The sequence below is a fragment of the Lycium ferocissimum genome, chromosome 4 (assembly GCF_029784015.1).
Source record: "Lycium ferocissimum isolate CSIRO_LF1 chromosome 4, AGI_CSIRO_Lferr_CH_V1, whole genome shotgun sequence".
Lineage (NCBI taxonomy): Eukaryota > Viridiplantae > Streptophyta > Magnoliopsida > Solanales > Solanaceae > Lycium > Lycium ferocissimum.
Genome location: NC_081345.1, coordinates 40,753,419 through 40,897,597, shown reverse-complemented (window position 1 = coordinate 40,897,597; position 144,179 = coordinate 40,753,419). Strand labels below are relative to the sequence as shown.

General features: G+C 34.7%; 11 protein-coding genes, 1 long non-coding RNA gene and 1 other non-coding gene across 16 annotated transcripts; 5 read left to right on the top strand and 8 right to left on the bottom strand.

The window, feature by feature from the left end:
- Nucleotides 1-2,771: 2,771 nt before the first annotated feature.
- Nucleotides 2,772-5,407, bottom strand: LOC132052943 (laccase-3-like). The gene is made up of 6 exons (XM_059444691.1): nt 5,226-5,407; nt 4,992-5,143; nt 4,657-4,901; nt 4,363-4,491; nt 3,271-4,215; nt 2,772-3,174 (listed from the first exon to the last, which is right to left on the bottom strand). The coding sequence occupies exons 1-6, from the start codon at nt 5,331-5,333 to the stop codon at nt 3,044-3,046; spliced, it is 1,710 nt and encodes a 569-aa protein (XP_059300674.1). The 5' UTR covers nt 5,334-5,407; the 3' UTR covers nt 2,772-3,043.
- Nucleotides 5,408-15,395: 9,988 nt separating this feature from the next.
- LOC132052942 (cation/H(+) antiporter 14-like) lies at nt 15,396-20,522 on the bottom strand. Its single transcript, XM_059444690.1, has 4 exons — nt 19,768-20,522; nt 18,025-19,029; nt 16,913-17,494; nt 15,396-16,481 (listed from the first exon to the last, which is right to left on the bottom strand). Exons 1-4 carry the CDS (start codon nt 20,008-20,010, stop codon nt 15,864-15,866), a joined length of 2,448 nt encoding a protein of 815 aa, XP_059300673.1. The 5' UTR covers nt 20,011-20,522; the 3' UTR covers nt 15,396-15,863.
- A 2,222-nt stretch (nt 20,523-22,744) lies between these two features.
- LOC132052941 (transcription initiation factor TFIID subunit 15b) lies at nt 22,745-27,228 on the bottom strand. Its single transcript, XM_059444689.1, has 6 exons — nt 26,903-27,228; nt 26,213-26,314; nt 24,339-24,993; nt 23,897-24,047; nt 23,735-23,816; nt 22,745-23,289 (listed from the first exon to the last, which is right to left on the bottom strand). Exons 1-6 carry the CDS (start codon nt 27,157-27,159, stop codon nt 23,172-23,174), a joined length of 1,365 nt encoding a protein of 454 aa, XP_059300672.1. The 5' UTR covers nt 27,160-27,228; the 3' UTR covers nt 22,745-23,171.
- A 9,446-nt stretch (nt 27,229-36,674) lies between these two features.
- On the top strand, nt 36,675-38,809 carry LOC132054061 (gamma-interferon-responsive lysosomal thiol protein). Its single transcript, XM_059446133.1, has 5 exons — nt 36,675-36,944; nt 37,560-37,625; nt 37,898-38,053; nt 38,270-38,362; nt 38,556-38,809. The coding sequence occupies exons 1-5, from the start codon at nt 36,675-36,677 to the stop codon at nt 38,754-38,756; spliced, it is 786 nt and encodes a 261-aa protein (XP_059302116.1). The 3' UTR covers nt 38,757-38,809.
- Nucleotides 38,810-39,486: 677 nt separating this feature from the next.
- Nucleotides 39,487-39,568, top strand: TRNAS-CGA (transfer RNA serine (anticodon CGA)). Its single transcript has one exon. It is a non-coding gene; the product is annotated as a tRNA-Ser (tRNA).
- Nucleotides 39,569-49,090: 9,522 nt separating this feature from the next.
- On the bottom strand, nt 49,091-50,947 carry LOC132052940 (protein LIGHT-DEPENDENT SHORT HYPOCOTYLS 5-like). Its single transcript, XM_059444688.1, has one exon. It carries the CDS (start codon nt 50,003-50,005, stop codon nt 49,286-49,288), a length of 720 nt encoding a protein of 239 aa, XP_059300671.1. The 5' UTR covers nt 50,006-50,947; the 3' UTR covers nt 49,091-49,285.
- Nucleotides 50,948-65,538: 14,591 nt separating this feature from the next.
- Nucleotides 65,539-79,600, bottom strand: LOC132052939 (uncharacterized). Of its 4 annotated transcripts, none has more exons than XM_059444683.1 (22): nt 79,468-79,600; nt 78,812-78,855; nt 78,639-78,702; nt 78,163-78,277; nt 78,006-78,082; nt 77,781-77,878; nt 76,960-77,131; nt 76,103-76,325; nt 75,367-75,493; nt 73,520-73,629; nt 73,300-73,392; nt 72,513-72,644; nt 72,253-72,386; nt 71,583-71,672; nt 71,398-71,471; nt 70,404-70,584; nt 70,217-70,288; nt 69,069-69,108; nt 67,269-67,522; nt 66,529-66,706; nt 66,232-66,443; nt 65,539-65,990 (listed from the first exon to the last, which is right to left on the bottom strand). In XM_059444683.1, exons 1-22 carry the CDS (start codon nt 79,513-79,515, stop codon nt 65,694-65,696), a joined length of 2,835 nt encoding a protein of 944 aa, XP_059300666.1. In that variant the 5' UTR covers nt 79,516-79,600; the 3' UTR covers nt 65,539-65,693. The 4 variants fall into 4 exon arrangements, with proteins under 4 accessions (XP_059300666.1, XP_059300668.1, XP_059300667.1 ...); XM_059444685.1 differs by having other exon boundaries at nt 71,398-71,467; nt 71,618-71,672; XM_059444684.1 differs by having other exon boundaries at nt 73,300-73,389.
- Nucleotides 79,601-87,548: 7,948 nt separating this feature from the next.
- LOC132052938 (serine/threonine-protein kinase STY17-like) lies at nt 87,549-92,229 on the top strand. Its single transcript, XM_059444682.1, has 3 exons — nt 87,549-88,213; nt 89,237-90,320; nt 91,784-92,229. Exons 1-3 carry the CDS (start codon nt 87,828-87,830, stop codon nt 92,084-92,086), a joined length of 1,773 nt encoding a protein of 590 aa, XP_059300665.1. The 5' UTR covers nt 87,549-87,827; the 3' UTR covers nt 92,087-92,229.
- Nucleotides 92,230-117,636: 25,407 nt separating this feature from the next.
- On the top strand, nt 117,637-118,856 carry LOC132052937 (uncharacterized protein At5g39865). Its single transcript, XM_059444681.1, has one exon. The coding sequence runs from the start codon at nt 117,911-117,913 to the stop codon at nt 118,640-118,642; it is 732 nt and encodes a 243-aa protein (XP_059300664.1). The 5' UTR covers nt 117,637-117,910; the 3' UTR covers nt 118,643-118,856.
- A 2,855-nt stretch (nt 118,857-121,711) lies between these two features.
- LOC132052936 (uncharacterized protein At5g39865-like) lies at nt 121,712-122,735 on the top strand. Its single transcript, XM_059444680.1, has one exon. The coding sequence runs from the start codon at nt 121,866-121,868 to the stop codon at nt 122,553-122,555; it is 690 nt and encodes a 229-aa protein (XP_059300663.1). The 5' UTR covers nt 121,712-121,865; the 3' UTR covers nt 122,556-122,735.
- A 4,665-nt stretch (nt 122,736-127,400) lies between these two features.
- LOC132054060 (uncharacterized) lies at nt 127,401-128,090 on the bottom strand. Its single transcript, XM_059446132.1, has 3 exons — nt 127,956-128,090; nt 127,512-127,874; nt 127,401-127,436 (listed from the first exon to the last, which is right to left on the bottom strand). The coding sequence occupies exons 1-3, from the start codon at nt 128,088-128,090 to the stop codon at nt 127,401-127,403; spliced, it is 534 nt and encodes a 177-aa protein (XP_059302115.1).
- Nucleotides 128,091-135,777: 7,687 nt separating this feature from the next.
- LOC132054705 (transcription factor HY5-like) lies at nt 135,778-137,386 on the bottom strand. The gene is made up of 2 exons (XM_059446675.1): nt 137,211-137,386; nt 135,778-136,358 (listed from the first exon to the last, which is right to left on the bottom strand). The coding sequence occupies exons 1-2, from the start codon at nt 137,375-137,377 to the stop codon at nt 136,253-136,255; spliced, it is 273 nt and encodes a 90-aa protein (XP_059302658.1). The 5' UTR covers nt 137,378-137,386; the 3' UTR covers nt 135,778-136,252.
- A 3,970-nt stretch (nt 137,387-141,356) lies between these two features.
- On the bottom strand, nt 141,357-143,003 carry LOC132054704 (uncharacterized). Its single transcript, XR_009414349.1, has 2 exons — nt 142,863-143,003; nt 141,357-141,571 (listed from the first exon to the last, which is right to left on the bottom strand). It is a non-coding gene; the product is annotated as an uncharacterized LOC132054704 (long non-coding RNA).
- Between the last annotated feature and the right edge of the window lie 1,176 nt (nt 143,004-144,179).

Below are 144,179 nucleotides of genomic sequence, written 5' to 3'. Positions count from 1 at the left end.
TAGGTTGGCAGTGTCCTGTACCCGAACTTGAATTTCCATTGTTTGATGGGTCGGATCCTATGCCATGGGTAAGAAGATTTGAAAAATTCTTCAATGTTTTTCACATCAATGATGATCAAAAGGTAGAAATTGCAGTTGTTCATTTGATTAAAACTATTGAATCATGGTATCAGTCAGTTGAATTACATGGACTTTTGATAGTTGGGAGGTATTTAGGGATGAAATCTGTGATAGAATTAGGGAGGAACCTTCGGAAGATGTGGTAGAACCTTTTAATGGACTAAGACAAACTGGAACTATAGATGAGTTTTTGAAGATATTTGAAATAATGAAAACTCAGATGTTACTTAGAAACCGCCCCTAAATGATGCACACTTCTTATCTAGCTTCATAGGGTTCCTGAAGGATGACATTAAGACGACAGTCAAGCTTCATAAACCCCAAGCCCTTAGGTTCTTTGTTGAAACTGCAAGGATGCATAAAAAGGCAATTGAAGTTGTAGAGAAAAAAGGAAAGTCTAGTACTAGATCAGCTCAGTCATGGAACACAAACAGTGGCACTAAAATCAATACACCACTAACTACCACCAAGAGTGGAACTAACAGGAACCCTACTTACAAGGTGAGTCAAGAAACTTAAGATTATCGGAGGGCCAACCATCTTTGCTATAGATGTAGGGAGAAATACAGTCCTGGTCATCAATACAAGTTTAGAAAGTTGAATTTTATCATTGGTGAAACTGGTGAGGCAATTGGAGAGCATGATGAACAGATTGGGGAAGGGCAAGATCTTGTACCTCTGAGTGATAGTGAGTAGGTCATGCAAGAAGTTGTTTGCCTGACTGCACTGGTTGGTAGTAATGCAGGGGCTTGCATAATTTTGGTGAAATGAAATGTCAAAAATTGGGTCTTAACTGTGTTGGTGGACTCTGAAAGTACAGACAGTTTCATAGATGCTCAAACTGTGAAGGATACTGGATTCTCAGCTTGTTATACACCACCAATCAGGGTTACAGTTGTTGATGGTAACTACATGTACTGCACCTCCCATTGCAATCCTTGAGGACAAGGTAGCTCAAAAGTTCATGAAAAGAGTTCATACATTGCATGGATTTCCTAAATCAATTGTTTCTGATAAAGACAAGGTTTTCCTCAGTCATTTTGGCAAGAATTTTTCAAGTTGGTCGGCACACAACTAAGGTACAGCACTGCCAATCACCCTCAAACAGATGGCCAAACTGAGAGGGTGAACAGATGCATAGAAACTTACCTTAAGTGCATGACATCTAATAGACTTGTGAATTGGAAACAATGGCTTCCACTGGCTGAGTAGTGGTACAATACAAATTACCACACTAGTCTACAATGTTCTACATTTGAAGCTCTATATGGCTATACTCCTCCTCACATTTCAATAGGTCCAATGTTAGAGTTTATTGCACTAGCAACTGAAGATATGTTCGTGCAAAAGCAGCAGTTGCTTCAAAATCACTTGTTACAAGCTCAGAATCGTATGAAACTATATACTGATCAACATAGATCAGAGAGATCATTTACAATTGGAGGTCAAATGTTTCTCAAATTACCTTCGTTGTGCAATCATCTTTAGCCGCAAGGAAAAATCTCAAGCGAAGTTTCAAATATCGTGGACCATTCACCAATTTAGAAAAGATTGGCGTGTCGCATACAGACTAGATTTACCCCCTTCCTCACGTATAAATTCTATTTTCCATGTCTCTTTACTCAAGAAAAAGGTTGGTTCTCGAGTGCTGGTGCAAACTGCTTTGCCAGTTACTAATGAAGAAGGCCAATTTCTAGTTTAGCCGGTAACAATTCTTCAGCGGCAAATGGTAAAAAGGGACAATGTAGCAGGTGTTAAGGTGCTTATCCAATGGTCTAATTTAGCTCTTGAGGATGCCACATGGGAGAATTACGTTGATTTAAAGACCAGATTCCGTAATTTTGATTGCAATCCTTGAGGACAAGGATTATTTGAAGAAGGAGATGTTATGAGCTGCATAATAAATTAGAATAAAAGGGAGAAGTGCTAAAAATAATACACATGGAGGGCTACGATTGATTCTTGTTTAATGAAGCTCAATGGTGGAGATTAAAAGCAAGGAATATAACAACCATGTTAGAGGAATGGAGGAGCATAACTGAAAATTGGTATTCTTCTTCCTCTTTCACGTCTCTCTCTCTCTCTCTCTATCTATCTATCTATCTATCTATCTATCTATCTCTGCTATCTCTCACTTCTCTTTCTTTCTCCCCTAATCCAAATTCTTCTTCTTCTTCCAATCACAGGTGCATCGCGTTGCTGTGGAAATTCTCTATCAATTTAGTTCCATTTTTACTATTTTCATTTCGTATTTGTAATTCAGTTTGTTCAGAGTATAAACAAAAAAATTTCCCAAAATTCTTTCAATTTCGCATTTGGTTGCTTAAGCCCATAACAATTTTTTTCTTACTTTCTTATTGAGGACTTACTGGCTAGTTAGTGGCGAAATAGATAACTAATCCGATTAACCAATTGAGAACTATGTGCGCAACTGTCAATAGATTAAGTAATTCAGTCAATTTAATTGTTTCAAAGGGAGTTACTTTCGGAAAACGTCTTAGGTAGATGCCGTGTTCTAGCTTTTAGGTTTAGTTATATGTTGTCCCCGTCACCTAGAGAGACTTAATCTCTATTGTGATTCTTTTTTTAAGAACTAACTTCTACAATATATAAGCCAACCATGAAGAAGATCTCTGAGAAAAAGAGAAATGTGATGACAATAAAACTATTCAATACTTTTATTTGATGCTGACAGAAACCAAGAATGTGGTTAGTACATACAATATGAAATCAACCCCTTTCTTGGCTGGCACTTGAACAATAATCATAGACAAAACAATTCAAGACTTTACTTGATAAAACGTAGGCAAACTCCTGATAACTAATAATCGAGAAAAACAATAGATAGACCACACTAACAAATACTCGTCTTTAGGAATAAATCATAACATGGACCACACTCTCTTAATATTCATTCAACATCTTAGCATTGTGGTAGATCTTGTGGAGGTGGCTCCATTGTCTGTTTCTCTCCTATTCCATTTTCGACAATGAACGACATAGCTAGGCCCCAAGACAAATGAGAATCAATGTGGCAATGGACTAACCAAACCCCTGTAAACAAATCACATAAATCAATCAAAATTCTTAAACAGGTACAAAAATTTCAAACTTCATAACAGTTTTTTCTGGTGAAGTCAGGTTCTTTACCTGGATTATCTGCTACGAAACGAATGACTGCCCATCCACCTGCAGGTACATCGATTGTGTTTCTGGAGGGCGGATCGATTAGGTTAAATGTAGCAGTATCCGTCTGAGGATTGAAGTTACCAAAACCTTGTCCGACGACCCAAAAATGGTATCCGTGAAGATGTATAGGGTGGTCCTCAGTAGTGAAAATAGCAGTATCTTGCAACACAATTTGTACAGTAGAACCAAACTTGAGATTGTACAACTTAGTCCCAAATCTTGGTTGCCAGAGTCCTCGCGAAACATTGCCTGTGTAGTCAAATTGAATCGGAGGAACAGGTGGAAAGTCCAATGTATAGATCCCTGGAATCTTTTGGTAATAGGCCTGTAGCAATGAAGTTCTTCTAGGAAGAACAAATGAAACGTTGTTCATGCTAGCAGCAAAACGCGTATTATTAGGCCCTTGACATCTTGGACCAGGGGTGCAATTCACGAAGCCTAATCCAACAGTGAAGAACAAGTTCTCATCAATCTTTTTGGGAACTCTCATATTGTTACCAGGAATGCCCCTCAACCCGTTCGCGAAAGCAGTGGCAGTGGTTGTATCATTGAAGGCTGGAAGTTGGGGCAATAAAGGTCTTGAATTCGCGCCCGAGTTGAGATTTGTGTACTCAAGGATGGCAGTGGTTGTGGTGTTGTCAAATGGCGCATTTCTGGCTGTGGCATAGGCACGAGCCGCCATATAGTAACGACCAGGGGACTGATTAGCAGTGAGAATTACATTAGTTGTTTGGCCAGGTCCAACCATAATGACATTAGTTGTAAAAGGCTTGCTATAAGTAGCATCAACACCAACAACAGTGAGCATGTGGTTGGCTACTGAGAAGAAAAGTTGTTGATTGAGTGCAGCATTGATCACCCTCAGGAGAATTGATTTTCCTGGATTCACTAAGTATTTCACAGTACCTGCAATATTAACATTTTGAATTAATCATGATGAAACGGATAATTTACACTATCAGTGTATATAAATCTTTTTTGTTTTATTTTTTCAATAATAATTAAAAAAATAAAAATAAATTAAAAAAAAGTGGGATAAGTTTTAGTAAGAACCTTGACTAGAGCATTTATAAAGGTCACCAGGTTGGCCATTAATAGTAAATGCATCAGAAACATTAGGAGCTGCTCCAGTGAATTGTGCCTGTCTTTGGACTGCTCTAATGTCTCTGTTCCACCATTCCCCTATACAAAAATAAAAACATAGTCATATTGAATTCAGAGTGAAATTGGCAACCTGGAAAACAAAGTAAATTACCTGCTACAACGGGTTAAAACAGTATAGAAAGTCTTTTTCGCTGTCATTGTATATAAGTTAAATCCAAAATATAAAAGAGAAAGAATCGGTACCAAGAAGAATAGGAATATCTTTCTGGGGCAGTGAAAAAGGAAAATTAGAACCCTGTTTTGGTAAAATAACTAATGCTCCATAAACAGTAGCTCTAAGCCATTGGCTATGAGCATGCCACCACAATGTACCCTCTTGATTTTCAATAGTGAATCTGTATGTGTAAAATCCTCCTGGTCTAATTGGGCACTGTGTTACATACTCAGGCCCATCAGCCCATGGTGTTCGCATTTGACGAACTCCGTGCCTGTATGAAAATTTAGAGCAATTTAAGTGTTATGCGCTGACAGTGTAAAAATATGTTTACACAAAAAGATCGTTTTTGTAAGGTAATTACCAATGGATGGTAACATTGTAACGAGCTCTATTAACGACAGTAACAAATAATGTATCTCCGTTTCGAACTGTCAAGGTTGGTCCTGGAAATTGCCCATTCACTGTGATTATATTCTTGGTTCTGCATAGCCTTGTTTCACTGGTTTCTTGAACCTGTCAAAAATATTATTTCATGCCAATGTTTGAAGTTTTTTGAGAAAATAAGAAGAAAAAAAAAATGTAAGTGGATACTTACAATAAATTCATGGTAGTGAAATTCTGCATTAGCAAAACAAGACAGTAGTGATATTATAACCACGATGAGACAACTTGTAAAAGTCTCCATTTCACTTCTTTTGCGCATTTGTTTTAGTAAAAGCTGGAATGTTGTAATGCTCTGTTTAGAGGACTTACTGAAGTGTTCATGCAGTGATTAGAGAACTTAATGAAGTTGTCTATTTATAATGTTACAAGGAGGAATTATAAGTTTTGTTTACTCTTTAAAAAATTAAAGATTAAGGGAAAATCAGGAATTTGGTGGCAGATCAGTATAACGTCAAACAGGCATTTTGGAAAGTTTTAGGCAAACTTAGTCCAACAATACGGTGGATTTGGTGCAACCACTTGCAATTCGATACTTAATCTAAGTAAAACATATGACTTTGTCGTCTGACAAATCAGTAACTAAATTCTGACTATTCTGTTAATACCGGTTTCCCCTTTCCTTTATCTTTTAAATTTTCAAACATTTTCTCAAGATATCTTCTTTAATTTCTGTTCTCGTGTGAAGATGGTTGTAATTAAGATTTAATAAGAAGAAAATAGTCGATGAAATTGAAATGGATTTGACAAATTTGCCTAATTTTCAGGTTACTAATATCAATTTTAACGGACGATTACATGTAGCTATATTTTAGTTATTTGATAGCGTAAACATTATGTAGAAGTTCAACTCGTTTGAAATTAATAGGACTCGTTTGAAATTAATAGTGGATGAAACTTTATTCAAGACTAGATTAAACCTTTTTTTTTTAGATATATCGAGTTGAATTATTTCATTAGCATGGTAAGACAATTGAAACATGTAATTTAAGTAAGAAGGGACTGTTAGTTGGCCAAACATTGAAGAACATAAACCAATTACAGGAGAGCATATGGCCAAAATTACGAGAATCAGCTTAAGCCAAATGGGCATTTCTTCTGATAGATTATGTCAGCATTCAAATTCATGTTATGTTCTTGAAATGGACGTAGAATTGTCGGTACGGCAGAATTCAATAGTTTTTATTCCAATTTTATATTTATCTTATAAAAATTATTTAATTTGGTATAAATTATTGATTTAGAACTCAATTATTTAAAAGGGTTAAAAAAATCTAGAACTCATAAACTTCATATCTTGAATTTGTATGTGTCCAAGTTTGTTGATTTTCAAGTGATCGCAGCAAAGCAAAGCAAACTGAGGTTGAATTTTCGGTTGGTTTTGGTGGATTAAAAGGGATACTTACCTAACAAGTAAGACGAGATATGTGTTAATAATATAAAATATGTTATAAAATAATAAAGCAAGAAGAATATTGTGGAGAAAGAGAGAGAGGGGAGAGTTCTTATTTCTCTTGAAGGGATGAAATACTGATGAAGAGAACCTCTCTATTTATAGGAGAGAATTGACTTGGTGCCAAAGTCACAAACCCTATAAGAACCCTAAAATTTCTCCTAAAGATAGACATCATAATATTATAATAATATTTATAACACTCCCCCTTGATGTCTATTTGATAGATAATGTGCTCGTTAAAACCTTAATAAAAACCCGGGGGAAAAAATCTAGTGAAGGAAAAAAGAGTACACATTTTAATAATACGCTATTTGGTTGCCTCATTAAAAACCTTACAAGGAAAAACCCAGTGGGACAAAAACCTTGAAAGGGAAAAAGAGTACAACGCGTATTAACTCTCCCTGATGAGAACTTCAATCCAAAAACTTGAATCTTCACATCTCAATCTTGTGCACCATCTTCTCGAAAGTTGCAATTGGTAGAGACTTGGTGAATAAATCAGTCATATTATCGCTCGAGCAAATCTCTTGCACGTTGAAATCACCATTCTTCGGAGCTCATGTAAAGAACAACTTTGGTGAAACATGTCTTGTGCTTTTATGAATCCTCTCTTTAGTTGGGCAATGTATCTTTGGCGCATCTTGATCTTTGAATAGAGTTGTATTGGTATATAATATTATTGAAATCACTCCAAGTGCATTCCTGACTTGCTTTATAAACAGATGTTATCTTTATATGACTTGATTGTCATGTAGAACAACATCGTATGACTATAATCCCCCATAGTCATAGCAAAATATATAAATGCATTAATTGCATAAAGATATGGCACTTCAGGACCAAAAAATCCGCAAGTTTCTCATTTCAACTTCTTTCAGCAGATAATCTATTTCTTTTGAAAACTCTTCAAGAGTTTCAATAATTTTTAAGTTACCAACTTGCACTAACCAATATGACAGATTTTGATTTTTACAAAGACGTAAGGATAAATAGAGTCATTTGTGCCCTTAGTCAGTAAATATTCATTAAGGTGATAAAATCGCGCTCACCTTGTTTAATTCATATAAGAATTATGAACAAATTTCTACAACTTGTATATGCTTCAGGCATTTAAAATTCTTCAGGAATTTTCATATAGTTTTGTCAAGTAATTCATATAAGTTGTGACAACATCTATTTCTATTTAAATATGTGACATCTTCTGGTGTCTGGACACAGAAGTCCAATAAGCTTTACGCTTACCAAGATGCGTCATTTCACTTGATAATAATTTCTATGTTAGCATGCTTTAATAGACATAGAATTTAGATCCTCACAATCTTTTACAATATTGCGCTATATTGTACCAAAGATATCGTCGACGATATATCATTTGTATCGGTTCGCAATGTGACATAACTTATTGAGATCTCATCACTTCCATTATTTTTAGGTACCTAAACCTCTCATGAGGTTTCATGAAGTGTTATGTCGAAGGCTCTTCAAGAGCACATTGCCTCCTTATAATGATCATTAATCATTTGCTCCTCTTTCTTTTCAATGATTATTGCGTTTGGAACCGATTAGTCTACCACGCTTTATGCATACGTAGACTCGTCCTTCGTGGACATGAATTTAATAGGAGCATTTTACAGCTGAAATTAGAAATTAATTTTGGGTTAGCAAATGCTTCTGGCATTTGAGTTGAATTATCTTTTGAATGAGGATCACACTAATGATAATTCATAACATATTCCTCAGCTGCTTATTCTCTCCCCCTTATGTTAGAAAAACTAACATATATCCCATCTTCTTTAGGGGAATTCATCTTTGTGCATCATGGTAGATTAATTAATCATATACCCCACAAAAAAAACGGTTAAATGGAAATATCTGGTTCCTAACCCTGAACCAATTTTGAAGGGAGAATTATCATAATTTATTGGTCTGAAGCATACAAATGATGTTGTATACAATATATCATATCTCAGACCACCACGTGAAGCTTTGTTCTCATAAGCAATGGTTTAGCTATTTATCGGAGGCATTCAACACCAAACCAAACCTTGGTACAAACTAGCATTAACAAGATGAATTATCTTGATTACATAATCTGAAAATTGCGTTCTCAACTCAATCGTTTTTGAGCAAGTAACTTTGCATATGTCAAATTGTAAGTTGACAATAAACGCACATGTGACTGTCTTATCGATGCATCTATTTAAGACATCACATAACAGGTGAACGGGCCCATATTCACCTTATATTTTTTCAGAATTTAGGGATTCAATCCCAACATTAGCCAGCATAATAAACTCATCATGAGAATAAGCAACACAAATAAATTCTTGAAGAATCTTCAAGTTCTTCGATATATGTCGAATATTCAAGCTGCACATCATATTTGAATCGGATGGCCAAATTGCTCATGCCAACTGATAAAATTATCTATACTAGTAAACTTCGAGTTTACCATGCCATATGCTATTTGTTTTAGTAAACTTCGGTTTACTATGACATGAATTATTTTTGTACCAATAAACTTCGGTTTATTGTGGCATGCAATTCATCATGCTTATATTTGTTGTACAAATCGAGTAACCTTTCATATTCATATTTCTTTTCCACTATGATATTTTGAAGATATTTAGTCCTCCAATCATTTATAGCTTCAATATGATAGCTATTTACTTTAGTAAACTTTGGGTTTACTACAACTTGGGTTTCGATCATAACAATTTTGTATATTACAATCAAGAATGAATGACATAATAGTATATAAGCTCTTCAGGAGCCTTTAATTTATTCTCCATAATCACATATTGTTCGGACACTACTGGTGTCATGATTCTTGTAGACAAATAATTAGGCTCTTCTGGACCTTGATCATTAATTTTGTACTACCACATATTGCTTAGACACTGCTAGTGTCATGAAAGAGAATTTGATTAGATCTTTCCGATGTCATGTAAGAAGACAGTGGACTAATTTACATTTAAAGATAATAAATTCATAATAACGAAAAGTAAACATTATGTTCTAAACTTCAGTATTTCAAACATCTCCTTCAGGGAGATTCACTATAAACATCTGAATATTTCGTATCTTAATGATGACCACATAAATATTACATCCTTGACAAGAAAATACATGAATTTGTTATTTCCTTCAGGGAAATCAATAACAACTAATCATGCTATCAATGTGGTTATAATAGAAAATATTCTACAAAATCTTTTTCATTTGCCTTGGAACGATATATAATAAAAGTATCCAAGATGATTTGACATACGACAGGTACGTGTAGCAATGATCTTCATACCACAAAATAACATATGTATCCTTTGTTATTTTATCTCATCAGGAGGTGTGTTGTGGTATTTCTTCATTCACTTCAGAGAATAAAACTTGGTCATTTAGATGAGCTTTATACATAATTTTCAATATGTATAATCCGCTTTAATATATTTCCCAAACTTTTTCTACTTATCAAAAGTTATACTGATACTTCTAGACCACCAAAATACATATAGAACAATTCCTTAGTAGTAAGTTACATAATACCAAGACATGTTAGTAATTTTCGAATGCTGACAACTTTAAAATCTCTAGTTAACTAATTATATCCGCCACAAATTGCTAACAACTTACTTTCCATAAACATGCATATAATACCAAATTAATAATCAACAGTGAATAAGTTCTCATAATATGACCAAACTAGCAAAGGGAAGGGACAAAAATATATTCCCGTTTAATATAGTGAAAGAAGGCAATTTATGAGTTCCATCGCAAATAAAAATAAGGCTAATCGTATGCCTTTTCCTTTTAACAAATATAGATATTATATCAATTTCAAAAATTCCACATAAAACCCTTAGCCAATTCCAAATATAGTATAAATTTGACGTTTGAAACCAAAGGATTTTGAGAATTGCAATTGATATCAAGATATTGAATTGAAACGGTTGGACACTTTCAACCACGATATATTTCAACGGCATGTACTTTGTCCTACGACTTCCATAGTTTGATATTAGGTCCAATACGTCTAAATTCAACCAAGATTAGTACTTGACAATTCGTTTCCAAAGTAAAAACATGTACAAAAATAGGATAATATTTATCCGCTTTATTTTCTGAGTCTTACTACTTCGGGAGTAAGTTTCGATTTAATGTTTTAGGAGCAAATTTCAGATTTACTACTACTTCGGGAGCAGATTTTTGAGTTTGCTACTTCAAGAGTAGATTTCTGAGTTTACTACTTCAGGAGTAAATCATAGAATTTTTTTTTATTTTTATTTTTTTCAATTATTCTACCTCTTCTGGAGGTGAGTGATATTTTCACAATCAAATGCACGTTTATATTTATATATAGGCTTTACTACATATCATCACATTCACTTCAGGGAATGGATCTATATTTATAGCTTATATCAAAAGTTCCCATTCTTCGTAAATGGAACACAATCATCCGAACGTGTGCCATAAGCATATCAAATTGTGATAGCTTAGAATTTCTTTTAAGATATTGCTACTTCAGAGCAAATCGGGGCATACATATTTAGTCCTAACAATAAGCCCATAAAAATAATCCCACTTCTGGTGGTCATAGACATAAATAAATTTAATCATAACGATATTTAATAAATATTATCATTTCGAGTGTCTTGTAAACTCTCATTCTTAGTCATTTAAGGGATATAAAATTAACACCATAATCCCTCATAACAATATTGTTCTTCAGAACACTTTGAGGCATAAATGGTCTAGAACTAATTAGGTTGTCTCGATCCGATGAATCCAACAAAGTGATATCATTAGTATAACAAGATTAAAAACAAGTGGAGTAATAATTTACTCACCTGGCTTTCGGAGCAATTGCTGCTAATATGAAGCACTGCAAGATCTTATACCTGTGAGCCTTATAGTTAGCAAAGACCAGAGCTTCTTCGCTAATATCATAACATCTTGTTGATAATCTTTCACTCGTGTAATTAATTGCACAACGAGCTAGATAGAAAATTAAACTCAAAATGGCAGAGTCTCGTGCTGATAACGTGTTATAAAATAATAAAGCAAGCAAGAAGAATATTGTGGAGAAAGAGAGAAGAGGGGAGAGTTCTTATTTCTCTTGAAGGGATGAAATACAATGAAGAGAACCTCTATTTATAGGAGAGAATTGACTTGGTGCCAAAGTCACAAACCCTATCAAACCCTAAAATTTCTCCTAAAGATAGACATCACAATATTATAATAATATTTATAACAAAATATTCATTCTACTGATACCATCTATGGTTGACTCAACTTGTTGACAAAAAAAAGCCTATGGAACATTCTTCCAGAGTAGAAATAGTCGTCTGCTTAGTTTTCAAAAATTTACAGCTATTTGAATAGGTTATATAATTCCGTGAGTTAGTATGCAGGTATGACCAATTCCTACTTATAGATCATGCCTTCCAATTCCTACTTATAGATCATGCCTTAAAAACACCTATAAGCAACTAATGACCTCATATAGTCTAATTAATTACTACAAGTTATAACGTGAATTTTCCTTTGCGATAAAAATATTGCATTAATTATGATGAGATCTATATTAGTGCGAGGAACGAGTGCAAAAATTACCATGACATATGTACAACAAAATAATTATCATAATAAAGCGATAACGTGAAATTTTGTCAAGTAATTGTATCTTTGCTAACTGAAACAGCTCACAAATTCAACCTAAGCTTATGTACGAGGGAGTGGTTAACAAGCTTTATTAGATTCAGCCAATCCCTCAATCATTAAAGTGTGCAACTTCACTTTCATTATACGGGTTTAGGCAGCCTGCCAACTAACTACCAAAAGTATTTAGAGAAAATATTATATCTACTATAGTACAAGTGTACAACTGCTCATATTTGCAGCGTATTTGTCACTCCATACAAGAACAAGAAAAAGAAATATCAAGGTATGATGAGAGGTTGGAATCCTTTCATCCCTGAGTAGGGATTTTGCGTTCGAACTTTGGGAACGGCTAACTTCTTGTAGTGAATGCTTTATTCCCTCCCCCAACCAATAGTAGGAGTTGAATTCATAAATGATTACTCAACTTTATTTTTACCTAACTAAAATCACTTAACTTTTTTTTTTTTTTTTGTTGGTAACAAAAAAAATACTTGGACAAAGTTGAATGATTTTTTTGTTACAAAAAATAGTTTAGTGACTTTCTGTGATACTAAGACAAAATTGATTATTTTTTATGTTACGATTTACGAATAATATTTTAGTAGTTTTAGTGCATAAGATAGTTTAGTGACTTCTTGTAATACCTGACATGAATTTGAATTAATCAGAACAATACACTTCAGTTACCAAATGATTAAACCCAAAAAAAAAAAAAAAGAAGGATCAGATAGTCACACAGTACTATCTGCAGGAAAAAAAAACTTGGAATCAGCTTAAGTATTCCTTTTTTTTTTTTTTTTCCATCTCCTTTTATCTAATTTATATCTTATCTACTTTTTTGGCTTGGCTAGGTGGGATAGCCGAGCCATTCCCTTTTCTTTCGGATCGAAAATATTGAGTTCAACTCAAGTCCATAACATATAAGATCAATCCGTCTCTACCTGTGGAAGCAAAATTGACACCCGTTCTGAGTTCACTGACTGGTAATTTTGGGTCAAGCAATAGAGGAATAGTATCTTTGATTTTAGGGATATAGCCAAAAATTCTGAGTTTGAGTTTTCCATTAGAAAATCTCCCAGTTGGGATTTGATCCGGAAAGGACTGCCCATAGGGTAGATGATTGGGTTGAAATAAAGTTAGGAAAAAATTGTTATTGGCAGAATCTAGCAATGAATCACCAAAGGCAAAGAATAGCAGGGAATTTTGGTATGCGGGGCAGTGCAAGTGGTTGAGAAAATACATAAAAGCTGTAGAATTACAAGAAGGAAACATGCCATTGAGAGGAGTCATTTTTTTTCTGGAAACTATACAACTCTCAGCATTTATATTGAGACAGGTGATCAAATTCAGGCTTTTAATGAAAAAAGGAAAACAGAAATAATTCAAATGCTTGGGAACTGGAGTGAACTGCTTAAATTCAATAGATTAGTTAATGCAGTGATTCAATTGAGACAAGTTATGATTTTGTATTTACTTTCACTTGTCATTATTTATTTTTGCAAGAATGAATAGAACAACGATCCCAACTTGTTTGAGATTGAGACGTAATTGTTGTAGTGAATAGAAAAAGAATGAATAATCACCTGCTTTGGATAAGAAGTCAATAGGGGGAAAATGGCCAATTTGGGAAACGAGAATGAGTTTAACTTCAATACATGATGATTTTATTTTACACTATCAGGTCACATAAAAGCTAACCGCAAGTAATTATACACAAAACGTGAAGTTAGTAACCTGAAAAATAAGGCAAGTAGCCCTCTGCAACAAGTTCAATTACACTGAGTAGTGAATACCTTCGTTACACATAAGAGTTAACTTGAACTTTGTGCTTCCTAATCTCTTCATACAATTTTGTCACATATATAATACATAATACCCCTTGGTCCTTGGAGTCAAGGGCGGATCCACCTTTAAGGCGGGGGTGGCATGGCATCCCCTAGATTAATAAATTTTTTATATATTTATGTTAGTGATTTGTTTAAATTAGGTTAAATATTTGATCCTGCCACCCCCAGTCATAAATTAGACAAAGGTGCCACAGCTGGTAGATACAAGTTTGAATCTATCTTGAACATTTTTCAACTCTCGTTTTTCTTTGTGTTTTTTACTTCCTTTGTACCAGTAATTCCCTTTTCGGCTCTCCCGATTTTCTATTTATTTTTTTTATTATTTATATTGCCTTTTCACTTTTCTATTATTTTATCTGTGATCTCTAGCGAGAACACACAAATAGAAACTTCAAAATCCCTTAAATTAAGTATTTCTCTTAATCTCAAATCCAGGGGCGAATCCACCCTTTAGGGTTGGGGTGGCATGGCACCCCCTAGATTAATAAATTTTTTATATATTTATGTTGTAATTTGCTTAAATTAGGTTAAATATTTAATCCTGTCACCCCCAGTCATAAATTAGACAAAGGTGTCATGGCTGACTGACACAAGTTTGAATCTATCTTGAACATTTTTTAACTCCCGTTTTTCTTTGTGCTTTTTACTTCTTTTGTACCAGTAATTCCCTTTTCAGCTCTCCCAATTTTCTATTTATCTTTTTATTATTTATATTACCTTTCCACTTTTCTATTATTTTATTTGTGATCTCTAGCGAGAACACTCAAATAGAAACTTAAAAATCCCTTAAATTAAGTATTCCTCTTAATCTCAAATCTGTGAGTATTTAAATCCAAAAACTTGGTTGTCAATGGGAATTTTGGATTGAGATCAAAATTCCATTCATTTTTTTTTTATATAATTTCTTTTGTTTATTACTCCCTCCGCCCATGTTTACTTGTCTATATTTGACTTGGGACACTCTTAATAAGCAATAAATAAAATGAGAAATGAATTAAAGTACTTAATAATAAGGATAAAATAGGTATAAAATGGTAAATTATCTCTTGATTTTTCAAACTATATAACTTACAAGTAAAAGTGAACATATATTTTTAGTATAATTGACAAATAAAGATGGACGCAGGGAGTGCATTATAAAAATTTATGCTATTCTAGAATTGTTAAATTTAATTTAAATCACTTTACTACTTAAATTGTGATGGAAATTTCGTAAGTACTGCTTAAAAAAAAACATAAAATTTATGATTTATTTTTAGAACTTGTAGTTTATCTAATTCTACATTTACTTATGGTGTGTATTTACCTTTTGAAGAGTTTTTCTATTATTTTTCTTATTTTGATTGATGTAATTCCCTTATTAAAGATGTTATTTTACTTATGCAAATTCATTTTTTCATATACATAAGAGATGCAAGTCTCTTGATGAAAATGTTAACTTTACTTCTGTTGTTAATGGGTGTGATTCCTTGTTTAAGATGCTAATTATGTTCGTTTCTTGATTTTTGAGATGTAATTTTCATATTTGCAAATAAAAAAAAACCTATTAAGTTGACCCGAATAAACTAAAAAGAGATCGACCCGACGCAAATACACGTTCCTAATAAGATGTATATTGAAGAAAATTGTGGCACCCGCCACCATCAAATTCTAGATCCGCCTCTGCTTGGAGTGCGACATTTCCCTGAACCTGCGTGAATGCAGTATGTTTCATGCACCGAGCTGTTCCTTTTTTATATTGCAGAGAAGGAGCATTCTTTTCTATTTGTCTATCCATCAACCTATTTTCTACATTTTTGGCATTGATCAAAGAAGACAACTAATACAACTGCTAGCCAAATGAGCCAACACCAGAATGCTGACTATATTTTCCTGAAGCCGAATAAAAACTGCTAGAAACAGGCTTCAGGGCCTGGATGTTTATAAACTCAGTCCCTGGTGGTATTTGTTGCACAACCAGCAATGAAAAACTATAATCCGAAGTCGCTAACATGTCACCAATAAATCCTAGTTCAGGACACTCGATCCATTCGTTAATCCCTAGTGTTAACTCGGAGTAGTGTTCGTGATCTCTACCAACTATACAAAGATCACAATTGTCCTCGAGTGAACGAAGAACCTGAGTCGTCCCCACTGCATCACTCACCATTTCTTCTTTGTAACTAACCCTCCCTGCATCCATATTATTACTCTTGAACCAATGCATCATATCCGAATCCATACTCTTGTCCAACTTGTCACTCGAATGTCTGAGCCAGACGAGATTCACGCTTATGTGGGGATGCCCTAGCATCCTGCAGCAATAGGCCAGCGCCTCATCATCATCAGGACCGCCAAGGTAAAGCATTGTGACGCGGAAAAAAGAATGACCAAACAAGATTTGTTGGTTATCTGCTAATTGACCTCGATCAACTAGGATCCCAACTGAGCAAGGCGCTTTATGGATTACCTGTTGATAGAGGCGGCAAAATTAGCCCATGAAAACATGATCCGCCAAACCGGCCCAAGTTTGGGGTTCTCATTGACCCCCCATTTATTAGTCAGCCAACCCACTCGAGCCCATCAAAAAATTGGGCTAATATATAGTCCAAGCTGACCTGCGAGAAATCTTGTCAAAATATTTTCAAAAAGACATTTTTTGTTTTATTTTATATGTTATATATAGCGATAATTAAAAAAAATAGTTTTGTTAGATACTAAAAATTATAAAGAACAAACAAAGAAATTAATACTTAGAATTGGGCGGGTTGGGTTCTGACCCACTTTTTAGCCCAATTTAACCCAACCCATTTAAGCCCCGGTAACTTTTAGGCCAGTTATTAACTCAGCCCATTTTGACCACCCCAAATTCAGCCCAAGGCACCCATTTGACACTCCTACCTGTTGGTTCACCATCCTAATTGCAGGGAAATTGGCTCCTACTGTTCCATCAATAGCCCACTGCTTGTGGAACGGGATGATCACAATATTGACACCTTTATCCACCGCGACTGTACATATGTCATCGTGCATAGTGGCATACGGAACGATTGATGTGAAGTGTTGTACGGCCATAGAGCCTTGATTTCTATGCGCGAGAATGTTGAATGCGTTCGATATATGTTCTGTTCTGCTTGGCAGAGACTTGAGTTTCGCTTTCCCCTTTCTATTATGAGTTGGCACCAGTAAAGCGGCCGCGCTGCCTTTGAGCTCCATTAGATTAAGAACAAACACTGCAATCGGTCTCCTTCTGGAGGCATTGGAGGCTTCGAGAAGATTGACTATGCTCGGGACATTATCTTCGTTGTGAATACATACTTGTATCCGAAGCTCACTGGTCGGATCCAAATGTTGTATGCTATTTGTTCTGTAGCCTAAGTACCTTCTTGATGGATCATAGAGGTACCAAATTAAAGGTCTCATAATTCCTGTTAGGACCAGCATTGTGATTAACAAAAGCGCATATGCTTCATTTGTTATTACCTGCAGATAACCAAACAAGAGAAATGTAAGTAACTTGTATGCTTTTAGTAATCGAGTTTAACCTCTAAGGAATTTTTCATGTAATATCCATAAACAATGGAACTAGTAACATGCTAAATACACTCAAACCTCTCTATAACAATCTCGTTCGTTCTGATATTTTTTTGCTTTTATAGCAGTAGGTTGCTATACACCTATAACAATTGTTATTGACAAATTACCGGAACAATGTGAGAAATAGTACAATAAAATCAACTAATATTTGAGAAAGGTTGTTATAGAGGGATAATTTACAAAAAATTGGATTGTTACAATGATGGATGTTCTTGTTACAAGTATAATGCTATTATAGAGAGGTACAATATAACATAAAAATCAGGTCTAGAAAACACTTGCTTGTTATAATAAAATGTTGCAATATAGGGTGGTTGTTAAAGAGAGGTCTGACTATAAATGCTATAACAGGTTTAATACATTGCTCGTGCAAAACGTTATATAATCATAGAAAAGAGAGGAAATAGGATGCGTACTCCGGTATCCTTGAAGCCGATATACAGGGACGCCTCAATAATTCCTTTGCTACACATGATGAGAGCAAGAGGGACTGCATCTCGGAAGGAAACCCCGAAATGAACTGCTGGAACAAGAGTGCCAGCAAACTTACCAAAATATCCTAATAAGATCACTAGTTCGACGCCTAAAAGACTCTTTCCTTTTCCTAGGGCAAATATGTCCAATGTCAAACCACTGATAGCAAACTTAGCAGGAAGCAACAATCCAGTGCATAAAGTATCGATCCTGTAAACCAAAGACGAGCCCAAAGGCGGTCCCTGTGGCACCACCATGCCCAAAACAAAAGTACCAAGAGCAGCAGGTTGTCCAAGAGACTCCGTGACAAATCCACAGATCAAAGCTAACACAGCTATTATTAGAAATTGGCTTTCCCTCATAGCCCCTCTTTCAGGTATAGTCCTAGCAACATGTTTCACAAACGGCCTAACAACAAATATGATTACTATCAGGAACGTGCCTATCCATGCGATAGACAACGCTCCGTTCCACTTGTTATAACTTGTTGACGCATTTACTGTCGTTACAAGTATGGAAACGACATATATACAAGCATCATTAACCAAGGAGGCCAATGTGGCTATTCTACCAATTTCAGAATTTAGAATCTTAAGGTCACCAAGAAGGCTAGTGATTACCGGAAAGAATGAAGCAGAGTTAAGTACGGCTATGAAAGGCAGGAAATGCGCTGTCGCGTCATCAATGATAGCCAATTGAGGTAATGTATAACTGGCTAATCCGCCGAGTGCAAAAGGCAGAGCAAAACAGGAAGCGCCAATTAGCATCGCGTTTCTTCCCGCTCTTCTCACCATTGTTGGATCAACATGAACTCCAAGAACAAAAACATGAAACATGAAACCGAGATCTGCAATTGTTTGTAGTACCATCCTGCCTCCTGGTCGAAAAATCATGGTTGAAAAATCGCGGTTACGACCTAAGCCTGATCGCCCCAAGAAAATACCAGCCTGTTTTAGACAAACAATAATGATAATATAAATTTTGCAACACAAAGTGTCAGAGGCAAATGCAGCCTATAAATAACAGCTTAAATCGAAACCAATATTTTAGATATATAAGTACGATAACAAACATTTCAACAAAAATTTAATTCTGAACCCATAGTTTCAAAAGTACAGTTTGTTTAATGCTAAAAAAACATTAAAGATTGAACCCATCAAGTTAAAATCCTAGATCCTATTTCTGCGAGTAATACAATATCAGGTATTTAGATGCAGCCTGTAAATAACAAGTTCAACCAAAACCCAATATTTTAGACAAAGAAGTGAAGAACATACACATATACAGGTGAAAAAGTAGTAAAACTTCAAGAAATACTATGTTTCAAAGCATTTTAAAAGGGTATTGGTTTTAGCTCTTGAACTCGTCAAATTTAAATATTTAATCCACTCGACACAAGTTCTAATAGAATTGTTAGGTATCAAGAGGCAGATACAACCTATAAACAACAAGTTCAATTAAACTCAGTATTTTCGATACAGAACATAGACATATATATGTGAAAAATTACTAAAACTTCAAGAAATATTATATTTCAATTCCATTTCAAGAGGACATTAGATTTAGTTCTTGAACTCGTCAAATCCAAATCCAGAATCCACTTCGATTGCATGAATTTTGGGATACAAGTACTAAGAGAATTCTTAGGTGCTCTTATATAATGTTAAGAGAATACAGGAGCTTACAATAAGTTGTGCACTGACCATACTTTGTTTAAGAGGTCTTATGAGGGCAAAAGTAATTCTTGTAACAAAGAAAATGAAAATCAATTGGGCTAATACTAGTGGCAAACTAAAAGAAAAGGGGTCACCACCAGACCATATACATCCCTTGGAACTTATCATATCAGAAAATTGACATATAAATACTTCTTGACGATAACGACCTTGGACTAATCCAGCCGAAGCTGAAACTTTTCGTTTTACCATTTTTGTTACACAAACTATTGATTGAAGAAGCAAATGAGGTAAGTTCGGTGAAAATGGAAAGCATGGGAAGAATTTTGGTGAAACAATTAGTGTTAGTTTTGTTCAGATTGTTAGACACGAAGGTAAGTTGGATCTGCTATATAGAAATGTGGATAATTGAACAGATATCCGTCATATTAGGCTAGCTTGTTGGATTACTTTCCTCCTAATTTTAAATGGTTCTGCTTTTCTCTATCTCTTCCTTTTATATGTTTTTTCCCCCGTCTTGTTATTTTAACTTGTTTAGCTCCCTGAAAAACTAGTACGCGTTAAATAAATCTAGGAGTTCATAGTAGAAATTAGAGATTGTATGGCTGAATCCTTTACCTTAAAAGAAGCCACATGGTAAGATGAGAATATTGGGAATTTAAGTTTAGGGGTAATTTATCTAGCTGAGGAGCTAACTTTGTCCAACGTTTTGTTGAAAAATTGCATGGTATGGGATAGGTAAAGAGATTATTTATATATCTACTATATGTTAAATCCCCATAATTTTTTTGTGTGGTTATCTTTTTATATTTTGGGTTTCCCTATCAGTAAAATTTGATCATAACTGTTAGATCACAATCCTAACTACGCTTTATCGAGTAACTATGAAGATCTTACCTATCAATGTCAAATATCTCAACTACATGATAATTTGAAAAAATCAGAGGAGACGAAATCGCATTAACAAGGTTTTACGTTGAAAGCAGGGTATAAAAATTCTTTGCAATATCCAATTTCGAACTATTACCTATTGTAACATGTTGACAACCTAGTAATATGTTACAAACGAGGAAATAACTTTTTTTTGTTTAATGTGAACTTCAGTTCCTAGCCTTTTTCAGCACCCAACCGTGGGATCGAAGTTCAGCACTGTCCATGCTTGCCTTCAAACCATGCGTCGACCTTATTCGCTTGAATGGACAACTTCTATACAAAGAGTCCTATATTAATAAATTTATTAAAGGGAAAGGGTCAAAAATACCCCTCTACTTTGGAAAAATGGCTAAAAATATCCTCCAAACTTATTTCGGATCAAAAATACCCTCTCATCCTTAAAGTTTTCAAATATAGGCAAAGTTTTGAGACGGAATTATCCTCCAAAATAACTTCAAATCATTTTGATCTAAATCATGGCCCATCATTTAAAGTTGACCCAACTAAACATAACCCATAAGATCCCCTTATTCCCCCAACACGTAGGTTTGAAGTTTGAGGGAATCGAGGAAAACTTGATCTTATGTGTTATTATTTAGCTGCCCCTTTGGTTTAAATGATGGAGCGGTTTAAAATGATTTCAAAGTTATTTTGGAGGATAATTTCCATCAAGACAGTGATATATTTGAAAACTTTAAGGATTTATGTATTTTCGACCCAAAATAAGCTCTATAATATTTTTAAATTTTTCCAAAGAAGTATTTTTGACCCTTTTCCCTTTATTAAATAAAGTTTGTGAAAAGGACGTGTGTTGCAACCAAAGGCTCCTTTGGGACAACAATTGTAACGGACAAAATCGTAATACTTCTAACAGACTTATGACTGAAACCCAATTCTTTTCAGGAAAATTTTGTTACGAAGGATTGTCACAAGATATTGACTTTAAAGGAATTTATAGGACTGAAAAGTAGTTGCTGAGTTCATGACTAATGAACTATGGTGAGAAAAGATAATGATTAATGGTCCATCAAATGCAGTAACGAAACTGTAGTGTACACGTAATTCCATCCTAATGTACGTGAAGGACAATTCTCTGACAAAACTACGCCATCTGTAAACAGATTAAACATCTTTTTTATATCTTTTGATAATATTGTCATTCACTTCTTTTAGCAGTGTGAAGTTAAGCACATTGCGTAACTAATAATCTTTACATGCATGCTAAGCAAAATTCAATTTAATTTTACAGGTATAACAAGTGTTTCAAGTTGAGCTCTAGACAAAAAGGCAAGAAGCTAGATAAACCTTGCAGTGAAAATTCTAAGTTTACAACAAGCTAGAATCATCATTGCAAGTTTTGCAAGGGCGTAGTTTACACTGCCAGACTACAACCTCAGCCCCGTAGTAGATGTAGGTTCACACATGAATTTTTCTACCTTCTTTGTTCCGTCTGTCATAAGATGATTATTTGGTTCGAACTGTATACTACGTTAAGGCTAAACAAATCTTAAATTTCCATTCATAGTACCCATTTCATTTCCTCGGCAGAGAAAAGAAAAGCTCAAATGCTAAACCAAAAAACTGAAATAAATTACCACCTCTGAAACACCGCCATTTTATCAAGGTCTTATACAGCAAGAAAACCCACTGGGATTTCCAGCCGGTACGGAACAAGCACTTACTGCTCCATGAATGAAACATCTGCTACAGTAAATGATGGGGGAATTGCACAACATTGCCCACCGCCTTCAATCAGGACCAAGTCAATAATCACCAAAATCCTGTTTGAATGCAACCTTAAGATACCAGACGAGCTTTCTTCACACCTGAGATCTCCCATACAATAAACACTCTTTTAACATCCCAACTCCCCGATAACAATGTTATAAGATCATTACTAATTTGATTGACGCATCTCAGTGGGATTACGAGGATAACAGAACAGTGCCTTCAGATGGAGGAAAAATCTCTGAAAAGTGTTTAGCTTGAGAAGTCATTCCTCCACAGAAGAAAATCTGAACTTGCAGGTACACAAGCAAAAACACAGCTCAAATAATTTAGTGCCACATCATATAGGCAACAAATTCATTATATAAGGTCTAATGGGAAGATGCTAGCATTTCTAACATGCAAGCAAAATCACCTACGGAACCAAACATCATTCTGCGAGAATGACCAGAGTTTCTGGTTTCACAGTAGTAACACTCACCTGAATATTGCACCTACCTTAGCAGCAATTTGCAGAATATCTGATCGCCTCTATCAAAACATTCAACGTATCAAAGAAAAAATCGAACTTCTAAGACCCCACCCCTTCTGACGCACCAAGAAGCAGAAAGAAAAGAGAAAAAGCGCATATAGCTCAAGTGAAAGTAAGTGAACAGCCTACCTCTTAGTCACAGAGAGTATATCTTGAAATGGAACTAATTAAAAAACCCTCCCACAACAAATTTTTAGTACATAAAATGCTTGGCTGGAACTCAGTAAGGACGTGAACGGTTTCCACCATGAAACTGTCTGTCTGGGCCAGAACCTCCACCGTCTCTGTAGTTATCCCTGCGACCACCACCACCATAACCTCCTCGACCGCCGCCACGGCTGTCAATGAATAGAAAAGACTTGAGCATAAGCGATAAATTAACTCTTCAGGTTAGTACAGAGACTCAGAAGTTCAGAATACACAAAACATCCCTACTCCGCTTATTAAAATTAAGCTTCACTTTACACACCCCAGGAGGTAAATATCAAGTATGAAGTTTAGCCTTGCAACTACAGTTTGAAACTTCACACAACAATAATCGTAAACATTACATGCAAGAACAGCTCTGCTCATCTAATTAGAAAAGAATCAAAACTCCAGAAAATTGAATAAAATAACAACACGTCCACTCGTCCAGAATCTAGTTAATCACATTGCTAACTCTGTCAACATGCCACAGCATAACCACTAAGACATGTTATGAGTTATAATAAATTATGAATGGTGGCACAACTAGATGTAATATGCAAGAGAACGAGTGTGCAATATCTAAAGAAGGCTCACCCAGAACCAAATGCTGGAGCAGGCTTTGGTGCAGACTTCTCAGCCATCGCAACACTAATTTTGTAACCTCTGAAGTCATGATCTGATCATCATATTTTATGGTCAGCATGTTATTTATTTAACGAAGTAACTCAAATGAATAAATTTGAGTCTAGATTTTACTATTGAAAAAGCCGCCGGCAGAGTGAGCTGCAGAAGGATCTTCATATGACAGAACTGCATCTCCTTTGTTATTTCCCTGTTCATCTGTGTAAAGCTTTATGCTCCAAGGCCACTGGTCTTTGTAGCCTCGCTTTTGCTTAATTCTTGCCACCTACACATTTATAACAAACGAATTAAGCCCTAACCCTTGTATATATACCAAGAGAGACTCACAAAAGTAAACTACTTCATTGTCAGAATTCAAGGGCAATATTTTAATGGTCAGCAAAATGAAGTAATGAGAATAACAGGTATTGGGTCGTCCTTTTGTCTACGCTCAAACATCAATACCACAGTTAACACAGCAAGGGATCATGAGACGTTAGGAAAAAACAACGTAAATGCTGCAATACAAAATGAATCTGATACTGAGAATCATAACCGAAAGAAATCTGCATATTACTTGTCCAATGCTCCCAAAAAGTTCTCTAAGTTCTTCAATGGTCACATCAGGAGGCAAATTTGAGATATATATTCTTGCGTTGTCACAAAAATCTCCACAGGTCTCATCACATTGCTTGACCTTTACCGGAGCCTCAGCTGGTGAACTAGCATAACCACCTCCTGCATTCCGGGCACCACTGCCATATCCACCATCATATCCTCCCTGCGGACCACCCCGTCCACCCCCACGGGCATCAGCTGGTGTATCCCCACCGTAGCCACCAGGGGCACCATATGAAGGGGGATACGATGCAGGTCCACCTACATAACTCGTGGGCGGAGGGACTGCGTCAGGGTTCCCACCATAAGTATTAGAAGGTGGTGGATAGCTACTATCAGCTCCCCCATAAGATGGAGGAGCATGTGGAGGACCTTGAGCATAACCACCACCATCTCTTCCCTGACTACCACCATAAGAACCAGTTCTACCACCTCCAGCATTTCTGCTATCATAGTTGTCACCTCTTCCCCCTCGACTATTTCCATATCCCCCATCACTTCCACCTCTGTTATAACTGCTACCACCTCTGCCACCACGATCGTCGGAACCAGCAGGTGAAGGAGCACCACATTTGTTACATTCAGTTCTTCTAGCAAAGTTCAAATTTCCACAACTACACCCAGACATGCCAGAATTAATAACAATTGAAAAGAAACGATAACAAACACAATAACATATATTAAAAGAAATATTAGGAAATCTAACCCAAAATACATAACCTTGGAACAACCACCGCACTGAACTAACAATTTACATAACCTTGAAACAACCACCGCACTGAACTAACAATTTGCCGAATTGACAGGATATACACATAATTAGAATTACAATAATAAAGGCAAGAACAATCAAAATAAATTTCTCAGGGAACCTGCACATGGAAACACTGTTATCTTGAGTAGATCATATATTTCTAGTGATAAATATGAAACATTATCTATATCACCGATGTGGTTCATATACAATCAGAACACGTGTATATAGAAAGCAAATGGCGTCATAGGAAATGATCCAGATTCCACACTATGTTGGGGAAAGCAAGTATTATAGTAATTGACATTACCACTTAGATAACATGATCTTCCAAATAAATTAACTTCAGTTTTTGCTGAAAAAGATTGCACAAACGAACGCCACCTCCCTCTATCTAGTTAGCATAGGTTCAGAGCTAGAAGCAAATATAATCTTTTTTTCTTTTCTCGCTCTTATGGAATTAGTGGCGGACAAGATGAGGGAAGCAAGGCTAAAAGCCTGAAATGGCCCGGGCATGTGAAGAAGAGGTGTGATGATGCGCCAGTTAGGAGGAGCGAAAGATTTTTTGTAGCAGGACATACCACAACTTCAGCTGACTGAGGACATGACCTTAGATAGGACGGTATGTAGTTTGAGGATTAGGGTAGAAGAGTAGTAGGTAGCTGAGGGGGTACCTGGAGACTAGAGTGCAGTACTTATTCTTCTCTTTTCCTTTACATTTAGTAACAGTACTCATTTATCGCGTAGTCACTTATACTATGTGTATTACTATATGTTGATGCATTTGTTTTCAATCTTACTGTTTTGCTGTCTATTTTCTTACAACTACCTTTTTTTGAGCGAGGGGTCTATCGGAAACAACCCCTCTACCTCCCAAGACCCCAATTGTGGGATTACAACGGGTATGTTGTTGTTGTTGTTGCTCTTATGGAATTAATAAGAAAAAGTCTCACGAGGTTTAAGGGAAGATATTAGTAAAGATGATTTAACAAATGTTTCACAAGGTTAAGGGGAGAAATTTTAGTAAGGATGATTTAACATGACCTGAGTATCCACGCAGAAGGATGTGAGAATATTACCTTGAGTTAGGGCAACGCCAATCACCTTCCTTACCACTTCCTCCGCCACGACCACCGCCGCGACCTCCACGATCTCCTCCTTGGTATCCACCGCCACCACCTGTCAATAGATTCACATATGAATTAAAACTCATTCCAACTACAGACAATTTTACATAACATGGTAATTATTCAAATTCCATATTTAAGATGTGACCATGTACTTCTCTTATGTTAACGTGATTAAAAAGTTATATATGTACAAGAAATCTATTTTAGTCTACTTGGACAGTATAATTTTCTGGTAGATTCATACCAAGTAAATCGATACCATACCCAAAAAAAAAAAGGGCAAACTTAAATTCCTAGAGAGTGAAACATCAGAAATTAAGCAACTTGACCTTGAAAATCATGGATGTTTTTATTGTACATGATTCTATTAGAACATATTCAAATATCTGTAAACATCAGAAACATCCTCTCTACACCACAAAGGTAGGGGTAAAGTCTGCGTTAATCCTACCCTCCCCAAACCCTACTTGTGGGATTACACTGGGTATGTTGTTGCTATAATTAGAAATTATGGAAGAAATAATTGTAAAAGATAAAGAAAAATGAAAACCAAGATAAAGAAACCATGTCATGGTCCTATAATCCTCCTAATCGATACAAACAATAATTTACATGGCATAGTAATTAAACCAACTGTAGATACCTCGATTTTGGGAACCACCGCCATATCCTCCACCTCCACCTCCTCGACCACCACCACCACCACCTCTACCACCGCCGCCACCGTATGATCCGCCGTAACCACCACCACCGTATCCTCCACCACCGCCCGATCCATACCCGCCGCCACCTCCAGAACCACCGTACCCACCACCGCCGCCGCTGCCTCCATAGCCTCCTCCGCCACTAGGTGGCGGAGCAGATCCGCCGCCTTCGTAACCGTATGTACCGGCCATCGACTTGCACTAAAGAGCTAGGGTTTATGAATGAGAGAGAGAAGAAAAGACAAAAGTGAGTAAAAGACTATATGGGAATAAATGGGTTAACTTTATATATGCCCACTAGAGAGGAGATATTTTTCCTTTTTGATATAGGTTGCTTTCCTTATTAGTAAATTCTTTATATTTTTTGTTTATGTAGATGCACCAATTATTGTTAACAATATAATTAAGGGTGTGTTCCGTAGGGGGAAAAATATTTTCATGGAAAATAGGCGAATTTGTTACTTATTTTCTCATATTTAGTTGAAGTGAATAAGAAATTGTTACTTATTTTCTCATGTTTAGTTGGTTAGTAGAAAATATTTTTTCGAAAAATACTCACCCAAGCCCCACCAACTCCACACCCACCACTCACTACACCTACCACCAACCATCACCCTCGAACGCACTTGATCTTCACCCCAACCCCACTCCACACCACCACTCTACCCACTCCCCCACCCCCTCCCAAATTTTCTATTTCATATAATTTATTTTACTTTTGTAAAAAAATATTAAAAATGAGAAATTTTTTCTTACCCCCGCATCGCACCCTTGCCCGCCCACCACCCATGCCACCTCAAATTTAACCACGCAAATTTCTCATTTTTTATAAGATTTTTGTAAAAGTAAAATAAAATATATGACGTGGAAAATTTGGGTGTGGTAGGTGGGTGGTGTAGAAAAATCAAAAAAAAAAAAAACTTTTAACAAAAAAATTGGAGGTTGGCCGATCAATAGATCCACCTTTGTCATATATTTCATACATCACATTAGATAGATATTATATTCATGGAATACGACTCACTTTCAATATGCCTTGGTGGTGAAATGGTAGCCACGTGAGACTCAAAATCTCGTGCTAAAGAACGTGGAGGTTCGAGTCCCCTTCAAGGCATGGGATTTAATATCAGATCCAGGATTCGAGTCAAATCGACATTCCCTCTCATCTCAGGGTAAGGCAACCGGGGGGGGGGTGAAGAAAAACCCAAAAAAAATTAAAACTTTTTAAAAAAATTATTTTTTTTGGAGGGGGGTTTGGGGGGTGGGGAATTGAGTTAGGTGCTGGTGGTGGGGTGGTAGGAGTGGTTGGGGTTTGGTGGGGTGGTTTATGGAATGTCAATTGTGGGATTTACTTTTATTAGAGAGGTCATTTTCCTCATTTCTAAGGAACTTGTTTTTTAAAGAAAATATTTTTCAAACCTTTTGACGAAACGAACATGAGAAAATTGAAAAATGTTTCCTTCATACCGAACACGCCCTAAATGATAATAGTGATGATTCCTTTAACAGTTTAAACTTTTAAATGAAAAGATCACATACTTCAATATGATATTGGAACAGGCAGATTCATAGGATCGAATCTCACGCTACCCATAATAATAAAAGAATTATCACGTTTGTGGCCAATAAAAGAAAATGATTAAAGCGTGCACGTGAAGGGCGTGTTAAGAATCTATTAAATAATACATGTATGCTCTCTCTAACAACTTATGCTTTTAGATGAGATAGTCGCATGCTTCAATAATTATTAGATCATTAATCTTGTTATGAATAGTTATCTATCTATTGTGGATGTCTATCTCTAGGAGAAATATTAGGGTTAGTGACTTTGGGATCAAGTCAGTTTTCCCCTATAAATATAGAAGTTTTCCTTCACTGTAAATATCTCTCTCAAGAGAAATAAAAGAACTCTCCTCTCCTCTCTTTGTCTACAATATTGTTCTTGCTTGCATTATTATTTTATAACTGCTGGATTTTATTGATAGGTTGAATGGGAAATGGAGGGAAAAGAAGTGGAGGGAAAATGAGTTGTTCCTTCTTGCTTTATAAAATAAGCGTTTGTCCCTCATAGGTGATGGAAAAGAAAGTTTCTCTACTTAAAAGTAGAAGACTCCTTCTTGTTGCTAAAGGGTTAAGAAGAGGGTCCCCTCGCGCGTCGTCGTCAGGCTAAATCGAAATTTCGCTTTGGTCAAATGATTGATTGATAATCTTTTTGGACCAAATTTTCTTTAATTAATTAATTAATTAAAATATCCAGTTATTTATTTATTTATCTAATTAAAATACCCAACCAGTTCCGTTTGCATTAATGGCTATAAATTCAAGTGAATGAAATCTTTCTATCCTGAGAGGATATATTCCACATTCAACCTCGGGTACTTGAGAATAATTCTCTAAGGATACACACCGTGAATTCAATGCTAGATCTATTCCTTAAAAATATTTTCGTATACTCTTTATGATTATTTTTCCAGATTCTATTTTATATTGGTTTATACTTTTTGATTTTTTTTTAAAGTTACTGCTTTCTGAAAATTTTGCTAAGTTACTGTTTCGAAATACAAATTACTAACAATAACACGTTATCAGCACGAGACAAATACTTTAAAAGTATCGATGGTATGAGAAGCAATTTCCAGGTAAGTTACACTAATCCAACTTTAAATCATGGCTATGAATGATATACCAAAATTGGCAAAGGATATCGTGATCTACTCATTGGTGTTATAATCAGTACATAACTTTTTTATTAATTCTAGTGATTTTTAGTAGTAATACGTGGATCACAGTGGAATCGATCAAAAATAGTATAATATTTGATTTGTTGGCCAAATACTGTCAAACTACAAATATGGGATCTCATATCAACTTTGTTACTGCGTAACGTTTGCCTACTGTGGACCGTGATAAGTTCTTTTTAATCAAGACCTCTTCTTTCGTGTGCCTACTGTGGACCGTGATAAGTTCTTTTTAATCGAGACCTCTTCTTTCGTGTTGATTCGCCTAAATTCATGTATGGATTGTACAAGTGTTAGATATGCCATTAATTAATGAATATCTTAAAATTATTTATATACGACATTAGAATTTGTCACCTCCAAAAGGTGATTTTAGTATCCATCCTAGCTATATATTACTATTATTAATTACCAGGAGTAATAATAATATTTTGAGAGGCGTTAAAAATTTGCTCCTGCAAAGCATCGCTTAAATTACAGTAGAGTACATGAGACGTACAATCACCAGAAGTGAGTATATATTTTATAAGGTCTCGCTCTAACTAAACTTGTTAACCACCAGAAGTGGAATATGCCAATGACCACTCGCAATGGTAAATACTTTCATGGGCTTATTGTGATTATAAAGGAAGATATGTTAGAGAAAAATTCTCTATATTTTTTACTTGATTTGCTCCTGAAGTAGCAATATCCTTAAAGAGGTTCTAAGCAATCATAATTTTATATGGCTAAGGCACGTTTTGATGATTATGTTCCATTCTTGAAGCAAATACAGATCCATTCCCTAAGTGAATATGATGATATTTAGTAAAGATATAAATACGGACGTGCGATTAGTTGTGAAGTTATCACGGCTCACCTCCAGAAGAGGTAAAATAATTAGGAAAAAAAAAGGACAATTCATGTCATAGTAAATCAGAAGTTTACTAAAACAAATAACACATGGAATAGTAAACTTGAAGTTTACTAGTATAAATAATTTTATTAGTCGGCATGAGCGGTAGGCCATCCCGATTCAAAAATGATGCAAATTGAGTATTTGACATATATTGAAGAACTATAAGATTCTTCAAGAATTTATTTTTGTTGCTTATTCTCATGATAAGTTGAAATACTGGTTAATGTTGGGATTAAATTCTCTAAATTCTGGAAAAATATAAAAGGTGAATATGGGCCCGTTCACTTGTTATGTGATGTCTTAAATAGATGCATCGATAAAACGGTCACATGTTTATTGTCAACCCGCAGTTTGACATTGCAAAGTTACTTGCTCAAAATAATAAGTTGAGAGAACAATTTTCAGATTATGTATGCAAGATATTTCATCTTGTTAATGCTGGTTTATATTGAAGCTGGTTTGGCGTTAAATGCCTCCGATAAATAGTTAAACCATTGCTTATGAGAACATAGCTTCATGTGTTGATCTGAAATATGATATATCGCATACAACAACACTTGTATGCATTAGACCAATAAATTATGATAAATTCTCCCCTCACAATTGGTTCAGGCACAATTTTTATGTGTGGTATATGATTAATTAATCTACCATGATGCACAAAGATGGATTCCCTAAAGAGGATATGAAATATATGTTAGTTTTTCTAACATAAGGGAGAGAGAATAAGCAGCTGAGAAATATGTTATGAATTATCATTAGTATGATCCTCATTCAAAAGATAATTCAAGTCAAATGCTAGAAGCATTTGCAGACCCAAAATTAATTTCTAATTTCAGCTGCAAAATGCTCCTATTAAATTCATGTCCCTGAAGGACAGAGTCTACAGCGTGCATGAAGTATATCAATCGGTTCCAAATGAAATCATCCATGAAAAGGGAGAGGAGCAAATGATCAAAATAGTCATAATAAGGAGGCAATGTGCTCTTGAAGAGCATACGACATAACACCTCACGAAACCTCATGAGAGGTTTAGGTACCTAAAATAATGAAAGTGATGAGATTTCAATATGTTATGTCATATTGCGAACCGATACAAATGATATATCGTCGACAATATCTTTGGTACAATATAACGCAATATTATAAAAGATTGTGAGGATCTGAATTCTACGAATATAAAGCATGCTAACGTAGACATTATTACCAAGTGAAATGATGCATTTTGGTAAGCTTCAAGCTTATTGGACCTGTAGTCCACACACTCATTGAGATATTAATGGATATTATCACTTGACAAATTTATATGAAAATTCTTACAGAATTTTAAATGCCTGAAGCATATACAAGACTTAGAAGTTTGTTCATTATTCGTATATGAATTAAATCAAGCAAGGTGAATGCGATTTAATCACCTTAATGAGTGTTTAATGACTAAGGGTCTATTTATCCCTACGTCTTGGGGGTAATCAAAATCTGTCATATTGTTAGTGCAAGTTGATGACTTGAGTATTATTGAAACTCTTGAAGAATTTTCAAAAGAAATAGATTATTTGCTGAAAGAAGTTGAAATGAGCAACTTGCAGAATTCTTTGGTCCTGAAATGCCATATCTTTATGCAATTGATGCATTAAACTGCCATACGATGTTGTTCTACATGACAGTTAAATCATATAAATATAACATCTGTTTATAAAGCAAGTCAAGAATGCACTTGGAGTGATTTTAACAATATTATATGCTGATGCAACTCTATCCAAACACTGAAGATGCAACAACATACATAGCCCAACTAAATAGAGAATTCATAAAAGAACAAGACACATTTCACCAAAGTTATTCTTCACACACAATCTCCAAAAGAATGGTGATATTAACGTGTAACAGTTGGTTCAAGTGATAATATGGTTGATTTGTTCACCAAGTCTCCACAAACTACAACTTTCAAGAAGATAGTGCACAAGATTGGAATGCGAAGATTCAAGTTTAGGAGTGATGTACCCATCGGGGCGAGTTAATACGCGTTGTACTTTTTTTTCCTTAGCCAAGGTTTTGTCCCAATTGGGTTTTCCTGGTAAGGTTTTTAATGAGGCAACCAAAGGGCGTATTATTATAAATGTGTACTTTTTTTCCTTCACTATAATTTTTTTCTCGCTGGGTTTTTTCTAGTAAGGTTTTAGCGAGGCACATCATTTATCAAATAGACATCCAAGGGGGAGTGTTATGAATAGTTATCTATATATTGTGGATGTCTATCTTTAGGAGAAATATTAGGGTTAGTGACTTTGGGATCAAGTCAGTTTTCCCCTATAAATATAGAGGTTTTCCTTCATTGTAAATGCATCTCTCAAGAGAAATAAAAGAACTCTCCTCTCCTCTCTTTGTCTACAATATTGTTCTTGCTTGCATTATTATTTTATAAGAAATCTTAAATATTAGAAACAATACTCTGAAGCTTTTTAAATGAGATAGAGAACTCCATAAATTAACACTTGTTGGAACTATTGATAAGCCATACGCTACAGGGTAGGTTTGGTACTTTTGCATACAATTTCATGCTATAATAATGTCAGGGATTTCATTAGCTGAGAAAAAAAAAATAGTGTGTGTTAGACATATTTTAAAAGATTGGTTGTATCAACGGTTGTTTGTGATGGAAAGGTGTGTCAAAGAGATTTGTCATCAAGGTTCGAAAGCAAACTATGTATTGTGTCTTTTCATAACACTCATTCGCGCAATTGTATAACACATATAGAGAATGAAGTATTAGGTATGCGGTCGCACAAATGATCGAGTCGAAAAAAGAATAAAAAATACTTGAGTTTATTGTATTGTCATGTACGACTAATGTTAGAATTTAATTTCAAGAGTTGTGTTTAACCCTAAATAAGCAAGTTTAAATTGTGTGCAAGTGTGTACAAAGATACTAAGACTAAATTCAAGATAAGATATGAACAAGAAACACGCAAGTAATGGCCAAAATAAATCAAACCCGACTAAGTATCGGTTTGCAAGGTCCCGAGTTAGGAAACCGAGGTCGCTTCTTTTATCTCGAGCTTTCAAGGAATGTAAACAAAACAATCTTAAGAACGAAAATGAACAAACGTATTCTTTTACTATTGATCTCAATGCTCTCCTATTCTTTTTTCTTCCAACCCCTTTCCGAACGGGGGCATCCCCTTTATATAGTAGAAGAGTTACGTACCTATATATATATATAATATAAATAATATGTATATATATATCATCGGATTGGCGCAAAATCCCGGGGCGGATATTTCGCCTTCCGTTTCAGCGCAAACAGACGTCCTTCCATTATTGCCTCGCATGCATCCGTTCTCGAGCTCTCGATCTCGACGTGATGCCCGGTTCCGCCCCCGAGCATAATCATGATAACGGGAAATCGAGCATGGCCACATATATATATTATATATACAAGTTGCGTCATGACTTTTTTAGTCTCGCCATATATAAGGTTTGAGCTTATTGCAAGAATGATTTCTTGGTTTTTGGGCAGCTTTTGGCAAAGACCGCAAGAGTTTACCACATAGTTCAAAATCAAGTTAGAGAATTGACAGCGAGAACTTCAATTTGAGTTAGAAATTGATTGTAATGTCATTCAACTTCATCCGCCTAGGATCTGCTGCATAAAAGGAGGAGGAGGAAATGGAGCACAACAGATATCCTAAACGTATAAAGGGCAATTCCCAGGAATGCCCTTATTTTGGGGTGTTCTTTAATTTTTGTCTCTCAAACTGATGGTCTTTAATTTTTGTCCTTCGCCTAATACCATGAGGTTTGGGGTTCGAATTTCGGCTCAGTAAAAAAAATAAAAAAATCGCAAGACAGAGTTTTGTAGCAAAATTAGGCTTATTCAGGCCAAAGTTAGGCCTCAGGCAGAATTTTGAATGCAACATTCGAAACTTTGACTGTAGGTAGAGCTTTGCATTCAAAATTCTGCATGAAGCCTTGCGAATTCAAACCTCTGCATTGCAATTTTTTTTTTTTTTTACTGAGCTGGGGTTCGAACCCAGAACCTTGGGGTATTGGTCGAAGGCCAAAAATTAAAGACCACCAATTTGAGGGACAAAAATTAAAGACCAGTGCTGTTGAAGGCCAATCCGCACAAAAAACCCACGTACAAATGGGTTCAATTGGGCTCCGTATTTGCTTCTTTTTCATCAGACCCATACAAAATTTGGGGCGCTATCAGTTTTGACCCATCACCCCCAATATAATCCATTCAACATACTTAAAAGTGAGTGATATATTCATGTAAAAGTCAAATTCTGTATTACTGAGTTCAGGCCCTCTTGAATCAACTTGGATAACCACTAATCTACTGCCAAGAATGGGGTGAGATGGATGAGATTAGAGCCGAATCTAACTTGTAGAACACTTATAATCTATGGGCTCACGTGACTATATGGACTATGGAGTATGTCTTAAGAAATTCACTAAATCTATTAAATGTTTAACTTGAAACCTAGTTATTTATATATTATCTTGAGATCATTGTAGGAGCCCGTAAACTTCAAATCATAGATCACTCATGACCTCTTTACTCTTAATCAGATGGCTCGTATTTAAGCCATGAGAATGGAGAGTTCCGTGCTGGGGAGCGCTTCCCCTTAATAGGCTTTAAGCGACACGGTTTCGTCGAGCCAGTAGGATGAGAACTGAGAATACCATATGACTAAATAAAATATTAAAAATGATGAGATAACTAGTTGAATAAACCGATAGTATAGTTCTAAAAATAAATAGAAAGGAGAAAACAAAAATATTTAACATATGATAAGTTTTATTTTAATCTTTTTTGTAACTGGATTGTCTAGTCAAGTATTAAAGTTAAAGAGAAAACAAACAAAATGAAAAAGTGATTTTGAATTGGTCAAGCTCAAGTGAGGTTATGACTCACTTCTGAAAGACCTCTAACTCATTTTTTCACCTAATTCTTCCGTTTGTTTTATTGCTATCGACATCATATTGAATATTCCTTCTTCTTATCTACTACAGTAGAATACACTTGGTGAAGGATGAATCTAACAGATGTCCCAACATTGTTCCTCATCTTAAAACATGATGATGTGGTGAAGTGATTATGAATTTTATCTATATTTTGATTGGAGTGGACGGCAAGGGAAACATCATATATATGAGTCATTATTTCTTGAATTCTTTGCTTGTACTCCAGCTGTGTTTTGCTGATGCTTGATAGCTATGCTAGGCTAATTTCTATACCAAGGCATTGTATTACGCGAACAAAGCCTGTTTCGTTTTGGTTTGGATATAATATGTTTGATTTTAAATATTGATAATTTAATTAACTGAATTTCATTTAAAATATTCATTTTAGAAAAATAGAAAAATATACTCATATTGGTTTCAACTAAGTAATAATAGAGTATATTAATTAAGTGCAGCGTTTAAGGAAAGATAAAAAGATAATTTTGTCCTAATTTATGTGGCACTTTTGGATTACAAGAATCAAACTTTTAACTTTTGACCGTGAATTCGGACATGAAATCTTTAAGTATTTAGAAATAAATAGTTCATATTTGAAAACTATGTAAAATATTCTAAAATATTCAAAACGCATATGAAACAATTACGGTAAAAAAGAACTCTCGTTTGACGCAAATAATACTAATATCCATGTGTATATGCAAATCGCTATATGAAAAGTGCGAATTATATAGAGATTTTGTTGCAAATAATACCTACGGATTTTTATGCAAGAATTTATATTCCTAAAATTTTGAATATTTTACCTGAGAAAAGAAAATCCCAGAAAAATCCGAAGATAACTTTGGCTAGATGCCAACTGAAGCAGTCAACTTCGCTAAGGTTGCTTTCAATAGTTTTATGGCGAATTAAAGACCAGCAGTCCATTTACAAAGAACATGTCAAACATGTAACTCTAGCTACAAGCATTCGTATGCACTAGTTAATTAAGAAACGTCAACTTCCTGCTTACTTTTAAATTCCACACACTTCATCAATTACTTTTCTTTCATTTTTTCAGATTAGCTTTTCTCCCATAGTCCTTGAGAAAATCATCCCACAGCATGGTGGCAATTGAGGGTCGTCAAGTTTTGGTAATTCTAGTGGCTTTGTTAAGTGCTAGTAGTAATTGTTATGAGAGTTGTGCAATTGGAGTTTCTGGGAAAGAGAAGGTCAAATTAGACATTTACTACGAGTCACTGTGCCCGAGCTCTGCCATATTCATAGTGGAGCATCTGCCTAAACTTTTGGATAGTGGACTCATCCATATAGTAGATCTCAAGCTTTTTCCTTATGGCAACGCCAATGTTTTTAACGGAACCATCTATTGCCAGGTCTCTATGACTTTATATATATGATATGCAGTTATTTCTTATTGATCATGCTCTTCGATATTTATTTATTTTTCATGAAATTTTCAATATTTTTTCTTTGGAAATAATTTGCTAAATTCATGCATTCAAATTCCTTCAGACGTAGCTAGAAATATCTGTACAGAGCATGTCTACATGCAAACTAAGGTCCACCATATATTTTTTCTACTTCCCTTGGTCCATTTTATGTAACAAAATTTTCCTTTTAAATTCATCTAAATGAAGCACCTTTCTCTAAATTATTTAGAATTAGCATCACAATCTTACTCGCATAACCTTTTCGGACCCACTTTCACACATAAACTTGTTCTTTGTTCTTTTATCAGGAGAGAAAAAAATGAAAAAATATGTTGAACTCTCACAACTATTCATTTAACTATTGGTAATAAGGGCAACTTTAGTACTTTGCATATATTTAGCTTATGTGTCAAAAGTCAGTTCGTTTGTTTCATGAACTTGGTGTGATTTTCTCCATCAACATCATTTTATAGCTTGATTAAGTTTTGTAGAAGTACGTATAAGCACATTATTATGCACATATAGAGATTGACAAAAAATTTACGCTTTCTTTTGCAGCATGGACAACTTGAATGTTTGCTAAACACTGTACAGGCTTGTGCAATAGATGCGTGGCCAGATTTGGTAAGTTGCTAGAAAAATTGTTGAAGTCAATTTGGATAGATGTACCTTGGAGGATGAAGCTTAAATCATCACAGTTCGATTCATTTAAAAAGTCTATAGTATACAAGTATATATGGTAAATGTTATTCACAGTCAATCAATTATATTTGCCTCAATCCAAATCAGTTGGTTTGGCTTTATTAATCCGTTATATCTGTACATCTCTATTCAGGTCCATTTGATAGTCTAAGTACGAAATTGTGATTTGCATTTGAGTTAAATATCTGATGCAGGATGAATACCTCCCTTTCATTAACTGCGTTGAAAATGTGGTATTGGAAAGTTTTGTATACAGAAGGAAGTATCCACAGTGGCAAACATGTTTTGAAAAGCTGGATTTAGAAGCAAAGCCTGTTACTGACTGCTATGGAAGTGCGCGTGGAAAAGAGGTAGCTTTCTTTGCTAATTGAAATCTCATCTTTCTGCTCTTTTTTTTTTTTTTTTTTTTTTTTTTTTTTTTTGTGTGTGTGTGTGTGTGTGTTATTGATCATTTCTAGGTATTATTTCTTGATTGAGCTAATATTCATTTGGTTTGATGTTTTTTACCTTTTCAGAGATTAGTTTTTATGTTCCGTGATTGAACATTATGTAGCGTTTTTTTGCAGCTCGAACTTCTTTATGCTAATGAGACACAAGCCCTTCAACCTCCTCAGACGTACGTGCCATGGGTTGTTGTTGATGGCCAAGCACTTTATCAAGTCAGTTAATTTTGCTCCATATTTCAGATCTTTGCACTTTCAATTTTTTAACTGTGCGGATTTGACCCAAAACGGACAATGTCATATCATGTTAAGTGTATTTTTGGGCCAGTTGCACCCAATAATTTCTGCATAACGCTAATGCAAGGTATGTTTTGGGGTTCTTTATATGACGTTATGTTTATTGTTGCAGGACTATGAAAACTTCATAAGTTACATCTGTAAAGCTTATAAAGGAACTGCTGTAGTCCCAGCTTGCAATGCATCTGTCAAAGTCAATGAAAAAGGTAGGAAAATTAAGCCTTTTGGTGTCACAAAGACAACTAGTTCCAAGTTATCAACCATAAGTTCAGCAATTACATCATGGATGAAGAAGCTAAGTGCATTAGTATGAGTCTACAGGCTCTGCTTTTCACCCTGCCCTTTTTTTTTCTTCTGTAATATACTCCGTTCTATAATGCTAGGAGTTTGTGAAGTTTGATAATCTTGTTGTAAAAGCAATTCTATGAGTACTGGCTAAGGTTGTCTAGCTAGCTCATAGCTGTATAGCAGAAGAATACTGTAATGTAGTATTACTTATTACAAACAACACCTCGTATGGGATTGAGAGATAGTTGATTGATTGTAATGTATTAATTGGTTGATTAGAAATAGAAAAGTATGGACCTTTGTACTGCATATCAATGTATTTTGTCTACAAAAAGGCCACCTGTGCATTGAATCCACATTTTAGCAAACTATATTGCCATGGCCTCGCGTGAATGGGTACTCAAGCATCCATTATTGTTAACCCAAACATACATAATATTGCAAACTAGTAAAAGCAAAGAAATACTAGAAAGACTGGGCACCTAGGATATGACAATAGGTGCCTCAGTTAAAGAATTGAGTTTAAAGCAATTACGTACCGATAACTTTAAATTTCTAGATCCACCACTAATATCTGATCATATATCTAGCCGCCCATCGTCGGAAAACTAATTCGTTCTGGAACTAGTGAGATGGGCACAATAGGTAAATTGAGATGTACCTATTTATATCTCAAAGAGTGATAACTCGATAGTGATTTAAGCACGAAATTATAAATAAAATAATTAATGTGAATGGTAACCTCCAACAAATTGGTCGATATGTCCGAGTGGTTAAGGAGACAGACTCGAAATCTGTTGGGCTTTGCCTGCGCAGGTTCGAATCCTGCTGTCGACGAACTTTTTGCCATTTCCTTTCCCTAGAGAATCATCAAGCATTTACCTGTCACTGCTTGAATGGGCCTGTCATCTTCTGGACCCAAGCTATTGGGCCGACAGCCAACTTTCTGCCCGAAAAGACTAGGAGCATTTAAATGACCGATGAAAACTTTGAAATTCATTTTTTTTAACCAAAAAATAAATAAATTATACATATGGGGTAAGGGAAGGGTAGATGAGTGAGGAGATTACAGGATAGGAATAGGAAGGGTAGATGAGTGAGGAGATTACAGGATAGGAATAGGAATCTTCACTGATAAGTTAACCTTTTTTGTTTGTTTGTTTCTCACTCGGTATCTGATATTCTCACTGGGGTCCTAACTAATTCGGATCCGCACAGCGTAAGACACATTTAAAGGAGAAGCGCTCCTAATAGAATTTTTTCGATACCGCAGACTCAAAACCAATTAAGGGTAGAGGAATCATATTCATAAATTGAACATTCAAATAATCAACTAATTAGGCTATTAAGAACATTCAAATAATCAACTAACTAGACTATTTTAAGATTCCCGTTTGAAACGTCTTTTGTTTAGCCCGTTGCAGCTTTTTGGTTTTTTGGCAAAGGTCTTTGGTAATGTGCTGCTAAATCAAAATCTGTGGATTATATTTCATAGGACAAAATGAACAACCAACAAACTCTTCATATCTTAAATGCATGATCTGAAATGAGAAGCGTGGCTGAAGATATATATTGTCCCATGCACTGCCTGGTTAAATAAAAATACGGTGCAGATATATATTGTCGGCGACCTTTGATACACTTTGTCAAATTTTCTCTTTAGTCTTTTTCCCCCATACCTCAGGTCGATTTCCCTCCCCAACTTTTATCTTTTTGCATGGGACCAATTATCATTCCCTGTGATTTACATTCTTTTTCCTTCTCATTTGACATTTCTCGGGTAGATTTTGTTTTGACGAGATAATGTTCACTTATAACCTGTTCGGTTGTCGAGTTTCAGAGAAGTCAAAAAAACAGTGGCGGATTCAGGATTTTCATTCAAGGGGTTCGGTAAAAAAAAAAAAAAAAAAAAAAAGCTAAATATAAAAAATAATGTTGTCGATGGGAATCAAACCTAGGATGGTAGAGACAATTTTGAACACACTGAATCGCTTGAGCTAACTTTTTACATTTGTTCAGGATATTCAAAAGTTAATATGTACATAAACACAGAAAATCTACCCTATATATATCTGTGTAAATTTTTGCCGAGGGTGTTCGGGCGAACACTCTCGGCACCCTCTAAATACGCCCCTGGTCAAAAGTATATACTTTTTTTTTTTTTTGGAAAAAAAAGTTTTTTTATTAAAAAATTAAGGTGTTTGGTCAAGTTTTGGGGAGCAAAAGCAATTTTCAAAAGCTAGAAAATGTAGTTTTCTCAAGAAACTCTTTTGGAACGTTAGCCAAGCACAAAGTATGAAAGTACTGCTCAAATATTGGTAAAAATGCTTTTCATATTAATCAAACATAAATTGCTACGCTGCTACTTTTAAAAAGTATTATTTCTAAGTATTAACACTTTCGAAATAAGTAAATTTTAAAAGTTTATAGTCAGACATGCAATTAGTTGATGTCCTATTGTGTTCGGTAGCATTCACCTTTCTACTATATTTTCAATTTTTTTAGAAAATTACAGTCTAATACTACTCAAGAAGTGACTCGAGGAATTGACGTTCTGAAGGGTGGGGATCTAAAGTTGGGATACTGGGCGTGTATAGGCAAGATTAGAGATAAAGGGATACAAGATATGCTAAAATGCCACAATTCGAAGTCAAACTCAAGAGTAAAGACCTAAATATTGTTTGAACTTTTCTTTGCCACTCTACTGGGAGTTTTCTTGTGTTATTGGCATTTAATGATCAAAATACATAAATGTTTTTTTTTTTTTTTTAATATCACTCAATATATAATTTTTTAATAAAGAAAAAGCTCAATTATAAGTTTTAGGGAGGCCTACCATATTGGTAATAACATTTTCGTATAATTGCCAGTAAATTTTACTTGGCATAGCTTACTATGTTACATATTTATGGAACATAACTATACTTTTTAATAATTAAGTTTAGTAGCTATAATATTATATTTTTACAACTTATGCCTACCCACTTTTCTACCAATTAACTTACCACTCCCCACACCCCTATTTTTTAGCTGCACACTTTCTCTCTCTCTCCTTTTCCTAAATATACACGTTTCTAACTCCCCATCTCCCCTAATTTCGTGCTTTTCAAATCAGTTTTTGATTTCTTTCACTTCTTTTTTTTTACTCGTATTCTTTCGCTCATTAATTTCAACCTTTTACCCCCAAAATTCAACTCTATTTCCTAAAATATGTAAGATTCTCTGTTATTTTTGTGTTCTCCCTCATCATCTTTGTTTCTTTTTGGGCTTTACTAAGCAACATTTTCATCTTTCCCTGTATTCAGTGGAAGTTTAAAGGTTTTTTTTTTGTTTCGAGGGATCCATGTATCATTCATCCTCATGTCGTTTTAGACCACCGTTTTCTCGGCGTGATACGACCGGCGTCGGTCGTCTTCTCTTTTCGGTCGGCTCCGTAGCAATTGCATGGTCAAATCGTAGTAATTACAAAGACAAACCTATTTGACACGGTCGGATACGTAGCAATTAAAAAGATCGACCTATTTGAACGAGAAAATATTAAAGACCAAATCATTTAACCGCCATGATCGGTCCTAGATGCCCCCTCCGTGCGGCACCGAATTTTTTAATACAGATCTGAAGTTTTTGTTATTGGACAAGAGTAAAAATATTCATGTTCTCCAAGAGGTATTTTTTCTTATTAATGATTCACTTCACCAGATATGTATTTTACTTGCATTTTAAGTATATTTTTATCGTATTTTTCGATGAACTTCAGTTAATTCCCGTTTTTTCAATTCACCAGATCTATATCTTGCATACATTTTAAGTATATTTTCATCGTATTTTTTATTATTTCAATTAGTTCGTGTTTTGAACTTCAGTTAATTCCTGTTTTTTCAATTCACCAGATCTGTATTTTGCGTACATTTTAAGTATATTTTTTATTATTTCAATTAGTTTGTGTTTTTAATTGTGTGTGATATATTTTTTCTACCTAATTTGTTACTTGTAAATTTATGTGATTTTGAATTTGTGTTTACTTTTTATCAAAGTATATTTTGTAGTATATATTCAGTGTATTTGAAGTGTATTTTTACAGCACAATCACACACTGTTGTAGTGACAACCACAGTGCATTTGACATTGATATATTTGCATTATATTTTCAGTATATCTTGAATGTGTTGTTATTTATTGTGGTTAATTTGTTATTTTGTTATTTTTTTCATGTTTTGTTAATGTAAAGTTTCAGTATATCTTGACGCATTCCAGCTGAAATTGATGCAAAGTTTCTCCGTATGAGATACGACGCAAATCGACAAGGCAACCCTGAATGCATTTATTGATAACGAGCAACCACCAATACCGTCAAGGCTACCGTTGATTATGATGCGGTGATTTTAGTAGATGTTCGGGAGTAGATTTGTAGACGAACGAGCTTTATGTTTTAAGTTATTTTTTTTTCTCCAACTTTTTTTTGATGTATAACATCATTGTTGCGACATTATTTTTATGAAGATTTTAGAAGAAGTTTTATGTATTTTGGTAATGATCCCGCTTGTTGTATAGTCTAATCGTAGATTTGAATTCTGGTTTTATTACATTTATATTTTTCTTGTATAGTTCTTTTGCTAAAAAAATTACAAAGTGCATTTCAATATCAAGTTTGTATTTCCTACATGTTTTCACTATATTTTATTGATGAACAGAAGAGTTCTACGCATTTTCTCTATATATTCATGGTACACTTGAATTCATTATTGAACCATAAAATCCATTTTTCTGTACAATAAACTTCAAAAATTAAAGAACAATTTTAATACTTCTAAAATACATACAAAATACAAGTGAAATATATTGTAAATATATTCATTACGATTCAAATCTTACGGATCAATTAGAATACACTAAAAAATACAATCATAATACAGATAAAATACAGTGAATCAAAAGCCACCCTTAGGGATTAAAGTTTTTTTATGGAGTCAAGTTTTCCCATCTTATTAAAGTTACTAAATAATATTCAATATCAGCTTATTGCACTCAATAACTAATATTTTTGATTTTTAATAATGTAATTTCATTGAATATTTTTAATAACGAACACAAAACCGATGGTCATAGAATCAGGAGACAATTTCAACTTGTCATTATGCAATTCAGTTGATGAACAAATCAAGCTTTGCATGATTTATGGAACATTAAAAAGAGATTTTTTTTAAGTTATATTTTGGGAAAAAATATGAAGAGAGTTTTTGAATTCAAATTTTATGTGAATGATTAGATGTTGAATGAGATATGTGATTAGATATGGAAGAGAATGAGATTTGCGTGATTTATGGAACATTAAAGCAGTTGCATTTCTGTTTAGTTTGAAAAAGATTTTTTTTTCCTTAAATAGAGGCATTATTTGCTCAATGGGTTCGTGTATTTAGTTATATTTGGCTTATATTTATGCGACGCGTCCAGGACCTAAATATAGGAAAAATCAGCTACCAATTGTAAATAATGAACTTATAGTTATAGCTTGTTAGAAACAGCTAAAAGGTAGCTATTTGCGAAAATTTTACTAATTGCCAACTATATGGAGTGGCTCACATTTGACTATTCTAGATTACTACTACTAGCCAAGGACTAATGAACTTAATTAATTAGAAGTGCACTAGCCTACAAGAATGATAACGCATATAATTAACCCACTCTTATATTCTTTGAGAATGTGGATATTGAGTACACGGTACTAGGGTTTCGTTGGTGAGCGTGATAAGTGTATACGCGATTAAATGAAGTATGACTTTATATGAAAAATGTTACTTTTACTGAATAAATATATTTTAACATAAGAACTGTACTATATATTGGCAATCATATAATTGGATGATAAAAAGTATATGTTAAAAACGCCTATCAGATTGATTTGGTAGTAGCGTGTGTGACTAGATATTTTCCGTAGCCTAGTAAAAGTAGTATGATAAGTTGCTTTCTTCTAGAAAGCAGTCATAGGCAATAATTTAAGATAACCCAAATAATGTAATCAATTAGATCAGCTTTCATTTTGAAGGTCTATCACGCACCCTACACTCTTGATCAATACTCTTCTATATTATTTGTCTTGCTTAAGCTTTGAGTCACAGTAGGAGAAAACAAAGGTGCCGTTTGGTCATAAATACCAAAAACAAATTCACTTTTTTTGGAATTTTTGAAGTTTGGAGTTGGAGTTGGAGTTGTGTTTGACCATAATTTTTGAAATTGTAGTTTTTGGTGAAATGTAGTGTAAAAAAGTGAATTTTTTTTTAAAAATAAGTTTTTCTTGTTTTTGGTATTCCGGAAGTTGTATTCTGAATATTTATGGCCAAACGCCTAAAAGTAAAAAAAGTGAAAAAAAATTCCGGAAAAAAGTGAATAATTTTTATGGCCAAACGGCTACAAAAATTCATGATGAATATTTCCTAGGACTATTATCTTTTTGTGTCATTGTCCAAATTAACTATAGCAGCGGAGCTACAATCTCGGACGGGTTCAATTGAATATCTTTCGTCGGAATCATTTTACACAAACATTGCAAATCGTGGCGAATTCAGAATTTGGACGTTTATGAGTTTTTGACAAGTCTTCATTTGCGACCAAACTCGCAATCCATTTATGCTACTTGATTCACAGTTTATTAGATATGCTTATATTTGGTGGATCTTTCAATACATCTAGAATTCAGGCCAAAACTACTGAGTTTTATCGAAGCGTATCATATACTCTATATCCGCTGCGAAACCCCTTGCAGTGGGAAAAATAGTTCAATTTTTTAACCTTCTTAGTTAAATTTCAAATGATTGTTCAGAGCTTAAAAGAGGACAATCTGATCAGTGTGAATGTATTTAGTTGGATCTTCTTTACTCTTATTACTTATGTGAAAAAAATCAAATTGCAAAATTAACAATGCTTTTCTGTGTATTTAGTGACAAAATTCTTTAGATCTCAGAATGTTTTTTAAAATTTAAAATTTCGTACATATTTCAACTTCTAAACAGTGTGCTCCTGTTGTTTTCTGATGTGTTGTCCCTTTTTTAAAAAGTGCTTCGTGTTTAGACCACGCTTTCCTATAGCTACAATATATGCATGTATTGTGCACCATGCTCAATAAATATTTGTTCACGAGTGCGATGAGCTTTTGGACAAAACAAATAATTGCTCAGCTGCTTTTGAAGAAATTCTGCTTCTTTGGGTGTCATTAACATTCTCATGAGGTGAAGCTAATCTTTTTTCTTAATTAGAGGTCTCGGCCGGAATTATAAATATATAAAAATATCTGTTAGAAAACATTTTTCTCTTAAATGCGCTAGGCACGAAGTGAATTGGGGGAAATTTGCACGATTGTCCTTCAAAGGCGCTGGTCTTTAATTTTTGTCCTTCGCTTAAAAAGGTTGCCGAAAATACCCCAAGATTCTGGGTTCGAACTTCCGCTCAGTAAAAAAAAAAAAAAAAAAAAAAAATCGCAAGGCATAAGTTTATATGAAACTATGTCGATCCACTATGTAGTTATATAGAAACTATGCCGGACACAGCAAAGGTTTCTATGGAACTACATAGAACCTATGCCTATAGGCTTAGTTGCAAAATTAAGGCAGACCTTCATTTCACGAACCTTTCTTTGACAAGGCATGGTTATAACTTCGTCCGAATAGCGCATATGTTCGTAAACGTATCTTTGCGAAATTATTATTATTTTCGACTGCTTGGGATCGAACCAATCGAATGCAGTGCGAAAAGAGATACTTTTACCCCACAAATTTTCATTAAATGAGAAGTAGGGGAAAAAATTAAAGACCAGCGAATTGAGGGGAAAAAATTAAAGACCAATCCGTGGCTAGTACGAGTATCGAGCACAAGGTGCCATTTTTTGAAAAATAAATAAATAAATAAATATTTCTTCAAACATTTGACCCATTTCAATTTAAGAAATAAATCTTCGATGCGTATTTGGGTTAGATGAGAATAAGTTAACAAATGCATATATTAATTTTAAGGATAAAAGTTGATTAATTCTCTGGTATCACTCCTGCCCATGTGACTGGTAAAAAGAAAGGCTGATTCTCTTTCTCACGATCACTTCTTCTATCTCTATAGATTATTCTCTATTCTGGTGAGACATTTCTTCTGTAGAAGGTTGGCTTCAACTTACATTAATGTTTAGGGAATGGACCAAATAATTGTGTATAAATTTTTTGGGAATGGACCAAATAATTGTGTATAAATTATCATTGACTTATCATCACTCTTTAGATCTGCTGCAGCCCAAAATTCAAGACTAGGTTTAAGGTCAAGGCAGATTTTGTTGGAAGAAATTAGTGGGGTATTTCAAAGGGATTGTCCGCATAGACAAGTAGGAAGAACTTTTTTTTTTCCTTTTACTTTATTATAAAGAATTGTTTTCGTAGCAGGTTAATAAAAGAGCAAGAAAAGGGATTAAGCTCGCACAAATGAGTTGCGCCGCAAGGTAAAATGGGTAAACCCCTAAATTCGCCCTTGCAAGGCAAATTGGACCCTAAAAGACCTTGTTGAATCCTAAGGAGTATGCATTACTCTATTAGTCTTGACACACCTCAAACTTCCTTCTAATTCTCCATACAACTTTCTAACATGTAATGTCAACATAATAATTAAGAGATGAAAGGAGTTGTAATGTAGAATTATAAATTTCCATAGTCTGATGGATTTACTACGACATACTCCAGTAAGCATTTAACCCTACTCCAATATTACAAAATGAAAATATAGCTATTTGAGAAAATAAAAGTCAGCTGGAAAGGGGAAAAGGAAAATAGAAAAATGATATAAGGTGATCATTGGATTACATCAATCTGATCCGGATACATAAAATAATAATGCATAATTCTAATATAATATGGAAAATTAATTAATTATCAAGAATATCATTGCGTACGTACGTAGGCCTGAGAAAGGCCTTGCAAAGGAGGAGGAGGAAACTTTTGTTTGGTAGTGTGATTGATGTTTTTATTTAAACAAAGATATGATAATTTAATGAATATTTGGATTTCAACAATAATACTTCAATAAAATAATGAATGGAATGGAAGCATCATCAGTTGGCTGGGGGTCGTTTTCGCACTAAAGAAGGTAGTGCCTTCTCCTGTTTTAAAAAGAAAAAAGAGTACTATTATATTGTAGCTAATTATTCAATGATGCCCTTATAATCTATTAATTATATCGATCTTTTACTATTGCTGTTAATATCATCCAACAAAACCTTTTTTACGTCTCCTTCTACACAGAAGACCTCAAGAACAGAAAACATTTGATTCTACAATTTGGTTTTTATTTTCTATTTGTGTTATCCTACGCCGCTTCAATTTTTTTTTCAAAAAAAATTAAAAAGTATATTTGTATACTCTAAGCCAATAGGGTCACATCTCTTGCACAAAATTTTACCTATGTTAAATTTAAAATTCTATGCACCGACGATATAAGAAACAGTATACTTTCAAATCACTTATAAGTTAAATATATAAATTTCTATAGTAAATATTACTACTATTCAATAATATAATTTTATAAAAACGTTACTTATCATAAGTTAAATTACATATTATCATTAAATTACGTGGGCGTTTGGTCTTAGATTTCAAATATCTTCACTTTTTTTGAAATTTATAAAGTTGGAATTGAAGATGGAGTTGTGTCTAGTTATCATTTTTGCAAAGGAGAAAAGAGGGCACTTTATTTGGAATCTATAAAGATAGAGTTGGAAAACATATTTGAAGCAGTTTTCCAAATTTGAAATCCAACTTCAAGTTAGTTTTAAAATTTTATAACCAAACAAGTGATTTTGAAATAAAGTGAATAAGTATTACAAAAAAGGAATAATTCTCACGGCCAAAACGGCTACGTCCTTATACTGATAATGTAGGAAACGCAGAGTCAATAAATATACGAAACATATAAGGGCTCGTTTGGTACGATGGATAAGCAAAAATAGTTCTGAGATAAAAATTTAATATTGTCTTATCCCATATTTGGTTGGAATAAAATTCCGGGATAACTAATCCCGGGATATATTGTTTTCTGACCAAACAAGCCCTAAAGAGTTAAATCTACGGAGAGGAACAAAATCTTGGAGAGGATCGAGGGGGTAAAGGAGGCACCTGAAACTGCAAAATGTCTGACGTATATTTGTATGCTGCAGTATAAAGACACACGTGAGGATATACAGTAGCCATATTCATACAAGGGGGACCATATCAGATGAACTGCTACTACTCACTCACTGGTAAAATAGGAAAAAAAAGATAAGTGCTTAATGTTGTCTAATGCAAAGTCAATTAAAATCTCAGATGCATATATAGAGAAACTCTTACCACCAGATGCAACTTAATTACTTGCCACTGAATAAAACTAAAAATATTTAAATAAATGTGATCAGAAGTGATGTAATAAATCTCATACGTAATTCACAATTACTTACTAGGAGTAGTGTATACTGAACTAGAAGAGGGAAAAAAAAGAACAAGTTACTAGCTAAAATTAAAATTGAAAATGAATCATGGAAAATAATCTGTACTATACTGTTGTATTAGTAGTAGTAGTAGTAGGTGGCTGACCAATAGTCGCGCCACTGCCATCACCACCACGACCACCACCATTGACATTACTTCCACCATCTCCGCCACCACTACCACCAGCTTCTACTGCAACAACACCGCCGCCACTAGCACTGCCAGCTGTCATCACGACCGAGCTTGAACTACTCGGTCTTTTGCGTTTCTTCTTTTCATAAGGAATTCCTCTAGCTTTAGCTTGACTTTCTCTAACTTCCCTTAAATATATTCTAACAGCTTTAGCACCAAACGGATTTGATTCAGGTTTACCCCCATTTTCTTCATAAGCAGCTCTTAGCCTTCCAATTAGTGCATCAAGGCTACCCCAAGCTTGCTTTAACGGACACGCACAAGGTGCAGGTGGATTTGGGTGCCCGAAATAAGGGCACCCGGTCACGTGCACCTTAGTTTTCCCGAACTGATCGAGGTACTTAAGGAACTCGATCACGTGTGCCCCGCTGCATCGGGCTAGGGTTAACGGTGGCTTGTGGTTCCTTAAGTACTGTAAGAAAGTGTTCCAATCTCGACGTTTTTGTGACTCGTATCGGCTCGGTGGTGCTGCAGAAACTGTTGTTGACCCTCCGCTTTCGGGGGGAGCGGTTGTTATTGATGGACCTTCTCCTCCTCCTCCACTGCCGCCAGTGTTTGGGTCGGATACTCCGACTCCGGATGTTGAATCCATAAAATGCAATAAATTATTTGACTAAAAAGATTGGTGATGATTTTAATGTGAGGAAGGACTTGACTTGCATCCAACCTGTAATCGCGATGATCCAACTGCAATAGTCAACAGAGTAGTGCTTTTATAGTCCAAATTGCAACTACGGAGCTTTACATCCTTATCTAACAGTTAGCTAAGAGAGAAGTTGTGATGAAGATCGCCTTGCAATGATAGTGCCTCTATTTTACTAGTTCTAGTGTACTGGATACTAGATAGACAGACTAGTCATGGATGAAATCATAAGATTTTTCTTTGCTTGTCTAATTCAAATCCAGATAGCCGCAATCAGTCAATATTGTTATATGTAGAACACATCCAATTTTGGGTATCCACTGTGAAGTTAATGTCCAGTGACATGTCATGGGCAAGACAAATCCAGATTAAAAGATAATAAAACAAGTGAAAGCGAGAAGAAATTCTTAGCTGAAGCAGTAACCCCACAGAAGCAAGAGCAGCAAGGTGAAAAGCGATCTCAAGTCTATTTATCTGGGAGAAAAAGATAGAGTGAAATAATTGGAGTAGCTTTCTTTGAGATTTTGGGTTTTCCAAGATAAATACAAGTTGAAGGTTTTCAACGTTGGATAGATGATGATGGGACGTTTTAAAGGAAGAAAAGATAAGAGTATATGATATGTGAATCACTGAATGTGTGAAGAGTTTTGAAGTGATGAGACTGTTTTTGAGAGAGAGAAATAGTAGTGAATGGAAAATAGGGGAAGCGAGGGAGTAATTGCGGGGGTGGTGGGGCCTGGATGGAGGGGACAAGGGGGGTTTACTATTCATATCACTGCGGCCCCGCCACTCTATACTGTTTCATCATCTTGTCTTGTATTAGTATTATCCAACGTATTCTTTCCCCCTCCTTCTATCTGCCCCCACTCTCTTTGACTAACGCTACCATTTTTCCAAACCACACGCTTTTACCATCTGTAATTTATACACGAATGAAGGAGCCTCTTTTTGAATTAGGTCTCGTTTTTTACTTTGCCGTATGAGGAAAAGTAGATTTGACATAAAATTCTGCATTATTAGTACAACGTGTGAGTTTTGTAAAACTCGAATCGGTGGCAAAAATCAACATACTAATACATTTGTTTGAGTGGATTGTCTATCGAAAATAACTTTTTACCCCCCCCCCCAAAGATAGGGTAAAGGCTTGCCTATATTCTACTCTCTCAAATCCCAAGTATGTTGTTGTTATACTTTATTGTTGTTGTAATTAGTTATTTAGTCCTTGAACCGAAGGATATTTTTTCTACGATTCCATGCTATTTCTCAAAGTATTCAAGAAACCCATCTTTTTTAAAATGTAAAGAAAATTAAATGTTGGCCACTCTTCCAATATTTTCTTTAAGCATCAAAATGGGCAGCTTCGTGCACAAAGCATCCCGCAATTAGTTGGTCCGGGGTTGAAGGGGTGTAATGTAGATTAGGTATTAATAACTGCTTCCACGATTCGTACCTGTGACTATAGATCACACGGATACAATTTCAATATTGCTTCCCCGTCATACTCTTTAAGCATCACTTAAGAGAATATGATATACAAATGTGAATTCGAACTCGAATCTGGCTTCAAGGTTAAAATAGTAATCGACAAACTGGAAATTGGAAGTTTAAACTGGAACAAATTGGAAGTCGTAACATTTTTATTTTACGGCCACTTTTAGAGAGTAAGGGGTTGTTTGGTTTGTGGGATAAGGAAAATAATGCCAGGCTAACCTGTGGGATTATTTTATCCTGCGTTTGGTTACTTGTATTAATTAGTCTCAGGATTTACTAAAATGGTGGGATTAGCTCTCTTATGGAAGGTGGGATAACGAATCCCATGGGATATCCTTATTTATCTCATCCCACCAACCAAACGACCCTTAAGTGTCAAGTCCCACATCTGTGATAGGATAGGGATTTTATTTTTTTTGAGTAATTCTCACCTTATAATTTAATTTTTTTTTGCATTGAGTTAGATCAATACTCATTTGGTATCATGTTATTAGAGCCAAACTCATCCCAATTTCTTAATTTATTTGATGTTGGGCCCAACTATACATGCTTTGGTTGGCAGGATTGCGCATGTGGGACATGGTCTTTTTATAGGGCTCTGGACAATCCTCACATCTATAAGCTAACACTTTGAGATTGAATTAGGCTTCTTATCAATAAGTAACATGTAACTCTAAAAATGTAAACAAAAATTAATTTATGTGAAATTATTTGATTGAGCTCAAAGTTTAAAGAGAATATAAACTTTTAAAACTTATGATTTAAAATAGACACTAGACATTACTTGTGTAAATCATCTTATTTAGGTAAAACGAAAATTTTAAAATTAGACTATTTCTAAATATAGAAAGTTGACATTTTTTCGGAATAAATTAAAAAAGAAAAGTATGTCATATAAATCGGATTGATGAAACACAGAAGTAGATTTATCAAAAGATTTTATACCATTGCAGAGTGAGTATATAGTCAGAACTCTCTATAACGGCATCTGCATATAACAAAACTTTTCCATAACAACCAAGTTTTTTTGGAACCGATTTATGTTATATTTTACTTCTCTACAATAGCATTTCACCTATAACAACAATAACCAACTTTATAACAGAACACTCTTTGTAAAATTATCCCATATAACAGCTATCTTTTTTTGGTACTATAATAATTAATCATCTTTATAAAAATAGAATATGTATGATTATCAATAATAAATGCATTGATTTTGACCAAATATTTGATCCTTTAATACACTATTTATGATAAAAATATCATATGAATATATATATATATATATATATATATATATATATATATATATATATATATATATATTCTAGAAATTTGGCAATTAAACTAAAAATTAGAGTTTATGCATCTTTTTTGTCTATAATAAAAATATTATTTAAATGTCAATCTTTGTTATAGTTGTCTAAATGAATTATTCTCTATAGCAATGAAAAAAACTTTCGAACCTAACGATCTTTGTTATAGAGAGGTTTGACTGTATTAATTAGATCTTTTTTCCTTTTTTTTTTTTTTTTCCTCCATATTTCACACTCCACGACCCCACCCACCCCCCCCCCCCCGGGTCGCGCGCACACAAACCCACCAATTTGGGAGTATTAATTAGATCATATTCAGATTTATAAATTCTTTCTCCGTGGCCAGATCAATGAATAGATCTTATGAATCTAACCAAAGGTGCAACTGTATGTCATATCAGAGTTGCTTTTGAACTGGCTGTTACTACAAGGTACGTAATGGACAGGCATAATACAAAGTCAAAAGTTCCGATAATGGAAGGATTCATGCATGGTTTGTTGTATCGTATGTTCATTGAATGGTGCAAATATTCATTGATGAGTCTACTCCCAAGGTCTAATTCAGAACTTTAAATCAACTTAAGTGTAAAAGTATCACACTACTTATTACATCCATAGATATAAACTAATAAATAGTTTTTAAACCATATTTATATAGGCTTAATACAACAATAAATTCTTTAAAATAATTTAACTATATACAATTCGAGTTGAAAAACCGCAACATGCGTCAAACCATGCGTACTCCATCAAATTGATCACGAGTGTAGAGCAGGGGCGGATCTATGCGTTGTCGAGGGTGTTCACCCGAACAGCTTTCAGAAAAAAAATTACGATGTATATATAAGGTAAATTTTGCATTGTTTATGCATATATTAATTTTTGAACATTTTCAAGAAAAATTACGATGTATATTTAGCTTCTTTTTTTTTCGCGAACACCCTGAATGAAAATCCTGGATCCGCCACTGGTGTAGAGGAGTCTGTTGAACCATCAGGCAAATGACCTAAAATGATAGGTTCGAATCCTGCCCCTGCCTAATCACTTGAGATGCATCTTTTGTATCGGTTAATACTGGACATCCCCCTTTTTCTCGCTAATGAGATTTCTACATTTTATTTATTATCTAAGCTTCGTCCTTGTGTCTTTGTTAGGTTTTTGAGCATTTTAATATTGCAAATATCTTTCACATGTTTTGTGAAGACCATGGTAGCCACCATATGAACATATTTGGTCTTAGTTTCACATTATAATTTGGTCTTAGTTTCACATTGTTTTGTAGTATAAAATGTGACAATGTTTTTCACATTTTTTGTTGATCATGATTTTTCACATTTGTGTTGACCATGATTTTCACATTTTTTTGTTAAACATGTTTTTCACATTTTCATCCATTATAAAAGGATGAATTATGATTCACCAATTTATACATTAAAAAAAGAAAAAAATAAGTTCAATCCATAACTTGTGGGTGTAGAGAGGAAAAGTGAGGAAAGTGAAAAATAAAAGAGTTTATTAGTTGAAGGAAGGTGTTCTTTTGGTGGAGCTTTGGACTCAACATCTTGTCGAGTTCGTTGAGTTATACGACGTGTTCGAGTCGTTGTATCTGGAGGACAAGTCAAAGTGACATTTTGGGCGCAGAATTTGCTGCCGGTGGGCTTGAATCTCGCTTAAAGAGAGCGAGATATCCGCGCCTCCCATAAAATTTTATTGCTTCATTGTTATTTTTCAATTGTAATTGTAATTTCACTGCAAGATCACTAACAATTTTAAGGAGATTCAGATGGCTACAATTGAAAAAATCGGCGGATGTCAAAGTAGGAGATCTTAACAAGCCATTTCGGTTCAACGGTACTCATTTTAAGAGATGGAAGGGTAAAGTACTTTTCTACTTAAGAAATCTCTCAATGTTTCATGTGTTAACTAAGAAGAATCCAAAACACTTCCGTGAATGATGAAGAACTTATTTCTCTTCAAGAAAAGCGAAAAGTATGATGAAGATTCATACAAGTGTCGGTATTATTTACTTAATTGTCATCGGATAATTTTTATGATTATTATGATAGAACTTACTCTACCTGCAAAGAAAATTTGGAAAGCATTGCGAGAGTAAATATGATACCGAGAAATTTGGAGCGAAAAATATCTTTTTTAGTAGATTTTTTCGTTTCAAATTGGACAAACAAATCGGTGGTAGATCGAAGCTCAAGACTTTATAATGATTGTTGTTGTTGGAGAACTTAGGTCCGAGGAGATCAAAATTGGTGATAACCTTATTGTTTGTGGCATAATAGATAAACTTCCACCTTCATGGAAGGAATTTCAAAAACTATGCGCCCAAAACAAAAAGAAACCTCTCTTGAGACGTTGATAATGCGAATCCGCATGGAGGAAGAAAGCAAAGGGCCAAGATGCACTTTTGCAAACGGAAGAGAGCAACTTACAACCCGTCTACAAATGAGGTAAATTTAATTACTTCCAAATAATACGCTTTAATGCTAACAAAAATACCTCCTATGAAGCCTAAGAAGAAAATATTTAAGAAAAATAATGGTAGACCTCCCAAGAAAAATAATGGTGGTAACAACCACAACATCAACAAGCGCAAAATAGAGGACCATGCTTTGTAATACATGTGGCAGAGTGGGCATATTGCTCGATTTTGCAAGTTTTAAACGTGGTCCTACACCTCGGGCGAACGTTAGAAGAGCCAGCTGTGGCGGTGATGAGACATAAATATGGTTGAAAATGTTGATGGATGGTGGGCTGATTCGGTGCAACCGTCATGTCTCATGACAAAGATTGGTTCAAAGTGGATACTCCGTTTGAGGAGCCCAAAACCGCTACTTGGTGATTCACACACTACTCGAGTCTTGGAAAAAGGAGATGTCGAGTTGAGTTTTACCTCGGGAAGGGTGTTAACATTAAAAGATGTACTTTTTACTCATACATGAGAAAAATTTGATGTCTAGTTTTCTTCTTAATAAAGTGCAACTGACAGTTATTGAGTACGATCAATATGTAATAGTGAAAAAAGGTATTTTTGTGGGAAAGGGGTATGCTTGTGATGGGATGTTTAAGTTGAATGTTGAGATGAATAAAGTTACTAATTACGTTTCATGCTTTCTTCCACTAATTTTTGGCATGCTCGTTTATGTCATATTAATAATCGTTATGTGGGAATCATGAGTAGTTTAGGATTAATCCCAATGATTAAAAAGGATTTTGAAAAATGTGAAGCTTGTAGTAAAGTCAAAATCACAAAAAGGCCTCGTTTTCAAGTTAATAGAAAAAGCTGAATTATTAGAGTTAATTCATCGATATTTGTGAACTTGGAGGAACTTTAACTCGTGGAGGAAATAGATATTTTATTACTTTTATTGATGATTTTTCTAAGTATACATATGTTTTCTTGATGAAAAATAAAAGTGATGCTTTTGAAAATTTTAAAATTTATCTCCATGAAGTTGAAAATCGCCTTGGTAGAAAAAATAAAAGAATTAGAAGTGATAGAGGCCGTGAATATGAGTCTAATGAGTTTAATTCTTTTGTTAGATCATTGGGAATAATTCATGAAACTACTCCACCTTATTCTCCGCGTCTAATGGTGTAGCGGAGAGAAAAAATAGAACTTTGGTTGAGTTGACTAATGCCATGCTTGTTGAGTCTAGTGCACCTTTAAATTTTGGGGTGAAGCTATTTTAACTGCTTGTTATGTGTTGAACCGTGTGCCTCATAAAAAGACTAAATTGACACCATTTGAGTTGTGGAAAGCTCACAAGCCAAATTTGGGATATCTAAGAGTTTGGGGTTGTCTAGCTTATGTAAGGCTAATGGATCCCAAAATTTCTAAGTTGGGTAAAAAAAGTTATTACTTGTGCTTTTCTTGGTTATGCTTCAAAAGAGTACGGCCTATAGATTTTTTAGTCTTGAAGATAATATAATAATAGAATCGGGGAGATGCTATTTTTCATGAAAATAAATTTCCATTTGATTCTAAAAATAGCGGGGGAAGTCATAGGACTAATGAAAATATTTTGTCACTACACTAGCTCTTCTTACTTTGAATATGTTCATATGGTGGCTACCATGGTCTTCACAAAACATGTGAAAGATATTTGCAATATTAAAATGCTCAAAAACCTAACAATCCCCCACTCATTTTAATATTAACATAAGAGAGTTTATCGATTGAAGGTAGATTAATATGCGTAATGAAGGTGTGCTCTGCATTGAACCTCCACTTAGTAACAATAATCTTTACTCCGGCAGCCGTAGTGGTCTCGGACTTGAACTATGACTGCTTTAGGGAAATAAAGAATTACGCACACATAATAATCAAGATGTTGACATGAGCTTTAATAGCCAGCACATTACGGCCTTGTGCTATCCGGTTTTCATGAGTGCTTTTGAGAACGAGCCCACTCATGTAGCGACCTACTTCCACACTCACATAGGTGAAATCTGTCAAGAGTGCTTCTGTAACTTAACACCCCACTCAAAGACCAAATTATAATGTGAAACTAAGACCAAATATGTTCATATGGTGGCTACCATGGTCTTCACAAAACATGTGAAAGATATTTGCAATATTAAAATGCTCAAAAACCTAACAATCCCCCACTCATTTTAATATTAACATAAGAGAGTTTATCGATTGAAGGTAGATTAATATGCGTAATGAAGGTGTGCTCTGTATTGAACCTCCACTTAGTAAAACAATAATCTTTACTCGCAGCCGTAGTGGTCTCGGACTTGAACTATGCATCGCTTTAGGGAAATAAAATGCTTACACATAATAATCAAGATGTTGATACGAGCTTTAATAGCGACATTACGGCCTTGTGCTATCCCGGTTTTCATGAGTGCTTTTGAGAACGAGCCCAATTCTCATAGAAAGCGACCTACTTCCACACTCACATAGGTGAAATCACGAAAGGCTTCTGTAACTTAACACCCCACTCATACGAGCTACAGAATTTCATTAAGAGTTTATAAACTCAACCTCCACAAATTGTTACAGAATAATGCACTTACACCATAGGGAGGGAATAAATAAAATAGTGCATTTTCCTCAACAAGTCATCATATGATTCGTTTTTCCCATTTAACCTGGTTATAGGATCTCTAGTCCCCAGGTTGGGTTTCCTCATATACGACTCATGAATTTATGGGCTTCAATCCCATCCCTCTCGATGTGTTCCAGACCTTTTCTCTTGCAAGAGCCTTGGTTAGTGGATCTGCAAGATTATCACAAGATTTGACATAATCAACGTTAATGGTACCACTTGTCAAATATGATCTCACAAGATCTTGTGTTTTCTCCTATAGGTTCGGATTTACCGTTATAATAACGGTTTTGAACTCACTAATTGCGGTGCTATCACAATGAACTAAAATAGGAGGAATTGGTTTTTCAAAATAAGGAATTTGAAATAATAAATCTCTTAACCAATTCGCTTTCTTCACTTAGCGAAGCTAAAGCAATTAGTTCGGCCTCGTGGTAGAGTTAGCAATAATAGTTTGCTTTTTTGATTTCCAACAAATAGCACCACCTCGCCAACGTAAAAATATAACCGGTGGTAGAACGGGAATCACCGGATAAAGTGTTCCGTCCGCGTCGGTAAAGCCTTGAAATCGTTGAGATATTTTTTATAAAACAAGCCATAGGTTTTGTGCTAACTAAATATTTCATAACTCTCGTTATGGCATGCCAATGATCACTACTCCGGCTTGCTTGTAAACCCGCTTAAGTACTCCAACCGCATACGCAATATCGTGCCTAGTGCAATCAGTCACATATCTCAAACTTCCAATTAAGCTAGCATATTCCTTTTGATTTATCACATCATTTTCACTTTGAACGGGATACAAGTGAATACTTGAATCAAAAGGAGTTACAACATGCTTGCAATCGAAAGTTATATTTTTTCACAATTTTCTCAACATAATGTGATTGGTCAAGGCAAATTCCATCACATGTTTTAGTAATTTTTATTCCAAGAATAAAATTTGCCTCACCAAGATCTTTCATTGTTTTGTAGTATAAAATGTGACAATGTTTTTCACATTTTTTGTTGATCATGATTTTCACATTTGTGTTGACCATGATTTTCACATTTTTTGTTAAACATGTTTTTCACATTTTCATCCATTATAAAAGGATGAATTATGATTCACCAATTTATACATTAAAAAAAGAAAAAAATAAGTTCAATCCATAACTTGTGGGTGTAGAGAGGAAAAGTGAGGAAAGTGAAAAATAAAAGAGTTTATTAGTTGAAGGAAGGTGTTCTTTTGGTGGAGCTTTGGACTCAACATCTTGTCGATTCGTTGAGTTATACGACGTGTTCGGTACATTTGTATCCTTTGGAGGGACAAGTCGAAGATTATTTGGGCCGGTAAATTTCTTCTTGATGGGTTTGAATCTCCTTAAAAAGCGAGATATCCGCCTTCTGCCCATAAAATTTTTTATTCTTCATTGTTATTTTTCAATTGTAATTGTAATTTCACTGCAAGATCACTAACATGTACCAGTCCCTCCGTTGACGTAGATGGTTCAGTCACACTCCATGCAACGAAATGGTTGAAATAAGAAATATTAACTTGAATTGCATAATAGCAAATTTTCACTTTTCACTTTCTGTAAGAAACTAAAACAAATGTTCCATTTAGGAGATTGTATTGTCTTTGAGAAAATATAACTAGGACAATTTAGACAATTGAATTTCCGTTTAATCTATCAATATAATTTAACTTGTAATAGTATAATAATTACTAGTATTACCTTATATTAATTGCTAGATATTTTTAATTTGCTAGTCGTAAAGGAATTTTGTTGCCTCTACAAATATAATTATATCCAAAAGCAAAAAAAAAAAAAAAAAAAAAAAAAAAAAATCCTCCATTTCAATTGTTTATCTGTTTTTGACTTGACACAAAGTTAAGAAAGTAAAGAAGACTTTTGAATCTTATGGTTATTCATTAAAGATATGTGAATGTACCAAAATACCTTTTAATCTTGTGGAATTAAACATATGTGAAAAATTGAAATTAAAAAATTGCTAAAAAAATGAAAGAAATATTCTTTTTTTAACGGATTAAAAAAGAAAGTAAAAGTATAAGACAAATAAATTGAAACGGAGTATAGCTATATCCGAAATAGCTGTGAAATATTTTCATATGTTTCTTTTTAATTGTCACATGATTAACCATAGGTTCTGTGAGATTAAGATGTGTGGTACACAGTGGCGCACATAGAATTACTTAATGGCATCTTGAATGGGTCTAGGGAGTGGGACCATCGTACGAACTTACTTTTTGCAGTGGGATTCCTAATGTCAGAAAAGTCAATGGAAATATGGAAGTGCCGTAATTTAGCTCTATGTAGCAAGAAATTTCTTTGTTTTTAAATTACCAACTCATTTTCAACAGTGGGCAGGTTTTTCACCAAGAAAATTCATTATCTCTCATAATATATATACAAAAAATTTAACCTCTTATATATATTGTGATTTAAAAACAAAAGTGATCGAATGAATTCCTTCCATCCTTCTAACTTCTCTCATGATATTGATATATATTCGGTAATACTGCATCTGGTTCCAAGTATTCATTGTGTTGGTACTAAATTTGTTTATAAATATTTGGTGTTTCAAAAATATATAAATAAATATTGTTATTCTTGTTGAACTGTACCTTTATTGTTTCAATTAGTGGAATAGACACTTAAAAAGAAATAAAGAATAATTTAAATAAACACTTATATGTGATTAAGGTTATGAATGTCTTTTTAAGGGAAGTGTAAAAGTTCAATGCTTAGATGACTCATTACAATAGTAACTCATTTTACAGGATACTTTTATTTTAAAACGTTGAAAATCAGTAATATAAACTACACAAAATATTTGTAGAGTCATTTTCATCAATTCAAATAGTAGTAACAAATTATTTTTGTACAATTCCTTCCTTAAATAAAAATTATACCAAAAGAAGTATAAATATGTCACTATACACTAAGAACAAAGGACGGGTTGGGGCTTGACGGTGGGAGTTAATGCCAAATGTGGAAAATGAGGAGTCTCGTGTGACTACATTTAATTTCATCTCTCTCTTTGTTTTCCACTTTGTTCCATTCCCTACCTCTCTACTACTTTGAAACCCACACGAAATTTGTCCTTCTTGTTTTTCAAAAATTAAGAAAATGACATGACAAAGAGTGCAACATTTCAAACGACAAAACTAGAAAAATATTTATCGACAACGCGGTATTTCTTTTTGTGAAGAAATATTTGTATAGATGAGTGGTTGTTTCAAGAACCAAAAAAAAAAAAAAGGACATTGCACACTGAGCTCAGAGACATCCACTTGTTAAAAATGATTAATTAAATAATTTAGAGTTTTGCCTTACTTAATATTATCTATTGCATTTTTACCAAATTATCAATTAATGCTTATCATAATAATTTACATGTAATTACTGTATAATTGACTTAATTAATGTTGGAGAAAAAAATCAATATATTGCTTATGTAGTAGTAACCCTTTAGACCTTTATTAAAAAGGTTGTGTTAACATGTTTACTTTCATTGTAGGTATGTGTTTCGGTTCAAACACCCTGCGTACTCCAGAAGATTTGAGGATCTCTCCTGCTTATTTACAATTTTTCAAGGTGCCCCTTATGGGATCAAAATTGAAAGAAATAAATTGAACAAATATGTATTATTAAAATAAATATTTTATACATTATCAGTACGAAAAACTTAAACTCTAAATTAATTTTTGAACGACGTGGGAGATACACAAGACACAAGATAAGCTCCATATGTAGTCAAGATAATAGTGACTTCATCGTACAGCATCTTGGAAAATCTCCCTCCTATAACTGTCTTTGCATATTTTATTTTGCGAAAAAGAAAGGTATCCGATGCTTCACCCCATTAAGATAAATTCTCATTAACTTTACAATGTATACAAAAAAGTCAATTTAATTCCAAACCCCACAATTTCCTTAAATTATAATTTAGGAAAAGATTTAATTGACTTCCATGATCATTTATGCCTTCACACTAAAGGGATTCCTTTTAATCATGCCTCTCCTTAAGCAATCAAAAATAGCTTTTGAAAATGAAAGTTCTCATAGGGTATATCCTATGTAGCCTGATATACGTACTATATCAGCAGTCAGCACAAGATGGATGATAGAGTACAATTATTTAAAGTCATTATTGTTAAAATTAAATTAAATTAAAAAATAGGTGCTATTTTCAAGGAAAAGAAATAATAATTTCAGGAATGACATTAACGCAAATTGATGTTGATGATGATAAATTGATAATGATCATAATAATTGAATATTACATCGTGCGATTTCTTCGAATAAACAATACGCTAGTGATAATAAAATATATTAATTTCCATATATTACATCACGAAGAGGGGCCTACTGTTGATGATATTAAAATCTATTGCTTTTCATTAAGATTGTTAGTACTTAGTAGCGCGTTCAAAGTAATGATTTCTGAAATTTATTGCTTTAAATATTATATTTAAGAGAATTAGCATCCAAAACAACGTAAATAATATTAATTTAAGAGAATTTTCAATAGGCTTTAGGCAGAAGGTAAAATATATTAGGTGAAACTGGTGATATTAATGCCTGAATTAAAAACTTTTAACTACTGAATTATCCCACAGGAATTCCACTCCAGAATTTGAACTTGAATTACTGTTCTCTACTTGAATAATAAAAAATATTGATAAGAGGATATGAGTACGACAAATAGAAGAAGAAGAGTAAACGTATGTAATTGGTCTATTTATTACTCCCCAACAACCATTCATGTCTGTGTTCCCACTTAGATGTTGGGTCTATTTCCAACTGATAGTGACCCAAACCTCGTGAAAGATAGCAATGTATTTAAGTTATATATACCTAAAACCTTTTTTAATACTATTGAGTAATTTAATACTATAGAATAGTTAATAAGTTACTCCCTCCAGATAAAAAAAAAATCCACTTAACCTTTTTTTCTTGGGTCAAAAAGAGTGTTCACTTATCAAATTAAGAAATAATTAATATTATTTTTTCAGATTTGCCCCTATTAAGTGTTATATGATCAAATCTCAATGCCTATTTAATTGTAAATAGTTTAGTCAAATTACTTATTTTTCTACGAGTTAAGATTTTCTTGGGTGCTCGAAATTCGTCAGTAGACACTTTTTTGATCCGGAGGGAGTACTATTTTTATCAATTTATCGACCAAAATTTATGATAGAATCTTATAAGTTATTTGATAGTGTAATACTTTCGTTTTGCACCGTAACACATAAAACTTATGTGTCTTCTACGATGCGACAATTCATGCTTTAATTGGTACTTTTATTTCCTTCACAAGAAAAAGGACCACTGAGTGTTTCAATTTCTGATTCACGTCGGTAGAATATAATCTTTGATAGTTGGGATAGGCTTCATTTTCAGTTGATCTAATGTGAATCTATAGAATTTTAAGATAGTAAGATGAGTGCTATTAGACAATCATTTGCAAATTTAGAACAATATAATACATATTTTTTTGTAATCAAGTGACTATAAAATGATTGATAGAAAGCAACGAATACCAATATGAATAGTACCTGTCGTGGGCGTTTGATTTCATACTCTAAAAGATAAGTATCAAATACAGTATAGCATTAGCAACCAAGGGTTATGGCGTAAATGATTTGAGTTAAAATCATGAAGTTTCAAAGTTCAAATTTCAATGTATTAAAATCTTTGGGTGATTTTCTTTCATCCATCTGTCGTCTTAGTTAGCAACCAAGGGTTATGGCGTAAATGATTTGAGTTAAGAATCATCAAGTTTCAAGTTCAAATTTCAATAGAGGCAAAATCACTAAGTGATTTTCTTCTCATCTGTCCAAGTCTTAGCGGATAGAATTACACATACCCATACTAGTAGTAGGTAGCAGATACCCCCATGAAATTATTCGAGATGCACGCAAACTGACCTACACACCACGATTATAAAAATAAAATAATATTGAAACGTAAGATGTCGTGTGTTTATACTCTGCTACAAAATAGCGCCTCCGAAAGAAAAAACTCCAACAATGTAATTATAACCATCTAAAGAAGCAAGTGTAATGGTTGTACTTATCACCTTGCAATAGTCGGTAGCCTCGTACGCCTGGGGCCTTGATTAGAATATCATTCTTTTGGACCGTTGGCGTTTAGATTTGATAATTGCACTAAATCTCAAAATACAACCCACACTAGTATTGGCTGTGGTAAAGGTCATGATAAAATTATTGGTATTTGAAGACACTAAAAACTTTAAGGTCGAAAGAAAATGTAGGTAGTGGAATCTAAACGTTCAAATCGTCCAGTAATCAATCAAATACTTTGAGAAGAATTTCTAAAACGCCTATAACCGTTATTGCACAATTTTCAATTTTCTAAAGGGGCAAAAGAACGGAAAAAAATATGTTTCCCCTTTAAAACACTTCATCTTTCTACTATGATTGATGAATTAAAAATGGAAAAAGACGATTTCAGGGAGAAGCATTTAGGAATAGAAAGAAGCGTATGGAGATTATATTCCCTTTATGAAATGACCCTTCAAGAGATTTGGATTCTTTTAGAAGAGGGCCCATAATATGATATCCTCATTACTTTTGCCTCCCATTTTCTTCAAAGCAATTGCATTTAGCCACTGAAAGCCAGATGTTTTTCGAGTAGGGTCCTCCCCCCAGTTCTTTTAGCTTTTTCTTTTGGTAAGCACATTTTATTTATAATAGCTAGAAGTTTGTGGAGGTTATCTTTCATTTTGCTTTTTTGTTTGGGATCCCTTTTTGTTTCCTCTTAATACTATACTTCATTTATATAGAGTAGTTATTAGCCTGCTCATCAAACCTAGCAGCTACTGTTTTTCTTTTTACTCTCTTTTTGTTTTCTTTTTGGCAAGAGGAAGAGAGAGAACTATATATGAAGCACCCTTGGGTGCTTAACTCCATATCTAACTTCAGGTAACAAATACTGGGTGAAACACCGCCCAAAAAAATAGTTCGGAATCGGTGAAAGGACAATAAGCTACATATTGCCTGACTCTTGTCTGCCAATCATGGAAACCGTCTGATTGGTTGAAAGTTGAAAAAACGTAAGGAAACTTTATTCTAAATGACGTCTTCGTTGGAGGGCGTTTGGTTAGACAGAACTGAATAATTAATGATGGATAATGACCCTCTGGACCAAAAAATATTGCAAAGTAGCCGTAAGAAATATGAGACGTGCCATATGCAAGAAACCTGAAGAAAGACGACAGAGGTGTGGCGGCAGTAATTAAGGACAAAACTACCATATGAACCATGGAAAACTTCAAACTCTTTTTTTTATTCATGGTGTCAGGACCAATTTGCACGCACCTCTCAACTAATTTTAGCGGTTACCTACCTATATACTAAGACTTGAACAAATGAAAAGAAATCTCTTAGTGTTATTTCCTTACATTTGAACTTGAGAGTTGAGACCTCATAGTTCTCAACTCACTTCATTGACCACACCATCGGGTACATATTTTTTTATGACCCCATGGAAAACGTCAAATTGTACCCAGTAAATTCTCCAATGCAAAATTGGACACAGCCGGAAAAAAAAAATGTATATCAAGGAAAGGGTGAAAAGATGTGACAATCAAGAGCCTCTTTCAAGCAAATTAGAAAATTCAATAGCATGGCATATCAATGGAACGCGAATGAAAGAATGACTGGTTGTATGCTAATAACTGATAAGAGAAATGACAATAATTTACCTGGTTCCTTTAATGACGAAACTAGTCACAAGAGGCAACTGCTAGTGCAACACTAAGATCATTTGAGGTTCCGCGTATGTACATTCTGTATGTTTCTAGTTCTTGTTGGTAACCCCTCGGAGCATGACTAGCATAGTAATTTTCGCTAAGGTGATCACGTTTGGAAAATATGATCTCTCTCAAAGTTGGTTCATGGCCATTGAGAAGATTTCCCATGCTTAAGACTTTCCTCCATGATTGATTAGCAGTAGGTGGAGTGAACATGCTTGCAACTACCTCTCTCTCTTGTCGCCTAACTTCTTGTTTCTTATCAAACTCCTAACAAAACAAAGACATCATACAAAATAAGAAAGCAAGAGATAAGAGGCACAGGTAATTTAGACTGGTTTATGGAAATAATTCATTAAAAACGACATCTTCACCCTCAAAGGCTAAAGTGAGGGGGCAAAAGGTATATACTGTTAAGCAAGTTAGGGAGATGTGCTAATAATTATTGACCAAGATATCAATCTCTCATTCTAGAGATAGCAAAAGAGAGAGAACAAGAGATATACCATACCTTTTTCTCATCACCACCAATTGATACTGTTCCCATTTTTGGTAGACAGAAGTTGTAGTAGTCACTGAAAATTAATTCTGATAGACGTGGTGCTTGCAAGAACTTATGATGAAGAGATGCAGCTAGTGTTATCAAATTCTCAACATGAGCAAAAATTGCACAGAGCCGTTTCAGGTCTTCAATATCTTCGGTGCCAACAGAAAGGCTATTTTCTGCAACGAAAAAAGGTCAACCTGTAAATTTACGAGCTCCTAAAACTTACTGCAACTCAATAACATACTAGAACAGACAATGTACTTTGCAAGCATCTGAGAGTAGCTGCCATAGTGAGGTAAAGTTGTCCAATTCTGGTGGTCAACTGCTTTAGACCTCCAAACGACGTTCTGTTTAGTGTGTCAGCTGCTGCTTTAAAAGCAGTAGAAACCATTTGTCCCAACAATTCATATGGACGCAGTGTTTCCAAATAATGAAGAACCTACACGAGTTGAACGATACAAATTACTTCCAATGAAATCAAGAAGCTACTCAAAAAAGGCGAGCTTTTCAATGGATTGACCAAACTACATTCACATTTTGTAATTCAACTGCCCTCGCGCCCTTTCTTTATTGGTCCTCCTCTATGTCCTAAAACCCTCCTCAGTCAGCGTCCTGACCCGAACGCTCAGGTCATTAACACTGCAAGTGTTAAAGGAAGTCAAAGACGATGCTGATTTGGAGTAAGATTACAAGATGTAAGAAGATTACAAGATGTAAGGAATCATCTGTCTGGATTAAAAAGGGGCAATAGATGAATAGGGAAAACGGATGGCAGAAGCCAGTGCGGTTATTTAATAGGGAGGAAAGCTCTGGAGTCTCCAAATTTTAGACTCTGGAGAACCAAATATTCTCCCTTCAACTAGTCTGAGGGAAATAAACCACCAAGTTCTAATTCAAGGATCAAAACCTGCAATTTGTCTAATAAATTAATCGAAATTCTGTTGAAGATTCATGATGGATCACTTATACCAGAATCTATGCAGTACACAATCCCAGTATACCTTTTCTCCTTCTTGATTTGGATCCAGAAGGGGCTTCTGCTCAGAAGCTGGCAATGGAGGTGCCTCATTCCAGATTTTTCTCCATGAATTCCCACGTTCAGACATTCTTTCTGAAAGTTTTCCACGAGGTGGCCAATCATTTCTTGACTCTGCCTTCCCCTTAATGTTCTCATTCTCCCAGTCTCTGGGTGAATGCCACCGGATGAAATCTTCAAACACAGCACCCGGATTTGCTGCTTTAAAAGCAGACATATCTATTGCACAATGCAAGGGTAAAAAGAGTGAACAAGTAAAAAAGATCAATTCTTCAAATATCAGCAAGCAAATAATAATTGGAAAAAAGTAAGTCTAGTGCGATCCATTAATCTGCAACTGCAGAGAACAAATAAATAAATGGAAAATAAATCAAGGATTTGATTCACTTAGACAATTAGGAAGAAGTTTTTATGGTACACTTTTCAGAACCTTGAGAAGCTTAACTATATCTGATGCAGAGATTCTCATCTATAACATATTGGCCTGAGATACTTAATCCATTTTAAACATTTTTTTAAGAAGGTAAGGTATTTAATAAATGATCAGCACTAAAGTGCTGTCCAAATCTGTACATGTGCAGCAAAAAAGTAACTTAGCAAAAGTCTAGCCCTTATACGCCTGTAAGGATTTTAACCCCTTTTGACAATTATTAAGGTGCCATTTCGTCCAGTGATGTGATAATCTGTGATTCCAATTAGGAGATATTGTTAATAAAGGTGTATTGCGACCCTAGGAGTATGTCGTACAACTGTTTGTTTGGTTCGTCGTCTTAGAGACTAGATGCACCACATACAATTCAATGTTGTGCTTCATTGCAACTGGATGATTTTCTTCGCTTCAATAACTACCTGTAAATATCTGGTAACATCATACAGAGTTCATTTCATATACAAACATAAGTATATTATATCCGATATAATTCCGTATAATGATTTATCCAAGAGAAATAAAACTTAAATTCTAGCCCATAGGATAAAACAAAAAGAAACATAGCTGACAAGGAATACATGTAACAATATGATGGCCATCACTTTTTCATTCTAAAAAAAAAAAGTGATAGTAGCTGCATTATATTTAATTAATTACATGAAAGGATTTTAGGCTGGCTATTAAAAGAGACAGATCCAAACAAGGAATATTTCTTATGATTAGGATCTATGATGTCATAACTAGAACAAATTTGCAGAACTCTCAATGAGAAGCAAATTTTCTGTTCAAGAAACCCTGAGCAATAATGGACCTGCTCTCAGTTCTTAAACTAATGACTAAAAAATTATTCTGTGGCAGTAAAAACTAATAAGTGGTATTTCAACTCGAGCAACAGTGTCTTGTTCCAATAACTCTTGAAGTAAGGCAGAAGAATGTGTTAATTATTCGCAGTTTTGCACCAGGCACCACAAGATGCACATCCATCTATTTTTACATTTTCAAACTCTTGAAGTATCTCATAATCTCAGCACACAACAGCCAAAAAGCAGAGATCCTCATGATGCTCACTTGATACTTTAGCCAAGTGAGAAGAAACCTATAACTTGCAATGACTGATAAGAATCCTATAACCTATGTTGCTCTGATCCTTCAAAAATGTTGTCGGGTGTGCATTGGATCCTCCAAAAGTTATTCATTTTTGGAGGATCTAACACCGCCGGGGCGACATTATATTTTTTGAGGATCCGAGCAACATATTGTATTAACACATGCAGACGTGCCGAAGACAGCAAGAAGGAAGACCTTTAAGAAAATAAAAGGTACAGAAGTTCCTACCTGATGACAAAATGTCTTTCTCTAGTTGGGCGGAAAAGCTCTGCAAATGAGCATTAGACATTCCATTGTCAGATGAAAATAATGGTAATAGTGGAAATGATAAGACTTTATGAAGCAACTGAAGGATAGCTTAACAAAAAACAACTGCCAAATGTCCTTCAAACAAGACTAGGATAGTCAAAAACACAAACCAATACCAAACAATCCAAATACTAGAAAATTTGCCACCTTGTGTGCAAATATTTTAAATAATGTTTAATAGTAATTCTAGACATAAGTAGCAAATGAATACAAAGCGGTACCATGTTTTAAATTTTTTCTCAAAAACAATAATAATAACGAGAAAATTTTATGTTGGGCTCAAAAGTGAGAGAGTGGAGTTTAGTGAAGAGACCAAAACCTATAATCACTGAATTCAGTAGTGGGAACATGGGGCAAATCAGTATTAGCAATTTAGGAGAGACCCAAGGTAGTTATTCTAGATTTTTCAGTTTATATGCAGTTTATTACGTAGTATATAGATGACTCAAAGATTCTCTATTATATATTAGGCAAAAGGAGACTACTTTACCGTGATCATACTGTTTACGCCATATAATTAATGGAATGCAATGAATATATCTTAATCTACATTTTTTTTAATTGGGAAATCTTAATCTACATATTCAGGACCATCAATATACTTCCCTATCTGAGACGTGTGTATAGATTTAATTACCTAGAGACCCCTTGTAGCTTCTTTTCCAAATGCCATCACACAACCAATCATCTAAGGAGATCTACTTGCAATGAAGTGCAGTGCTTGTTCACAATTTCTTAAGCAAAAGAAGATGTAAGAACTGGTGGGAATTACGATACCATTTCTCTTATTGAACATGTTTAGTACTAAACAAACAGAAAAGTCAAAGGAAACAGTGTCATGTGCTATATAGCCTGAAAACCAGGATAGATGTAGATGATTCAGTAAACGACTTTAGACTAATTATATTTTATTTTATTTTTGAGAAAGGCTTTAGACTTCTTATATCAGAAATCATCTTTCATTCAATTTACAATATGCAGTGAATCTCTGCAAGAATAGTGCCAGCAGAAAATTTCATGATTATCGATCAAAAAATGAATTATCTGTAATAGAGCTTTGAGCTCACAAAAGATTCACCAAGGGCCTCCACGGCTTGTAGACGTTCTTCATGCATGTCTTCAGTCATAAGAGGTGGATCCTATAACAAATTTTCCACGTCAAAAGGTTGTCATTATACCAGAAACAAATGTGGGAAGGAAACAGAAGACTGATGGAAACAGCAAATACTCAGTTAGCAGTGCAAACAAATCAACCTGTGTAAATGGAGCATGCATGTTCTGGTTAGATTTCAGAAGCACCGTAGACCCCACAATACCAGCGGATCCCCTCCTAATACATGCCGAATGCTTTGGATCACCTAATTTCACAGCATCAGAATGTCTAAAACTAGAACTATGACTTGCTGGATCTTTTAGACGATTTGGTGTTGACAGACTGCAGAGAGAACAGGAAAACAACGCAGTTCAGTTCAAAGGGAAGAAAACTAATACAGGTTAGTAAGTTTTCGAAATATAATATATCCACATCTTGCACGGTAAAAGCATGTATTTCTCCCTGACTAAATTTAATCCAATGCTGCAACTTTAAGACCTATGAATCTCTGACCAGCTATAAACCCTAGAATAGGTAAGCTTGCCTCAGCTCCAAATAATTAAGCAAAGCCCAAAATAAAAGATGGATAAAAAGAGAAATGGTCAGATCATTTTGTGGATTAGCCTGTCATCCTTTACGTAGCCGGAAAAGTATAAAGAGAAGGCCATCACCCATCCTGACCCAACATCATGTTTAACTATTTAGATAAAATATTGCCTCGAACAAGTCTCAAGTATCTGGTCTTCCATCAATAACCCAAAAATTTAAATTCCCCTCGAGTGGAAAGAGTGGGAATATTCCCAATTAGAGTCAAAACAAACCATGTCAAACATTATAACTTTTTAAAGTGCTAGAAACAATTAGCAAGAATAAATGAATTAATGAAGCAATTCAGATAAACACCCCAAGATACAGCTTAGGGAATGTAGACTGCCGCGGCATAAATCACCAGGTTTTAGACTCATAAGAGCTTCAATTCCTCCATCATGACGAAATCACAACACTTGACCTCCACGAAGCTTATCATTGTAAAATAGACAAGAAATAACTGTGCTTAAAAAGCAGAAAAATTGGAATGGCATAGTTTAGAAAGATAAGATTCGCTGAAAATTAGGGAGCATTCAACAATTAATACAGACGTGAAATTGTTTTCACCTGTCACGTTCCCCGCCAGAAGCCTGAGTATCTCCATCTTGAGAAGGTGTATCACTCTGGATCTTAGTGTCTGCCTATATCACATAGGTTAATTAATATCCTGACAGGAAATTAAGTTATGATGTTCTTAAACACTTAAGACATTAAGATACAAACAACAATGTAAGCAATTGTCATAAAAGTACCTTAACATGAGCGGAAAGGAAAATTTTGTTTTCACCTGCCTTTGGACCCTCTTGATTCAACTGCTGCTGTTTAGCAATGCAAATTGAAAGCTACATATTTGGGAGATAAACCAAAATTAGACCAGATAGATTACTTATCGTTGCCATATCTTTAAAATAGAGTATCAAAGACAAAAGGTACAGAAACATGTCATTCACTAGTACTCATGAAACCTCCACATTTAACAATTTAGAAGATACCATTTTATCTCACTTTTTTCTTAAAGATGTTTCTATTTAAGACTGAACTTGGAAACAGATTCATTAGAAAGCTCATGACATCGAGGATAACAACAAACTAACAACTTTAAGAAAATTTGAGACTCTGATTCATGTTTTTGCAAGATATAAAATCAGAAAGCTTAGGATTACATGTCAGATTGGACTAAATCTATGTCAAATGAATGAGGTATGCTGGGTTTCAACTAAATCGTACAATGAAAATCAAGGAAGACAGTGAAAGAAGGAAAATAGGGGAACTGACAGAATATTCAGACACAGTTTACACGTTATAAGATAAAACTAGTCGTTGTGGCATTTGGAGATACACTTATCCAAAGCCGTAGACAGGTATGAAAGTCATACTCATTATTTTCTATTTCACTGTCAGGCATTACTGCATGTGACTTACCATGTGTAATTTCTGGTTAATTAAACAGGTAGTTAGGTCGATTACACCATTGGCTGGCATTCTAGGTAATGGCTGTGACTCTTCCCAACACCAGCGAACTTCTCGTACAAACTCTATCCAGAATGCCGAAATAGCTAAATAGACATCACAGAAAAAATATGCCTCAGGGGGGGGGAAGAATTTTGAGTAACTTAAATAGAAGGAATATACTAAGGAAGTGAGTTCTTGAACTTGTTCAGAACATTGAGATCAGAAGATACCCCTTATATTGCAATCACCAAACCAGAGAGCATGCAGACAGAACTGCCCAAAAAGTGATTCAAGAGGAGCGCCTTTAATGGTACGAGAATTTTCATGATCTCCTTCAGCAAAATCAAATTGCAGGGCTCCAACTGTATGAACAAATTAAATGAAGTCAAGATAAGTCAACTGAATGTCTCTCCCTCCATTTAGACCCTAAATTCAGAACTCCAAGACCAATAGTGACCAATTATATTCTGCAGAATACACTTTTCATTACGTCTGGTTTCTAAGTTCTCTTCTTGTTAAGAGATCTATCATTAGTGGGGTAAACCAGATCAAAGTACTCTACCTCAATACGGCTATGATAAATGAAAGATGCATCTAACTAGTGAACAATAAGAGGAATTAAATTACTCAATCTATCTGTTGAACTTCATGGTTTTAAGTTAAACAAGCAACAATTGATATTTTGGTCGTTGAGTGCGCTTTTAAAGAATCAGAGCATGTACAGCAAAAAAAATTAAGTTAAAATGAAATAGCACTAAGCCATTATTACTCCCCTGCCTCCATTCTCCCTCAAACATTTACATCTTGCAGACTTAAATGTATAAAAGGCATTAATCATATGTCTAACCTAGAGTACATAAAATAAATATAGAATCTGAGAGGGATATTGTCCATCAAAATTGAAACCTCAGGAAGCAGCAGTTAGCATTTCGGAATTGCATGTGCATTTACGCAACTCCAAGTGGAAGACAGAGAAAAGACGACAACTCGAGGGGAAAAAAAGAACTTGTGCTATACCTTCATGAAAGAGGTCTTTAAGAACTCGATCAAGGACAGTTGGGGGAGGCATGACTGCAGTAGACTTCAAATTCTCAGGTCCTGAGTGCTCTACTGCACAAACAAAGGAGTAGATTAGAGACAAATGCATCAAAATCTAAAAACTCCACATGTACCTAAATCTGAAACTGCGGCCTAATTGGTCAGAAAATTGCAGATAGTTTGTGCACATTTGTAGAACCTGAAATAAAATCTTCCACAAATTTAGCCTCCAGTGACATATGCAAAGCGTCAATTAAGAGCTGCAACTGTGATGCAAATCCAATTCTCTTTCCGCCAGAACCATCGCTTCTGAATTCACCAAATATGTTTATGAAGTGAGACTCTAAATTGGTGCACGAGGTTCAGTCCAAACCAATCAAGATTGAATCAAAGTCCAAACCAATCAAGATTGAATCAAAGGACAACATTAGATAATATAAAGAACACACACCCACCCACCCCCACCCCAACCCCAAGACCCAAACTCTACTGTGATAAGTATTCTCTTTTATAAGCAGCGATAACTAGGACCTTCTGAAGAAGCTTAATTTTGCATAAAAGCATCTTTCAGTGTTTTCGACGCAAGTTTTAGTCAGCCAATTTTGCAGAACTCAATTTCAACTTTAATGCCCTCTTCACTCACTAACACCTCAAAAGCAAAAGAAATAAATGAGGCAAGTATAAAATGAAGAAGTTAAGCTTCACCATTTCCAAATTATATTTGGCACAATGCTAAAAGCATTGCAGTGTTAACTCCATCCTCTTAATGTAGAATTAGAAAATCACATAATGCTGTAGCCAACAAGAAGACGACGTTCCATTTCAGTACCTAGTTCATAATTTAGTTGAGAAAGTTCATCTACCTAACTGATGAAAAGCTGCATGATTTGGTAAAATACACAATTCAAGATCTCTTAAACTACTGCATAGATAAACTGAATTAGCAAGACATGAATCACAAGATGCATTATCCTTTATCCTTCACAAAAGAAAGGCTTCTGGACAAGCATTAGCCACAGCGACCCACAGGAACAACAAACTTGCAATTGTGAGTAGTTAGCATCCCGTTCAACAAGTCATTAGGGCAGCGGATTTAAGTTCAGCGGGGATATCATGTTAGACTATATAAGCTTCTTGTTGCCGAATTTATATACTTTTTAAAAAAAAAATGGAGGATTAAATAACGATCTTGCCAATGTTATATACTTCAATGATAATTAATGCTTTTTTGACACAGCAAAGTGGCTAGCAACTATAGCGTAGAGCAAATTCTTCAAAACTACTCACCTATCTTTCACTATATTGAATCATTGACTACTAAAGGAATTAAAACTTTTATCTGGATATTTGGTGATTATATTTATTTGTGTGATTAGGCAGGACATGGCACAACTTTAGCTCATTGAGGACATGACCCTTGATAGGAGGGTGTGGAGGTCGAGAATTAGGGTAGAAGGGTAGTGGACAATCGGGCGCATTTCTTTTCCTTTCTCAGAGTTTTACCATTTTGCTTGTATTTTCTTATTTTTTGATTTCTATTACTATCTGTTGTTTCTTTAGCATTGGTTATCTTATTATCTTGCTATTGTTTTGCTTGTTGCTACTGCCTATTTTTCGTCTTTCTATGAGCTGAGGGTCTCCCGGAAACAGCCTCTCTACCTTCCCAAGGTAGACGGGTAAGGTCTGCGTACACACTACCCTACCCACACCCCACTTGTGGGGTTACACTGGGTATGTTGTTGTTGTTGTATATTTACTTGTGTGATGTGATTGGCTGCAGAGACTTCGATAGGAACACATTTCACTGGAAAGTATGTGCAGGTCTTTTTTTGAAGTATCTATAAGTCAATCAATCCGTAGAGCTAGCATTACGTGCACATAGCAAACAAGAATCTCAAGGAAACCCATCCAGAGGGTAAATGAACACTTTTAAGTCACAAAATTTACCAACATAATTTGTTAAGAAAGTAGTGGAGAAGGCCCAAGTCTTTAATTTTCATGAGCAAGCAAGAGCGGAAAAAAGCAAGTATTCAGAGTGTCTCTTACAGAATATCAGATAAACATGGAGATATTAACCACTTCTCAGCCTCAAGAGGTGACACATTTTCCAGCTCAGCCATTTCCAGTGAACTCTCAATTGCTTTCTCTGACCATACTGTAAGCAGCTCAAAGCCTGCATCATTAAGAAATACATCTAGTAAATCAATGACACCTAATGAACAGAGAATTATGTCGGACAGCCTCTCTACCTACCAAGGTAGAGGTAAGGTCTGCGTACACTCTACCCTCCCCAGACCCCACTTGTGGGATTACACTGGGTATATTGTTGTTGTTGTTGAACAAAGAATTATGAATTGAACTAAGTTCAATCTCTTGTAGCAAAAAGTAATAGTTGGATAGAAAAAGATTGAAATAGAGAGTTACAACCCCCCTAAAGAAAGTCATTCTCTGCAATTAAAGCCTCTTAGAAATCCTTCAATGCTCCCAATAGGTGATAGAATGATAATTTTCCTCGGGGCACTCCCGATTAATAGAAAGGCCCAAAAAACATGTACAGTGATGAAAAAGAAAAAGAAATGGCTGATTTATTCATAAATATTGTTCTAAGAAGAGCCCAGTTATGAGCAAAGATCCCAACAGTCAATTACGAGAACTTAAAGCAGCAACTCTGCAAACTCAGGTTAAGATGGTCTTATGTCACTCCCCCTGATGAGCTCCGACCAGATCTGATAGTGTGAAATATAGTTGATACAGTTATTAATCTCCTCAGCAAGACAATTACCTCTTAATGGGTCCTCAGCAGAGTACCACTCACTCCAAGGACAATTATCATCCCACTGTTTTCTAATCTGATGGTTGGTTTTGGGACTCTCCCCAGATTCTGTAAAGCCTCCCTCAGGTTCTTGTACATCATCATCCTCGCCGTAGGGAAGTGTACGATAGGTCAGCTTCATCTTGAGATTGACTTGGAAAAGATGCATGGATAGGTCCATATTGGAGAAGGCCTTGAGCAAGGAATTCCAAATAGGTATATTGGAAGGACATTAGCTGAAGATAATGAAAAGCTCATAGAACAAGTAATCTAATTCCTTGAGAGCAAGAAAAGATGCAATTGTCGAGATGTGAGTATGATATAAAAAGCCAATTTTATTTTTTTATTTTATTGATATTGGTAAACCCCACCCCAGACTTCGCTGTGCAGGAGCCCAATAGTGACCCTTCCCTGCTTTGCTCCTTTGGCAACTCAAAACCCCAACCTTATAGTTGAAGGAGGAGGGTCCTTACACCAAGCTGTCCCTCCCTTGTCATGTCATAAAAAGGCCGACTAAACAATGTATAAAGAGGGATATGGTGATATGATTTTAAATGGGGAACAATAACGAATCAATCTGGACATGATTTCAATATGCTGCTCTTTCAGAATCCAAAATGTAAATATCATCTGATAAGAAGAATAAAGCACAAAAAAGCTAGATCAACCAATTGTAAACTGTGCAAAAGTAGCTCATGAAACACGAAGCATGAAGTTCTATGTACAGCTTAGGAAATGCAGCAAGTCATCAAGAATTGTAAGATCAACAAACCATCAGAACCTACAAATCACTTGGAATATCCAAAGACTACATGAGAAGAACTTACAAATTTAGAAACAAATAGCTCATACAATCCCTCCAAATGCATAAGCTTCACTGGCACCTGGCTACCTATACGGTCAGCTTCAAATCGTCTAGTGAAAAGGGTTCCCGTGCTCTGGATGCCAATGTATGCTTCACGAGAAGGAGCGTGCACTGGAACAAATGCCGGCCACAAACTGCATGGTGTGAGCATATCAACATTTTCCTACACTGTTCGTTACAGAAAGGAAGAAGTATACAAACATAGAGCCAAGAGTTGAGTGCTCCTTGAAGAAAACCTAAGTACAGATGATTTCAACTTATTCTTTTTTTCCGTCCCCCTTCTTAATATTAAAGCAGGTTTTCCCAGAGCCCCTTTTTAAGAGATAGAAATGAAAGGTGCATTAAAAATTCTGCACTTCTTAATAGGTGAACTGGCATAATGGCTTTTCTTATTGATGGGATGTTCCACTTGTTCATACATTCTATTCAAATCTGTATACTAGAAGCAGAAAAATATCCTGTTCCCGTTTATCATTTCCTCCTTAGTTTCAGGCTTTCAGCCTCATCATCTCCAAAGGATTTTGCTTAAAAATTGACCTTCCAATATAGTGCACCTCATTATGATAAAAATTCTCGCTGACAGAGCAACAGCGCTCCATCAAAATTTATTAGATCTCTCGCTTTAATTTTAGCACTTTAGCACGTGATTCTGGAAAAGAAAGATGAGTGCTTCAATTACTAACAGGTATAAAACCTAGGCTAATAACTTGAAAGTGACAAAGTAAATAGAATGATACCATAGTGACAAAGTAAATAGAATGATATCATCATGTGACAACATACCAGGAACAATTTGACAAGGCAATAGCAACTGCACTTAGAAGTTTGCTGGCCTCCGGTCCATCAAGAACCACGCCACTGGCACTTTGAGGAGCAATCACCTAGGGATGAGCATTAGGAATTCAGAGAGAAAGTAAAACATTATATACAAGATGAAGTTACTAAGTACACATGAAACAGGTCATCCTTCTGTGTGGACATGTGTGAGGTTGAGAGAGACAGATATACCAGGAAGTCATTCAACCCAAAAGACAGTTGCAGTTTATGCACTTCACAACTCCAGTCATTTGCTTTTCCTCGGCCAACTAAATTCAGAAGATTGGTTAGATAAGTCAAAAATGAAAACACTCTCGGCCGGATTTTTGCAGCAGAATTATGTGCATACCATCATTGCGTGTTCCAAAATAATACTCCATGCAATAGCTTTTCATCGCATACTTCAGGTCAGTTTTGACCTTATATAGGCCCTCAGTGATATTCAAACTGACAGCACCCTTTCTCTGTCATTAGATAATATGTAAAATACACAAATAAGATAGACTTAATATTCAGTCTATTAACTGGAGTATTGAAACACAAGCTTGAAAGGCTCAGTCCCTTGCAAGATTTGGTTAGGGACAGGGAACAGACTGATAACTAAGGTAATAGTATCAACGCTCAACTATATTCATTACCATTGTTCAGCTCTCCTGAAAGAGATTGAGAAGGAGAATTTGAACTTTTCGTATAGTATAAGTACACTACTTTCAGTCATACATATCAACTGGAAATTCATAATCACTCAAATGCAAAGTCAAAATGATGAACTATGAATCAAGCATGTAAAAAAAAGATGAAGTAGGAATTTGAAAAAGAACATACTAACAAATTCTTCGTGCCATCAGCCAACCACTGTCGGCAAATTGCCTCTATCTCGGATATGAACCTACAACAATAAAAGTACCTTCAGATTCTATGCTCCTATATATATCATGATCTAACCTTTGAGGACACAATAAGTAAATGCAGTAAATTGATATGGTTGAACAAAATACCTTTCCCACGAAGAGGCCAGGGTAAAATCATCAAAATGTTCGATCTGCAATTAAACAATTAGAACAACTTGATGCCTTGACAAACATTGAAGCCCCAAAGTCTAAAAAATGAACAATATTCTGAGGTTTTGCGGCTAAGGATTACAAGTTCCCTCCATTTAGTTGCAATTTATCCACTCCCTATCGATTTACGTGACACCCTTTTTTGAGTAAAGGCAAAAAAGAATGTCGCGTTTACAATTCAGAAATAACTTAACTTTCAAAATTCGCTTTTACCAGATTTATAGCTACACAAATATCTAATAAGGTTTGTTTTAGACCACAAGTCTTCCCTTTTTTCTTAAACTTTGTGTCAAGTCGGTGTCACATGAATTGGAACGGAGGGAGTATTACTTTCCTTACGGCATACTCGTTTCAAATGTTGCTCATTGACTGATAAGCAATAAGCATGTTTACAGGTTTATGAATGTATGACAATAAAGTACAAACTACAGATATTGCTTTAACCTGTTTCAAGTTAGAAATCTAACTCTTTTACAACCTTCAGTCAAGACGAAAACAGGAAATCCCAATTTATAGGATTTTAGGTTTAATGCGTATTACTATATAAAATTGGTAACAATAATTAGATTAAATTTATCAAAGTATGAAAGTACCTCCTCTTGTAGATCCTCATCCTCAGGCATTTTGCTAGTTGATGCCATTGATTTTCGCAGAAATCAAATTTACAGTTCGTAATTGTTAATTAATAGACGCTTTATTAGGATTATACCTTGAATTGTAAGAATTTTTTATTAATGAATGTGAATTACAACTCGATCCTCAGCAACTCGTGAGATAAATGGGGCAGTGATCATGGGCACATCACATGTGCAGAGACTTGGAGAAGATAACGGTTTCGTTATAACGGCGTCACTGTACGCTCCAGTTATTTGCAAGCGACTGACGGAAAGAATCTATATTCCTATCTGAGAATTAAAAAGCAAAAGATGCCAGGAAGGGAAAAAAAAAAAATACTGCATCGCTGCTTAGCCAATTTCTAAAATGTGCACAAAAATACTTTTTGAGTAATTAATTTTTTTTTTAAAAAAAATTGCCAAAATCAAAAGAACAATTTATGTTTGGTAAGGTTTTAAAGGGTTTCTACAAAAGAAAAATACTTTTTTAACTTATGAAAAACAGTTTTTATCACCATTCAAAAACATCTTTTGTCACTATTCAAAAATCTTTATTTTATTCTTAAAAATCTAATCAAACATGTCAATTCTTTAAAAATATGTTTTTAAAAAAAAAAGAGGTACTTTTACCTTCACAAAAACTTGACCAAACATGCTAAATATGAGACACTTTTTTAGTCGCAGCTTGTACTTATAACTCTGCTTAATTTGATTCTTAGCTCATATAAAAGAGTAAACCACCATAAGAGTTGAGAATCGCTTGTCAATAGTTGGGAGTACAAGACAAAGGTTGAGAAACATTTTCAACGGTTGGGTGACTTTCCTTTGAAAGGGTCGTCATCCGGCATGGTATTGAGAAAAAATTCCTTATATAAGTAGTGTAAATTTTTATTGAAAATTACATATGCATATGTACACTAGGAGTACCGTTCAATGCAAAATTAATGTTAATTTAATATAAAAAGTGAAGTCTTAAAATACAATAGTTTGAAACTCAATTTCACTTGCAAGTCAAATCATGATGATAAATTCGTATTGTTATTTGTTAGTACAAAATCTTGCATATGCTCACTATTTATTAACATCTTCCATCATCATGAAGTATGTAAACTTATATTTGTATATTATGTTATTTACACTTTTTGACGGACCTTTGATTGTGTATTTTTTAATCAGTATTAATTAAGTTATTATGCTAGAGTCACATCAAGTATATAGTATGAGAAGCTGAGTCTAAGAACATTTTTTTAAATAGATGGAGGATGCTTTCAATTTGCAAATGTGGAGAAGAGGGCAAACAAATCAGGCAGAATAAATGGTTCTTGCCTTCAATGTTAACATCGGTTACAGAATGGAGAAGATGGCAAATAAATTGGGCGGAATGACTAAATGGGTCGTTACATCAGATACCAATTAAACAATCGTTTGTCCTTGAACAAAGAAAGAGAGTACGAAGCTGACTATAACCGAGGAATCTTCTTTTAAACCCACACGAAAGCTTCCACATGCAAGAATTATGGGGATAGCACCGTTCGTTCATCTTATCAACCCAAACTTACTTTATCTTAGATCAAAAACCCAAATTTCCATATTTTCCATACTCGAAAATTCTTACACAACTGATTCTGAATATAAGAACTGCCTTTACTTGAATCCTCTGATTTGATATAACTACACTTCTATACGCAATCGATAGGTCCCATAAACATTCCCCAAATAGCACAATCTCCTAGTATAGCCACAAAACATAACCCACTCTGAACCGGTAAGATATTTTGATTCCTCTAACCTTTCTTTCACATGTTCTAGGTCGTTCCTCGCACCACAATTCCTTAGAAACACACAGACACGCGCCACAAGCCCCATCATGATTTCCTTTTGCTTGAACGAATTCTTGCTTATCGGAGAACTCTAAGTAATCCCATCAATTGATCTTACCAAAAGCCGATTGCACTAGCTCCAAGTATGCCAGTCCCGGAACCTGGTGTCGAGCTCCTTACCCCAATCTGTAGCTCAAATCTGCATACCTACTATCTGTTAAATAATAGACTCCAACAGTTCATTTTCCCATCGTCAAATCAACTCGTAAAATGAAGTGATTTAATAGTTCACTGCACCAATCAACGCAATGGATCATTAAAGTAAGAAACCACACCTCTACACCTTTTCACTCCTATAAATTCAACACCCACACCTCTTCCTCTTCCAACTTGCAATCTTTATAAATATATTTTCATCACTTCTTCATTTTGATCCAAAATGCCGCTAAGGAGAAACCTCGACCTAGTATTCCAGGACGTCATGGCCCGTGTACTCCTTCATCTTGATGTCCGCCACTACTCCAGGGTTCCCCCGTCGAGCGGGGGCGGTGCCACTACTCCGGAGTGGTTCCCGGACTCGAGAAGGATACCTCCTCTAGCCATCTGGCTCTTTTAAGGAAAAAGGGGGGACGGACTCGGAGCGGGGCCAAACTATGGAGATGCTCACCCTAAATAATGCGATCCCATTCCTTAAACTTCAAAGAGTATATCGCTTATGGGTTAAGCAATGCTCTTCGGATTGCACGATAGCGAAACTTAGACGTGGGAAGGTATTTTTACCTCCTCGGGAGTGATAACAGATACGCTTTCTTTTAAATATGTTGTCACCACTATCTTTCATCATGTTTTTAATTTATTTGTTGGCTAACCATTTTTATCCAGTAATATAAAATTTCCAGGTGCGAGACACATCACAAGAATAGATCTTTCATCATACTGAACTTTTCACTTTCGTTTCCACATTTCAAGCCTATCCTTCAATTCATTTCTATCCCTATACTACTTCAACTTGACACCAAAGCAACATTCGTATGCATTTTCATACTTTCCATTACAGCGTATGTAGAAACCCTTTAAGACCTTATGCTTTTTGATAGTGTGTTCTTTGCTTGTAACTTGTATTAAAACGATGAATGCAAATACTCATGTTCATTCTCTTAATCTATACATTTATCATAATTTAATTAGAGATCTTTTCTGAGAGAGTTTAGTGTGTATTTTGAGATTTATGACCTTTTTAACATTCTCATAGCTCTATGTACTCTTTCATTTCATTAATTAATGATGTCTTATTGCCCTTGTCTATTTCAGAAAAAAAAAAAAGAACAAGATCATATTCTTCTCCTAAACAAAAGATTGAGTAAGCGATGGAACAAGAAAAGCAGATTGAAGAAAATCTGGATTTCATCATTGAAATGATTTACCGTGAATATCTTAAAAGTTACGATTGGATGTGTGTTGACACGAATAATATCGTCCGGATGTTAAAAGATAGTAGAAGGATAAGTATCAGTGAAGAGGAACTGAGGAATTTGGTCATTCGTTTATCGAATGACACCTTAATGTTTGTTAATCTTTTAGTACTCCGTGGATATAATTGGAACATTGCTGGAAACATTGTGAAATGTAATTCTAAAGTGTGGGATTCCATCGTCCGGGTAAGTTTGTTTAAAGGTACCATAATTTTATAATTATTTTTTTCACAAAAAGAAGAAAACTAAAGTTGAGAGGAAAAAAATACTGCATGGCTGTTTGGCCAATTTCTAAAATGTGCACAAAAATACTTTTTGATTAATTCATTTTAAAAATAATAATTTGCCAAAATCAAAAGAACAATTTATGTTTGGTAAGGTTTTAAAGGGTTTCTACATAAACAAAAAAATACTTTATTAGCTTATGAAAAACTGTTTTTATCACCATTCAAAAACATCTTTTGTCACTATTCAAATTTTTTATTTTATTCTTAAAAATCTAGGCAAACATGTCAATTCTTTAAAAATATGTTTGTTTTTATTTTTATTTTTAAAAAAGGTACTTCACAAAAACTTGACCAAACATGCTAAAAATGAGCCAATTTTTTAGTCGCAGCTTGCACTTATAACTCCGCTTAATTTGGTTCTTAGCTCATATAAAAGAGTAAAATACCATAAGAGTTGAGAATCACTTATTAATAATTGGGAGTACAAGACAAAGGTTGAGAAACATCTTCAACAGTTGGGTGACTTTGTTTTGAAAGGGTTGTCAGCCGGCATGGTATTGAGAAAAAATTCCTTATATAAGTAGTGTAATTTTTTTTTTGGAAATTAAATATGCATATGTACAATAGGAGTACCGTTTAATGCAAAATTAATGTTAATTTAATATAAAAAAGTGAAGTCTTAAAATCAACATAGTTTGAAACTCAATTTCACTTGCAAGTCAAATCACGATAATAAATCAGTATTGTTATTCGTTAGTACAAAATCTTGCATATGCTCGCTATTTATTAACATCTTCCATCATCATGAAGTGTGTAAACTTATATTTTTATATTATGTTATTTATACTTTTTGATGGACCTTTGATAGTTTATTTTTTAATCATTACTAATTAAGTTATTATGCTAGAATATAGTATGAGAAGTTGAGCCTAAGAACATTTTCGAAATAAATGGAGGATGATCCCAATTTGCAAATGTGGCGAAGATGGCAAATAAATTGGGTGGAATAAACGGTTCTTGCCTTCAAAGTTAACACCAGGTACATATGTGGAGAAGATGGCGAATAAATTGGGCGGAATGAACGGTTCTTGCCTTCAATGTTTACACCAAGTAAGTAATTGATTAATATATTCTTATTTTAATTTATAATACTTAAATTAATTGGTCAATATAAGTACGAGTTCCATCAAAATATTTTTTTTAATACGTTGGGAAGATGAAGCACGTATATAAGAGAAATGCATCAATCAAAGCGTAACAATTGGCGAAATTGAGCAGGTTGCCAAGGAAAGCACTTAATTAGTAGAGTGGTGGTTGGGATAAGAATAATGGTGAGAGATGTGGAACTAAAGAAGGCATCATTTGCCAAAGACATAAAGGAGTGACATGATAACCGATCAAATGTCAAAAAAAAACACATTTAGGTCATAATTAAAGATCAATCCTACAATTTGCTCTATTTTTTTTTTATCACGTCTAGTCAAGTGTGATGGTGCCTAGTCTAACATTACCAAAAGACTGAACAACAATAAAGAGACAAATCGGAACACAACGAGGACTTGAATCCGCATTTCATTCCAAAATACCAAACCATCACACACTCGCTCTCCATCTTTTCATTTCTCAAGTTCTCATCTTCTTTTTTTGGGTACACCAAAAATTGATTAAACAAATTTTTTAAAATTTCTCATATACCATACAATTTAAATCTGTCAAGAGAGAAAACTTTATTCCTATAGCGCACTCTCTCAAGTTATTATATACTCTTGTTTATGTTTGTGACCTTCATTAGCCACAAAGTCTGTATGTTATTTTGCCTTTCTTCAAAATATGTTTGACACTTATCGACTTCAAGCAAATACTTAAATTTTCAGTTATAACCTTCTGAGGATGACATTGTACGTTCTCTTATGTGATACGCTTGACATTATATGTCTTAAGGGTGTGGAGACTTTGGTAAGTACCAGCTTACCATATAGAAATCGAGATTTTTGATACTGTGATTTCACTATTACGATATTTGGTATGATATTTGACATGTATTTTAAAAAAATAGTATCAAGTACGGTAATATTACATAGAAAAATATCAAAATACCGAAAAATATCAAAATACCGAATACATATTTAGTTACATATACAATTCATAGTAGTCTTAATAGAAAATTGCATATTACATCTCATTTAATACCATTTTGTTTCTAGCTGAGGATTTGGTTAATTTTGTCAACTTTGGAAATTAGACTTCCCTATAATCTATATCGATTGAAATGTCTTTTTTGCATAGTTGATTAGCGAAGCGAGGTGCCTGAACTTTCTTTTGTATTTTTCTACATGTGTAAGGTGTTAGTACGGTTATAATTGAGACATTTCTTTGAAAAGCTGGAGTTATAAGTTTTAATTATATGAGTATATATAAATCGAAGTCGAACAAACTATGATTACTGATATAACGTACTGTAAAATACCAAAAAACATAAGAATACGAAGAATACTAAATTAGTTTGGTAGGTAACAATATTTTATTTTTAAAATCGAAAATCGAATTACCAAAACCAAAGCCTTCAAGAGCATATCATATTGTACGATACCCACCCTTAATTATGTCCTCCAAAAACAACATCTTCAAGTCTAAATTTTTTCTCTGCCATCGATATTTAGTTTAATCTTTTCCATACAAGGGAGAAATCAAGCATTTAGCATGACTTGTTTGGATTTAAAAATGTTACAAAGAAAGACTCCAACAATTTTTCTAACATAATCACTAATATATTAAAATCTATTTCAATCAAATTTCTATTTCAGTAATATAATCACATACAAATGAAAATAGAAAATACATGACCTACTAAGCTACACTACATACGACATGATTTACTTTTGAGAAAAGACATCTACGTAAGTACAAAAATATCACAAAGCAAATTGAGGTCCCCTTATCCCAAGTTAATTAAATAAGAGTTGCTTCAATCTCCGAGGACACCGACGTCATTAAATGTTTTTTTTAATTATTTTTATTTATCACACTTTCCATGTTTAATCAGACACAACTATCATCACCATTCACCGCTACCGGCCGTCGCTTTCTATTCACTTGTTTGTCACCTTTCTTCTTCCATTAACAACAATGGAATTCCAAAAATCCGGAAAAATCAACAACCATGGAACTCTCAAAAATCCAAAAAAACAACAACCATGGAACCCCATCATAACATCTCACTTACGAGAAAAACAAAAATAATAATATCTTTTGCCAATTGAATTTTTTTTTCCTCAACCTTTAATCTCATTTTCTTTTGCTCATTTAATACCTGAAAGAGGCTATGTGTTTAATGGAGAAAAGACATCAGGAAGAAGACAAACATGAAAGAGGGAGAAAAAATGACCAAGGAAAATGGAAAAAAGAATAAGAAGAAATATTGCAATCTGGGGAAAAGACATCTGGGAGAAGACAAACATGAAAGAGGGAGAAAAAAACGACCAAGGAAAATGGAAAAAGAATAAGAAGAAATATTGCAATTTGGGGAAAAGGCATCTGGGAAAAAGAAGAAGAAGAAGGAGACAGAGGCGGGAAAAGGAGACAGGGGGGTGGGGGTGGGGTTGGAAGAAGGAGAAAGGCAAAAGAATAAGAAAGAAAAGGAAAAAGTTAATTTAAAATGGAAAATAAAATATTAAAAAAATTTAATATATATCCTTATATTAAACTTTTAGTGTTATAACTTTTTGCGCGTCGCATTGAGGGTATTTAATTAATTTTGTTAAGGGGGTAAATAAATACGAGTTAAGTTTAGTTCTTCGAAGTTTTTTATGTCTTTTCTCTTTATTTTTCTACGTAAGTACAAAAATATCACAAAGCAAATTGAGGTCCACATCCCAAAGAGTTGCTTCAATCTCCGAGGACACCGAATGACAAATCATTATCACACTTCCATGTTTAATCAGACACAACTATCATCACATTCACCGCTACCGGCCGTCGCTTTCTATTCACTTGTTTGTCACCGGCCCTATTAATTTCCCCACCCTCGCAAAAAACTCCCCATCACATGCAAAAAATAGTAATATGCTTTTTGTCTCAATTTATGTGTCACTATTTTATTTTTAATCAATTTAAAAAGAATAATATCTTTCTATATTAGTAATAATTCAATTTTTGAATTTATCCTTAATAAAATAATTTCTTGCCACATAAATTTTTATAATTTATTTTAAATTATAAAATTTAAAAGTTTTCTTTAATTTTTAAACTTCATGCCCAGTGAAACACATTCGTCTTAATTTATTTTCGTGGCATTGTTTCAACTTTGATAATTGAATGAACTTTTTCATATAAATTTTAGATATTTAAATTATTAATTATAGTGATTATAATACGCTCTCTATTTTATTTTAATTTTTTTTTTAGTCTATTTCAAAAAAATAGAGGTAGTAACTCCTTACCTAAACGTCTTACATGACATTATTTATGATTTAAACAGAATTTTTTATTTTTTAAATTATATGCTAAATCAATTAAAACAAATAAATTAAAGTCGAGGACTCTCGAAATTCTAGCACACAAATAGGGAGAGATGAATACTCGTTGAATTCCCCCACTCTCTCTATATAGCAGCATCAACTTTTCACTTTCAGTCCACTTTTATAGAAACTTTAGAACTCGTGTTCACTACTCGAGCTAGGTTCAAACTTCAAAGTAGTTGCTCAAATCTTATATACATAAAACTAACTAGTTACTATAATTAAATATATCCACATTTCAACTCAAATCTAAGAAGTTCATCAAGCATTGATATTCTGGATCTGCCATTACACTTCAAAGCCATGTCAGCAGCATTAGAATGCTGGTCCAGTAGAGCAAGTATGGAAGAAGACATGGTTGAACAAATCCTAATGTCCAACAATGACAGATCAGAAGCCCCGCCGGAAAACGGCTGCTCAGCCACCGGCTCCGGCAAAGAGTCTTCGGCGATGCAGAAGCGGCTACAACGGCTTAGCCGTAACGTATCGGAAGCCATTGCGTCGTTGAAAAACTCGCTTAATATCGAATCGGGTCGTGACCCGAACCCGAATCCGGACCGGGTTGAGACGTGTAGGAAGCATGTATGGGGAAGTGTAGTAAGGGGATTGACTCAGCTTTATCCTGGTAGTCAACTTCCTGAGAAGCTTGTTTCTAATATTCGCAAGCATTATGACTCTTTTCCACTCAGGTTTAGTGTTTCTATATACTCTTTTTTTTCTTAGTAGTGTAATAAACTCGTTATTATTGCACTGTCCTTTGAGATTTTCAGACTGAATATATATTAAGATTATTAACAATGTTTGTTACATGTGTATGCACATTGGTGGATCTAAGATTTAGACATCCTGGACTCAGGGGCGGAGCCACTTTAGCTCCAGCCTCCAGGGGGTTCATCTCGGCAAAAAGTTACAGTGTATTTTCAAAGTTAAAATTATTTTATTATATATATATATATATATAGTAGATGTTGGACGATCCTGGTTATGAGCTTAGAGTGTGAGTGCTAGATGTATGTTTAACACTAGCTATAGTTTTTATTTTTATTTTTATTTTTTAATTTACATGTTGGGTATAGTGTTTGACTTGTGGGTTTTGCGAAATTCCTGCACTGTTTGTGCTACAGTAGATACATGATCATGAGTAGGGTTGGCAAAATGGTTTTTAAAAAAAAAAAAAAAGTAACAATCCAATCCGACACATTAGATATGTGTTGGATAACTGACTTTTTAAAAATGGATGAAGTATGGATATTATCCACTAAAAAAACGGATATCTAGATGGATAATCCATCGGTTAACCCATTTTTTATCCATGTTAAATATGGTCGGGTCGGATATTTTATCCTTTTTTGTTTAACCCGGTTTCGACCCACCCATATCCGATCCGACCAGCCTGTTTGCCACTCCTGATGCATGAGCATAAAAATGAAAATGGCTTAATGGAGTGGAATGATTATTGAGAATTCAAATGATTAATTCCAACTAGTTTGAGATTTGGACATGCTAGTAGTAGTTGTTGACTTCTCGTTGTTATGTAGTAGTAATTGACTTATTGTTGTTACATCTATGTGGTTTGGACCAAAAACACTGTTCAGTTGAACAGCCACAAGCTAGATATTTTCCTTTTGTGTGCCACCATCTAATTTTCTTGGCTTTGGTGCTGATTGTTTTGGTCTTGGCATTTTCTTATATACTTGGCTTGTTTTTGATAGCTATGGGCAAGCTGGATTTGAAATGAAGGATGTATTTCTACATATTAGATTGATAGAGCAGGCATCCGCAGAGGACCACCCAGCCATTATGATACAAGAAGTGTCTGATGATGAAGTCCAAGGATCGATTTTCAAGTTGACATTTGCATGTAACTCCTCTATTTCGTGGCCAGCAATGTCCGGGGCGCTCGACAGCGCCTCAATTTGCTGTAAAAAGATACAGATCTTTGAAAAGAAAGGTTTTACATTGGGGGTTGTGATGCTTTTGGTTCAATCTGGGAAAGAAAAAATGTTTAAAGCTCGTATCGAGAATGTTCTTAAATCCGCCATTAAGAAGCCAAAATCTACTTCAATGAAGAAGCTACCGTTTGGGCTTTGTGGGAATCAAGAAGAGAACACAAAGAACAGAGAATATGGAGACATCGAAGAGGACTCTGGGCAGCCAACTTACAGAAATGGGTTCGAGAATTCGAGCCCAAAGGTCCAGCTTCAACTGCCTCTACCTACTTCTTTGTTTACAGTCTCGGTGGATGAATGGCAGACTGTATTATCTGGTGGGGAAGAGATTGGAAAGTGGTTATTGAGCTCTGATAATCTTGAATTCATTGATCAGATTGGACCTAGTACATTCAAAGGGGTATACAAGGGAAAAAAAGTTACGATTGAGAAGCTCAGGGGGTGTGACAAAGGAATTGCCTACGAGTTTGTGCTTCGAAAAGATTTGTTGGAGCTGATGACTTGCGGCCACAAGAGTTTATTGCAGTTCTTTGGTGTTTGCATCAATGAAAATCATGGCTTGTGTGTTCTGACTAAGTTGATGGAAGGTGGATCAGTTTATGACTTGTTGCTAAAGAAAAAGAAACTCCAAACTAAAGAAATAATGAGGATTGCCACTGATGTAGCTGAAGGAATCAAGTTCATGAATGATCATGGAGTTGCATATAGAGATCTCAATACTCAGAGGATCTTATTAGACAAAAATGGGAATGTTTGCTTGGGTGATATGGGCATAGTAGCTGCTTGCAGGAGTATTGACGAGGCCATGGAGTATGAGACTGATGGTTATAGATGGCTAGCTCCTGAGGTTTGTTCTCTTCTACATCCTATTTGATCCATATATACACATTCATATGTCTCTTTATTCTGGAATATTCTGTAAAGTTTTTGGAAATATATTGAAAAAGCCTATCTTGGGATTTGTACAAACTTTATTTTGTGGTTAGCTCCTCAGATTGCATTACAGTTTGAGAGTAGTGCTAGATTGAGGGGGAAAAGTATTGGGATCTATTGTTCCTTTTCTGGCAGAGAACTTCAGATGAGATTTGTTTTACCAATTAAAAGTTAAACATAAGTGGAGGAACTTTTGTAATATTGGAAGTATAAGAAACTATTTTCCATATGTTGCGAAGTTCATCTTTAGGTGATGGTTTCCAGACTCCATATTGATAGGTCATCCAGAAAAATTTAGGGCGTTACATAACAATTTGATCCGCTTTCACTGCACTACACTCTTTAATTCGACTGCATCTTAACAGAATGGAGATAGTAGATTTGTCAGAAAGATGTTAGCCGTAATTTTAGTGGCATGGCGTGTGATATTCTACAGTCCTTTGGATATCCCATTCTTAGAATGGCCACAAAGTGTCATCTACAATTTTCTTGAGAAGCTTAATTGTTCTTAAAGAGGAGAAAAGTTCTGATGTTCGTTACTATTCTGAAGCATAACAATGTCTTCGTCGGATAAAATATATTTAAGTAGGCCTTTTGATGGTTATCTAAGTAATAAAAACGGTGCCACTAATCCTGGCATGATTTTTGAGCATGCGCACCATGTTATCATATTTGCTTTTGCTTTATGGACTTAGCACTTATGGTCTGCTGCATGATTAAGTACTTTTGGTTTTTATTCTAGCGAACAATTCCGTTTTGATTTCTCTTAGTGGAACCCACTTATAATTGAAGATGCATTATGTTTGGTAGAGTAATGCTATCATTCTGGCGCTACAGTTTTTTTTCCCCTTTCTGTTTCTGGGGACAATTTTCAAAAGAATTTATTCAAGTCTTTTAGAGGAAATTGTTATATTGGCTAATTCCAATTTTGTTCTTTGTAATATCCTACTAAACATCTAAGTTGGTCCATGCGCTAAAAAGAAAACCATATGTCTACTTTTATGGCAAGAGATATTAGATACTTCTATTTCTTATTTAAAGTAAATAATCCATTAAAGTTTAAAAATTTGTTAGTGGAGAGACCAAAATAATAATTCTTATTACTCAAGTATGCCTGATCAGATATCATGAGGACGAAATTGAAGCTAATCCTTTTAAAGAAATAATTGACAGTTGCAGAACGTGCTAGTTTTTGAATAAAGTAATCTTATTATATGGCGTCTAACAACTTGCCTGCCGCGGACGTTGAGGTTAATGTATGCTAAGATCTGGTTGTTGTTTATCAAAGAAGTATGCACAATGAGCTATTTGCTTTTATGCACAAGGAATGATAAAATCAATATTTTTCACGTTTAACCATGTTTTTGGTTGTAACAGATAATTGCAGGTGACCCTGAAAGTGTTAGAGAGACTTGGATGAGTAATGTATATAGTTTTGGAATGATTATGTGGGAATTGGTGGCTGGCGAGGTAGCGTATTCTGCTTACTCGCCAGTACAAGCTGCTGTTGGAATTGCTGCTTGTGGGCTTAGACCTGAAATTCCAAAGGATTGCCCACAAGTTTTGAGATCTCTTATGATAAAGTGTTGGGACAATTGTCCTTCAAATCGTCCTCAGTTCACGGAAATTCTGTCAACATTGGTACGTTCCAGCAGTAATAGCAACAGTAAGACTAGGTAATGAAAATTCTTTCCATCTCATAAAAATGTAAAAGAGGCTGTTTAATATAGTAGATGCTGCAATCCCTCGTGTAGATACTTTGTAGCAATGCAAATTTAATCGTTCTTTGATTAATGATAAAGTATCCTCCTATCATCATATAATGAAAGGAAAACAAAAAGAAAAAAAAAAGGTTTACTGGATTTTTCCTTCTTGGAATGTCTTTCCAGCTTATAGTTTATGTTTTGTGCTAGAGACATGATTGGTTGAGTCACATCTGGTCTCTCCTAGTCCTATTATGGTTATCATTATTAGTTCCTTTTCTTGTTGTCTGTTCTGTGAGTTGATAAACTAGCGTAAAGCAGAAAAGGACGGAAAAATAAGGATTGAGGCATGAGAGACCACAAGCCACAAGGTCTTAGTAATTTAGGCCTTTTGTGTTTAGCTTTACTTTATGTGTTTATGGTGGCTAGCTAAGGGTCCCAGTTGGGGTCCCTTCTATTTTCCCTTTTCACTAGCAAAAAGGAACAAAGGAAATGAACCATTTTTTCCCCGAGCTAAAAGTTGCAAATGTCATTTTTATGGGCCAGCTTTTGAACACAGATTCAATTGGACTTTGAACGTCAAGTGTAGACTTTCAAACTCTTATGGCTCGAGTCCAACATGGCTCCGATCAAAACAAATGTTAGTGTTTTTTTCCTTGTAGGTCAATGAGTTGGCATATAAGATGAGGGGATAAACCAAACCTGGAATTTGGGCAGTCAACTAAAAGATTTGAAAGGATGGGTCCTCTTGTACTATTTTGAGATCTTATTATTACAGGAAATGTAGATTATAATACTCCCTCAGCTCCAATTTGTGTGTCTTAGTATTTGGAGAGTCAAATATTTTCTTTCAAGATTTATTCAAAAAAAAAAAAAATTAAATTGTTAGTTATTGCGACTTATACTACTTTTATGTAGTTTTTAAATATGTAAATTATTTTTTAGAAAATGAAGATATTTTAGTTCGAACTTACACCAAACATTAGTTAGACCTCGTATCCCAAAGCAAGCCACATATATTGAAAGAAAGGGAGTAATATTTACTAGAGCTAGAACGATTTTAATCGTTTTCATAATGAGTGAGCCGTGGAGTTTGAAATAGGCAAATTATGCATATAAAGTTCATATTATTGCAAGCAGACATTATTCAACAAGCAGATTTGTCACTCAATTAGGCCTGTGCATGAATCGGTTTGGTTCGGTTTTGGCCATCATCGAGTTGTAATTTTGAATTTTGACTTTGTAAAATTCTCAACCAAACTCGATCCATTCTAGGTTCAATTTGATTCGTTTTTTGTTATTTCGGTTCGGTTACACAAATCGATTTGTTCGAAATTTAAACAAGCAACTATTTTCATTTCAGTTTTAGAGCAAACATAATCAAAAGTAATGAGATCCTAAATTTGCGGTCTATAATCAAGACATTAACCAAGAAAAAATCATAAACTTGCAAGCAAAATAGCATATAAATAGCAAAACAAGAGTTTGACAACTTGTGCAAGCATACAAATCCGCATATAGCTAAACAAAATTAATGTTTTACCTTGAAAAACACTTGAGAAGAAAAGACAGTGTAATAGGATTTAGGGCCTGTGAGAGAGTGAGTTTGAGAAGAGAAGACAATATTGAAAGGGAGTGAGTGTATTTCTGTACTAGAATATTAGGTCTACGAAATATTGGGATTTGGGCCTGTGGTATAAAATATAAAGTATTAAGTGTGTTAGAGTACTATTAGTCATCATTTTTTTGCGCGGATTGCCATGCTTTTCCTTTAAATTTTTTAGTTGTGGTCTTTAAATTATATATATTCTTTGGTCTTTAATTTTTGCCCTTCGCGTTGCAACTTTGAGCTTTCACGCGAAATCACGAGGTTCGAGTTCGAAGCACTCAAGCATAAATTAAAAAAAAAATTGCAAGGCAAGGTTTGGGTCGCGTATATGTCGGACCCGGCCGCATACTCTTATAAATTACAAATTTTATGCGGACCGGCGTACTCACGCCTTATGGGCGGACTTGGCGTAAGTATGCGGGTGCCGGACATAACTTTGATAATTCTTCGCAGTTTATGCGGGGGGCATACTTTTAATGGGAAAACTTTTATTAAACTTGTGAAGGAATTATTAAAGTTATGGGAAAAACACTTGCAAGTACGCCCGTAAGGCATAAGTAGGCAGTAATTCCTTCACAAATAGGACTTTTTAATGGGTAAACTTTTATGTCGGAGAGAGTAAACTTGTGAAGGAATTATCAAAGTTAGGGACCGTGCATACTTGAAGTACGCCCATAAGGCATAAGTATGCGGGGTACATACTTATTATAAGTATGTCGGGTCCGACATAAATATTATGCTTGGGGCATAGCGAAATTTAAACTCGCTTGCGAATTTTTTTTTAAAATTTTGACCGCGTGTGGGTTCGAACCTGGAATATAAGGAGCAAAATTTAAAGATTTCAAATATGAGGGACAAAATTTAAAGAGCACCCCAAAAGAAGGGCAATTCTGCGAATTGCCCATTAGTCATTAGTGATACATACCCAATTCGGTTTGTTCGGTCGGTTCGATTTACAAGTAATACCCAACCATATTCGAATCGAAAAACCATAATATTTGACAATTAAATTTGTAAACCGAAATCGAATTGTATTATCAAAATTGAATTATCTGAATTGATTCGAATCGGTTCGAAAATTCGGGTTGAACGGATTTGTGCACAGGTCTATACTCAATCTAGCAACTTTGTATGTTTTCTTACTATGGTTTAGTCCTAGTAAACTAATGTATTTTCGTGTAAACAGAGAGTGTGGTATTTGGTAAGTATTTTCCTTCTCATATTTATATGATTATATCCAGGGAACTGGGGAAGAAGACGGAGCTAAATTCGGGTCATTTGCACTTTTGGCCTTACTTTGTGCTGATCTTTAATTTATGTCTCTCATAACAAAAAATAAATCGCAGGCATGAGTTCAGTTTCTAAAGAACTTATGGGCAATTCGCGGGCCCTTCTTTTGGGGTGGTCTTTAAATTTTGCCCTTCATAATTGAAATGTTTAAATTTTGCCAAAGTTGCTAACACATAGGTTCGGGGTTCGAACTCACGCGCGCGGTCAAAATTTTAAAAAAAATTCGCAAACTTTTTAAATTTCGCTATCTCATGCGGTGGGGCATATACAACTTGTTAAGGAATTACACATTTTATGCGGGACCGGCATACTTTTTTTATGGGCGGACTTGGCGTAAGTATGGTTTTAGCGAAGGGCATAACTTTGATAATTCCTTCAAGATTATGCCGGTGGGAAATCTTTTAATGGGCAAACTTTTATGCCGAACCGGCATAACTTTGTGAAGGAATTATCAAAGTTATGACGGGACCCGACATAGCTTTTTTTTTTTGCCGTGGATTGCCGTAAGTATGCGGTTCGGCATAACTTTGATAATTCCTTCACAAAGTTATGCCGGTGGGGGCATACTTTTAATGGGCAAACTTTTATCTCGGGACAAATTTAAATTTTCGAAGGAAGTTTATCAAATGGTAGAATTTATGCGGACCGGGGGGGCATACTTATGCTTTAAGTACGCACAAGGCATGAGTATGCGGGGTCCGGCATAACTTTGGTAATTCCTTAACAAAAGTATGCCGGTCCCATAGCGAAATTTAAACTTGTCTTGCGAATTTTTTTTAAAATTTTCGATTGCGCGTGGATTCGAACTGGAACTATGGGTGTTAGGCGATGGCAAATTTCAAAGATTTCAAATATGAGGGCAAAATTTAAAGACCACCCCAAACGAAGGGCACTCCGCACAAAAAAATGAGAACTTATGCCTCACTGGGCATAAGTTAGGTTGTTAAAGGGAAAATTAAAGACCAACCCATTTTAAGGGCAAAAAATTAAAGACCAATCCCCTTTAAGTGGAAAACGTGCAATTTTATGGCCAAGCTTAAGAAAGATTGCCCGTTCCAGTGCGTCATTTGGCCCAGCCCAATTGTAGACCTAGTATCAGGTCGGTCCATTAGTAGGCTTGACCAATGACCATGATGATTCAAAGGTGATGGAGTTAAATCATTTTTTTGCGCGGAGTGCCCTTCTTTGTTTGAAATTCATTTTTATATTTTAACACTATTTATGCGCTTCTTTAATTTTGCCCCCGCACTCGTTTAATGAAAAGTTTTTGACGAAATTACCTACCCCATTAAAACCCTTTCTATTTCGTCATTTGCCCTTTTCTTTTTTTTTTTCGTTCCTCGCTGTTTTGTGTCCGTTATCGTTCCAAAATTTAGGTACGAATTTGGATCTTTTGCTCGTTTCAATATTTGTTTTTATGTTAAATTGTTGTTTGTTGAATTGATATCTTTGTCTTCGTCGTTTTTTTATATTTAAGTGATCCTTTTTTATTTAAAATTATAGTGTTTTGTTAAAGTGTCGTATGATTTTTTGAACTTTAGTTTTCGTTGCCCATGTATATATTTTGGTTTTTTGAATGTCGTATTATGAATGTCGTAATATGTTTTAGTTGATTTTGATATGCGTTTTGGTTTTCTCTTCGTTGAATCTTTGAAGTTTTGCACCTTGAGCAATGTTTTTTATGTTGTTGCTTGTTGTTTTTGTTTAATAATCTGGTTTTTGTGAAGAATGTGTTTGTGCGAGGCGGCATATGCAAATGAGAACGTTTGTTTTTTGAAACTACATTTTATGCCTATTAAGATAATTTCGTGATTTAAGTTACTTTGTATGTGTTATGATTTTTTGGTTTTATGATAGTTTATATGTTTTCCGATTATAAGCTTTAGTTTAAGATTTTTGGTGTTTTTTTTGTTTAGTAACTTTGTGTTTTCATGAAGCCGTGTTTGTACGAGGCAACATATCCGGTCCGGCGAAGTTATTGGTTTTTGAAAGCGGGTTATGCCGGTTACGGCATAAAGTTATACTGTTCCGGATAACTTCATAGAATTAAGTTAATTTATGTGTGTCTTTGTTTTTTGGTGTTTTCTTGTTAATAATTTTTGTTTTTATGCAATCTTATGTGTTTTGGTTCTTTCTTCTATTATGCGGTATTTGTGAGTATGACATGAAAAGAGAGCAAGATCTCGTGAAGAAAGCAAAAAAATAGATTGTTTTAGTTGAGCAAGATCTGTGAAGAAAGGAAAAATAGTTTGTCTTAGTTATTTTTGCACTATGTAATTTTTTGTTTTTTTGGTGCGCTACTGTGTTTTTTGTAAATGTTATAAGATTGTACGGTTTGTTTTGTGTTATAAATTTCAACTTTAACCACCTTTGTAATTTGATGGTGTTCATTTTAATCTCAACTTCTCTCGTTCATAAAGCATTTATTTTGTTGAAAATCCAAGTTATACCGTTTCCATCACAACTCACGGTTGTTATATAATAGAAGTTTGCCGGGGGTCGGCATAGTTTCTCATTATGTAAATAGAAGTTCCGCCCATTCGGCGAATTTAAGTTAAGAAAACTTGCCATAACCAACAACAAAGACAAACCATTTGAAGTTATTTGACCAGCCAAAATGCATTTATCGGGGATTATTTGTGACGGAAAGGAGGCCGTTTTTTTGTTGAAAACCAAATTTATGGTGGTTATTTAATAGGAGTTTCCGGGGTCGGATAGTTCCTCATTTTATGAACGAAGTTCCACCCATACCTACAGTGAAATCGGCAACAAAGATAAAACGTTTTTAACTTTTTTCCGAACGTCAGAACGCATTTTATTGGGATTAGTTGAGACGCCATAATGGTTGTTTTAGTATGAATGAATTTTTGCTATGAATGAATGAAATATTTTACTTAGTGTTAATTGTATTGTGCTGAATGTTTTATCCAATTTTCCAGCATTTTAAAATGTTATATAAGCAACAAAGCCCATAAGTATGCCGCTAACGGCATACTTATTTATTTTGTAAGCGAAAGACCGGAACCGCATAAATGTGAAACATGAAAACAACGTAGAGAATAATATTGTTATGTCCCAAGGCATACATCTATTAAACTTACCGGGATGTAGTATTTGAGATACCAATTTTGTTTAAAAAAAAGCTGTTATGCTATGCACGGGAGGCATAAATTATAAAACCGGATAATTAAATTTGATGATTTTTTTTTTTTTTCCTCAATGTTTTATGGTAGAGAATTGTAGATTTCATGTAGGGACATTTATCTCTTTCTCTTATATAGTTTTTTATTATCAACAACAAGAAGATAACAACTTAGTAAAAGAAAATAATAAAAGAAAGAATGGACGAAGAATAAATGTGTGATTGATGCTTGAAGTCTCGGTCTTAGTACTACCAAAGTTTTGCCATTTCTTTCGGGCGAGGTGCGCGTTATGCGTCAAGAATCATAAGATCAATTCATATAAACCATGTATAAGAGTGTGATGTTAGGATGACAATTTCCTTCCCTTTCTTGTATCGTCTTGAATATGGATTGAGAGCCGGACTGTGGTTCTAAGTTGCCTAACAGTGTGTCCCAAAGAACTTGCATCTACCACGTACGTATGTGTACTTTGTCGATTCTCTTCTTAGGCGATATCTTTTTGTTTGTTTTCTTCCGGTCTTATTTTAACATCGGGGCGGCATTATTTTAATATCCATAATGTTTTGTGGAATAATCGAGTCTTGATTTCCAAGCGATAGTATTTCACTTTTTGTATGTCTGTTGCGGGCTTGTTTCTTGAACCGATCGCACGGTACGTAGATTTTGGCAAACTTCTTTTTGTCTATAGCGCCATGGCATGTGTGCGCGGTAACTCGTCGGTTTGGAGCTCCAAAGCACTCACAAGTCATATTCTGGGTCTACGTTGTATTGATATCCTTCATCTTTCACGACAAATTTGACGGGAGTTATGTTTTCTACAGCGGAAATTGACAATATAAATGAGTGATATTTTTTTCGCAATTTTCGGATTATGTGAGAGTTATGCCCTTCCGAATACTTCGTACGGTGAAAATAAAGTACGCCTTTGCTACAGTAACTATTTATAAAATAGGGTCACGCTGTTCCTTTGTCCGATAACTTTTGTGTTTGTTTGATTTTAAACTATACATTGCTCATAAAACTAAGATTTGAAGTGTATGTTGGTAAAATCTACTTACTTTCATTGTGAGTATAAAAACGATGTCATAATTATGCCCCAGGCATAATTCCATGCTAGTTAAAATAAGAATGCATCGCCCCTTCCTACGGCGGAACGAAGTATAAAAATGGGGTCATAGTTCTTCCTTTATCCCGGCCATAACTTTTGTGTTTGGTTAAAATTAAACTATGCGTTGCTCGCTAAACTAATATTGAAGTGTATGTTGGGAAAATGTACTTACTTTCATTGTGAAGCCTCTACTTATCTTTTCAGCGAGAATCTTTTATTCAACATGTCGGGTCGTAGGACGATCATTGCATCCAATTTTCTACGGTAAAACCAATTTTTGCGACTTGTTTGGATGTAATCAATACGTACCATTGGCAACTCACTTGCTTTCCTCAATACGGAATTCATTGTCTCGACATTGTTCGTTGTGAGCATAACGCCCTTTGTTGGTGTGGAATGAACGTGCCATCTTTTCCGGTGGTTCTTATGTATTGATGCTGACTTTTGGGTCGATTTGTTGTATCTCGCACATATAGGTACGAAACTCTTGCTGTTTGTAGGTAGTTCTTTGCATTGTAAAACGATTGATAGGATCGGCTCGTACGGGAAATATTTTTGCAAGTTCTTCTCCTTACGTGGTAGATGCGCTATTCATGCTTTGGGCCGGGTATCCGGAATCTGAGTTCTTTGATTGCGGTTAACGATTGATGCGTGGCGATCGGAAAGAATTGATAGGTCGCGCGTGCCAAACACCTTTTTCACGTGTACGAAGAACCCTGCAGGATTCATTATTCTCGCAGTCCGTACGAATGCTAGAGGAAATATCTTGTTGTTTCCATCCTTTTGCTACGGCTATCATGAGCACGCGCGGTATTTTGATTTCGAAGGTTGCATCCACCATTATTCGGGTCCGGTGTTTCCAACCCTCAATTGATGCTCCATAGCGAAAAAAGCATACTTAAACTTATTGTCGCCGAGTCCGTTTGATGTTAGCAACCGTCCCGGGATTTCTTAATTTCATCATGTGAAGATATTCGGTAAGTGTGTAGTTATTTTAACCGTTCCTCGTGACACCCAATTTTGTCCCTCCTTTATTCAAATTTATTCCCTTGGGCTTTAAATTAATTAAATCTAAATATTTTATTTTCGCTACTATTTTATTTTTATATTCGCTATTAATACCATTACTTTCATTTCCACTATTCTACTATCAACATTAATAATAGTATTACTTTATCACAAATTTTAAATGATTCGTCATCGTTTCATTTTCGGATTTTGTACTCGTTAAATTAATTTTGCTTTATTAAACCTTTACTTTCTACATACTAATTATTAATTGTCCTCATTGTACTAGTTGTTAAATTAGAAGCCCAAATGAATAATTAAATGGAGGAGGAAAGACCCACATTTTCAGCCGATTAATGGCCCAAACGGACCAGCCCAACGGACCAGCCCATTTTTCACCCGACCCGGCCAGCCCATAATCCTTAATCCCTAATCTCTTTCTCCTTCTCCCTTCAGCCGCTCTCTACTCTCTCTCCTCTCCTGGTCATCTTCTCCTCCTCTCTCTCACCCCATTTTAGCAAAATCTCAGTGTCCTTTCGTCATAAACAGTCTCGTCTCTCCATTTCCGCACAAAAATCATCCATACATCTGCTCCACTTACTTGTTCTGTCGTTGACAGAGGGGAATCTTCCGTTTTTTGGCTTCAAGACGCGGGCAATCTTGAAATAACAGAAAAGATCGGACCATTTTTGGCAACACCGAATCAAATCACGTGATTTGAAGTCCAACGTTCTGATTTTTGAACGAATTTGACTTCAAATCCCGCCTAAAATACACCCAAGACGAACCCTAGTTTTGGTCTCCTATAAATGTTCCCTTAAGTCCTCTGCCGAAAGGGGGGAGAAAAATTCAATTTTTCGATATTTCCGACTGTTATTCAAAATCTTGGATTTGTTGAAATCGGGTTCTTTTCGGGTTTCAAAAACAGTAGCCATACATCACTCTAAAACATCTATATTCTCACACAATCAAATTTTGGGTTCTTTGGGCTGGGAAAGGAATTCCAATTTTCCGAAAAATACAAAAAAAAAGAGAGGGCAGTCTCATTCGGTTATTCGACATCAACTTTAAAATATCAAACACTTTTGTTACTCGCTTTCATTCTATTGCTGTTTTGGAATCCGAGCATACGCAAGCTCGGAGATATTAACAGTCGAGCGTAGATTCGCGACCCCCGCCCCAGTTTCACTGCCCTTAAAAAAGGTCAGTCACCTTTCTTCCTCTTGTTTTTGATTTCGAGAAATCTGGCTGAATCTGCGTTTTACTGTCATGGACGTACTGTTAGTTTCACTTTAATTACTTTTGTGTGTCGGTATTATGAAAAATAAGTATACAGCATCACCTTACTTGACCATTGATTTAAATGGTCATTCTATGTTCATTGCTTTAGTTAAAATCACATGTTAAAGTATTTTTAGCTGCTGTCCTGTTGTAGAAATCATGTGTTGCGGCGAATTCGTTTCAAGCGATATAGTGTTAAAATGTGACTGTTAGGTATTCAACCAAATATCTACATGAAAACACTTTGTTTTATTTTGTAAAGTTTTTTTGGATTAGATTTCTCATGCTTAGATGTTATGTGTTAGAAATCTTATTAGAAATCAATCATGTTCACATACTCTTTGCTGATCTTGTTTGCTGGGATAGCTTTTGAAAATGGCTGCACATTTCGTGTCTAAGAATCCTAGCTGAGAAGTTTGTTTGATCACTTCCATTCCAGAGACACGTGAAAAAGGATATATTCGATCGAGTCAGTAGTAGTCCCGTCGACTTGTTTAGTTCATTTAAATTCAGTAATGAATGTGTGAGGATTAGAATGCCTATTTGCTTGTTTGGACTTCATTTTGATATTAAAAAAACCATTCTTTAAATTCTGTTTCGTTATGAACTTTAGAACCAAAAACACTGCTTTGTTGGGCTTGAGAATGTGAAGTTATAATCAGATTTGATGACTGTCTGTTCTGTTTTCTCTTGATAAAAATGTCTATTCCAGATCTGAAGTCATGTTTCCTTCACGTTTCTGCTACCATAAGTTTAAAGAACGATTTCGTTTTAGGATTAGATGTTTACATGAAATCAGTTTTCGTTACAAGTTATTAGTTCTTTGGTGTCTCGATGTGATAATTTTCTATATAGTTTGTGTATAACTGTGGAACAGCGATTAAAAGAGATGCAAACCATGTCTACACATTTCCTCTGAATAAAATGAGAAATCCATGAATCTAGCATAATGCCTGCACCTCTACCCCATGTCTTTATGCACGCAAATATGTATTTTTTTTTAAGTCTTTGTACATATTCTCCTACTAAGAGAAGTCTTCTTGTAGAATATCATATCATGCCTTGGAGGATAGTGGTTAAAGATTAACTCTTCATGTCTTAGGGAACTCATTTCACTGTAGTTTAAATGTGATGGACTTTAGGGATCATTTTTATGCTTTGAAAAATTAAGCATGTATCATGGATTAGTTGTTTTTTAAGCTGTTTCGAGTGCTATCAGTTGCAAGATGGATACCTTGTTCGGCATTTGAGTATTTCGTGTTCCGGATAGTATCTTTGTTGTGTTACTTGGCTATATATATTTTATTCAACATCTTTAAAAACTTGACTTGTGTTACTAATTTCATTACTCACTTTATTTACATGTACACCTGGGAGCAAATGGAGTCTTAATTCGGGGCTCTCTCTCAAAACGGAGCCTTAAGAAGAGACTCGACGCTATCACTACATCCGTGCATGGAGTCGACACATTCCTTATTCCTTAACATCATCCCTCAGCAAGAAAAAAAAAAAAATGAAATCTGGGCCGAAGCCCAGCCATCAGCAGACCGCAACAGTCCAAGGAAGTGGGCTGAGCCCACTTCCGTTATATCTACTCCTCATCCTTTTTATTTTGTTTTGTGTGCATTTAACATGTATTGTATGATTAGTATATTTGCTTGTTAGTTTAGACGAACTTTAGCAAATTAGTGAGATTTAGTTTAATAATGGGTAGTTAATTTAAGAAAACTAATAATTAATCCCATAAAATCTCATTTTCTCCTTTTTATATTAAAGTTCTTTATGATCCTCCTAATATTTATCCTTCTTAGAGTAATTGATTTTAACATAGCACAACTATATATTTTGAGTTAAAAGAACTAAGATTCACTTTTATTATCCTAAAAATTGGAAACGTCATAAAGTTTATGCTAAGTTAACGTGTTTTAAGAAATAAAGAAAACTCTCATCGCCTATTTTATTTATACTACTAGAAATGCAAAAATCAATTAATATCTCGCTATTGGAATTATGTCAGATATTTATTAAAACACTGCACAAATCCCATTTTCTTCTACTTATATATTTTATGTATATCTTACTTTAAATAACATTTTTAGTTAAAACTTAGTAGTATTTATAAGTTTTATTTTGGCTTCTAAAGTTTCCTTTTATGTAAGATTATTACATTTGGTACAAGTTTTACTCAAAACTGCATTTCTAAAAGCCTTAGTAATATTTATGAGTATTGTTTAAACAACATCATTATACTCTTTCTTTTATTTATAATTTTCTATAAATCTTATTTTAATAGCATCACTATATTTCTATAACCTTAACAAATATTTATAAACTATTTTATTTTCTATAGTATTACATTTACACTTAGCCTAATTAATTCACTTAAGTCCGGTCGGATTAACCATAATGGAACTTAGAGGATGCCTAATACCTTCCCTTTAAGTTAGCTGAACCCTTACCTAGATCTTTTTGGTTTCGTAGACTTTGAAACAGAGTTAACTTTAGATAATTACTTTAATCAACTTTAGGTGCCCTAATTCACCGTAATAATTAAAGTGGCGACTCCTTAAACTTTAAATAACCCGGAATTACCGGATGTTGTAAACTATTTTGACCCGTTAAAATAGGGTATGACATTCCTCTTATGACATTATAAGCGTGTTGGAGGGAACGCCGTGCTTTGTGGTAACCAATGTGCAAGCCATATCGTTTCTCATTTCTTCAATGACAAATTTGGGTGTTATCTCTTTGTAGTGTATGGCGTACTTAGGTACGTAATGTATTCGCTATGACTTTTGAAGTTGCATTCCTCGTCGAGGTGATGAAATTTATTGAACAACTATGTCTCTTTTCAAAGTTAACTACTTTGAAAAGTTCGATCCTACGAACCTTGAACTCGTGGAAACGCCAAAATGCAGTTGGTTCAACACGTCGATGTAATACCGTTGCGTGCATGACTTTTCTACCTTGTCGTTGATGACGAGTAATTGCAATGTTATTCATGCACTTTTTCACGGTATCTTTGTCTTTGAATAAAATGCCAACTTCTATTTGATCAATCGATGCACTAGGTGTCAAAATTTGTGTATCATTTTGTATCCTCTTCCTCTTGAGTGTCTTTCTTTTTGTTGCATGGCCGTGTTTCTGCCTCTTCAACTGTCATGCTCGGAGTAAGTGATACAACATTCATTGAAGTTGGATGCTGAGAAAGGTCATTGTTTACAACTTGCTCAATGTTTGGCGATTGCCATTGTAGCCGGTTGAGGTGTCCGGGTTGGAGTTACTATCTCGCTGCGCTCGTACGTGGAATCCCAAGTTGTTATGTCCATAGGGCTGTGTTGTTCATCATCCAAGCCAATTTCGTACATGTCTTCTTCATAAGCAATGCAAAGTTGTTTGTCAATTTCCTCTATGGTTTGTCCTTTGTCAGGGATAGAGTCATTATGATGTTCTTGTAATGGGTTGTTCTCGCATCACCGAATTGAACTCTCAATATGAAACGGGAATTTCGAAGTTGTCATTGTTGTTGAGCGAGTACAAGCAAGTGTGAAGATCAATGTCGTTTGTTACACGCATCCTTTGGATGTTTTCTCCGGGGTGTCAAACCATATGTTGGTCTCTTTGGCCGAGTATCTTGTGTATGCTCGCAAATATACGTTGAGTGAATTGTTGAAAATTTACACCATCATTGACAAGTATTAGCTTGGTTTCATGATTAACATAATTGTAGGTGGCGTCCCATTTGCCGTTCAAGGCTACGTAGATGCATCTTGGTGTCATTTTTTTGTTAAACTTCCCGCATAAAGAAAGATTCACTTGAGAAAAAACCAAAATGAAATGTATTTAAGTTGTTAGTTTTGAAAATTTAAGTTCGCCTTCCCAAACAGACTTTGCATGTAAAGTCATGATGTATACCGACACGCATACTCTACCATTTGTAAACGGAAGTTCTCGCCCCTACCGCATTCTTCAAAAACGGAGTAAGCTTCGCAAATGCTTATTCCAATGAGATTAATGGTTATTTTCATGAAACTGAAAAACCTCCTCTGTCTTTATCCAATTTAAATCAAATCCATCCAACAGTTGCGTTGGTTTATACTTCTATATAAACCAACACAACTTTTGGAAGAAGGAAAAAAAAACACTTTACTTCTGAAAATCAGATATAATCACATACAAAATGAACCAAAATCAACATATTGTACATGTTAATGGTGGCCACGGCAAAGCACATGAACATGCCCATCTTCATAACCAAATTCATCCTAATATTGCAAATTTACAAATTACTCATGAAATTCTTCGATATCAAAAGAGACATAGATTTTACGAGGGCTCTTTATGGTGCTAAGCGTAGAGAAAATGATGATGCGAAGAGAATTACGATTTGTAAAGGCGAGAGGTTATTCCGAAGACACCGGCCAAATTGACGAATGGGGCAATTTGGAATGGGTACACATGAAATTAGAGGCGATGTACTTATGAAGTTAGGATTTTATGTTTGTGTGGACATATATATATTTAAATGTATGTGTAATGAAGTGTAAGTATCCGTAGGTTTGTAGAATTTTACTTTAATGGCTTCTAAATAGAAGTATTGCCTTCTCCATACTTGTTCGAAGTTTGTTCACAACATTGCCGATAACGGCATACTATACTCTTTTGTAAATTTAACTTTTGCCTCCTCCGCATGAGCACTTTTTGTTTTCTAGCGATGATAATGCACTAACGTTTTTGGTTTAAAAAAATAAAAAAAATGAAAACCTCCTCTACCTTCATCCAATTTAAATCAAATGCCGCAATTTATTGCAATTAGTAGGATTGACGCAATTTGGACTAATTTTATACACGTCCGTATAAACGTAACTTTTGCCTTCTCCGGCGTATTTGTTATGAAATTGGTTCACAACATTACCGATAACGGCATACTATTCTCTTTTGTAAATTGAACTTTTGCCTCCTCCGCATGAGCACTTTTGTTTTGATGATGATAATGCAATAAGCATCGTTTTTGGTTTAAAAAAATAAAAAAAATTGAAAACCTCCTCTACCTTCATCCAATTTAAATCAAATGCACAATGTAGTTATTGTTGCAATTAGAGGGACCGCAGTAACCGGACTAATTTATACTTCTATATAAACTTAAATTTTGCCTTCTCCGCATACTTGTTATGAAATTGGTGTTGACACCAATTTTGTCCCTACTTTATTTAATTCACTCGGGCTTCTAAATTTCGACGAGCTAAATACTTTATTTTTCACTATTTTTTATTACTACTACTATTAATATCGTTACTTTTATTTTCAACATTATGAGCATTACTTTATCACAAATTTTAAATGTTTGTCATCGTTTCATTTTTGGGTACGGACCCGTCAAATTAATTACAAGACAACACTTTGCTAAATCCTTATTTTTTACATATTAATTGTCTTCACATATCATATATCAAATTAGAAGCCCCAAGAATAATTAAACAGCGGAGGAAGGACCAATATTTTTCAGCCAAATTAATGGCCCAAAATTCAAATACAGTATTATTTTCCTACCCAAATAAACAACCACATTTTATTACCCAACCCACATTTTCAATCCATATTAATTTGTACCCGGTCCGGCCCAATCCCTTATTTTTACCCTAATCCCTCACTCTCCTTTCTTTCTTTTCCCTCACCCGCCTCCCTCTCCTTCTCCATCTTCAGCCGCCTCTTTCCCTTTCTCCTTCATCTCTCTCTCTCACGCTCTCTCCCACTCTCCCCTGTCCCCCACGTTCTCTGCCATCTCCACTTCCCTTTGTTCCCCACGCCGCTCCTCTCTCATACGCTCCTCTCATCCTCACTCTATAAATTTAGGGGGATTATTCAGTGTTCTGGGGGGAATTCCGTTTTGTTTCTTGACATCAGTTTGAAAATCCAAACATACTTTATCATCTCCAGCGTACTCAGCTCAAAAAGAGACGACCATCTTCAAAACATAATTTCCTTATTTCGGGAACTTTAGCCGAAATAAAGGATTGATTTCATTTCTGTTGGTTGACAGCCATAAACAAACTGCTCGAGTCCACTCTTTCGAGCTCCGGGTCTGTTCGTTGCGAGAATAGATTCGTGGCCCCCGTCCCAGTTCACCGCACACAAAAAAGGTAAGCTTCGATACACTTATTGCTTTAGTCTTTAATTTCTGCTTCAGTTAGAACTTTTAGATTATTCAGCTATTGATTTAGTTATGTAGTTTCTTCGTCGTTCTGTTATTTGCTTGATGTTTGGGAGCTGATTAGGTTAGAATATTAATTGTGAAAACGGATGCACAAGATGTATGCTGCAGTTTAGATATTCAGACTGAATTTCCAGGACTTGAAATCTATTTTTTTTAGTCGAATATACATATGATAGACAGTGGGTATACATTCTATATACGTCTGATATACATACTACGGTGCGTACATCTTAGGTATATTGTGTATATGATTCAGTACTAACCCTCTTTTACTCTATTTGTTCGAATAATATGACTTGGCACGAATACAATCTGTCTGGGGTTATATACGACGAGATGATTACGTGACATGTCGAGGTTGTTTGCTGTTTCGTTCTTGGTCTCTAGTTTATATTCTGGCGCTCGCCTAGTTGATCTCAGACACCTATAACTTGTCTAAATGAAGTTAGTATGATGTAACGTATTATTGGTATAATCCATAGGTCTTGTTTGATATTGGAGTAGCTTGGGAATGCTATGTCGGTTCTGTTAGCTGAATCATGGTTCTATATTGACTCGTAATTATGAAAACATGATTAGTTTAAACTTCAATAATGTGGAGGGTATTGCTTAGTTCAGTCCACTTTGCACTTCATGTTAATGGAACCATGTACACTTTGCACTTCATGTTAATGTTTGAAAATGTTAATAAGGCTAAAACCACCTAGCTTAAATATTCATTTGTCTAAAACAAGGTCTAAAAGAGGTTATAATGTTGAGAAGATCCTTGGACAACTTGTACTTTTCTTCGAAAATCCTGTAGGGCCAGAATGATATGCTAGCCGTAAACTAGCTTAAATTATGATGCATGTCTAGAAGATACTAATAAGAAACTGGTTGGAAAACAATAGAGATTTTGAGGAAATGATCAATTTTATATGACTTTAGAGTTAAAGGGACCAAGTAGCTCATTTAGGTAAAGAATAAGATGTCGGTTGATCTTGCAAAAAAAAAAAGAAATTACCAGGGAAGTGATTCTGTGTCATTTTGTTACTACTATAAATGGAACTTGTGTTGCTATTTCTTGTGCTCCTTCTGAACATAAACTAAAGCAATAGAAAGAAATAGGATGGTGATGACCCCTTAGTTTTTCCTCACTCCTAGTCTTTTGTTGTCATATTATTAGACTGAAACTGCTGCTGCATTTTGTTATATTTACTGCTGCATTTTGAGGATTAGTTGCTGCATTTCCTTCTCTGTGTAAAATATTATTGAATCCTCGAAATATGTTACTTTGTTTAAATATGATTAGGTAACTATCATGATCATAATAATTATACTTTAGGTGGCTTGAAATATAAGAACATGTTATTTCATTTGAGTCCATTGTCCTTCATCCATGAGCTTAAGTTTTCGGTTTGGTCAATGCTAATAGAAACAGTGGCAGTAAGTATTGATTAGCCTTATTTATTGAATTACATTACACATTGTTTGGTCTTATTCATTCAACCGTATGCTAATCCTTTTCTTTTCATTTTTTGCATGATATCTCGCACACGAGTCCAAGCGACTCGTCATCTCCGCATGTGGCGTCGGGCCAAGGCCCAACGAAACATCACTTCCCCCCTGTCCGCAACAGTGCAAAGGAAAAAATCTGGGCCAAAGCCCAACAACAAACAGATCACAGCAGTCCAAAATGGGCTGAGTCCATTTAAATCATTTTACTCCCCTATTTTATTTTATTTTGTGCATTTAATTGGTAATTGTATGACTGATACTTTTACTTGTTTATTTGCTTAGATTAAGTAAACCTTAGAGAAATTAGTGGGGTTTGGGTTTTAATAATGAGTAGTTAATTTAAGGAAAATCAACTATTAATTCCATAAGTTTCGGCTACTTATAATATCTATGCTGTCATTTTCTATTATTAGAATAATTTATTTTAAAATAGCATGACTATATATTTTGAGAATCAAGATTCATTCTTACTATCTTAGAAGTTTAAAACGTTACGAATTTTACATTAACGTTAGCTTATTCTAAAAAAGAGGCAAACTAGTTTCAACGGATAGCTGTTCTACTTTAGTTCTTTTCCAACACTTCAAAAACACATTTTTGTTTAAAACAATCTTTGCATAATATACATTGAATTAATAGTCATTCTATAAAACCTTTAAAAATTTTATTAAATAACTTTTAAATTTGTTGGTCATTTTCACCAAATACACATAAACATTACACATCTTGTTTCTTTTAGATCATTTATAACTAAACTCTTTTCATGCAATCACTACTTTTTACAAGTTTTACTTTAAACAACATTTTACTTCTATTTATAACTTTAGGAATACTTTCTTAAATATTTAAAATCTCGTATTCACACTTAGCCTAACTAACCATAAGTCCGGTCGGTTAACCATTGTTAATGGGTCTTAAAGGGTGCCTAATACCTTCCTTTAGACTAATTGAACCCTTACCTAGAATCTTAAGTTTATTGACCTTAAACAGTTAACTTTAGATAACTACTTTAATAAACTTTAGGTGTCCTAATTCACCAGAAATAATTAGGTGGCGACTCCTTAACTTTAAATAACCCCGGAATTATCGGGATGTTGTAAACTATTTTGACTTAGGTTAAAATAGGGTATAACAATTGGTTCATAACATTGCCGATAACGACATACTATTCTCTTTTGTAAATTGAACTTTTGCCTCCTCCGCATGAGCACTTTTGTTTTCGATGATAATGCAATATCGTTTTTGGTTTAAAAAATAAAAAAATTGAAAACCTCCTCTACCTTCATCCAATTTAAATCAAATGCCTCGCAATGCAGTTATTGCAATTAGAGGATTGATGCAAATTTGGACTAATTTATACTTCTATATAAACCAGTAAATTTTGCCTTCTCAAGATACTTGTTATGAAATTGGTTCATAACATTGCCGATAACCGCATACTATACTCTTTTGTAAATTTAACTTTTGCCTCCTCCGGCATGAGCACTTTTTGTTTTTTTGATGATAATGCAATAAGCTGTTTTTTGGTTTAAAAAAATAAAAAAATTGAAAACCTCCTCTACCTTCATCCAATTTAAATCAAATGCCTCAGTCAGTTATTGCAATTAGAGGATTGACGCAATGGACTAATTTATACTTCTATATAAACCAGAAATTTTGCCTTCTCCGGCATACTTGTTATGAAATTGGTTCGGAAAGTTGCTGTAGAAGAGATATCGTACGCTTTTGTAAATTGACCTTTTGCCTCCGTACACAGCTTGCCTTAATTCAAGTTTAAATCGATAAGCATTGCTCGATTTAAATTGAATTTATTATTATTACAATTTCAAGTAAATAAGCATTGTATACTAATTTAATTAAGGTATAAAGTAATTAAAATCGGAACAAAGCAACAAATCCAATCAATTCTATTTTTGTTGATTAATTTTATCATGCGCAATTTTCAATCGAAATGATGTCATCGTTTCTTAATAATCGTGTCGTGGAAGATGATTTTTTCAAATATTAACAATCTAAACTCAATAAAATCGTTAAATTGAGTTGAATTAAGATTTGTACGTTTTACGGATGTTGTAGCGAAAAATCAATTGAGAAATCGGCTTGGAACAACGATTTGAATAATGTGAAAAATTGGGAACGAAGTTGGCACGGGTTAACGATATGAAAGAAGCAAGGATTTGAGAATAACGATATTTGTTTTTATATGTAACGGTCGGGGGTAATAATGTCTTTTTACTATGTTGCTTTTGCTCGGAAGGGCAATAATTAAAGACCACCATTTTGAGGGGCAAAATCTAAAGACCAGCCCAAAAGAGGGGCATTCGCGCCAATTGCCCGAGTTAAATGCATTACATTATTTTTTGATAAATTTACGGCTCATAACTACCTCGAAGACTTATTTTATTAGTAATAGCTATTTTTTTTTAATTATATTTGGTAGCTTAATTATTTATCAAATTACCATCTATAACTTGTTTTTGTAACTGCGGTGCATTTCCCTAAAAATAAGGTACCTCTCTCCCACTTACCCACAATCTTTTTTTTTTTCCCAAATATTTTTCTCTCACCTATCAAATCTATTTTCTCCCTCACCCCTCTTTCTCTCTATGTTCCATCACCTATCCTAGATCTCATTTTCTCTTACAAATCAGAAGAATCTTACAGAAGTAGCAGCAGCCATGGTCGATGACGGAGTGAAGCTTTATTAAAAAGAGCCATGGTCGACGACGGAGTGAAAAAAAGAGCTTTAACAACGGTGAAGGACGACGGAGTGAAGCTTTATTAACTAGTCCAATTGAAAGTCTTTATCTCCGAATAACGTCCTTTTTGTAGCAATCTGAGACGACTCACTTCTTTCCCATGAGAACACCATTGATGAGAGTTGTGGAACTGCCCACCAAGTGTTTGATAAAATGTTTCAGTATATTTATGTGTATTAACAAACAATATATTTAATTTTCAGTATATTATTTCGCTGTATTTCAATGTATTTATCTTTTTTTGGTGTAAATATAGCGAATGTTCCAAATATAGAGCCTATTTTTACTACACTTTGTTTTTACGACTTTTGTATTTCGCTATATTTCAATGCATTTCTGCATTTTGTATTTCTAATTTATGAAACAGTTTCTGATATATTTCATTGTATATACGCATACTACAACTTTATATTTCTTAAACAATTAATCATATTTCATTATATTTCAGTGAATATTTTTCTGTATTTGGAAGTTTTTAGATCTTTAGTGGTTTTTGAATTCAAAAAGTTTTGATTGTGATAAAAGTTGAGAGAGATTCGTAAACTTTTATGGAAGAACAACCGTTATGCGTGATTTGTGGGAAGTTTTAAATTGAATCCCGTATTTAAAAAATAAAATAAAAAATTGTTTCATAAATAGGGCCTGATTTTACTCTTCAGTGATTTGTGTGAAATATGGTTGATTTAATTTGACCTACAATTTAAAAAGGAAAAGAATATTATGTTCCAAAAATATCGCCTATTTTTTCTCTCAGAATTTTTTTTAAAAATATGTTCCAAAAATAGAGCCTAAATTTACTGAAATACAAACAAAAGCAGCTACGAATTGTAAATCTTCAACTTGTAGCTATAACTAGTTAGAAGCTATTAAAAGGTAGTTATTTGTGTAAGTTTTACTTATTTTTTGCAACCCCTCTGACGTCGTATGAAAATAAATTCCAAATTTTAAAAGAAGATTTTTTTTTTCTTCATTTACCTTATTTCCCAAATAATTTGGCACGAAAATAGATCTTCCTCAAATATGGTTAAATAATAATAATAATAATAATAATACTCATGGTCTTGTTATTGTAGCAGAGAAGAGAAAAATAATAATAATAATAATAATAATAATAATAATAATAATAATAATAATAATAATAATAATAATACTCATGGTCTTGTTATTGTAGCAGAGAAGAGAACCACTTTCTTCCAGTTACTTACCGTCAAGTTGAATCAAAAATAGATTGTTGTTGAAGTTCATTTATGAGTATTCTTGTTGCAAAAATTATCCAAATGGAAAGTTTCTAAATTATGTGATGAAATATTGCCTTTAAGAAAAAGGAGCTTGGAAAAAGGGGGAACTGATAACAAGTCAGAAGTAAAAAATAGATAAAACAAAATGTAAGGTGAAGGCGAAGTCCTTACTTTTACGAAGTCCTTACTTTTAATTTTCTTTCGGGACACTTAACGTCTTAACCTATGAATCAATACCCTCTTACTTTCTAGGCAGCACAAATTTCTTAAAACTTCGGCTAAATTTTGCGATCTCCTTATAACTACCCTCATGATGTTGAGGGTAAACAAATAGTACCAAGTCCAAGTTGAGCGTTCTACTATTTTAAATTAAATATCAGTATTTTGCTAGTATAAAAGAAATTAACATCTTTGTTGAGCGTATCATTATAGTGAACGATGGCGAATGTATCCTTTAACAGAGGGTGAGAATATATTTCATTATTGTTGACGCAAATTATATATCTAGTTAGCTCACATCTTTTGTTATAAGAGAGTAATAAATACATAGTACTCTGCACGAACTAATTTAAAATTCTAATTCCGTTTTCCGAAAAGAATGTGACAGTATGGCAAAACTTGAGGCATTTTGAGAGGAATTTAAGTTATATATACCTTCACTATAATTTTTTTTTCGCCATTAGGTCATTTTGAGAGGCGAAAGTATAAAACCTTGTATTTATTTTTAAAATTTATTTAATGTGTATAAATTATTAATTTAGAATCCAATAACTAATTTAAATTTTGAATCACTTCTGTTCCTCTTCAGCTGTTGTAATACGTGATCTATTTTCTTTTTAAAAATGTAAATCTCGCATGATTTTAAATAGGTTTACTATAGATATACTTTGAATAATTTGACAGTGTAAATAATCACCGCATATATAATTTAGACTCGTGCGAAAGAAAGAGTATGTGACTAAAGTGAGAATTGGTTTATTCTGGTAACTCTTTAGACTTTTTAATGTGCTTGATGTGGAAGAATTGAAGCACATGCAACTTTTCAGAAACCACTAACTTTTGTTGTGTGAATTACCTAACCTTTATCTTTCAGCAATGTCTTTAAATTGCAGAGAGCACCAGACCTCCTGGATATGATCCAATCTAACTCCCCTCGTGCACTGTAATCATACACTTGCATGGTCCACTTCCCCTCCAAACACCAAAAAGAACAATGAGTTGCAGAATTTTTTTTATCCCGGGGTCTCTTGTTAACTTACGTGCATCTTGATTATTTTAAAGAATAGTTATTATTTAGACGGCGCAACAGTTCTTCTATACCAACTTAGCTGTTTGGTGCTGTTATTGGCATTAAAATCGGTACACCATAGGTTAGCCAAACCCAATCCTCTCATACAAGGGTTGGCGGATTCAATATTATAGCTATTGGTTCATCTGAACTAAGTACTTTCAACGCTAAAGATAAATTTTATATAAAAGTTCACTGAAATTAAAATAAATACTAGTAAATATGAACTCGTAATCATAAAATGTCACAAATAATCTATTTTTTTTTTAAAGATTGAACCTATAGAGCTTAAATCATAAATCTAGCTCTGTTATTACTTTTCACTAACACGGATACGGAATGACTTTATCTACCACAACTTAAATAGGTAAATGGAAACTAAATCATCTAAAGTTTTGTAAGGAGATGCACAATGGTGTTTTCTCCGAATTAGAAAGGAGGATTTGAAAGATATATTTTGAAAATTAATCAAGTATATTCAAAGTTAATTAGATACTCCATCCCCATTTTTTTAATAATTTTTTATAAGACGCATTTTTCTTTTATGGCCCTTTTCAAGATCACATGATTATAAGGGTCTTTTTATATATTATTTATATGTAGTTTATTTATCAAAAAAAAAAAAAGTCTTGTTTTATAATTCGGATCCAGCCAAACACTTTAAAGCTAATGATTTTGGATTAATATAAATATTGAGTACATATAAGTTTAAACGTTTTGTTATAATATCCCCAAAGTCGAAGGTGGATAAGAATCTTTGGAGGGGTGATCTCTCACACCAAAAGTTGGACAAAAATATATCCATTGATCCAACTTATGATCTGTTTTCTCTGTGGTGATTAACACATCCGACTTTAGATTAGTACCAATTATCAATTTATCTCCCAAGCAAACTTGTTGAGACTGAAACTTCAGCGCAAAGATGGGATATATTTTCAGTTTTAGGTGGTTGGATTAAATCAAGAAATGTAAAAAATAAAAATAAAAATACATATGTGTTCTTTGTATGCCTAAACTGCCGCTTTTAGAAAAATAATTTTGCAAAAAAACCCCAAGCTAAGGGGTCGCGAAAAGAATAAGGATGGAGCTACAATTTTTATTATGGGTTCAATGGAATTCGATAATTTTGATCAAAACTCTATATTTATTATGTTAAGAAATACACTTAATATATGAATTTTTTTTAATTCAAAACTCAATACATATGAACCAACCTCTTGAAATTCTGAATATGCTTTTGCCCAATAAGCTGCACTTTTTAGAATTCATTTTCCTTAAACTCAAAATATTGAACCCGTCTCTGAAAAAGAATATTCCTAACAACCTCGCAAACATCCTCAAATCTAAAATTTTATTCTCTCGACAATCCACCTGCTCGCTTATCCTATTCATCGGACTCATAATCCGCATTGATTCCTTTTATGAAAAGGTTAGATTCTATTAATATAACTCTTGAGTTTGAAGATGTTACTATTATACGTACCAAACTTCTTTTTCATTTAAATCATTATTGATGATCCAGTAGATATCCAACATTTAATATGTTCAATAATTATTATATTATAGTAATAATAAGCAATAATGTCAACGTTATAAGGACCTGGTTTTGGAGGCCAACGTTTTAGCTTGTCGTAGTAATATTGTTCTAGATTTCTTCCGTTCTTAAGTGTATAAATTGTAATATGATTTTGAACAATTTCTATAACCTGAGTTAGCTTTACTGGTTACACAAAGGTTTAACTTGAGGTATACTTTCTTAACGGGTCAATTTGGGTTGTACCCAAGCTGATCCATCTCTTAAACATGGCAATTTGGGTTACTAAATAGGTCAATCGATCAACCCGTGATCTCCTGATTTTTATCCATCTATTGTAAAAGGTTAACTAGAATTGTAGATTAAAATGATAGAATTTGCAACTTTATAGGCGTTTTTAATTTTGTGAAATAGATACTGGCTAGTGGCTACAAGGCAAATTATACTAGCAAGTTCTAAAATCTCCATAGTCTATGATTTTGTTGACTTTACATTCAGAACGATATGGTTTGATAAATTATTGCATTGAAATTTCTTATAAGGTTAATGATTGGAATATGTTGGACTACAGGTGCACTTTCTTAGCACATTGTGGTATAATCACAAGGATTAAATGGGCTTGTTAAAAGTAAAATCTTTCACATATCTCCATTGTTGTGATAACATACTAAGTTACTAACATTACGTTAATTGCACGTACCAACCCTAATGTTTGCGGAGGACGCATCCCTCCCCCCTCCCCCCATATTACATAGGGGTAGGGGAAGGGGAAATGAGGTAGGAGATTATAACGTGGGGATTCAAACTCTCACCAATAAGGTAAAAATTTAGATAGCCAACCAACTGAGCTAATAGATCCCTACCGCATTTCTCCACTCATGAATGACTAATCACAAATTTTCACATGCCTTGAGCTATTTTGCCCTCAGCAAGTTAAAATCTAATTATAGAAGAAATCATTTCAACACCAATTTATATTACTAATGGAAATAGAATAATTATGCATTCCATTTGTTTTTTTGGCACAAAAATGCCCTTACATTAGTCAAGTGGAACAGATATGCTCCTGAACTATTGAAAATAGAGTAATTATACTCTCCATTTGGTTTTTGACACAAAAATATCCTAATAGTTAGTCAAGTGGAGCAGATATGCCTCCTCTCCACAAACGAACTTCACAATAAAATTAGCATGAATTAATATTTCTTTTGTTGAATTGAAAATCCAGGCTGCCCCAAAAAACAAAAAAAAAAAAAAAACTTTTAACACAATTAGTGAACTAATAATTTCAATAATTATATAACGCAAATAGTAAACTAAACCAAATATCTAAAAGTAAAATCACTAATTGCAATGTTAAGAAATCAAATTATCATTGTTATTTTTACTACTAACTAATAATGCTATTATGGAGTATTAATTGATTCTAAACTATTCAGTCAAACCAAACACGTGCAAAGTCAGATTTCTTCTCTTTTATTTTCCCTCAAAAATCAAAATCTCCTTTATCTTTTTATTTTTTTTGTTAATTTCATTTCATATAATTTTTCCAATCTCTGTTTGGCACTGTCACCCCCTACCCACCCTGACACCTTCACCGCGTTCTCAATATCTTTCTTCTCTCTATATTCCCTTAACCCTCACGCCAAACCCCTTCACTCCTCTACCATTTTTACTCTATATTTTTCTTCCATATTCGCCGATTCCAACACCACAGTCTCCCAATTTTGCTTTGAACACACAACAAACATCCAGCCAAAACAACACTGATAAAACAAAAACTATCCCAAAGTTCCAATTTATTCTTTCAAGTTCTCGATCTCTTCCAAACCATGTTGGTAACTCGACCCAAATCAAAGATTTGGCTTAACAAAAACAACAACAACTCCCCAAATTTCTCTTGCCCTTCTTTCAAAGACATCCAAACCCTTTTCTCAGACGATTCAAATAATAATAATTCCAACTCACCCATTCCCACTAAAAAACCCAACATATTCCACCGTGTTCGCCGTGTTAACGCTATCCTCCGTGCCTTAACAACCCGACCCGGACCCGAATCAACCCGTAAATCTGAGCCGTTGATTCAAATCCCAGGAGCTGAGAAAAAGATAGTGATCTACTTCACTAGCTTAAGGGTAATTCGTTCTACATTCGATGATTGCAAGGCCGTTCGATCAATTCTTCGTAGCTTTCGTGTTTCAATCGACGAACGAGATGTGTCTATGGATGTTGGGTTTATGGAAGAACTGAAAAACATATTGGGTAAAAAGACGAAATTGTCCTTGCCAAGAGTTTTTATTGGAGGGAAGTACATTGGTGGGGCTGAGGAGATTCGTCAATTACATGAAGCTGGTGAGTTGAAGAAGTATGTTGAAGGGTTAATTCCAGCTGATTTTAGTACGTGTGAAGTGTGTGGGGGACATAGATTTGTACTATGTGATGAATGTAATGGAAGTCACAAGTGTTATAGTGAGAAAGGTGGATTTAGAACTTGTATGGGTTGTAATGAGAATGGTTTAATCAGGTGCCCTTCTTGTTATTTTGCACCACTTACACTACTTTGATTTTGAGTAGATTAGCTGAGATCTAATGACTATATTTTAGGCTAGTCAGAAAAGTATAAGGTGAAAATGCAGGTGGAAAACTCTATACACTTCATTTTCTTCTTCTTTTTTAAGTTTTCATTAGTAGTTTTTTGGATGTTAATCTCTCTTTCTCTTCTTCTTTTTTGAGGGGAGTGGAGCATTGGGTGTGTTTATATTTTAAGCAGGTTTTGGTAAGATGCAAAATGCGGTCATCAAAATGCTTGATTTTTTTTTTCTTTGGGGGTGTTTTCATTTGACATAGTTCTGTAAGGTACTGAGTGAAATGTTACTAAAATGTAGGATGTTAACATGATATTAGGTATGATGTTGCACTTCGGGCAAATCTTATAAATTCGATTCTAACCCTTTTTTTGTACTCTTTTTTTTTTCTTTTTCGAGTTTGTTTAATTACAAATTTGTTGTGCTTGGCAAATTGTTATTGATAAGGATAACACTGGTTCTGTTTAACGTAATGTTTGTGCCTGGTGGCTTAGTGGTATGCATGATCTGTACATCTGTGATGAATTTGAGTTATATTCTAATCTATTTCTGATAGTTGGTTAGCCTAAAGATAATTAACAATCAAATCTTTCACATTGCCTCATTTGGGTTGGCTAGAAATCTGGTTACTCAATATTGACTTTGCTTGTGACCTATTCTATTGAATTTGTTGGCAATTTTGGGGCAGGGCCACCCTTCCTGTATAGCCCTAGACCCCTGCCAAACTAGTAGTATCTATTTGTATTTTGCTTTTACAAAAAAACAATGTTGTTCAGACCAGTTTGTGTAAGACTCAACTATTCTATCAGGTGTTTGTTACCTTTAGCTAATACTTGTACAGAGTAACTCTGCTATCAAAGCTTAGGCAAATGAAAAGAATGCACCTAAAGTTGTTTTCTTCTGTTGGATTTGAATCATGGTCTCCATGATCTATTTGTATTAGTCTTGAGATATTTTGGTAACATTTTATATTGGGTTGTCTAACTAGCTTTGTAGTTTTGAACTTACCTTCAATGCTGAAAAATTGAATGATATTCCTTCCCAACTATTGTACGTTTCCACGGGTGTGGCTAGTGGTCAATGAAGTGAGTTGAGAACCATGAGATCTCAAATTCAATGCTTAGCGGAGGCAAAATAAAGTTAGGTGATTTGTTCTCATTTATCTAAGCCTTGGTGGATATAGTTATTTGGTACTTGGGATGGTGATAGATAGAAGGTACCCCAAACACCATGATTATCAAAGGATAGGAAAGCTTTCTTGTCAGAGAATTATTGTGTCTCAAATGTTACAGTTAAGACTGTATTTGTAGAATTATGCTTAAAGGAGAAACATATTGTTTACAGCGAAAGCATCTTTTTTGAATGAAACTATTGACATATTCATGCAAACTTGGGATAGGTAACTAAATTGCTGGCTGTCTTTCATTGTCGCAAATGAAATTCTTGTAATTGAAGAAGTGTAAGCACTGGCCGGGATCACAATTGACTGAAAGCATTGAGATACTCTACCTAATTATTTTGCCTTCACCTGGAAAAGTGTGAAACAACTGGCAACTGCTAAGCATCACCAGCTTTTTTGTTTAAAAATACTCGCAATAGTTTAAATAGCTGGCAGACAAATTGCAAATCACGAATGAGAAGTTGAAGCTTCAGGTCCAAATTCGTACTGAGGTAAAAAAGATATTAGGTGACCTTTTCATATTTGATCAAGTTTTTGTGGGCAGAATATACATGTGTTGATGGGTAGCAGCTAGCAGTTACATGATGGAGTAGTTGAGGTGCCTGTAAATTTTCTCAATATCATCGTCACCTCTTAGTTGTTTAACCACTTTTTTTCAATAAGTATATGTCACGCACCATTAACTTGAAAAAAAAGGCACACTAACAACGTCTTTGCCGCCTTACTAGCAGCTCACTCTGCTGACCACCTTCTTTAACCCTTTTTTGCCATTAGCCAAACACCTCTAAATCGCAGAAACCTTTCATTCGCTGAACATAGACAAAATGTAAAACATCATTAAGGCCTTCCTGTCACCAGAACTCCACCGGCGACAACAACCATAAACACTCTGGGTGGGATAAAAAAGACAAGCCAAATGTCAGGAATGACTCATGTTGCTTAACGAGCATCATCTACCAAATTGTGGATATTTCATTTGTAAGCGTGCATATGTTTCCTTATCAAATTTCTGCCAAAGATTTCAGTAGCACAAAATTTGTAATTTTGTATCATTCTTTTATAGTTTTAAATCAATTGTCCCCGTCATTGAGGATATGCGTAACAATGGTCGTTCTTTTTAAAAATAATAATGATAATAAAAAGAATTACGAATAAATGGGGTTCGGGAAAGAACACAAACACAGGGAGGTTGGAGAAAAACACAAAATAGAGAAGACCAAAGGGAGATGTATTAATTCCACCTTTGTTGGAACTTCAAAGTGTAATCACTGACATTGAAGATAGGAAGCAACAAGATACGTGTACAACCAAATACAAAAAAAGAGATGAGATGAGCAAGTCGAAATAAAGAGGGAGGAGGAATGTGGTGTATGGCGAGGCAAGTTCTGTTATTTTATTAGAGAAAACGAAAGGAGAGGGGTCTAGGGAGGAGGATTATGCAAGGATAGGAGGTTTTGGCGGTGATCACGAAAGGGACAATATGTTCTTTTAACAATTAATAAAAAATTTAACACATGTCACTTAAACAAGCATTGAGGTAAGTAATTTTAGGGTTAAAATTCATCTTTTTGTGAACTATGTGCGCCTTTCGTCGCCAACTAAATTCAAGGGCTAGCTCCGAGAGCGAGACAGTGTATTGTGTCTACATAGTGATCGTACAAAAACACTCTATTGTGATACAATTAGTTCAAATTCTTTTGCGAATGCTTCGAGATATATTTTTCTTGTTGCAGCTACCGTTTAGAAGTTTGGGCTTCTACAAATTTTTGGCCCATATTCTGATATAATGGCAAAGGACACGGTTAAGTAAATATTTGGTAAGGCAAAGTTTCACTTAGAAAGAAAAGTGTGTCAAAGGAATATTTACAAGTTAAGAGAGGCAAAATATGTAATAAGCCTAAAATGAAAAATTAGAAGGGAAGCGTTTGATGGATGATGACCGGGTCGAACAGTATTATTTTTTAAAAGCATTTCTAGGAAGTCCTTTCGGTGATCAAATCATTGTTTCAATTTTCTGAAATCATGTTGCTAACTCGAACCAAATCAATTCACAATAACAATTCCCCCAATTTCTCTTGCTCTTCCTTCAAAGATATTCATACCCTTTTCTCCGACGATCCAAATTACAACTCCTCACCCATTTCCACCACCAAAAAACCCAATATATTCCACCGTGTCCGTCGTGTTAACGCTGTCCTCCGTGCCTTCTCAACCCGACCCGCACCCAAACCCGAATTGATCCAAATCCCAGGAGCTGAGAAAAAGATAGTGATTTACTTCACAAGCCTGAGAGTAATCCGTTCTACATTCGACGATTGCAAAGCCGTTCGATCAATTCTGTCTAGTTTCCGCGTTTCGATCGACGAACGAGATATATCCATGGACGCTGGGATCATGGAAGAGCTAAAAGCAATATTGGGTGAAAAGACGAAATTGTCCTTGCCGAGAGTTTTTATAGGAGGCAAGTACATTGGTGGGGCTGAGGAGATTATTCAGTTACATGAAGCTGGTGAGCTGAAGAAGTGCGTTGAAGGGTTAACTCCGGCGGATTTAAGCACGTGTGAAGTGTGTGGCGGAAATAGATTTATTCTGTGCGACGAGTGCAGTGGAAGTCACAAGTTTTATAGCGAGAAAAATGGATCTAGGACTTGCCCGGTTTGTAATGAGAATGGTTTGATCAGGTGCCCTTCTTGTTACTATGCAACATGCTGAATGTAGTAGCACTTATAAGTATAATTAGGCTAGTCAGATAGTATTAGCTGAAAATTTTAGTATTTCATTTTCTTTGTCAATTTTCCATTGGCAGTTTCTAATATTAATCTGATTGGTGCATTGGGGTGTGTTTATAAGCTAAGAAGGCAGTTTGGTTAAGTTGCAAAATGTTCACATCAATATGCTCTCTTTAGTTGATTTTCTTTTTGACATAGTTCGGTAAAGTACTGAGTGAAATGTTTTGTTACTACTATGTAGGTTAATACATGCTGATTAGCTTTGAATTGTGTTGTTGAACTTGGGGAAATCTTATACTAATTGATTCCACTTTTTTTGTTTTGGTTGTACTTATCTTTTATATATGATATCTCTGTTTAATAATTGTTAGTGCCTGAGCTTAGTCGTATACATGATCTTAATTCTCAGAGATCCCTAATTGGTACAATGTGATGAAGTTAAGTCTTATGAAATCTCTTTTAGAAAGTTGGTTAGCATAAAGCATTAAAGATGTTCATAAGAATCTTGCTCATTGACTCATTTAGATTGGCTTGAATTTTGGTTCTTGATATAGATTTTGCTTGTGGCCTATCTATGATTGTGTTAGCAGAAATGTTCGGTCTGGGAAGCGCCAACCTCCTTTTATAGTCCAATACCTCTTCTACTGTGGAGAATTCAAAATTTAGAGAGAGAGAGAGAGTTCAACCCCGGAACACTTGGTTTTGCTGAACCCTCGAACCAATTGTTGGATTTTTCCTTTTGCACTATCTATTTGGGAGCTGACTGGCTACAAGGATCATATAGTTTGAGAGCTGGATCGAGTTTTAAAGCGTGGTTTTGGCGGAATGTGCCCTACCCCATGAAGGAGAGGAACCTTAAATTTAAGGAACTTAGGTCAACTTACGCTCTCTCTTTCAGCCGGTTTAGTATAGTAGTAGTTTTAAATCAATGCAAGCCAATGGAAACCCTTCCTTGGGGACAATCACCCCCAATCGATGTGACTGAGACATGAATGTAAAGCAAGTGTTTGTGAAGTTGGCCCGACATATTTTGGTAACATTTTGATATTGGACAGCGTATCAAGCCTGGACTTACCTTCATTGGTTAATCTTAAGGTTGGATGAGCTTCCTCCCAAACTATACCTTTAGTTAGAGGCTTAGAGCTAGAGCCAAGGAAAGCTTTCTAGTCTGAGAGTTGTGGTCTCTCCCTTGTTGCTGTAACAACTATATTTGTAGAATTATGCTTCAGGGAGAAACACATTGTTCATAGTGAAGCATCTTTTGAAAGAATATTCTGACAGGTCAAGTTCAAACTCAGGGAAGTTAACTAAACTGCTGGCTGTCTTTCATTGTCACAAATGAAAATCTTATGATGGAAGAGTAAGCGTTAGCCAAGATCAATATTGACCTAAAACATTGAGTCTACCTAATCATTTGGACAAGAGTAAAATAATACTAACTGCTTATTATCACCTACTTTTTCATTTAAATTCTTGCAATAGTTTAAATAGCTGGCAGGCAAAGAAGTAGACTTTTGGACAATATTATATATTTGGTTGAAATTGAAAGAAGATTTTTTAAACTCAAGTAGAAAAAAAGAAGTTTTTGAAGGTTTAATGAATTAGAAGTTAAGTGTTTGGTAGAAGGGGATGGGGTTCAAGTTAAGATAGTATTAAAAGTTTTTTCTAGGAAGATGGATATTGAAAGAGAGAGTTAATACACCTGACACCTATTTCTTTAAGGATCCAAGTGCAAATCTGGGTGGGTTAATTCAATTTATCTTTGATGCCCCATTAGCTGCCATAAGCTATATTGGTAAATAGCAGACATTCTATAGGTTTTTCTGTATTCTTTGCTCATTATTTGGATATTGAGGTAAAGTAAAAATTTACAGGTATTTGGTATCGCACCAAACAATTTGACTTTACAGTTGAAAATTATAGTGTAAAGTGTGTGTATGGAAGATATATATGTTTTACATTTGTCGATTTGATATAAACACTAGGTGTGGTCAGTATATATCAAATGCAATGAGGCTTGTGGGTTTTGGGTTCAAGAAAGAGCTGTCTACATTAATTATACTCCCTCCGCCCCATATTACTTATCTTTTCCTTTTGTACGCCCCCTTAAGAAATCATAAATAAAAGATATATTTTACTACCTTACCCCTATCTCTCTCCAATAAATATATTTTAATCAATATTGACTATTTTCAAGAACATTTAATACTAAGGGTAAGATGGGAAATATTTAATTAATTTTATCTTGGTTTTGTAAATGAACAAATAATTTGGTACATATATTTTTCTATTGCTATTTTCTTAATATCTGTTACCGAACAATTTCCTCTTCATTTGGATTACTACTACTTATCTTTATTGATGACTGGAAGCAAAAACTTTTAGCCGCATTAACCGTCCTTTATCTTAATGATCTTTGATGTTGTAGCGGCTTAACCGTAGCGTTGCGCCGTAGTTCGGTGTGGCATTAAAAGTGTAGGCAGCATGGGGTATTTTTGAAAATGGTGCTGTAATAAATTAGACGAATTAAATTTATATGGTACTTTAATTGCTTATAACAAATCAAATGTGAAGATTCTTTACACCAACGATTGTATCCATAATTTAGCTTTCTGTTATAATATGATACGTAACCATTAAAAGCTAAAAATTGTATAAATTCTGCAAAGTAGTAACAGTGATTTGTCAAATTTTGTCAAAATACGCATACTCTACTACTACAATTTATACAACATGTTGGTCAGATGCGGAGCTTCCATGTTAATTTATATACACGTGGATCAAATTAGTGGCAATAGAAAATTTAGTTTTATAAAGAAATTATTACTTATAAATGTTAAAATTTGATTAAATTCGGATATTTGAACTTTTAGAAGTTGTGAAATTCACGTACACGAATATTGTTAAAGAAATGACATCAAATATTTAGAACGCTAAAAGTGAAAAGGTCGTGATATTAATTGGAACAGATTAATTACGAGACTCGTTTTGGTGGTCACGTTTATAAGATTAGGCAATATGTTTGTTTATCTATATGCCATTTGACAAGATAGCAAGTAGCATGTGGTGTCTTTTTCTTTTCACTTCTTTTTGAAAAGAAACAAACTTTGGTTGCCTTTAGTGCTACATACATTTTTCATGCGCTTCCTCCCAATGTTGAGGACGCGTGTCCAAAATGTGCATGGTCCAGTTTTTAGTTGCACGGCTTAAAGGCTTAATATCATTCAAGTTCTAGACAACTTTTAGATATAAACTTACTACAAGCGATCAGATATACACTTAAACTTTCAAAGTGTATTTTTTAAACACATTTCTCCATCTAGCAACTCGCGTGTCGTGACTTTTATCCTAAGCGCGTGAAGGTTTTTAAAATTGTTGAGTCAGAATACAAGGCAATAAAAAAAACCTCTTTATATAATTTATACCCATTAAAAAAAAAGCCCCAGTTCCATTCTTCTTCCTGCTAACGACACCATTAAAGCCAGAAGATTCAGAGGTCATCCCATGTGCTTTCTTCAACCTCTCTCTCACATTAGTGTAAAAAACTCTAATTTACCTCTCTTTCTTGATATCCAAATAAGTTGACGATGAGACTAGGTAATAGGATGTTTTCTATAATTGTGGAAAAAAGTAGTATCACAAGCTTCTTGGTCTCCAAATAACCCTGGTCGAATATTTTAAGATGCGAATATGGACAAGAGACCGTTTTATGGATCTTTGTTTTCCTTAATTTAATTTCGCATTTTCTTTTTGCTCCTCGATTCTGGACACTAATCTTCTATGGCTTTGTGACTAGTCGGGTGCAAGTATTTTACGTGGTATGACGAGCAAATGGGTCAAGCTAGAAGGGTTAAGGCGGGGCTTTACTAAATCGAGGAAAAGAATATGAAGTGAAAGAGCGCAAAAAAAAAAAAAAAATCTAAAGAAGTGTCTCTCCGTCTTATTATGGTGGTTGATCATGTAATTCTACAAGCTTGAATTTAGTTTACGTTGTAACTCCTATTATTAGGACTATGTAATCTAATGTTACAAGGCCATTTTGATGCAATTCCGCAATTTGATGGAAATTATGCATTTTGTATGCAATCTCAATTTAGTACATCCATGTTGTAAATCAATGTATCACCAAACATACATGAAAGAATCGTAATTACTGCTCAAGTTGTTTACGATAGACCTTCGACTAAAAAAAAGTGAATAACAACCAACGACATGATCATCAAAATCATTGATACTAAACTTGAAGGCCTAAATTGTAAACTATGCAACTTGGACAAGTATAATATAGTGCATCCAACTTCTCACCAAATTTGGTTATAGATCAAACATTTGCGAAGTTGAAAGGACCGCCAACACCACTTTGTCAACAAAATTTTAATAAAAGTAGAAAATTGAAATAGATACTATCAAGAAACTTTCGGCTATCCTTGTGCTATAATTACTACAATTAAAGCTCAAAATATGAGCCGCAAAAGAGTTGCTTCCAGACGACAAAACAACTAGTGTTGAAGAAATTAATATAACAAACAAGTTGTGCTAAAGCACTTGATTTACAAAAGTCCTCCTCCTACATTGATTCTTAACTACGGCAAAACTCATCTTCACCGGGTCACTCTATATCATTTGACGAAGCAACATTTTTCAATTTTTTTTCTCGGCACTTGCAACAATGTTTCGTGACGTCGAATTTGGGAAGGGGGTTATAGCTTTGCCTTTCCGTTTGAGAATACGAGGTCGAAAGCCAAGATCAATATTGGTATCACCGCATTTTTCAAGTCCGGTGTTAGAACCTTTCACTGGCATCTCTTGTTGCAATGTTTAAGTAAATTCAAATTAGAATCAACATCTCAAAATAGTGTATATCCTGCAAAGCATTTAAGAAAAACAAATTTACATACGTTGAATATCGATGTTCCAAGACGTATGTCGGTGTAAATACCATATCCCCGCACCCTTGGTCTTGTAAAGCAATCATATCGTGATGAAGTCGCGGCACTAGTTGGGCACTAGAATTAGCACCAACACCACTTCTTCCTCTACCTCCCTCAACTCCAAGTCCTGAATCACTAGTAGGAATCCCACCACCTCTCCCTCTCCCTCTCCCCCTCCCTCTCCCTTTCCCTCTCCCTCCAAATGCACCTGATTTGGATTGACTTTTTTGAACTCTAGATGTATCTTCACAAATAGAAGATGGATTACTGGCCATAGGAACAATAGGAGTAGTTGCACTTGCTTTTGTACCATTATGTTGTGCAGAACTAGTGGAAGATTGTCCCATATCTCTTGAAACACCACTCTGATTCTTTACATACATCAAAAAGAAAAATATTAGAGTATAAATAAATAATGTTAATTCAAATAAAAATAGGCAGCTGAATAATACCCTTGTTTTGCACCCTTTCTTATTATGATGTTGTTTGCAAGTCGAGCATGTCATCTTCACTCCAATCTTGGTAGCTTTACCATATTTCTTTCGCCTTTTCTCTTCTTCTATCCCTCTTTCGTTTGCCTCCGGCATTGGTGTGGATCAATTATTGGATTATTTGTCTCGTGCCACATTTTCATATTGGGCATTGGTTGAAGGCAACACTTATAAGCTTCCAAGGTGTCTTTTCTATACCAATGTTCCACATAGTCCTCTGCTTCTTCTCCACTATGATAGAATGCACAAATAGCACGTGGACATGAAATTCCCTTTAACATCCAAAGTCTACAAGTGCATGACCTATTTGGCAAGTTAACAATATGCCTACACTCACCATCACAAATTTCATATCCAACATCACCATTAAAAAGGACTTCACATCTCCTAGATAAGTCCTTATTTCCTCCAAAGACTACTCAGCCATTTGGTGCTATGTCTGAAATCCAAGTATCAGGAAACTTCCTCATATCAACATTTCTACTCATTATCTTGTGCCTAATCTCTTCAAGCATACTTATAATAGATTTATGTCTTGGACCTACAATCCAAGAATTAAATGTCTCACACATATTATTTTCTTCTACATCACATTTAGATTCATGCGAAATAAGCTTTACACCAGTGCACCTTATCAAGGGAGAGTAAGTCCTCACATATTCCCTCTCCCAATTTTCCTAGTGCTGCAAGTTCATCTTTAAGCTTTACAGGAAAGCTAGCCTTAGCACACCTCCAAAATTATTTTCTTTCCTCCTCTCCAATCCCCGGGTGGACTATATATGTCGTACACATTCTTTGTTCACAATGGGTAACAACTCTTTAATAGTTGGGATAAGCCTTTGTTACGTAAACAAAGACAAACAACCGTTTGTTGGGCCAAAGTAACAATTAAAGTCCGGCCATAAACTCCATATATATCTTCAAATATCAATTCTTTTTCATACTTAATGAAACTTAATAAAGAACTTCACTTGACATTACAACAAGAATGATAATAATTCGTAAAATACTTTTAAATGATTCAACAAATGGAATTAATAAGGCCATGGACAACAAACAAGATTGAGACATAAAGAAATGCAAAGTCTCTTTTAGTGGGCAAAGTCAATGGAAGAGCAAACACAAATTTCAAAACAACTGGAAAACTGAAACTATCAAAATATGAAAAACAGAAAAGCTTAAAACTATAAAAGAAACTGAAAAAACTAAAAAATGAGAAAAAATACTGACCTTTTGCCTATCAGACATCACAGTCAAGCCATCTCCTTAGCCCAATTCTAGATCTGAGATTAGGTAGTTGATGAACCAACTCCATGAATGCTTTGTTTCCTTGTCCACGTTTCAAGCAATAGGAAACATTTGTTGGTTTCCATTTTTGCCAATTTTACTAAAAGTTCTCCCTTACAAAACCCTTTTAAGAAACACCCATCAAATCCAATGATCCTTCTACATCCATGTAACCACCCTTTCTTCATTGCATCAAAACAAACATAGAAGTACATGAATAAATTATTACCTGTGCATAGTTTCATTATCCGTCCGATCCACAAGAAGAGCCAGGATTTGTTTGCTTAATCATGTCTGCATAGTCAGCCAGCCTTGAGAACTCAAGTTTCCAATCACCCAGAAAGTCTCTAATTACACTCATCTTCACCCTATAACATAAAGATCTTCCCACATAAATTCCCCACTTTTTCTTTACGTGTTCTTGAATCTTGTAAACTCTAATGTCGTCGAGAAATGATTTTCTCCTTTAATTTTCTAGCAATAAATTTTGTTGTGCAAAGCTTGTTCTTTGTCTTCTCTAAGTTTGGATAATACGTCCTCACCATAAAATTTTTGGTTTCCTTGTCCTCAGATGCATACAACTCTCACTTACAGTTTTCATTTGTACACCTAGCCCTGACTTTTTGCTTTTCATTTGGTTTTAACTTTAATTGTGCCTTGTTTTGAATAGCATAATCTGCCACAGCTTTCCGAATTCAATAGCACCGCCAAAGATCATACCAAGCTCAAAAATAGCAACTTTACAATTAGAATCATATCTAACCTTCTTGCTTCGCCTTCTAACTGGTAGATCAACCCCTTTTCAAATTTTGAGAATCTAGCTCATCCCTACTATCATCACTGCCAACATTAGAGCCATATATATTCCTCATCTCCAGCTAATTTTCCTATATACCTATTTTCTTTTCTTTGTTGAAAGTCTTCAAAACCCCTATCTATACCAACCTCCCCAAGTTCAATCTCTTGTGCCACTGGCTTTCTCTTTTTTTTTTTGGTTCTTCTCTCTTTTCTTGCCTTTGCTTTTCTCTAAAGCCCCTTAACTCTTCATCAACATCACTGTCATCTTCACCAGGTATGTCCTCTAAATCTTCACAGTCACTATCATTTAGATCAGTCTCTACAGCATCAACACCAGATGGATTTGCATCTAGGTCTGCCTCTAAAGCTCCAGCAGCATCGACTCTTTGAGTAGTATTTCTATCAACAGTAAAGTTAGGTGGAACCATAGACCCCAATTCGTTAGAGATATCTCTACCTTGTGGACCAGATACAAAACCCGTAGGGACCACATTTTCCACTACAAAAGCATCATCAACCACATGTTTGATGAAAATATCTAAAAAGTCCTCGTCAAGTTCAAGACAAATGAGTCATTTTCCAGCAGTTTAAATTGTTTTGTTTTTGTGTCTTGGTAATAAAACCCTTCAACTATAAAGTAACCCATTTCACGTGAATAGCAATTGAGTTCAACCAAAGAAAAGTGATCTAAGTCGATACCCACGTCGAACCCCTAACTCCCCTCATATTTGGGAAATCCTTGTCTCGGTTACTTTTTCCCCATGGTGAAATCGACATTTATCTCGCTATCCATGTGGAAAAGAATATACAAATATGAATATTCCCCAAAATCCTTGACAAAAGCCCTAACTTTTAACCCAAAATAACGACAAAGCCTTAACTCATGAAAACCACAAATTTGTACCGAAAAGATTACCTTTTACTGCTATTTATCAATGAAAGGATGAAATCAACTGAAATCTCCAAAAATATTCATCAAAATCCTTGACTATGAATGCAGCAATGAACCCTTCAATCCCCGATCAAAAGACGAAATTTCCACCTTTCCATGATTTTTGTAGAAGTTTAGATGAGTTTTGACTTTAGAATTAGAGGGATGTGGTTTCAAACTCAAGGAATTTGATAAGGAGTGGGAGAGGAATGCAGTAGTTCTCAAGTTGGAGGTACCGAAAAAAAAAAGCGCGGTTGAACAAATGAGGGGTACTATAGCTTCAGACGCTTATTTGCTTACATGGAAATAAAATTACACGTGGTTGGACTATATTTTCTTACATGGAAAATTATTTATTTATTTGCTACATAATTGGCGTTTGGACCTCACGCACAGGTCTTCAATACAAATGTGTTTGAAAAATACACTTTGAGCAAGTTTAAGTGTCTATGTGATCACCTTATAAGTTTATATGTCTATCTTACAAAACATGCCAAGTTTAAGTGTCTATCTAGGTATTACTAGGAATACGATTTGTTTGTTCATGTGGGGCTGACAAAAGGACAAATGGACTGAATTTAAATGGATTAAAATGAGATGATTTCCTAATTGGATTATTGTCCATTTTTTCCTAAAAGTTAGTTAAGCTAGAATATGTTTGTCAAGATGGGTTACATAACATATCATACATAAAAACTAAAAAAATTACGCCTAATTAAAAATCTTGACATGGTTTTTCATAACATTTTCAAACACTAGGAATGAAAATTCGATACTTCTAAATTGCATAATGAAAATACATAACCTCAACCCCCCGGCCTCCGCCCCACACACAACAACACCCCATCACATAAAAGGAAGAAAAAAAAAAAAAAGGAATAATCCCACAAAGTACATAATATTACTTGTTCATAATTGGTTCACATCTTAGTCATTCTTGGGTGGGTAAAAGTTCATGGCATCCAAGTTGAGACACTGGTCTATGCCTTGCTCCATGTCTATCACTCCATCCGATTCTGACTCGTAAGAATTGGAACCTTGTAATCACCAACAAATGAATAGCACTATGATTTTCTTTTCAAACCCTTTTCAAGTTCCTTAAGCCTCCTCAATTCAAGTTTCATCTCTTCCATTTGCTCTGCAACCAAGAAGTGATCAGAGACGAAATTACGATTTAAAGTTTATGAGTTATGAATTTTATTCTTCTTAAGTTGTTGGGTTTTAAATTAATAATCTATACATATGTAATGAACTTTCAAGACAAATACAGAATTTGAACCAAAATTACTAGGTTCGGCTGAACCCGTAACTGACCCTCTAAAGCGCCCCGACAAAACACTCCTTGTTACTTTGGGTAAACTTCACACAAAAAAATGTGTTTTTGGTTCGTTTGGTTGATTATATTAATATAATTAATCTCAACTTAGAATTCCACATAAATAATACAGTATTTAATCATCACATAAATAAAGAATTTAAATTTTATACACTATTAATGTAAATAATTTTTTTATATCAATAGGTTATTCAAGTAATATCTGTGAATCCCCGTAATGCACAACAGTGATCAGTATACCAGTTTGTGTTTGTTAATAAAAAACCAGAAACATAAAATATACAATGGAAATTTAGAAGGAGTAGAAAAATTATTCCGAGCCCACAAGTTGCTTGTGTGTCCTTAATAGGAATTATAACCCCCTCCCTTGTTGCCAAACCGGATTACTTCCTCCCAGGATAGAACGGAAGAACGTTTCTGTAGTAGTGGCAAAACAGACCACAGAACTCCGGCGAACTCAAATAAACGGAGCAAATCATAGGAAACTCACAGTTTAATAGTTTGTAAAACAATGCACTGAAATGTGAAAAGAAGAAGTTGAGAATTTTAATTGCTGGAAGTCAGAATTTCGTTCGGTGTAAAATGAGTGGAATTTATTAAATAATATCAAATTAGCGGAAATGATATTAAATAATATTCGATATGAAAATTAAATCCAATAAATCAGATCATTTGACCAAATCCAAATCCGAGCCGAGCGACGACGACGGCGCGAAGGGAGTCCCTCTTCTCAGCCCTTTATGAGCTAGAGAATATGTTTTGATATATAAACACACAACTCTCTTTTTCCACTACCAATGTGGTACAAAGTGCTCTTTCTAAAAGGAACTTTGGTCAAATTTTTAATTGTCCCTCCATTTCTCTTTCCTCCATTTCTCATTCACACCAACGAAGCTTGAGTTTTAAATCCTAACAATATCTATAAAACTAAAAGAAAGTCTTCTTAAAATGTGAGATTAGATATTTTGAAATAAAATATAGGGAAAAGGGTCAAATATACCCCTCTACTTCAGTTTATTGGTTAAATTTGTCCTCCGTTAGTCAAAGTAGTCAAATATACCCCTCTGTTAGCCAAAGTATACACATGTACCCCTTGAATGGATGAAAATCTCAAATCAACCAAAATTACTCAATTTCAATTAAAATTATCCGACCCGCGACCCCATCTCCTCTCCCTCACCGTTGCTTGCTCCATAGCCATCATTCACGGCTATGGAGCAAGCAACTAGGAGAGAGGATACGGGGTCGCGTCCGGTTATAAGAGATTCGGCCTGATAATTTTAATTGAAATTGAGTAATTTTGATTGATTTGGGATTTTCATCCATTCAAGGGGTACATGTGTATACTTTGGCTAACAGAGGGGCATATTTGACTACTTTGACTAACGGAGGACAAATTTAACCAATAAACTAAAGTAAAGGGGTATATTTGACCCTTTTCCCTAAAATATATTATTAACTATTACAAGTAAAGATGACCTAATGATAAAAAGTTATTTATACTTACGCTATCTATTACTTAAACTCTAGAAATTAAAAATGAGAACTGCATAATTAATGCAATATTTGCCACGTAAGCCATAAAAGAAAAAAAAATTCAACATAGCTGATGCAACATCTCATTTACGATATGAAGTAATTTCTCCATTAGGTTAAGGGAGAATACATGTACTATTATTTTATGCGGATAATTAGAAAGTAAAATGAGAATACATGTAGTGGTAGCAATATGTTAATAAACTATTTACATAAAAAAAAAAAGCTTTTAAAGTAAGTAATCTCTACGTAACAATCTCATCATTATTATTTACCTTAAATAATAATTTAATTATTATTAATCACCGTATAATAATTTTAATAGTTTTATTTAAATACCACTTGAATAATCTCTACAATAAAGTATCCGCATAAGTAGAAAGTGAAAAATATAATATATTTTTGTGGGACAGGACACACACACGTACCAGTGCGTAGTTCATATATGTTGGTACTGATATCCAACTGTTCTTGCAACATTTTTGCCTCCAGCCTCAACATCTTATTTCTGCCTCCAGCCTCAACATCTTATTTCTGCCTTTCACATTTTCCATTTCTGGTGTCATGATAGCTAACTTATCCTGCACCAACACATATACGAAACAAAATATTAGCGCTAATTGAGACAAATGCACCTCAAGGGAATCGTGTCATTCAACATCGCTTCGTCGATTTTTTATTTATTTATTTGTGCAACATAAGATAGAAAAAAAGATTCTATATAATTAGGTACGCTTAATCTAGCAGTTAATTTGAATTTATGTCCAAGCAAGATCACATGTTCAAATTTGTGCACTAAATTTCTCATTTAACAAATGAGTTCTGAAACGACATCGTTTAAATTAAGACTCTTTCTTCTTAGAAAATTATAATCTTAGAATTGTGAATTTGAACCCGTAATATCGAACCAACCGTTAAATCTGCCTGATCACTTAAACTAAAAAGTGTATGTAGTTAACTTGTGTCATCGTAAATGATTTAATTTATGCCCAAAGTACTATTAGAATACTAGATTAGAAAATTTGGATTTGTCAAAAACGATTATATATTTATGTATTTGAGTAGCAATGTATATGATCAAGAATAATTATATACTGATGTATTTGAGTAGTAATTTATATTATTCGATTTGTTACTGTGATTGAATTATTTGTCTACTTCATCTACTTCAATAAATGTTTGAATAGTCTAAAAAAGAATTGGGCACGCCATTGAGTTCTACCATGCCTCATAAACAAAATGCGACAACCCCTTAAGGTTGTCACTATTTTTTATTTTGGACACCTAAACTGAGTCATGTACCTATAAGACACTTTAATCTCAGTAAATGTGTGTCTATTGAGCACACATTTAACAATCTCAAAAAAAAAATAGAGTGCGTGCTTTTTAATTATATCTGATGTAATGAGTGAATGACACGTGACAACTTCAAAAAAGACTCATTCTAGACTAAGAGGGTGTTTGGATTGGCTTATTTTAAGTGCTTATTGACTCTTAAGCCCTTTTTTACTTTTTGTGGTGTTTGATAAAGATAAAAATATTTTTAAGCACTTACTTTTAAGCTAAAAAAGTTCAAAAATAAGCCAAAAGTAAAAAATTGGGCATTACCAACTTATGGCTTTAGCTTTTAACTTATAAGTTACTTTTAAAAAGCCAATTTAAACACCCTCTAATTCTCCGCTCCCCCGAATTCATCTTCCTATTTTTCTTTGTAATTCTTCTTCTTCTTCTTCTTCTCTTCTTTTTATTGAATCTATAGTTTGAATATCTAATCTATTGAGTAGAATATAGCTGGTGTTTGGCGATCTAAAGTAAAAATAATCCCCTCCATAGTAGTTGATATAAAGAGAAAGCTATTTGAAATCTAATAATGATCCTCTAACTTGTGTTGAAATACTTGTATTTTTGCTTACCAGTAATTTCGGACTATGGTAGCTGTGAAGGAAATTATGCTAGTGACCACTATAGCATATACGAGCTGATGATGTTTTGATACTGAATTTGCAATAAACGAATCCGATTTAAACACAGGATTTAAGAGAGAAATAAAAATTAAAGGCCTAAAAAATTGAGAGTCGCGTGGTATTATGGAGAGAAAAAGGAATATGGGAGAGTAAGCCAGCGCAAAAGAGTCATTTCACACGCAATTGTGCCATATCAGCAATATGTGTTCAATAAACACATATTAACTGAGGTTAAAGTGTCTAATAGGTACATGCCTTAGTTGAAGTGTCTAAATGAAAAATAGTAATTAACAACAAAATAGTTATTTTGTTTTTTTTTTTTAAAAAAAAACCCTGAATATATAGTGTTTACAAATCAACCAAGAAAAAATATAACTGAATCAAAAAATCGTTCGAACAACATGAATCATCTATGTATTACCTCGAGATCTTTCACCTTCTTTTCCAATTCAGCAATGTATTCATTCCTCTTAATATAGGTTCTTTGCGCAGACAATCGATTCGATATAGTCCTAATAAAAGTCACAATTCAAAAATAATAATAATTTATCTAGCCTTAACACATACAGCCTTATAAAAACGAAGGAAAATATTGTTTATCATACAACTAAAAAAATAAGAATTTCTGATGGAATTTTCTGGCGACTCCGTTGTAACTTGGATTGTTGAAAACGTTTTCGATCTGGTGGATTTTTCATCGAAAATTTCAAATGTCAGGCAAAAAATCACATTTTTCTTTAGTACTAGTCAATGAAAAAAGAATTATCTAGTCTTAACATATACAACCTTGTAAAAACAAAACACTATTTATCATACAACTAAAAAAGCTGGAATTTCTGATGGAACCCGTTTAAAATTGGCTTGTTGAAAACGTTTCCGATACGATAGATTTTTCATCGGAAATTCCAAACGTAAGCTAGAAATTCAATTTTTTTTATAGTGTCACTGAAAAAATAATAATCTAGTCTTAACATATACAACCTTATAAAAACAAATAATATTTACCACACAACCAGAAAAAGTACGAATTCTGATGGAATCCGTTAAAAAGTGGCTTGTTGAAAACATTTTGGGTGGACTTTTCATCGGAAATTTGAAGTGTCAGTCAAAAATGCACATTTATTTAAGTAACGTCAACGAAAAAACTATTGTATATCTAATCTTACCATATAAAACTTTATAAAAACAAAGGAAAATAAGTATTATTTACCACACAACTAGAAAAAAAAATGAATTTCTGATCGAATCCATTGAAAATTGGCTTGTTGAAAACGATTCCGATGAACTTTTATCGAAAATTCCAAACGTCATTCAGAAATTCACATTTTTTAAGTTGATTTAATGAAAAAATAATTATATATAACCTTTTAAGCTTCTTCAAATCCACGCTGGAGTCAACATAACCATGCTTCAATTCAAAATCGATTGCTTCATCAAGGCTTAGGACCTTATTACTTGGTTCCTCTGGATCTGCTGGACTTTTAAGGGACAAATCCAAATCAGGCTCCGGTGTTTTTCCTTTTTCAGCCATTTTCTTGAATCACCTGTGGAACGATGGATAAATAAAAACCCACAAGGAAAGAAAAATAATTAGCAGAAAAAGAAAGAAAATTGACTAAGAAAGTGAATTATACATGAAGTGCCTAAACTAATAATAATACCTCTAATTAAAGAGATGTTTCTTTAGATTATGTGTGAGGTTACAAAGCTATAGAGCTGTCTTTATATAGAGAATTTTCACTTGGGCAGCCCGTCATGTAGTAAAATCAGATTTCATATAAATTGTAGGATTAAGTCATCCGCGGCCCCTTAAAGTTGTCCACAGCCTCCACTTAGACACCTCAAATCAGACGCGTATTTATTGAACACCTCTGCTACTCCGAATTCGAACCATTTAGATACTTTTTCTTGACATGACTAATTGGGTATTTTCCACTCTCCTTGAGCGCATCTAAGAACTGAAAAATGGTTAATTCATACGCTTTGTTCCCCCTTTTTCCTTCCTCTTCTTTTGCTTGACAACAATATTTACTCTAAAATTAGAAAAGTTTCAAAAAAATATTTGAATGGAAAACTCTGCCTGATAAGGGAGAGTTTTGCATTAAGGCAAAAAGTTTTTTTTTTTTTTCACTCAGTTGGAATTTTGCAAAACTCTGTCTGAAGGCCTAATTTTGGCCCGGATAGGCCTAACTTTGCTACAAAACTCTGACTTGCGAAATTGTCTTTTGTTTTTTTTTTTACTGAGCCGGAGTTTGAACCCCAAACCTCACGGTATTAGGTGAAGGCCAAAAGTTACAGACCACCAATTTGAGGGACAAAAATTAAAGACCAGTGCATTTGAAGGTCAATCCGCACAAAAAAAATGTTTAAAGTGAAGTGTTACACAAAGAACATTAATGTCTGGGCTGGGTAAACTAATTGATTGGGCCGGCCGTAATGATCTCAACAAAAGGCCTACGATCCAGCAAGTTGATTGTTGAATTCGCTATGACTGCTACACCGAATGTTTTCCAGTTGACCTTTCCGAGACAATTATTTAGTAAACGTCTTTTTATTTTTTTTGCGACTTATGATCATTTTTTACCACGGTTTAAAGATCCTTTTTGAGAAAATTGAATATGTTAGTCCACAGTAAAGATTTTGAGAACTTCTGCAAACGTTAGGCGAACGTCTAATCTCTAATGTATTGTTTGTAAGATTGAGCAAACATTAGACTTGAGCCTAACTTGTCTAGAAGAGTAATTTTTAAAGGTTGTATTTGCACAACCTTCTGGAATATAGGAAAAATCTAAATAGTGACCTAAAAAAAAAAGTGCTCTCACGAGTTATGTGTGATGTGTCTAACCAAACTTCAGCTTTTGTTTTGTTTCATTATGGTTTCTCTCTGTTTTATTCACTTCAATTCTTACGTACCAACAGATTTCTGTTTCACACTACATTATTAGTAATACGCTTCAAAGAGAAATGGGGAGAGTAAATTAAACTACTCATACTGAATCGAGATTTTATCGGTACGTTCGAATTTGTGCTACTATGAGAAATATTGAGTATGGTGCGCCTAGTTTTCTTCTTGGTTTTTATGTGGAGGTTCCATCAACAAGCCAGTCCATATCTAATGGCGACGACTCGATCATTTCGAATAGCTCATGTTTGCTGATAATTGTTGCAGCCGTGTTATTTTTTATGTTATGCGTCACAGCTCTGAGGGAAATCTTGCTTTGTATTTTACGATACAACGCGAGATCTCTATTCGAGTCCACAGAAGCTACGGCCACGCGTTTGGCTTCGAAAGGACTGGACAAAGATGAGTTGAAAAAGATCCCAGTTATGGTTTATGAGCCAGAACTGAAAGTTTCAGTCACAAATGAGTGTCCAATATGCCTTGGAGAATTAGAGCAAGGAGAAAAATTGAGGATTTTGCCAAGATGTAATCATAATTTTCATGTTAAGTGCATCGACGAATGGTTTTTGTCTCAATCTTCGCGTCCAATCTGCTGGCAGACGTTGCTTCTGCAGCCTACAACGTAACCACAAAACTCTCCAATGGGAGAAACGCGCTTTTTTTACTGCTCAAAGACAGATTCAGGATTTAAAGACAACGATTTCAGAATAGATCGATGTGATTTATTGTAAGTAATATGGGTACAGTATTTTACTTGTTCGGTACGCTCTAAATCCGTCTTCTTACTGTTTCCGGTAGATACTGATCCGATTCTTTGCTCATCTTCTTTTGCTGTATCTAGAAAGATTCCTGAATAGTGCTCAAATACTCTGAAAATTAATGTTCTGAAAAATAGAAAAGATATCAAGTTTTTCTTTGGGAACTCCAGGTAAACCCGCCGTCGTTATTCTTTGGATGCACGCTAACCTACAAACTGTGCAATAGCTCGCAAATCATACAGGAGATGTATAACGCACTAGGGAAGCCTGGTGTGATGAGCTCTGATTGAGAAGGCCGCTGGTAAGGGGAATCAATCCCATATCTTTCATGTGGAAAATTGCTCACTCAGCCAACCCTTGCAGGTGAAAAAACAAAAAATTGGGCAGGGAAGCTCATTAATCGAAGGGAAATAACATGGGAAATAGGGAAAATAAAGTTAGATACAAAGAACTGACAAAATAAGTAAAATGCGCATTGCAACAGAATGGTAGTGGAGGTTCTTATTCTATTTTATTTAATTCATATAACATGGTTACTGCCTTACTGGAGAATAGAATAGAATAAAAAGAAGTGTCCACTATGGTTTGATTTGGTGGCAATGTGGCATAAGCCACCCAGGTTTCTGGTGCAACGATAAAATACTATCATTCTTTATTCTTGAGATTAGTCTGAATTTCAAAACGGATATTAAACACAAATTAAAAACCGATAAAATTGGTGGCATATATAGGTTTGAATTGTTCCAATTTATAGATTGGGTTTAATCATGGAGGCCCCTTAATTACTATAATTATTAATTATGTAAGAAAGCATATTGACATGACCATGACTATCAGAGACACATGAGACACTCTCAAAAGATAATAACTTAATATATTTTGAGTGTGTAAAGAATTCTTATATACTATTCGTTCAATTTAATTGACTATCTCAAGTTTGTTATGAAGAACCACCTATATATAACTGTATGTCAACTTAACCCGATGATATAGAAAAATCTAGACACTAATAATACACGTAACTTTAACTCTTTTTCAAATATTAGGAATTAAAAGATCCAGAAACACAAAGTACATAAAATTTTCAAATACTAGAAATGAAAAATCCAAGTTGAGATACCGGTCTATGCCTTGCTCCATGTCTATCACTCCACCTGGCTCTGACTCCTAAGAATGGAAACTTGTGCCTTAAATCTCCAACAAATGAGTAACACTATGCTTTTTTTTTTTTCCAAAGCCTTTTCAAGTTCCTTAAGCCTCCTCAATTTAAGTTTATTCTCTTCCATTTGTGCTGAACCAAGAAGTGATTAGAGATGAAATCAGGATTTAAAGCTTATGAGTCCTGGATTCTATTCTTATTAATAATCTATACATATGCAATGAACTTTCAAGACAAATACAAAATTATATTTGAACTGAAAATGGTGCTGTAATAAACCCTCTGAAGTAAATTTATAGGCTGCAGTAAGCGCACTTTTATTGTTTATAGCAAATCAAATGTGAAGATTCATTACACTATCGATTGTAGCCGTACTTTGTCAATTTTATGTTATAATGATGTAAGACTTGAAAGCCAAAAAAAAAAAAAAAAAGGGTATAAAATCTTCAAAGTATTACTCCTTCCGTCTCAAATTATTTGTTGTTTTTTTGTTTTGTTTTACACGCCCCTTAAGAAATATGAATTAGGCAGGGTATTTGTCACGACCCAAATCTGACACTCGGGCCATGACCGGGCACCTGATGAACTTCTACCCATAAGGCGAACCCTCTAAGCTAACCATGCGAAAATTAACGAATAAAATGAATTATACGCAAAATCTCATAATATAAAGAAAAATGCGGAAGCGAAATATAAATACTGAGTCTTCCCATAAACCCCATAAAATGTCTAAGTCATGGAACTACTAGTCTGAATATAAAAGTACGAGACGTAGCTCGGGATACTACTAAGTCAACTAAAGAAGAAGAGGCCGCCATGATCTAATGGTGGCTCACCTCGACTGAACTGGACTGAACGAAGCTGGAATGAATCAGGTATCGGCTACCTGTTCACCGTTAACCACACCTGCACACATACAACACCAACAAGCGTGAGTTTAAAAGACCCAGCAAGATCATCAACAATCTCAGCTTACCCCTAGGGCAAGTCTTTAAAATCCCTGATAATGCATAAAAGCAATTACACAGTACAAGTATATTAAATATATACAAACACTGAAGCTAAAGCTGAAATCATGAAGCGTAAACAAGCAAAACATGAAATACACTAAATCTGAATCTATGCTCACAGAACATAGTACGTATTTATCTATGTCTTACCCCGTCTTCCGGAGAGGGCATTATTTACCCCCATCTTACCCGGACAAGCAATACATGAAATAAACTGAATATGAATCTATGATTACGGGACATAGTACGTATTTGTCTATGTCTTACCTCATCCTCCGGAGAGGGCATTATTTACCCCCATCTTACCCGGACAAGCAATACATGAAATAAACTGAATCTAAATCTATGCTCACGGGACATAGTACGTATTTGTCTATGTCTTACCCGTCTTCCGGAGAGGGCATTATTTACCCCCATCTTACCCGGGTCACTTAAAATTCTAGTATCTATCTCTCACCTAACACAATGGGACATGTGGAAGTGTGCCCCTCTGAAGATATGATAAGTGGAACATACATCCAATCAATACCACTTCTAAACTTTACATTTATATAAATAGTATCTATTTAAGGGAAATTGAGCTAAAGGACTCATACGATCATTACTTTAGAAACTTGAAAATTATCCAATTTAGATCATGCTTGCCCACTCACATAAACTAAATGGTTTAAATGCATACATACAACACAAACCATATGCTTTTTATGAAAAGCAAGTAAACTAAGAGTTTAAGCCTCACTTGCCTTATAACTGGAATGCAAACGTCTTTTGAAATGCCAAATTCTCTTCAACAATCTCCAATAGCCTCAATCTATTCACTAACATAAATAACGGGTCTAAATTAGTCTACAGAAACAAATCCCATAATTTTAGAATATCTCGGGATCAAAGTCTAACTCTTGGTCTATTCAAACCGGCCCCTCGGGTCAACTATCCGAAAATTCAAAATTGATTAAGGAGTCTACATCTGTAATCAAATTTCAATCATGATGTCAATTAATGGATCAAATTCCAAATTTATCTAGTTTCAAGTTTGGGAGTAAATCTCAACATTCTACCTCCGTTCTTGAGGTTAAAGATTAAAAAAAAATCTCAAAAATACAAATCAACTCAATATTTTATATATAACTCATACATAGTTGTTTGCACACTAGAAAGATATTCAAACCAAAGACTAACGAAATTACCTTTACCCGTATCCTTGCTGTAGCCAAAAATTGTAAGCCTATGATCAAAGTTTTCTTTTAATCTCTTTGTTGATTCCCTGATCAAACCACACAACCCTTTCTTTCCAAGAAAACACTCACACAATCCTAATTGGATGGAATTGAGATTGTATACGGTAAAAATCGAACATGAGTCAGTTCGGGGAAGGTATGGATCGGATGAAGAGAAGGGGCCGGAACCATACGGTGACGCGTCGCACCTTCCGGATAAGCGCTTTAATCGAAGCCGAGTGAGGCGCCATTGGCCCGGCCTCCGTGCCATTGATGGTTCGATAACTCTTTCCGAGGGTTCGTTTGTCCGTGTATCCGTCGGTCCGTTATGACCGCGCCGAAGCGTGTCGTTGGTGTCACATCACGGTAGGCTACCAACTACGCGTGTCGGGCGCGCGCCCCGCCTAATCCCGTCAATCCATGCAAGGGCTGTCCTTTTTATTGCTATTTTATTAATTCATGTTGTATGAGGCCCATGGGCCAGCTACTATAAATAGGGTATATCCTCCCCCCTTAAAGGGGTTCTTTTTTTTTTTTTTCCTTTTTTGGGCTGATCTTCACTTGTCAAGAATATTTATAATACAAAAGACACATATATACAAATCTTGTCATTTACGTTGTACTTCCTCCATCTACTCGTTATATGTGTATTTATCCTGTATTCGCACCTGTCATTAGCCTATAAACAAGTATCCATATCACCTTTCCGCGATTCATAGTTAGACTCAAGTACGCATCCTATACCCACATATAAATTCAATTGGTTACCAAATCCGGGGTAAACAGTTTGGCGCCCACCGTGGGGCTAGGATAATAGTTCTTAGTCTTGATTTTTATCGTACCCATCTAAAACGTAACACTTCCACCCCTCATTCGTCTCATCAAAAACGGACCGATGGCTGACGTCGGACAATCTGGTCACGTTAATAACACCGAAATCGTGGCAGAAAATGAGGGAAGCGAACCACGGGGACTACCAAATCCTGCTGACCCGAACCCCATTGACTCGAGGGAGGGCCTCAATCGACAAAACACCGTGGATCAAGAGAATGCCGCCCTACCAGCCACTGATCCTCTGAGAACTCATAACTCCGTTACATTGTCTCGGACCCAAAGCCAGAGAGAACCGGAGGCACCAAATGATGGCATTAATTTGCGTTTGATTTTCGAGATGTTGCAGAGAACAAAGAGCAAAGCAGAATTGCCGAGCAAGGAATGGCGATTGCCGGTTGCAGAGTGGACAAGGGGATGCGGGCCGGAAAAGGCTAAAGGCGGTGGAAATTGGAA

Coding starts and splice junctions, on each gene's coding strand:
- LOC132052943 (XM_059444691.1), bottom strand. CDS start 5,333: ATGCGCAAAAGAAGTGAAATGGAGACTTTTACAAGTTGTCTCATCGTG. Junction 4,902..4,991: donor TACAATGTTACCATCCATTG/GTAATTACCTTA, acceptor ATTTTCATACAG/GCACGGAGTTCGTCAAATGC. Junction 3,175..3,270: donor TTTCGTAGCAGATAATCCAG/GTAAAGAACCTG, acceptor ATTTGTTTACAG/GGGTTTGGTTAGTCCATTGC.
- LOC132052942 (XM_059444690.1), bottom strand. CDS start 20,010: ATGGTAAAACGAAAAGTTTCAGCTTCGGCTGGATTAGTCCAAGGTCGT. Junction 19,030..19,767: donor TGGTCAGTGCACAACTTATT/GTAAGCTCCTGT, acceptor TGTCTAAAACAG/GCTGGTATTTTCTTGGGGCG. Junction 16,482..16,912: donor TTAGGATGGTGAACCAACAG/GTAGGAGTGTCA, acceptor CTCTATCAACAG/GTAATCCATAAAGCGCCTTG.
- LOC132052941 (XM_059444689.1), bottom strand. CDS start 27,159: ATGGCCGGTACATACGGTTACGAAGGCGGCGGATCTGCTCCGCCACCT. Junction 24,994..26,212: donor TGGCGTTGCCCTAACTCAAG/GTAATATTCTCA, acceptor GTCTGGGTGTAG/TTGTGGAAATTTGAACTTTG. Junction 23,817..23,896: donor TGCCGGCGGCTTTTTCAATA/GTAAAATCTAGA, acceptor TATGATGATCAG/ATCATGACTTCAGAGGTTAC.
- LOC132054061 (XM_059446133.1), top strand. CDS start 36,675: ATGGTGGCAATTGAGGGTCGTCAAGTTTTGGTAATTCTAGTGGCTTTG. Junction 37,626..37,897: donor TAGATGCGTGGCCAGATTTG/GTAAGTTGCTAG, acceptor TATCTGATGCAG/GATGAATACCTCCCTTTCAT. Junction 38,054..38,269: donor GAAGTGCGCGTGGAAAAGAG/GTAGCTTTCTTT, acceptor GTTTTTTTGCAG/CTCGAACTTCTTTATGCTAA.
- LOC132052940 (XM_059444688.1), bottom strand. CDS start 50,005: ATGGATTCAACATCCGGAGTCGGAGTATCCGACCCAAACACTGGCGGC.
- LOC132052939 (XM_059444683.1), bottom strand. CDS start 79,515: ATGGCATCAACTAGCAAAATGCCTGAGGATGAGGATCTACAAGAGGAG. Junction 76,326..76,959: donor AGCTATTTGTTTCTAAATTT/GTAAGTTCTTCT, acceptor TCCTTGCTCAAG/GCCTTCTCCAATATGGACCT. Junction 66,707..67,268: donor CAAATCAAGAAGGAGAAAAG/GTATACTGGGAT, acceptor CAACTCGTGTAG/GTTCTTCATTATTTGGAAAC.
- LOC132052938 (XM_059444682.1), top strand. CDS start 87,828: ATGTCAGCAGCATTAGAATGCTGGTCCAGTAGAGCAAGTATGGAAGAA. Junction 88,214..89,236: donor TATGACTCTTTTCCACTCAG/GTTTAGTGTTTC, acceptor TGTTTTTGATAG/CTATGGGCAAGCTGGATTTG. Junction 90,321..91,783: donor ATAGATGGCTAGCTCCTGAG/GTTTGTTCTCTT, acceptor TGGTTGTAACAG/ATAATTGCAGGTGACCCTGA.
- LOC132052937 (XM_059444681.1), top strand. CDS start 117,911: ATGTTGGTAACTCGACCCAAATCAAAGATTTGGCTTAACAAAAACAAC.
- LOC132052936 (XM_059444680.1), top strand. CDS start 121,866: ATGTTGCTAACTCGAACCAAATCAATTCACAATAACAATTCCCCCAAT.
- LOC132054060 (XM_059446132.1), bottom strand. CDS start 128,090: ATGCCGGAGGCAAACGAAAGAGGGATAGAAGAAGAGAAAAGGCGAAAG. Junction 127,875..127,955: donor AGAAAGGGTGCAAAACAAGG/GTATTATTCAGC, acceptor ATGTATGTAAAG/AATCAGAGTGGTGTTTCAAG. Junction 127,437..127,511: donor ACCAAGGGTGCGGGGATATG/GTATTTACACCG, acceptor AATGCTTTGCAG/GATATACACTATTTTGAGAT.
- LOC132054705 (XM_059446675.1), bottom strand. CDS start 137,377: ATGGCTGAAAAAGGAAAAACACCGGAGCCTGATTTGGATTTGTCCCTT. Junction 136,359..137,210: donor GATTTGAAGAAGCTTAAAAG/GTTATATATAAT, acceptor GACTTTTATTAG/GACTATATCGAATCGATTGT.